Source organism: Cervus canadensis, chromosome 18, assembly GCF_019320065.1.
Source record: "Cervus canadensis isolate Bull #8, Minnesota chromosome 18, ASM1932006v1, whole genome shotgun sequence".
NCBI lineage: Eukaryota > Metazoa > Chordata > Mammalia > Artiodactyla > Cervidae > Cervus > Cervus canadensis.
Window position 1 is genome coordinate 62,590,714 of NC_057403.1, and position 107,703 is coordinate 62,698,416.

General features: G+C 48.9%; 2 protein-coding genes and 1 long non-coding RNA gene across 7 annotated transcripts; 2 read left to right on the forward strand and 1 right to left on the reverse strand.

The window, feature by feature from the left end:
• Positions 1-6,811: 6,811 nt before the first annotated feature.
• On the reverse strand, positions 6,812-10,959 carry LOC122420504. The gene is made up of 3 exons (XR_006263300.1): positions 10,787-10,959; positions 9,958-10,072; positions 6,812-6,920 (listed from the first exon to the last, which is right to left on the reverse strand). It is a non-coding gene; the product is annotated as an uncharacterized LOC122420504 (long non-coding RNA).
• A 10,052-nt stretch (positions 10,960-21,011) lies between these two features.
• Positions 21,012-76,517, forward strand: FA2H (fatty acid 2-hydroxylase). Its single transcript, XM_043437056.1, has 7 exons — positions 21,012-21,342; positions 51,770-51,862; positions 63,834-63,976; positions 64,727-64,833; positions 72,024-72,196; positions 73,480-73,732; positions 75,102-76,517. Exons 1-7 carry the CDS (start codon positions 21,073-21,075, stop codon positions 75,179-75,181), a joined length of 1,119 nt encoding a protein of 372 aa, XP_043292991.1. The 5' UTR covers positions 21,012-21,072; the 3' UTR covers positions 75,182-76,517.
• A 4,598-nt stretch (positions 76,518-81,115) lies between these two features.
• On the forward strand, positions 81,116-106,590 carry MLKL (mixed lineage kinase domain like pseudokinase). Of its 5 annotated transcripts, none has more exons than XM_043436692.1 (11): positions 81,116-81,562; positions 86,003-86,458; positions 88,510-88,581; positions 89,692-89,887; positions 90,926-91,023; positions 92,025-92,181; positions 94,603-94,687; positions 97,806-97,957; positions 98,287-98,336; positions 98,570-98,710; positions 105,141-106,590. In XM_043436692.1, exons 2-11 carry the CDS (start codon positions 86,005-86,007, stop codon positions 105,170-105,172), a joined length of 1,437 nt encoding a protein of 478 aa, XP_043292627.1. In that variant the 5' UTR covers positions 81,116-81,562; positions 86,003-86,004; the 3' UTR covers positions 105,173-106,590. The 5 variants fall into 5 exon arrangements, with proteins under 5 accessions (XP_043292627.1, XP_043292625.1, XP_043292624.1 ...); XM_043436690.1 differs by having other exon boundaries at positions 81,117-81,562; positions 85,993-86,458; XM_043436689.1 differs by lacking the exon at positions 81,116-81,562 and adding an exon at positions 81,576-81,965 and having other exon boundaries at positions 85,993-86,458.
• The last annotated feature ends 1,113 nt before the right edge of the window (positions 106,591-107,703 follow it).

Consider the following 107,703-nt stretch of genomic DNA (forward strand, 5'->3'; position numbering starts at 1 on the left):
TCCTTGGAAGGAAAGTTATGACCAACCTAGACAGCATATTAAAAAGCAGAGACATTACCTTGCCAACAAAGGTCCATCTAGTCAAGGCTATGGTTTTTCCAGTGGTCATGTATGGATGTGAGAATTGGACTGTGAAGATAGCTGAGCACCGAAGAATTGCTGCTTTTGAACTGTGGTGTTGGAGAAGACTCTTGAGAGTCCTTTGGACTGCAAGGAGACCCAACCAGTCCATCCTGAAGGAGATCAGTCCTGGGTGTTCATTGGATGGACTGATGCTGAAGCTGAAACTCCAATACTTGGGCCACCTCATGCAAAGAGCTGACTCATTGGAAAAGACCCTGATGCTGGGAGGGATTGGGGGCAGGAGGAGAAGGGGACGACAGAGGATGAGATGGCTGGATGGCATCACTGACTCGATGGACATGAGTCTGAGTAAATTCTGGGAGTTGGTGATGGACAGGGAGGCCTGGCATGCTGCAATTCATGGGGTCGCAAAGAGTCAGACACGACCTAGCAGCTGAACTAAACTGAACTGAACTGAGTCTTTTGTGATTGGCTTCTTTCACTTAATATGACATTTTCAAGGTTTATCTATATTGTAGGACATATCTGAATCCCATTTCTTTTTATGGCTGAATAATATTTCAAATATGGGTATACCACATTTCATTCATCCATTTATCAGCTGATGGATATTTGGGTTGTTTCTGCTTTTGGGTTATTATAAATGATGCTTCTGTGAATATTTCAGTTCAGTTTAGTCACTCAGTCATGTCCGACTCTTTATGACTCTATGGACTGCACCACGCCAGGCTTCCCTGTCTATCACCAACTCCCAGAGCTTGCTCAAACTCATGTCCATCGATCAGTGATGCCATCCAACCATCTCATCCTCTGTCGTCCCCCTCTTCTCCCGCCTTCAGTCTTTCCCAGCATCAGGGTCTTTTCCAATGAGTCAGTTCTTCACATCAGGGGGCCACAGTATTGAAGCTTCAGCTTCTGCACCAGTCCTTCCAATGAGTATTCAGGACTGATTTCCTTTATGTGAAAGTTTTTCTGTGGACATATGTTTTCATTTTCCCTGAGTATATGAGTCATCTGGTGACTCCATGATTAACATTATGAGGAACTGTCAGACTGTTTTCCAAAGTGGATACACTAGTTTACTTTCCTGCCAGCAGTATGCAAGGGTTCTTCACCTTGTCACCAAAATTTGTTATTATCTGTATTATTTTTATTAGACCTGTATCCATACCGTGATACCTTGGTATACACAGCCTTCTCCGTCAGCACCACAAGCCCCCTCACGGCTCTGGCTTCCTCACCACTTGTCCCTTTGGGCACAGACAGCCTTCCATGGCATACAAGTCCCCTGGGGCTAACAGAGCTTACTGTGTTACACAGCATGGATATCACCGTCTCAGGTATCCAGAACCTTCTATGTCGACCCCACAAGTCACCTCAGATACTTAGAAACTCTACCTACTAGCCTCCTGTGCACACAGCCTTCTTGTCCAACACAGAAATGGTTTTGGGTACAGGCAGCCTGCTGTGTTCACACAGTTCTGAGGTACACAAGTCTTCTGTGTCTCCATTACATGTCCTCTGGGTCACACACAGCCTACTTTCAGTTCAGTTCAGTCGCTCGGTTGTGTCTGACTCTTTGCAACCCTATGGAATGCAGTATGCCAGGCTTCTTTGCCCAAGCACTGCAGCCTACTTTGCCCAAACCTAAAGTCTCCTGGGTGCACACCACACCAGAGTTCTCCTCAGGTACTCAGAGTCTCCTCCTACACCACAATTCCAACTGGGTACACACCACCTTCTATGCCCTACTGTGTCTGCATCTCTAGTCCTCTCACACACACAGCCTTTTTTTTTGTCTCACCACAAGTTTCCTCAGAGACACACAGCCTCAGTGTCCACATCACAAGTCCCTGAGGTACACGTGGCTTTCTGTCCACACAGAAAGTCTCCTCAGGGACACGCCATCTTTTATGCCCATATCACACAGGGATGAATGTTGGCACATCTCTGTCCACACCACAGATCGTCTTGGGAAAAAACAGCTTTCTTTGTACCTCCAGGCATGTGGGATCTTGGTTTCCCAACCAAAGACTTAACCCCTGTGCCCCCTGCAGTGGAAGTGTGGAGTCAATGGTTAGACCACCAGGGAAGTCCTTGGAACAAACGACTTTCTGCTTCCATGCCACCTGTTGTCTGGAGCACACACACCCTCGTATGTACTGCATAAGTCCTCTTGGAGCCTTCTTTGTCCACATCACCACTTTCCTCAGACACCCGCACAGACTCGGGGTCCACACTGGATGTCCCTTTGTGCTCACATGGCTTTATTTATTTGGCTGCATCAGGTCTTAGCTGTGGCACTCTGGTCACACCTCAGTCTCCCCAAGTGCACACAGCCTTGTTGTCTATACTGCAAGTCCACTCAGAAGCACACAGCCTTCCGTGAACACACCACAGATATCTTCCCATACTCCCACCTTCTTGGTCTTAGGCTTTTGCAAGGATTACTCTAGGCCATTAATCACTCAGTATCTACAAAACTCAGGCTCCAGTCCTACTCAAACTCACTGTGCTAGGGCACCAGTCACCACAGGCAGGTGTTCTGATCAAGTTCCTTTCTATTTTCTTTCTTTTTAAAAAAAATTTTGGCTGCGCTGGGTCTTTGTTGCAGTGCATGGGCTCTCTAGTTGTGGCACGCAGGCTCCAGAGTGTGTGGGCTCAGTAGTTGCCCCAAGGCATTTGGGATCTTAGTTTCCCAACCAGGGATCAAACCCAAGTCCCCTGCGTTGGAAAGTGGAGTCTTAGACACTGAACCACCATGGCAATCCCTATTTTCTTTCTTTCTAGACCTACATCCAAGCCACTGGTTTCTGTGACTTTTTCATATCTGGAGACATCTCAACTATTGGGTAAGTTTAAACTGGCTTGTTCAAGCAGGTTTCTTATGTGACTTTATCATCTTAAGTGGAATTATATACTCAGATAATCAGGCATTTCAGATTCCTCTTTTCATTGTGCGTTGGCTTTTTGTTAGCAATTTGGAGGTTCAGTGTTAGAAGTTTTCAGGGTAGCCTTAGAGGTTGGGTGGAGAAGCCAGCTGCCTCCCTCAGATGCTCTGGGAAGCCTTGAGCCCCTTGGAAGGAGGGCCTTAGGCGCTTGGGATCACCACTCATCCAGCTGGACCCTACATGCTCCAGGCAGTGCACTTGCTCCAATCAGACAGAAGCGCCCCGAGTGGAAAGAACATGAAGGGCCTTGAAAGAGGACCGTGACGGCTCAGGATCACGCACTGGCTCCTCAGTGTTGCCTGATGCAGGAACAGGGACAGTCAGTGGAAAGGAGACTGGTTCCGTATTGCCTCCCCTGCACCTTTCGTGATCGTCTGATCTTCCAGTTCTGCCGTGCTTATGTTGATCTCATGTTTCCCCCATCACTGTGGACCTGCCAACCCATGTTGTTGATAGAGAATAATTTCCCTCACACCCTTTTGGAGAAGAGAAAAGATGAACTTTGGCAAACCAATCTCCTAGACAGGATTTGGCTTTGGAACATCTTCAGTTAAGATAAAAAGCCAGACATTTTCCTTCGTCAGACAGTACTCTTCCCAGTTGGCAGTGAAAGGAGGGGAGGTGGTCATCCCATGTGGTCCTTGTATAGGACGAGGGACGGGAGTCACAGCTCGCGGTCAGCAGTCAAGCCACCAGGCAAGAGGGATGACGCTTCTACACCCAGGCCCTGGGGTTCGAGCTGGCCCTCGTCTTACCGTTTGTGTCTAAGCTTGGGCTTGGCTGACCACTGCTCTGGGAGCTTCCCCGTGGTTACACTGAACTGAACCAAACCCCAAAGCCAGCCTCAGAGTAGACTTAGCCTTAGAATATTCTTGATCAATGATTCTTCCTAATATCCCTTTCCCACTCCCAATCTACTTAGTTTTAATCTGACTGGCTTGGATGTGCGGAAGTAAGTACTAACAGAATTGAGCAGGTTTCTTTATTGCAAGATCTTTCTGAACCTTTAAGATGCATTTTAGTCCTTTAGAAATGGAACAGAATTTGCAGAGTTACTCCCACTTATTTGGCTGTGGAACTTATTTCTTACATATCTGTCTCTAAGACTGGTATGGGGCAGGACAGTATTATTGGATGAGCTTTCCAGAAGCAGGATTTGAAAGGGTGATTGTTGTGCAGGAGATTTACCGAGAGAAAGGTCTCAGAAGAAATTTGTAAGGTGATGAGGGATGGAGGCTAGGGCAGGGGGTGAGCCAAGGAGAGACACGGGCTCAGGTGGAGTGTCGCCTCAGCCTGGGCCCAGGGGAGCTCTAGATTGTGAAATGTGTCACAGAAGTTGCCCTCCCACACGCACCCAGAGGCAAGGGAGCCAGGCTGTTACACTCCCACAGAGCTGGGCAGTCATTGGCCATGGAGGGCCTCTTTATCTGGGGCATCTCCAGATAAAGCAATAGTGGCCAGCCAAGGCCGGGAGGAGGACGTAGGGGTGAGCAGTTAATAGCCAACACCCTAAGGCTGGAGGACAAGCGCACACCCCAGCTCGGGGGCCTGGGCAGGACACCAACAGTTCTGCCACAGTTACACCTTGGGGGAACCCCCGGGCTGCCCCAGCCCTCCTGCGGTGTCTCCCACTGCTGTGCAAGAAGAAGCAGGCTGGTCTTGGGAGCACCTGCCATTGTTTGCCCAGCCACCCCTATTCTGCACCATCATCATCTCTAAGATAGAGAGCGCTTATCAGATAGAGGGGGAATTTCATCTGGAAGTTGCTAGACTGCACCATCAGGATGAATGGTTCTCACCTGTGTGCCTGTGAATATAGAGTAAAAGGTTTCTCAGGGAAATGCACTTTCAGCCCCAAACAGGGAGTTTCTTGGTTTAAGAAGGAGCGGATGGGGAGGTGGAGAAGTTCTCAGTGCCCCACAGTTCCCTTTAGGGGCAGCGCAGGACCCGGGAGAGCTGGGAGCTCACACCTGTTTCCCTGGGATGGCTGCACCTGGGGGCCGGGGAGCAGGGCTGTTTGGTCTTCTCGGGGTGCCGCGATGGGGCTGCTGCTGCTCTGCTCCAGCCGGCAGAGAGGGCAAGAGGACGCAGAGTCAGCTTGAGCCGGGGAGGCATCCAGATCAAGGAAGAGTTGCCAGTTTTTAATACTTAGCCCTTGTCCAACCGTCCTCCAGGAGGGCGCCAGACAATGGCCATTGTCCCTCATGGCTCTGCTTCCCCTAAACAGGGGATGAGGATCCCCTGTACCATCAGCTCCAGGCCCCCTGGGGAAGCCCAGAGCTGCTTCAGGGCTCAGGTGAAAGCTCTGGGGCTGGCAGGGGAGGGGTTGGGAGCCCAGGTGGGCAAGCTGGGCTGGTGAGGATGTGGCCACCCTGGCATTCCTAGAGTAGGTGCATTCTGCAGGGTGGGGTACAGAGCCGGCGAACCAGCACCACTGTGTCCACCTGCGGCAAAGGACCCTGGACACAGAGGTGCGGTGATCAAGTGCCCTGTGGGAGCCCCAAATATTGATTAACAGATCTCCAAAGTTACCTTCCATTCACCAAGGAGACCCCGAGAAATTGAAAAGGAATGAGACAGCATCTTCCCACAGGCCCCCTGACCTAGGCAGTGCCACTCCCCGGGACCAGTGGCGATGGTCAGACTCCTGGAGGTCTGAGCCCAGGTGCTCCACCTGCAGTGCTGCTGGAGGGGGACCAGCTTCCCCCCGCTTCTACAGACCTGGTCCAGGGGAACCCCTGGGAATGAACCTAGGGCCTGACCCCCAGCCAGAATGTTTCCTCCTGTCAAAATCTTTGCCTTGTGCAACCATTTCTCGCAGGCCCAAAGCAGCAGCCCAAAGCCAGGAGAGCTTTGCAATCAAGTGCAAGTCTCCAAGCACAGAACTGCAGGGCTGGCTTTCTCATGCTTGGGTGGGAGCTTCTCGCCTTATTCTTCCTCTCTTCTGCATCCCCACAGTACTTCCTCCTTTCCTCCACTTTTTTTTTTTTCTGTCTGTGCTGAGGGGCTTGTGGGATCTTAGTTCCCCAACCAGGGATTGAACCCATGCCCCCTGCAGTGGAAGCTTGGAGTCCTAACCACTGGGCCACCAGGGAATTCCCCTCCACTTCTTCTCTGAACTTAGAAGTTTAGGTCCATTTGTGGGATTTGCAGTTGATGTCATTCTCCATGAGAGGGTCAACAATGTTGGAAATCAAAACCTAAATCCAGGGATAGTCTCAAAATAAATGGTATGAATTCTTGGAAAATGTCAAGGTCGTGAAAGACAGCTGCAGATGGAAGGAGAGATGACATGGAAACTTAAATGCAAAGTGATGAGCTGACTTGGATCCTGGGCCAGGAAAAAAAATTTGCTTTATAGGATCTTATTGGGAATAGGTGAAATTTGAATATGGATTTGAATGGCTGGCTGTGGAATTGAATATCCAAACAATAGAGTTATATTAGAGTTAAATTTCTTGATCCTGATGGTGGTGCTGTGTAAGATGTGCTTGCTGTTAGGAAAGACGCACTGAAGTGTTTAGGGATGAAGGAGTATTATGTGTCTAATACACTTTCATATAGTTTTGCAAAAGAATGTGTGTGTACATGTACATAGATGCAAATATGTGCATTTTTGTATTCCATATATAATACATTTATGCACACATATAAAAAGGGAGAAAGAAAATGAAACAAATAATAATTGGTGAATCTGAGCAAAGGATATATGAAAATTCTTTGTAGTGTTGGAAGCAGAAGTTGCTTCCTTGGCTCCATAGCTAGAGAGAAGGCAAAGGCTGTTCTGTGAGATGTATTCACCGGTTCACTCTGTTCCTTTATTTTTCTGGTTGCTTCCTCTTGCTGTGATATATAGCCATTAAAGGACTCACTTTTTTTTTTTAACTGAAATAAATACATATAAAAAGAAAGCTTTATACCACTATCACAAATGGAAAAGGCAATATACCTTGCCAAAAATATAAGGTAACTATAAAGACAAACACAACAAAGGCAAATGAATGACATGATTGTTAATAAATACTAGCTAGGCTTTGGTTGATCCGAAGACGCTAAGCTTCAGCAAGCTGTTAAGCATTTGGTAGCATCAGACAGAGGTGTTCTCTTTGACATAACAGGAAGGGCTGGAGGAAAAATTGGCAAGGGACTGGCATTCAGTATTATTCCAGTAAGATCATCCCCCCTTTTGGGGAACGTGGAGAGAGGCAAGGCGGAGCAGCTGGTGGCATGTCCGCACTAGCACCTGGAGAGAGCTCTGCAGCACAGATCCGGGGTGAATGCTCGTGGGGCCGGCGGGCTGGGTTATTTATAGTTTGCAGGGCTCCTCTTACCCCATTTAGACCTCGAGTCTACCTTGTGGGCTGACACTGGGAAGCCGCTTGGTGTGTTTCTAGATGTGTCGCTGGCCTGGGAAACTACAAAGAAGGGTGTGGTCGCAGACAAGGGGGGCTTTGCTGGGCCTCATTCCCACAAGTTCACCATGTGGCCAGTATCTTCCTTAGCAGGCCCCTGCCCTGGGTTTGTGCCAGGATTTGGCCCTCAGGGCTACACACTGCCCCATTTAAGACTTACCCACAAGATTTCCAAAGGAGAAAAAGAGTTTGAATGTGGATCTGATAGCGCTAGGGTAGACTAAGGCCCTGAATGAGAGTGAGTGTGTGGGGGTGAGGGGTGGGTATACATGCTGTGGGGGGGTGTGTGTGTTGAGAGCTGCAGGACGCCCAGCTCGCGTGACTTTGCCCAAGCTCTAGCATGGCTTCTAGCAGCATAAGGCCACGTTATAGGATGACCTCAAAGTACCTCCTCTCCCTGCCTTCTAAAACATGCCTGCCTGAGAACATTGTGGAACACTTGCTAATTTCAAAATACTGGTAATACTCTAAATAGGAAGGATTATAGGAAATAATCTAAACAGGAAGGACACTGGTCTAATAACCTATGTTAGATCCCCACAGTGGAACCCTATGAAGCTGTATCAGAAAATACGGAATATCTCTATGAATTGATACGGAGCCATTTCTAAGCTATATTGTTAAGTAGAAAAAGAAAAGGACAGATACAGAAACAACCTAGTGTCCATCATGGATAAATGGATGAAATATATATATATTTATATACCTACATACATATTAATATGTATAATATGTTACACTATAATATAAATACATTACAACATATATTATATATAATACATTATAATAATGGAATATTATTCAGTCATAAAAGGAAGGAAATCATATCATTTGTGACAATATGGATGGACCTAGAAGGCATTGTGCTAAGTGAAAAAGATATAGAAAGACAAATATTGTATGATCTCATGGAATCTAAAACAAACCAAAAGAAACTCATAGACACAGAGAACAATTGAGTGGTTGCAGAGACAGCAAATGGGAGTGGGGGAGAGTGTGATGTAGGTAAGGGTGGTCAAAAGGTTCAAATTTTGAATTATAAGGTAAATGAGTCCTGAGGATGCAATGTACAGCATGGTAACGAGAGCTAGCAATACTGTATTATGTATTTGAAAGTTGCTAAGAAAGTAAATTTTAAAAGTTCTCGTTAAAGGGAAAATAATTATAGCTATCTGTGGTGATGGGTGTTAACTGAACTTACCGTGGTAATCATTTCACAGTGCATACATATATCAAACCATTGTGTTATATATTTAAAGCCAGCACATGCAATATGTCAATTATATCTCAATTGAAAAAAAAGCATATGTGGGGCAGAAGTAGGGGTGGAAAGATGGCTAGAAGGAAAAGAGCCAGACTGTGAATAGTGGTTCTCTCTTGTCAGAGAAGTAGAGTTGGGGAGATTGGGCTGGGGACATGACCGCTGAAAGAGGACTTGCTTGACTCACTCTTGAAACTTCTATTTTATGTAACACTTGCCATTAAAGTCAGATTTGTTGTTGTTGTGTAGTTGCTAAGTTGTAGCCAGCTCTTTGTGACCCCAAGGACTGTAGCCTGCCAGGCTCCTCTGTCCATGGTATTTCCAAGGCAAGAATAAGAGTGGGTTGCCATTTCCTTCCCCAGGGGATCTTCCCGACTCAGGGTTCAAATTCATGTCTCTGCGTTAGCAGGCGTATTCTTTACCGCTGAGTCAAAAAGACTTACTGCTGGGAAGACCAAAACCAGATTTATATACAGTAAAATTCATCTGAATGGGTATACAATTCTATGAGTCTTGACAAAAACACACAGATATGTTACCACCACCAAAATCAAGACATAGAATATTTCTGTCACCTCCTCCCAAAGGTCCCTCATGTAGTCAGTCCTCTCCCTCCCCACTAGCCCTTTTTTTGTTTTTTGTACAAAAACAATCTGGTTTTTGTTTCTTATAGAACTTTTGTATACTAACACATTTGTGTATCACCTATGTATATAAATCCATTAGCCTAAATAAGGTTATTCTTCCTTTTCCCATTATCCACCTATGCTCATTTCAGGGGAATAAAAGCAGGAAATATAATATAGAATCAGAAGATGAAGTGCCAGTAACATCTTGATAAAGTTCTAGTAACATCTTCCAACTTCCTCAAATAGGCAGCTCGACCACACTTCTCTAATATGTTTGCTCCAAACTGACTCACATACGTTAATTTGTCCTGTAATTAGCTAATTATCCCAACTCTCTTTATTGAATGATATAATGTCAGCGTCTATGGTCCAGTGAGTGATGGATGGATCTATGTCTGGACGGTGAAGGTGCAGGGAAGATGAGAGGTAGATCAGAGGTAGAACTGAAACAATTGACACAGCTATTAAGCTATTATTAAGTACTAAGTATTTAAAGCCTCATGATGTCACTGCAGCAATGAGAGAAGCTGGTTTTAGGGGTAAGAGATGGGATTTGAGTTCAGCATGTTGAGCATGTAGAAGGCTCACAGGGTGATCAGAAATACCTTTTGGGGGCTTACCTGGCAGTCCAGTGGTTAAGACTCAGTGCTTCCACCGCAGGGAGTATGGGTTTGATACCTGGTCGGGGAACTAAGATCTCGCGTGCTATGCGCAGTGAGAGGATCAGCAGGGGAGCTGCGGATTTAAAATTCATCAATTAGAAGTGGTTGTTGAGATCAAGGAAGTGGACAGTCACCCAAAAAGAGTACAGGGGAAGCATGGAGACGTGGGGGACACCTTGTGAAATATCTCCACCTTGGAGATGGTCAGAAAAAGAAAATATGCCAGTAATAGGAAAAAGGAAGGTGCCGTCAAAGAGGCTGGCAAAGAATTAGAAGAGTGTCAGGAGGCGTGGCAGAATCCATAAGGACACTGTGTCCAGCAGCCAAGGAGGAGAGCTGTCATCATTAAGAGGCTGATGGACACACAGTACGGATTCACTGCGGCCAAAACTGGTGTGCGGAGGTGAGGCAGGAGAGCCCCCGCTCTCAACAAGGGCCCGGGGCTCCGTGGCTCTGGCCCCCTGGGCCCTCTTTCTGTCTTCAGTCTGGGAGAAGCGTGAGCAGAGAGGTGAGCCATGTGGCTCATGTTACCCTCTAGAGGACGGGGAGGAAGCCTCTGACCTCACACTGGGTATATCTTGTCGACGTCGTGTGGCTGCTGGGATCTTCGTTCTCCCACCTGAGGGATCCAAGCCCAGCCCTCAGCAGTGAGAGCATGGAGCCCTAACCCCTGGATGGCCAGAGGATTCCCTACAGTAACACTTAGTGTACATATTCCCCCATTGCACTCCTCACTTCACACCATAGCAGTTGAGACAGTTTTTAAAATGATGTGCTTTACGGATACCTTCTAGCTTCGCGTGTTCAGGGGATGATTTTCTTGGCTTGTCTTGGTGTCCCCAGCTCAGGGGAGAAAGGGCACTCGGCCAGGATGGAGGAAATGAAGGTCACTCTCTGCTCTGCACTAGCATAGAGCACTGAGGAGTTTCTCAACAACCCCAGTCTCTCACTGCCTAGCCTACCTGTTGAGATGCCCCCGCCCAGAAGGTCTGCTCAGATGTTACTCCACTCACGGATGAATAACTCAGGCCAGTGGTGGCAAGACCAAACTATGACTCAGACCCCTGAAGCAAGTCATTGTCCTCATACACTACTGTCCCCTCTGCCCAGGATTGCTTTATCTGAAACGGCTGCAAAGGGATGTCTAGCTTCAGTTGTGAGCAGCTGGTCTCTGCCAGACCCAGCGCCGGGCATTGGATGGATGACAAGGTGGCACAGAGGAAGGCTGGAGTCTCAGGACCCCTGTCTGTCTCCCTGAGGCCAGCACAGATGCTCCTGCCCATAGCATAGCTATAGCCCCAGGCTCCACCACCAGCAATTCCTGCAACACACAGGCACGGGGCCGGGCAGCTGAGAAGGTGCTCTTTTACATGCTCTCATTTGGTTTCACAACAGGCCTTGCAACAGCCAGGCCAGGGTGTTTGTTCTTTTTTTTTAATCCCTATTTTTAAACAGAAAGAAGCCAAATATTTGTAGCAGCACTCTTCACAGAGTCAAAAGGTGAACAACCCAAAAGAAACAACCCAAATATCTATCAGCTGATGAACAGATACACTAAATGTGGGAAAAAAATGTGGTCTATCCATACAATGGAATATTTTCAGCCTTAAAAAGGAATGAGATAATAGATACATAGTAGAACATGGATGAGCCTCAAAAAATAAGCTAATTAAAACAAAACAGATACAAAAGGTCATGAATTGAGTGATTCCATTTATATTAAATACCCAGAATAGGCCAATCCAAGGAGACAGAGAGCAGACGTTCGGGTAGGGAGCAGAAGGGAATGGGGAAGGGGGGCAGGTAGTGACTGCTAAAGGGTATGAGGTTTCCTTTTGGGGTGATGAAAATGTTTTGGTGGAGGTGGTGGTTGCACAACACTGTAAGTGTACTAAATACCAATGAATTATACATGATAAAATGGTTAAAACAATGAATTTTATGTTAACGTGAATTTTAACTAAATTTTAAAAAAAGAAGAAACCAGTGTTCACTAGTGTAAGAAGCTGGCTACACTCACCAGGGTCAGTGTTGAAAGTGAAAGTCGCTCAGTCGTGTCCAACTCTTTACAACCCCATGGACTATACAGTCCATGGAATTCTCCAAGCCAGAATACTGGAGTGGGTAGCCTTTCCCTTCTCCAGGGGATCTTCCCAACCCAGGGATTGAACCCAGGTCTCCCACATTGCAGGTGGATTCTTTACCAACTGAGCTATCAGGGAATCCCTAACAGATTTAGGGCTTCAGACTAAAGAACTAATGCTTCACCACTGATAACCACAAATATGATCTATTATCTATTTTCTAAGATTTTGGTTTTTTAAGATTCCACACAGAAGTAAGATCCTTCAGTTCAGTTCAGTCTCTCAGTCGTGTCTGACTCTTTGCGACCCCATGAATCGCAGCACGCCAGGCCTCCCTCTCCATCACCAACTCCCGGAGTTTACTCAGACTCATGCCCATCGAGTTGGTGATGCCATCCAGCCATCTCATCCTCTGTCATCCCCTTCTCCTCCTGCCCCCAATCCCTCCCAGCATCAGGGTCTTTTCCAATGAGTCAACTCTTCGCATGAGGTGGCCAAAGTACTGGAGTTTCAGCTTCAGCATCAGTCGTTCCAATGAACACCCAGGACTGATCTCCTTTAGGATGGACTGGTTGGATCTCCTTGCAGTCCAAGGGACTCTCAAGAGTCTTCTCCAGCACCACAGTTCAAAAGCATCAATTGTTCGGCACTCAGCTTTCTTCACAGTCCTTTTCTCACATCCATACATGACCACTGTAAAAACCATAGCCTTGACCAGATGGACCTTTGTTGGCAAGGTAGGATCCTTAGACACCTTCAACTCACACACAGATATATGTCTATTACAACTCAATCAAATTGAAAAAACAAACCTCCCACACCCAGTGCTTCATCATATACAATGTTGACTTTTAGCAAACCAATCAACCAATAAGCCAACCAACAAATAAAAAGGCCACCAAAAATAAATAACAAACCTAGGGTTTGTCCCAAAATGAAGGAAGTACATAGTCAATAATATGTGGAAGACAAAGATTATATTTCCTAATATAGGCATAATGTTCAGTGTTCAAAAGAGTACTTGAGCTCAGCCTTAGCCTGTGGGCAGCCGTTGTCACACCGTCATGATAGAAGAAGCTGTTGGCTGCCGCCCAGTAGCCGCAGCTGCAATCTCTGGGGCCAGCCCTCGAGGGCTCCTGCACCCTGCCCTGCCACCACTATCCAGTCAATTCACTGCTACTCCCACGGGTCACAGGAGACAGGTGAGGAATACGATACTCGCTGGGTGACATACTTTAATACATCAGGTATTGATGCTCAAGAATTGCGTAAAGGGAAGAATATACTTCTTGGCTATGATCTGGTTCCAGAACCCAAAATCACTATTGCTGGTTTGTGAGCATACCTGTGCTTAAATGATTTTGCTAGTACAGTTCACATCATAGAGATCATTAAGAGCAAAGCAGGACCTCATAAGGAAACCTATCCCTGTGTCATCCAGGAACTTAGACCAACTTTAAATGAATTGGGAATCTCCAGTTCAGAGGAACTGGGCCTCCACAAAGTGTAGACCTCATGGTTGGGCTTCCCACGGATTTATTGACAATGCTACTTGATTATAAACAGTCACCTAGAAATACTGATGATAACAAATTACCTTATTTGAACAAGTTTTCCTTTGTTGAATACCAAACCATGTAATGTACCTTGGACTTTAATAAGGGAAAGGAGTTTGAACTGGAAAAAAAAGAGCACTTGAGGGAGTTCCCTGGCAGTCCAGTGGTTAGGACTCGGCACTTTCACTGCTGTGGACTTGGGATCAGTCCCTGGTTGGACAACAAAGATCCCATAAGCCTCGTGGCCTAAAAAAGGAGTACTTGAAATGTGTGTATGTTTACTTGAGGCAAGTTTGTGTTTATACTGGCATAATTATTGGGATGGCCAAAATATTTGTTCAGGTTTTCCGTAACGCCTTATGAAAAAAATGGAACGAACGTTTTGGCCAACCCAATCTAAGTAAATATTTGTTGATTTTCTAGTGTGTGTTAAGGATTGGAGACTCAGACTGACTTGGAATCATTCCCTGCCCTCGAGTCATTTGAGTCTCGTTAGGGAGCAAGGGTAACAGCACACCACTGGCGAGGGCTGAATGAGAGGGGCAGACAGTAGAGGAGTCAGGGAAGATTCTTCGGAGAGGTGGTCCTTGATCAGGCGGTCAGGCCTCTCAGGCAGAGAGACAGAGGACCTATCCATCTGAAGGAGGGTGAGGCAAGTCTGAGGAGGTGATTGGCGCTTTCCCCCGGCTTGAATTTGGATCACATCATTTTTGCAAGAGGGCACCTCCGACAGTTTCTGAGAAGCGTGATGATGTGTGCTCAGTTCATGTGCACTTCTTCAGTGGTGCTGAATCAGAAGAAGCAAAGCTTGAAGGAAAGAAGACTTTTAGGTTACAGCACCAGTCTAAACATCAGGGGAACATCTGAATTAGAGTGTGGAGTTCAGTTTCAACACATTTAAGCACCTGCTACGTGTCTGAAACTCTGTCAGAAGCAAAGCAACAATGATGGAGGCAAGATGGCCCCTGAATTGCTCACATCTAGTGGCAACAGAAAAATTAGCATTAAATTTGAAGTTAAACTTAACCCCCAGCTGTATTCCTTACTAGTTCTATGGTCTCAGGTCTCATCTTCCTCATCAAATGATAAAATTGAACCATGTACCTTCTTTGGGGACACTTTTAATTCTGTCCTTTTTATGATGAAAAAATATGAGTTATAGTGGATGCCTTTTAAAGAAGACTGTGGTATAGGTCTTGATTCTATATGATTCTAAGGTTTTGCATGTCAGGGCTAGGTAAGTGGTGGTATCACGGACAGAAATAAGGCAGTCTAGAGGGGGCTACTGACTTAAGGAAAAACTTTTAAGACCTCAAACCATAAAATTCCTAGAAGAAAACATCGTTAATACACTATGTGACATGGGTCTAAGCGGTGTTTTTTCTTTTTCTTTTTGGATCTGTCTCCTTGGGCACGGGAAACAAAAGCAAAAATAAACAAACTAGACTACAGCAAACTAAAAAGCCTTTGCACAGTAAAGAAAACTATCAACAAAATGAAAAGGCTGCCTACTGAATGGGAAAAGATGTCTGCCAACAATATATTTGATACAGGTTTAAATAGCCAAAATATACAAAGAAGTCATACAACTCAACATCAAATAAATAAACAATATGATTTTAAAATGAGCCTTTTTCCAAAGAAGACATGCAGATGGCCAACAGATGCAGGGGAGGGAAGGGGCATGAGTGAACCACGTGAGAGAGATTCAGAGATAGAAATTTCCAGGTACAAAATAAATGAGTCACAGGGATGAAGTATACAGCATGGGGAATATAGTCAATAATATTGGAATGACTTTGGTCACAGATGATAAGTAGACTTGTGACCATTTTGTAATGTATAGAAATATTGAATCACTATATTTATTGTACACTTGAAACTAACATTGTTATAGGTCAGTTATGCTAAAAAAAAGACATGTACAAGAATATTCATTAGCAACTCTAAATATCACCAAGCTGAAAGCAATTCAAATAGTTATCAATGATAGAATGAATAAATAAGTTTGGCTTTTTCATATAGTGAAATACTATACAGCCACGAGAATGTACAAATGATTACTACACCTCAAAACACGGGTGAATTTCATGAACATAATTTGAATGAAAGAAGTAGCTACAGAAGAGCACAACCTATATGATTCCATTAATAGAAAGTTCAAAAGCAGACAAAACTGGTGTACAGTTTTTGAAACCAATATGGTGATTTTCTTTGGGGAAGAAAGGAAGAAGTAACTGTGAAAAGGGCATTAGGGAGAATTCTGTGGAGCTGCTAGTGTTCTGTCTTCTGGTAAGAGTGTGTTCATTTTGTGAAAATTCATTAAACTGTACTCTGTGTACTTTTTTCTATGGATGTCATACTTCAACAAGAAAAAACTTTTTTTTAAAAAAAGAAGCCATTTACAATAGCAAAAACAAAACCCTATAAGGTAAACTTGTAAGTTAATTTAACATATATGTGTAAGTCCTGTATGCATAAAATTTTAAACTTTATGGAACAATATCACATATGATGGGAATAAGTAGAGATATAGCTCAAGTCCACAAATAGGAAGACTTGGTACTGTAAACCTATTTTGTGTGTGTGTGTGTGTGTGTGTATGCGCTCAGTTGTGTCCAACTCTTGGAGACCCCATGGACTGTGGCCCACCAGGCTCCTCTGTCCATGGGATTTTTCCATGCCAAGAATACTGGAGTGGGTTGCCATTTCCTTCTCCAGGGGATCTTCTCAACCCAGGGATCAAACCAACATTTCTTATGTCTCCTGCATTGGCAGGTGGATTCCTTACCAGTAGTGCCACCTTGCATACATATCAGTCCTTTCCAAATTAATCTATAGAGTCAATGTAGTTCCTTTAATAATCTGAATAGGCTTTTTCATGGACATTGACACACTGATTCTAAAGTTTATATGAAAAAAGAAAAACCCAAATAAAAACCAAGACACCCTCTAAAGGAGAACAGGGTGTGAACAGTAGACTTACCAGATACCAAGATTTATTATAAAGCTATAATAATAAAGACAATGTGGTATTGGCAAAAGGAGAAACAACAAAAAATTTCCTGATCTTTATAATAGTATAAAAGATGCCCATAACTCATAGAACTGTATAGTTGGCTCTCCATATCTGTGGATTGAATCTGTGGATTCAACCAACTGCAAATCAAAAATATTTGGGGAAAAAAAATTGCAGAAAGTTCCAAAAACCAAAACTTAAGTTTGCCATGCATCAGCAACTATTTACATAGCATTTATATTGTACTAGGTATTATAATACTGGATCCAACCAGTCCATCCTAATGGAGATCAGTACTGGGTGTTCTTTGATAGGACTGATGTTGAAGCTGAAACGCCAATACTTTGGCCACCTGATGCGAAGAGCTGACTCATTTGAAAAGACCCTGATGCTGGGAAAGATTGGGGGCAGGAGGAGAAGGGGACAGCAGAGGATGAGATGGTTGGATGGCATCACGGACTCAATGGACATGGGTTTGGGTGAACTCCGGGAGCTGGTGATGGACAGGGAGGCCTGGCGTGCTGCGGTTCATGGGGTCGTAAAGAGTCGGACACAACTTACAATACCTCAGTATTATAAGGTATTATAAGTATTATAAGTAATCTGATTTAAAGTATACAGGAGGATGTATGTAGGTTATATGCAAATACTATGCCATTTTATATAAGACTTGAGCATCTGCAGATTTCGGTATCTGGGTTGGGGCTTCCCCAGTGGCTTAGTGATAAAGACTCCGTCTGAGATGCAGGAGCTGCAGGAGACTCGAGTTCAGTCCCTGGGTTCGGAAGATCCCCTGGAGGAGGGCATGGCAACCCACTCCAGTATTCTTGCTTGGAGAATGCCATGGACAGAGGATTACAGTCCATAGCGTCACAAAGAGTTGAACACAACTGAAGCAACTTAGCATGCATGCACGCAGCTCTTGAGTTGGGAGGCAAATTCATTGAATTATACTATTTTTGCTTTAAAACTTATATATACTCTTTTATAAACCTTTAAAATATTTTTAAAATTAAGTAATTTAAAATAGTAAAATAATCATTAGCATACTGATTATTCTTGTTTTCCACTAAAAATAGCGTAGAGATTGTTCCCTATCAGTGCACATAGATATACCTCTTTCTTTCTAATGATTAGTATTCCACTGACTACACCGTCCTTTATTTAATCATTCCACCCTAAGGATGAATATTGGGTGTTTTTATCTATAAGCAGTATTGCAATTATTATTATGCACACCTCTGATGGAGTTCAGGACAGGCCACCACTAAATAGGCCACTTTGGCGTATTGGGGCTTCCCTGGTGACTCAGTTGGTAAAGAATCCACCTGCAATGCAGGAGACCCTGGTTTGATTCCTGGGCCGGGAAGATCCCCTGGAGAAGGGAAAGGCTATCCACTCCAGTATTCTGGCCTGGAGAATTCCATGGGCTGTATAGTCCATGGGGTCGCAAAGAGTCAGACATGACTGAGCGACTTTCACTTTCACTTGGCATATTGACTATTTTGAATTAAATTTACTTAAAAAACAGCTGGTACAAGAAAAACACTCTGACCCTCCTTCATCACCTTAAGTGGAGGAAATAAATCTCCCATGTGAAATGTGCCCTTCCTATACCAGAAGGTAGAGAGACATCCTTATCAGAAACAGGGAATTCAGGGCTGAGAAGGCTAAATAAACAAACTTTGTTACTTCTTTACTAATTTACTTCCCCAAGCTCAAACTTGTCTTATCAGTTCTTCACAAATTTATGGTTTCTTTGTCTAAAAAGTACAAAGTTTGCCTGCCTTGGTCACTTCTTTGGCTCTCATAGATGTGGGACCCCATACATATGAAATTAAATTTGTTTTTCTTCTGTTAATATTTATGTTATTACAGAGGGTATCTCAGCCCAGAACCTAAAAGGAAAATTATTTTTCCTCTCCTTACACATCTTTATACAGTAAGCTGAAAGATTAAATTTCTAGTAGTGGAATTACTATGGTAAGAAATGTGTTATAATTCTGAATAGATGACTAAATTGCTTCTTCAACTTCAGATAATAGGAATTTAAGGCAATGGTGGAAAACCCAAATATGGAAGTCCTACAGATATCAAGATCAGGAAGTCCCTGAGGATACCCATGAGTGCTGGAATGCTTTTGCACATGCAAGATATTTGGAACAGAGTAGATTTGAAAGTAGTGTGAGAGGGACTGTCTCGGTGTTCACTATTTGAGAAAGCAACATTAGTGATGCAAGACCTCCCTCCATGCCTGGTAGACAGCAATTTCACAGCCAACCTGTGGACTCAGCCAAACTCTTGCCTTCTCCCGGAGGGTGAGCCAGGAAAGGCTTCAAGGGAGAGAAGAAAGGACGACGTTCCTAACCTTGTGTGTGTGTGTGCTCAGTTGTGTCTGACTCTCTGAAGCCCGCCAGTTTCTCTGTCCATGGAATTTTCCAGACAAGAATACTTGAATGGGTTGCCATTTCCATTTCCTTCTCCAGGGAATCTTCCCGACCCAGGGATCAAACCCATGTCTCCTGTGTCTCCTGCATTGGCAGGCAGATTCTTTACAACTAGTGCCACCTGACCTTGGACATGTCTGTAGCTGGGGTAGCCCCTAGGGCATCTGAGCTAGGCTTCCCACAGCACTGACCCAGCATAGAGGCCCACCCCCACAACAGCATAAACAGAGGTGACCCTGAAAATACCTTTTTCTGGGAGAGAACAAAACCAGTTAAATGCTTGCAGCCTCAATACCAGGATCCTTTTATTACAAACCACGAACTGAAGTGGGCAAAGTTGTGTGCAGTTCTTCCCTGTTATAAACAAACCTGGGTGAGCACTCTTGGTCTTCCCTCCCATCCAGCCTCATGGTCACTGGGCTTCACTTCTTTAGATCCCTATTTCTTTTTCTGTAATGGCAATGTCATTCTCTGTTCTTCCTTCAGAGCCCTCTCCAGAAGATGAAACTAGACTGAGGCAACTCAGGCAGTTGCTCTGTGTGCAAAACTTAAGGGTATGCCAAAAAATCTCAGTAATCAAGATAAAGAATACTTTAGGGACCTCCCTGGTGGTCCAGTGGTTAAGACTCTGTGTTACACTGAGTATTAGACTGCAGGGGGCAAGGATTCAATCCTGGGTCTGGAAACTAAGATCCCAAATTCAGCATGGCAATAATAATATTAATGCAGTATTTAAAAAATTCAAAGCTAGTGCAAAAAAATCCATGATGAACAAAATACTAAAACTTAAAGCATTGAAGACAAGATCCAACCCTTCATGTTCACTACCCTGCTTTACTCCTCTCACTAGTCCTAGTTCCACTAAAACTTTACAAAAGCAGGTGGCCAGCCCACTGACTGGTTTGCCAGTATTCCTTTTTTTTTTTTAATCATTATATATATTTTTATTCTGGTAAAATAGACATAAAAGTGACCTTTTAAACCATCTTAAAATTTACAGTTCAGTGGCACTAAGCCCATTTACATAATTTTAAAAAATATTACATTAAAATATTGTGTGTGCTTAGTCACTCAGTCATGTCCAGCTCTTTGTGACCCCATGGACTGTAGCCCACCAGGCTCCTCTGTCCATGGAATTTTTCAGGCAGAAATACTGGAATGGGTTGTCATTTCCTCCTCCAAAAGATCTTCCTGATCCAGGGATGGAACCGACATCTCTTGAGTCTCCTGCATTGGTAGGCAGATTCTTCAGCTTCTGAGCCACCAGGGAAACCCATTATTAAATATTAAAATATTTATTTATTATTAAAATATTATGTGTTGTGATTACAGGGTTTGGGGGCGCCAGAGGCCAGCGTCTTGGTTGCGTTACTCTAGTTGTCACCCTGTCTCTCCTCCTCGTCACCCACTCCTGGAGCCTAAGGATGGAAACCTTAAGGTTTCTCCCAAGTGGCGACCTAGGAGATCGGCGGAGATAAGGCAGCGGCGGTGGCGATTAGGCCAAAGAGCACGTCTGTCCGGACCGCCGCCGACGACGGGAGGACTCGCCCCGCCTCGAGCAACCGCCTGCTCCTGTGCTCTCGTGCAACGAGACGCACCCGGCGGGCGCGCCCTCGGCCTGCCTAGGACCACCCGGTGCAGCGCGGGCCCCGGCCTGCCTCGGGCCACCTGGCGGAGCGCGGACCCCCGGCCTGCCTCGGGCCACCTGGCGGAGCGCGGACCCCCGGCCTGCCTCGGGCCACCTGGCCGAGCGCGCCCTCGCCGGCCCGCCCCTCTCGTGTCTGCCAGGCGTCCCGCCGGCCAATGGCGAAGCGGCCCCCGCGGAGTCCCGCCGCGCGGCCAATGGGAGCGCGGCATGCAAATGAGCAGGTGCGGTGGCGGCAGGCCCGTCAAGGCGGCGGCTGCCGCGGGCTGCCAGAGGCGCGCCGGGCAGCCGCCGAGCCAGCCGCGAGCTCCGCTGTACCGCCATGGCCCCCGCTCCGCCCCCCGCCGCCTGCTTCTCCGCCGCCGAGGTCCAGCGGCGCCTGGCGGCCGGCGCCTGCTGGGTCCGCCGCGGGGCCCGCCTCTACGACCTCACCGGCTTCGTGCGGCAGCACCCGGGGGGCGAGCAGCTGCTGTGGGCGCGCGCGGGCCAGGACGTGAGCGCAGACCTGGACGGGCCGCCGCACCGGCACTCGGCCAACGCGCGCCGCTGGCTGGAGCAGTACTACGTGGGCGACCTGCAAGGAGACCCCCAGGTACAACCGGGCGGTGGTCCCACACCCCTGCTTCCTCCCCCCACCACCGCCTCTCCACTGCCCGCGAGCCCCGTGCACCTGCGCTCCAGGAGGGCCCAAGGTGACAGCCACCTCCTTCTCTCCTGGTACAAGCCCCTGCCAGCCCCCGCTGGCTTCCCAACCAGGAATTTGCCCCTTTCCAGCATTTCCCCTGACCCTCTGCTGTCTGCTACTTCTCCCACCTCCCAAGGTATCTCCTCCTTCATACTGGTTCCTGCTGCCCCTCTGGCCATCTGACGTCTTGGATCACTTTTCCCTCCCAGCCCCTCACACACCCAGTCTTTCCTTCCTGTTCCCTTATCAGCCTCTCCCTTTTTGCAACTACGCTTCGTTTCTGTTTGAATAATAGCTTCCAGGCTCACCTGTCCTCCCCTCCCCATCTCACTGCTCCTGCATCCAAAAGGCACAGACTGGTCACCCTTCTCAGTTAGTTTGGATTTCTCTCTGCCACCCTTGTGTTGTGCCAGGGCTTCCCTGGCCGAGTGGAAAAGTTGGGGCTGTGTCTTAGACGGCCTGTGTCCTCCCGCCCTTCAAACCTCCCTTCATCTCATGCCCTGCATGCTGGCCTGGGTGTCCAGCAGAGTGACGTGACGGGGTAAGCCAGTTTTGCTGGGAAGAGGGAAATAGCGCTCTGAGCAGCATGCAGCTGTGCATTCCAGGCTCGTGATGGTATTCAAACTGCTGTCTGTATTTTATTTTCTCCATTTTAGGATGTGGAAACTGGGGCCCAAAGAAACACTACTTCGAGGTCAGTTTGTGATCTGAGGGAATCTGAGCTAGATAGTAGAAAAGTCAAGTGTGTCTGATTCCAAAATCAGTACCCTGTATATTGCAAGGACCTTTGGGTGTGGGAGATGATCTTATCTATTGGGCTCTGGGTAGGCCTGGGCCTGAGGCAAAATGACCTTCCCCAGGCCTTCCCCAGGCCCAGCTGCAGGACTGAGGACAGTGGAGCCATCACGCTTGGACATAAACCAACAGTTGTTCCCTGCTTCTGGCTCTTCATTCAAGATGGCCCCAGCAAATGCTTTTAGGTCTTTGGATGAAAGGACTTGACGCTCACTGTTCCAGGTGTCTTTTCACTGAGTCATCCTGCCCAGTTCTTTGATCATTGATTCACTCACTCTCTTGAAATGTTAATGATTGGCAGCGCTGAGCTAGGCACTGATACCAAGGGACTGAGGTACCAATGGACAAAACAATATGGTCTCATTCATGGACCCAACAGGCTACAGTAGTTCTTCAGTTACCTGGTGCCATCAGAGTGTGAATCAGGGAGGACTTTCTGGAGAAAGTGCTGTTTACCCTGGGAGCCAATCAGTGGATACCTGGCTTTAGCCAGGTGGAGTGTGGTGAGGACAACACTCCAGACGGAACAGAATACCTGGAGGCTCTGAAGGGTAAGAACTTGGCAGAGTCAAGGGACAGAAATAAAACCAATGTGACCAGAAGCTGGTGGGCAAGGAGAGGGAAGTGGAAGGAGGCCGGAGATCAGTCTCAGGCTGTGCTCAGGATTTGGGGCATGATTCTAAGAACAACCAGAAGGCAGGGAACGGATTCAAGCAGAGATATAGCGTAGTCAGATTTGCATCTTTGGAAGACCATCCCGGCTGCAGTGATGACGAGGAGTGGAGGGAGCCAAAGTGGGTGTGTGGAGACCAGGCAGGAGGCTAGCCTGTAGCCCCAGTGAGAGGTAACACTGGCTTCCCCAAGAAGAGGGGAAGGTTGAATTTGGGAGACTTCATAGGTAAAATGATAGGACTCACTATTCTGCAGCAGGAGTCCAGTTTAATCTTGGAAGCTGACGTTTGGTGTCAGATCATGCCGAAGGGGGTTTAACTGAAGCTGAGTGCCGGAAATGAGAGGCATAGGCCAGAATACTAGAGACTTCTAGGCATGTGATGGCTTATGGAAGGCATTTTATATTATAATTGTAACCTATCAACAGGAGCCTAGGGTGTGACCTCTCCTCCCAGTGCCCGTCCAGAGTATCTCTCCGGAGATGGCCCCACCTCCTGGCTCTGCTCGCCACCCAGTGCTATGGTTTGATTTGGCTTTGTTTTGCTTTGCTTCCCTCATAGCTCAGTTGGTAAAGAATGTGCCTGCAATGCAGGAGACCCCGGTTCAATTTCTGGGTCAGGAAGATCCCCTGGAGAAGGGATAGGCTACCCACTCCAGTATTTTTGGACTTCCCTTGTGGCTCAGCTGGTAAAGAATTCGCTCGAAATGTGGAAGACCTGAGTTCAATCGCTGGGTTGGAAAGATACCCTGGAGAAGGAAAAGGCTACCCACTCCAGTATTCTGGAGAATTTCATGGACTCTTTGGTCCATGGGGTCGCAAAGAGTTGGACACGACGGAGCGACTTTCACTTTCACTTGCTTTGCTTTAGCTGACCTTCAGAGAATACTGAGTCTAAATTTGCTACCTACGCCTGCTCTCACCTGTCACTACAAGAGTCCCAGTGTGCCGTGTTTCAGGTGTCCTTGTAACTGGGCCCCTGCCTGAGGATATGGGGGAGAAAACTAACATCATACTTACAAACCCATGGCCCAAACTTGACCTATGGCCATAATCACCCAGTACTCCAGTTGCTTGATTTCTATTCTGGAAACAAGTGTAGGGTTGTCTTTATGTTGAGGAGGAGAGGTAGCCAGAGGAGAAATCTAGAGAAGCTATCCTGTCAGAGAGAAGCCCTCCTTGTAAGGCCTGAACACAGAGAAGACACTTCTGTTCTTCTCTCTGGTTAAGCCCTCCTAGCAGCCCTGTGCTGCCTTCTCGACCTCTCTCCTCTCCTCAGACTTGACCAGGGACGCTGACACCTGTTGAGGCTAGAACCTGGCTTCTGTAACGTGAGGACAAGGAGGGGCCTTGACAGGGAAGGGGAGCATCATGAACCAGCTCTCTTCTTTGGGGCTCATTTCTGAATGGTGCCCATCCTCAGAATCCTTCTTCCCAAGTGTAGTCCTCGGCAAGGAGCCTGCTGGAGCTCTGCCGTGAAGTTGCAGGGACAAGACTCAGCCCCGTTGGTTTCCCCTGTTCCCCACCTTACCACACCCCCTCTGTGTATACACTTACACACACATTCATTCACACTCACAGGAAAGCACACACATGTGAAACAAGTCAGACTTGTTTGAGCCAACATACTGTGGGATGAGACAAAATTTGTTATAGCCTCTGACCTGAGGCGGAGAAGGCAATGGCAACCCACTCCAGTGTTCTTGCCTGGAGAATCCCAGGGATGGTGGAGCCTGGTGGGCTGCCATCTATGGGGTCGCACAGAGTTGGACACGACTGAAGTGACTTAGCAGCAGCAGCGGCAGCAGCAAACTTGAGGAGGTGAATTAGGGATGGCTGAGCAGGGAAGCTGGCCCTCTTCTCAGCCGGGCGCTCCGGGCTCCTCACTCCAAGCTTGGGTAAGAGTGGCTCATGTTGTTAGGGGATGTGAAGCCCACTGATTGAGCTGCAACCAGCTTTTTTTTTTTTTTTTTTTTTAAGAAATATGAAAGAAATGACCTCCCAAGGCCATGGAAACTGTGTTTCCCAGACGTAGGTCATCCATGACTCAGTGTCCCAGTTTTTTTTCCAAATTGGCATAGGACTTGAACTATTTAATGTTTATCTGTAAGTAGACTCACTCTCTATTTTACCACTTACTTTCCCTAGGCATTATTACCAGTGAAATCACAGGTTTTACATGCACTTTGAAAATAGAGCAGTTAAAATAAATGCTCATCCTCCCATCCCCTGAAATCCTGAGCACCATCAGTGGAGTAAGTATCACACTTTGGAAGACACCTAAAGTGGAGCTTTTTCTTTTCTTTTTTTTTTAATATTTACTTGTTTATTTATTTGACTGTGCTGGGTCTTTGTTCCAGCATGCAGGATCTTTAGTTGTGGCATGTGGATTATTTAGCTGTGGCATGTGGGATCTAGTTCCCTGACCAGGGATCAAACCTGGGGCCCCCTGCATTGAGAATTCAGAGTCTCAGCCACTGGACCACCAGGGAAGTCCCGAAAGTGGAGCTTCTTAACCCTGGTGATCTGCGGAGTGTTTTCTGAGGTTGATGGAAGAGATGAAATTATGTGTAAAAATGTGTGGTTGTGCATTTTTCTGGTGAGAGAGCTGCAGCTTTCGTCACAGTCCAACCAGAATCCTTCCCTCACTCCAGACCTGCTGCGATGAGGAAAATAACTGTGAAAGGGCAGACCACACTCCCCCCACCATCTCACACTGCTGGACCTCAAGAATGCTTCTTGTGGGCAGACATCTAAGCTTGCCCCTGGAGAAAAGCCCTGTTTGAGGAGACCCTGGAAGAAGGCAAGCCCTGACTCCCAGCCCCTGCTGTTGGGCAAACCCTGCCTTCTGAATGTCTCTGGATGCCGTGTCCTAGTCCCATAAGGCATATCTCCGAGGGGCTGAGAAATCCACAGATTGTGCCATGTGTGCTTCTGCCAGGCTCTGAGGGTCCGGCCATTCAGAGGTTCAGAGCTTGAGTGATTAAGGAGGAGATCTAAGTGCAGGAAGACTCAGGGTTTCCACCCCACCCCAGGCTCCGGAGCAGCTTGAGCACAGCGCAGCTTGGAGCGCCGGTCTGAGCTGAGAGTTCAGATAAAAGCGGGTGCTTGGGGAACTTGCCAAACTGCCCCCACCTGCAGAGCAGAGCGGACGTGACATGTCTGCTGACTGACGGGGGTCAAGATTTGCTTAGCCTACAGGAGGGCCCCCTAAATGGGCCTGCCTGGCCCATCAGCAGCTACCATCCTTTGCTCCTTGCCAGGGCCTTGTGGTGGCAGGTGGGCTTTACCTGGAGGATGAAGCTAGGGCCAGCTGGGAGAGAGCCAGGGACCCAAGTCATGTGGTTCCATGTGACATGGGGTAAACACAGGCTCCAAGACTGCTCCCTGATGTCACCCTGGAATTCAGAGAAGGGGCTTTGAGACCTAAATTAAGGGGAAGGTTGAAATTAGGGCTTCCCTTGTGGCTCAGCTGGTAAAGAATCTGCCTGCAATGCAGGAGACCTGGGTTTGATTCCTGGGTTGGGAAGATCACCTGGAGAAGAAAAGGCTACCCCCTCCAGTATTCTGGCCTGGAGAATTCCATGGGCTGTATAGTCCACAGGGTCACAAAGAATCAGACACAACTGAACGACTTTCACTTTCACTGGAAGTTAGGACTCTATGGGGGAAATAAAAAGAAACAGACAGGAATCTCAGAAACACCTGAGAGTAATCATTTCTGGAAACATTCCCAGCAGAGAACCAAAACTGATGCCTGAGCAGCATCCATCATTTTCACTTTCTTTATTATTTATCTTAAGACACACATTCACCATTGGTCCATACGTTGCCTTCCATTCATTTAGACAAGTAGTGAGCATCTTGTTCTCTCTGAAACCCACCGTGGTACTGAAAGTGCCCTTGTCAGGGTCATCGGGACCTTCCCCTGGCTAAACCTGATGGTCAGTCCTCAGCTGGCCTGACAGAACTCTCGACATGGTGATCACTGCCCTGTCCTTGATAGGCTGTGTTCACCTGGCTTCTGGATACCTCCCTCCTTTAGCTTTCCACCTGCATTTATTTTATTTTGCTGCTGTAACAAATTGCCACAAACTCAGTGCAGTAAAGCAACACATACATGTTCTCTTCTGATTCTGGAGTCAAAAGTCAGAAATGAGTTGGCAGGGCAGCCTTCCTTCTGGAGGCTCTAGGGGAGAATTTGTTTTCCCCCTTTTCTAGCTTTTAGAGGCTGCCCATGTTCCCTGGCTCCTGGCTCCAGCCGTCAGTCACATTGCTCTCTCCTCTGCCCTCGTGTCTCTCCTCGTTCTTGGCCTCTGATTCTCCTGCTCCCATCTCTCGCCTATAAGGAACCTTGTGGTGGCACTGTGCTCCTGGCTCCCACACACACACACCGGACAGTCCAGGATCTCTCAGCACAAAGCCTCTAGTTTAACCACTCTGCACAGTCCTCCATGCCATGTAAGGTAACACAGTCATGGGTCCAGGTATTGGGATGTAGGTTTGGGAGGGAGGTGCATTATCCCACCTGCTTCACCGCTTCTGGCTGTTCATGCTCAGTCTCCACCGCTAGTTCTCTTGCTCCTCGTTTCCCAGAAAAGTGCGCAAAGCTCCAGCGGAACCACGGTGGCGTGCCCTGCCATGCAGCTTTTTTCACTCAGCACTACATCTGGGAGCTGATCTGTGTTGTCCTGCTGTCTCCATTCCCTGCTCCGTCCTAAAGGACCTGGAGGCTGTAGTAGGGAGTGGGGGATAGAGCATAGTGGCTGGGGCAGAGCCTTGCGCATCCTCACGGACCTCCTTAGTCTTCCTTTCAGACGTCTGCCCACTGCTCCCCTGCTGTGGCCAGAGCCTCGTTACCCTCATTCCTGCAGCAGTCTCCCGGGCAGGCCTCTCTCTGCCAGCTCTCCCTGCAGCCCACGGCCTGTGATGCTCTCCAAAGAGCACATGGTTATATCACAGCGGTTTCCTGAATCTTCAGTGGCTCCCAATTGCTGCATCCACAGCTCCATGCCCAGAAAATTTAGTTAAATTTGGAGTTAATTCAGGTAACTATCCACTCTACTTCTTCAGACTCCTTCCTTTCCCATCTAGAGCTAGGTTTTTCCTTCTCGCACACTCACATAGTGCTTGGCCTCTACTTACATTACAGCATTCAAAATGTTCTTTGTTATTCACTGTTTTCACTACATGTCTTAACTTCTTGACTAAATTGTAAACTCTCTGAAGGCTGAAATTGCCTGACTCATCTGGGTTTCCCTGGGAGACACTGGCACACTGGTGCCAGCCAACAGAAAGTAATAAATGTCTAAATAAATGAATGAATGACCTGCAGCGAGCAAGGACAGCTCTCGATCCGCATTTCCAAATGCCGAGATAGGTGGCAGATTGACAAGGAAAGTGGTGATAGTAGCACACACAAGATACTTCAAGTAGTAAGATGTGGAAACACAAACCTCTTTCCAGTTTTTTCTTCGGTAGCTGAAAGGTGAGTTGATGGAAAGGATGGAGGACTATCAAGTGAGTCCCTCATTTTTGCCTTTGCCCTCAGTTTTTCATCAGCCTGAAAGAGTTGGCAAAACATCTTCCACATGAGGCTACTGCAGTTCACCCCTTCCCCTGAGTCCCCGGCAAGGGTGGAAGTAAAAGTAACCATAGGAAATGCCGATTGAGAGCCCTGCTTCCTCTCAGCACTGTGACTTGTAACCCTGTGTGTAAGTGTCTGGATGATGTGTGGCGGTAGAACCCAGGTTCCTGGGTTTCCAGTTCTGTTGACTCTTTCCTGTGTCTTTTCATGCAAAACTCTCTAAAGCGTGTCATCTCCGAACTGTGATTCTCAATCTTCTCTAATTGCCGCTCATCTAAAATGGCAGAAAATTCTAACGACCTCTCGTCCCACCTGCTCTTGCCCTCTGGTGGAACCCAAGCTCAGTCATGATAGTGAGGCTGGAGGACACCAAACCTGATGCTAGCAAGAGCTGTGAAGTTATCATGGAGAAGCAGAAACCTCATACTCAGGATTTGTTGTTGTGAAGGCTTGCACTAAAACACAGTTATTCAAATGTGTTGTTTCTTTATTGTGATAGTATATTGCAAGGTGTTAAAACAGCAATACCAAATAAGCAAATTTGGGAGGACTTGTTTTAACATATATGAACTGTGATGCATACAGAACGTCTTAAGGTCCTGTTGGAGGAAAGCTAGTGCCAAAAATTCCATTGATGTAACTACACGTGACTACACACTTAAAAGTGAACCATGCGATCTACATCAAACATGGTTGATAATTACCTAAGCGGATTGGTCATACTTTCTCCTTTAAAGCAAGTAGAATTTAAAGGGAGTAGTTCTGTACATTCTTATATACTCAGAAGAACCTTTTTCACATCGTTTAGCGTTGTGCAGTGCTCATGTTTCCCTCTGGGAAATGGAATTGGAGATTTTAGTAATGGCTAGTTTTGTTTTATAAATTCCGAATGTTAGTAGTCCATAATAACCCACTTCCTGGTGGCTTCAGATGGTAAAGCGTCTGCCTGCAACGCGGGAGACCCGGGTTTGATCCCTGGGTTGGGAAGATCTCCTGGAGAAGGAAATGGCAACCCACTCCAGTATGCTTGCCTGGAGAATCCCATGGACGGAGGAGCCTGGTAGGCTACAGTCCATGGGGTCGCATAGAGTTGGACGCAACTGAGTGACTTCACTTTCTTTCACTTTCAGTCTTGTGTAATAACGAACTTCTATGAAACAAGATCATTTACCCACAAAAACCTAAGGAAGATCTCACGTTTTTTAAGTCAAGTTAAGGCCCACACTTTGAGACTGACTGCCATGGAGAAATAAGGAGCAGTTACATTTGGCTGAATAAATACAGCGTCCATGATCCCAAGTTAGGGACCACAGCAGACCAACCTAATTTGGTAGTTGCTTCCCCTTGTCCCAGGCGGGATCCTTTGGGGAACTTCCCTGCTGGTCCAGTGGTTAGAGCTCTGCTTGTGCTGTTCCTGACCCTCAAACTAAGATTCTACAAGCCTCCCTGGCAAGGCCAAAAAAAAAAAAAAAAAGTGACAGCAAAATTAAGATTGCGCTTGGCTGCTTATTCTTAAATTGAGCAAATAATGCATCAAGGAGATCCAACCAGTCCATCCTAAAGGAGATCAGTCCTTGGTGTTCATTGGAAGGACTGATGCTGAAGCTGAAACTCCAGTACTTTGGCCACCTGATGTGAAGAGCTGACTAATTGGAAAAGACCCTGATGCTGGGAAAGATTGAGGGCAGGAGGAGAAGGGGACGACATAGGATGAGGTGGCTGGATGGCATCACCGACTCAATGGATGTGGGTTTGGGTGATCTCCAGGAGTTGGTGATGGACAGGGAGGCCTGGCGTGCTGCGGTTCATGGGGTCGCAAAGAGTCGGACACGACTGAGTGGCTGAACTGAACTGAAGTGTTGTTTTACATGTGTGGTTTTTTGACAAAACGTATGAAAGCACAGTGTGACATTCTAAGCTTTGCGTTGGCTCTTCACACCATGATCATAAAGAGGGTCATTTTAGCAAGAGTATTTAAGGGCTGAGGGTCTCTTTTGATCTCTGGTAAACAAGCCCTCCTCTTTTGAAGGGCTTCATCCTTTCTTGATTGCCTGTGTTTCAGTGTGAAATAGCCTACATTTGCCAGATCCTTATTTGACCATGGAAGTGTAACTAAAACAGTTTTCTCTCACTTTCATTGACTGCATGACATTTTCTAAGTTTTTGCATTGATTTTGAATTTTCACTTTGCCGTCAGGTTTCATTTTATTACGTTGTAATATTGTCAGATGGTAGTAACCCCAGCCATCAGCTTGTCTCTCCTTTTCTCTGTCACAATTACCTGTGAACATCGTTCATACACAAATTTAAATCACTAAAAGGAATGTGCAAAAAAAATTGGGTGCCCCTCCCAACCTAGTCCCTGTGTAAACACTATCAACAATTTCTTGTGACCTCAGAGAAGCACATATATTATTCTTTCTATTTCCCATGTAAAGGAGTTGTATGGTCAGGCTCCTTGACAACTTGCTGCTTTTTTTTTTTAAACTAATGACATATTTTGTACTTCCTTCCACATCAGCCATGAAAGTTTTCTTCATTCAAGAACATGGACTATCTTTCCATGTCTTTGAACCCTTTTTTGTTTCTTTTATTAATGTTTTATAGTTTTCAGCATATAAGTCTTTCCTTGGTCAGGTCCTTTCCTGACATCCTTGGTTAGGTTTATTCCTGGGCTTTGTTGTGGGGAGGGGTGCAATCTTGAAAGGTGTGGTCTTTTTACATTCCCTTTCTGATATTTCATTGTTAATGTAAAAAAATGTAATCAACTTCTGAGTGTTAATCTTGTATCCTGCTACTTTGCTGAATTCATTTATTAGCTTTTGTGTGGAGTCCTTAGGGTTTTCTGTATATAGTATCACATCATCTGCATATAGTGACAATTTTACCTTTTCTCTTCCAATTTGGATACCTTTTATTTCTTTTCCTTCTCTGATTACTGTGGCTAGGACTTCCTATACTATGTTGTATATAAACGGTGAGGGTCGGCATTCTTGTTTTGTTCCAGATTTTAGCAGGAAGCTTTTCAGCTTTTTTTTCACTGTTGAGTATTGTGTTCGCTATGGGTTTGTCATAAATGGCTTTTATTATATTGTGATATGTTACCTCTTTGCCCATTTTTATATGAGTTTTTATCATGAATGGATATTGAATTTTGCCAAGTGCTTTTTCTATATTTATTGAGATGATCATGTGGTTTTTGACTTTGTTTATGTGGTGTACTACATTGATTGACTTGCATATGTTGAACCATCCTTGTGAACTTGGGAAGAATGCCACTCAGTTGTGGGGTATATTTTTTATGTGTTGTTGGATTCAGTTTGCTAATATTTTGTTGAGAATCTTTGCATCTATATTCATCGAAGATACTGGTCTGTAATTTTCTTGGTGGCGACTTTGCTTGGTTTTGGTGTCAGGGTTATAGTGGCTTAACAGAATGCCTGTGGGAGTCTTTCCTCCTCTTCAGTTGTTTGGAAGAGCTTGAGAAGAATCAGTGTAAGATCTTCTTTGTATGTTTGGTAGAATTCTCCCGTGAAGCCATCTGGTCCTGGACTTCTGTTTGTAGGGAGTTTTTTTTATAGATTCTATTTCACTTTTAGTGATTGGTCTGTTCAAATTACCTATTTCTTCTTGATTCAGTTTTGGTGGGATGTATGTTTCTAGAAAGGTGTCCATTTCTTTTAGGTTGTCAACGTTCTTTCTAGTAGCTCTCCCTATTGGTGTTTTTCCCTATTACATCAGTACTATAAGAAGCATCCTTACATAATCATTTTGCACACACATGCAAATAAATTTGTAATATAGAATTCTAGATTTGAAATTTCTTTATCAAAATTATATCCATTTTGTGTTTTGATGAATATTGCCAAATTGCTTTCTGAAAAGGTTGTACCAATTTAAATTCCCTCTGAAATCATACACATCCTCACCATAGATGTATATTTACGGGTATTTTTAATCTTTGCCAATGGGTAAAAAAAAAATGCTCCTTGTTCACTTCACTTCTACGAATTACAAGAGAAAGTCTTGTATATTTTACACATTTCTGAATTATTTACACCCTTTTGGTAAGCTGTCTGTCCAGGCCCTTTGTCCGTCTGTATTGGATAGTTAATCTTTTCCCTATTAATTTATGTGTGTGTGTGCTCACTCAGTCATTTCTAACTCTTCGCGACCTCATAGACTTGCAGCCTGCCAGACTACTCTGTCCATGGAATTTTCCAGGCAAGAATACTGAAGCAGGCTGCCACTTCCTACTTCAGGGGATCTTCCTGACCCATGGATCGAACCTGGCCCCTTGTGTCTCCTGTGTCTCCTCATTAGCAGGTGAATTCTCTGCCACTGTACCACCTGGGAGGCCTAGTGATTTATACCACTATTTATATATAAACTATATGAGCCTTTATCCATCATGCACATTACTGCTTGTCTTCCAGCTCTCGTTTGTCTTTTACCCTGTTTAACATTTTCTTCCTCCATTTAAACCTTTTAGCTATCATCATTCTTAGAAAGATCACCTCACTTTATGATTTTATATATAAAAATAAAAATAGTGTCCTGTTCATAGTTTTTATCCTTAATGGTTCTGTTATTTGTTTGGTTTTGCTTAAATGTTTTATCTACTGGAAATGGGGGGGGGGGGTGTTACAAGTGACAAAATAGAGATTATTTTGGGTTCAAAATTCTCTAAATGACTAACTGGTTTTCCCAGTAGGTTTATGGAATAATCTCTCTTTTCACACTAAGGGAAAAAAAACCCACCTTTCCACACATTAAAACTCAACATTCAAAAAACAAAGATCATGGCACCCAGTCCTGTCACATCATGGCAAATAGATGGGGAAAAAGTGGAAACTGTCTGATTTCATATTCTTGGGATCCAAAATCAATGCAGACGGTGACTGCAGCCACAAAATTAAGATGCTTGCTCCTTGGAAAAGCTGTGACAAACCTAGACAGTGTATTAAAAAGTGGAGACGTCACATTGCTGACAAAGATCCGTATAGTCAAAGCTATAATTCTTCCCGTAGTCATGTATGGATGTTAGAGTTGGACCATAAAGGACGCTGAACACCGAAGAATTGATGCTTTCAAACTGTAGTGTTGGAGAAGACAGCAAGGAGATCCAGCCAGTCAGTCCTAAAGGAAATAAACTCTGAGTACTCATTGGAAGGACTGATGCTGAAGCTGAAGCTTCCAATACTTTGGCCGCTGGATTTGAAGAGCCAACTCACTGGAAAAGACCCTGGTGCTGGGAATGATTGAGGGCAAGAGGAGAAAGGGGCAGCAGAGGATGAGACAGTTGGATACCATCACTGACTCAATAGACATGAGTTTGAGCAAACTCAGGGAGATAGTGTAGGACAGGGAAGCCTGACGTGCTGCAGTTCAAGGGGTCACAAAGAGTTGGACGTGACTTAGTGACTGAACAATCACACAGTATTCACATACATAGTTTGGACTATTCTTTTTTTTTAATGTTTATTTATTTGGTTCTGCCAGGTCTTAGTTGCAGCACATGTGACCTAGTTCCCTGACCAGGGGTCAAACCTGGGCCCCCTGTGCAGTCTTAGCCACTCGACAACCAGAGAAGTTCCGAAGTTCGGTCTGTTCTTGGACTCTGTTCTATGCTAATGAAGTCACTCATCTCTTAAATTTATTCTTAGTTGGAGGATAGTTGCTTTACAACGTTGTGTCGGTTACTGCTGTAGAGTGACAGATTGTCAGAGTCCCCGGCTGAGCTCCCTGGAAAGCACTCGTTTTTTATTATGTTTTAGGCGTTAGGTTTTCCCCCCTCTTTGCTCCTCTGTTCTATTCCAGCCAGACTGCTGCTCCCACTTGCTCCACTGGAGAAAGCAAAGGGCAGGCCGAGACCTGAGCAATAGCTCTGGGTCTCGTTGCCAGCCGTGGGGGACACAGTCAAGTCTGCCTTTCAGGAGCTTTGGCTGACCAGCGTGCCCTGGTTCTGGGGTCTTGTGGCTGGAGGGTGGGGGACGTGGCTCTGAGAAGCCCACGCAGGGCTCGGCCACAGTCTGCACCGTCCCTGGGGAGGTGCAGACTGAGCGCGCAGTGCTTGTGGAATGGTGGTGTTTCTGCCGAGATGGGGAGACGGGTGGAGGGAGCGCGGGCAGGCAGCCTTGCCTCCGTGCGGGCGGGTCTTGTGTGTCTTCCTGCCTTGTGTCCCCAGCCTGTGGTTGGAGGAGGGCTGTCAGGCCAAGTTCTGAGTGTGCATGGAGGGCGGGGAGCTCGGGGAGCTGGGGGACAGCCGGCGAGGGAACCCGCGCCTCTCTTGCAAAGCCCTGTAAAGCTAAAACTTCACGTGCCTCTGGTCAGGGGAACTGCATACTTATCCCCCTCCAGCTTCCTTTCATCAAAATGAAATGAGGCCTATTAAAAGCAGATTCCTGGGACTTTTGTGGGATGACAGAAATGTTCCATATCTTGATGTGGGCATTGGCTACAAGAAGGCATATAATTGTCAAAACGTATCGTACAGTACACTTAAGATTGGTGACTTTTTTCTATATGAAATTTATACCCAATGTTCGTTCGTTCTTTCTGTTTAAGATTTATTCATCTCTTTGTTTCTGGCAGCACTGGGCCCTCGTTGCCGCGTGCATGCTTTCTCTGGGAGCGGCGGCAGGGGCTCCTCTCCAGTTGTGCTGGTGGCTTCTCTCGCCATGGAGCGCAGGGTGTAGGCACCTGGGCAAAGTGTTGAAGCCCGCGGCTGAGCTGCCCCAGGGCGTGTCATGGGGCTTAGCTGTCTTGCAGGCATGTAGAGTCTTCCCAGACCAGGGATTGAACCCATGTCCCCTGCATGGGCAGGTGGATTCTTAACCACTGGGACACCAGGGAAGCGCAATACCCATTTTCCTTTCAGTTCAGTTCAGTTCAGTCGCTCAGTCGTGTCTGACTCTTTGTGACTCCATAAATCGCAGCATGCCAGGCCTCCCTGTCCATCACCAACTCCCAGAGTTTACTCAAACCCATGTCCATCGAGTCAGTGATGCCATCCAGCCATCTCATCCTCTGTCGCCCCCTTCTCCTCCTGCCCCCAATCCCTCCCAGCATCAGGGTCTTTTCCAATGAGTCAACTCTTCGCATGAGGTGGCCAAAGTACTGGAGTTTCAGCATCAGTCGTTCCAATGAACACCCAGGACTGATCTCCTTTAGGATGGACTGGTTGGATCTCCTTGCAGTCCAAGGGACTCTCAAGAGTCTTCTCCAACACCACAGTTCAAAAGCATCAATTTTTCAGCGCTCAGCTTTCTTCACAGTCGTTTTCTCACATCCATACATGACCACTGGAAAAACCATAGCCTTGACTAGATGGACCTTTGTTGGCAAGGTAATGTCTCTGCTTTTTAATATGCTGTCTAGGTTCGTCATAACTTTCCTTCCAAGGAGAAAGCGTCTTTTAATTTCATGGCTGCAATCACCATCTGCAGTGATTTTGGAGCCCAAAAAAATAAAGTCTGACACTGGTTCCACTGTCTCCCCATTTATTTCCCATGAGGTGATGGGACCAGATGCCATGATCTTAGTTTTCTGAATGTTGAGCTTTAAGTCAACTTTTTCACTCTCCTCTTTCACTTTCAAGAGGCTTTTTAGTTCCTCTTCACTCTCTGCCATAAGGGTGGTTCCATCTGCATATCTGAGGTTATTGATATTTCTCCCGGCAATCTTGATTCCAGCTTGTGCTTCTTTCCAGCCCAGTGTTTCTCATGATGGACTCTATATATAAGTTAAATAAGCAGGGTGACAATATACAGCCTTGACGTACTCCTTTTCCTATTTGGAACCAGTCTGTTCCATGTCCAGTTCTAACTGTTGCTTCCTGACCTGCATACAGGTTTCTCAAGAGGCAGGTCAGATGGTCTGGTATTCCCATCTCTTTCAGAATTTTCCACAGTTTATTGTGATCCACACAGTCAAAAGCTTTGGCATAGTCAATAAAGCAGAAATAGATGTTTTTCTGTAACTCTCTTGCTTTTTCGATGATCCAGCAGATATTGGCAATTTGATCTGTGGTTCCTCTGCCTTTTCTAAAACCAGCTTGAACATCTGGAAGTTCACAGTTCACGTATTGCTGAAGCCTGGCTTGGAGAATTTTGAGCATTACCTTACTAGCGTGTGAGATGAATGCAATTGTGCGGTAGTTGGAGCATTCTTTGGGATTGCCTTTCTTAGGGATTGGAATGAAAACTGACCTTTTCCAGTCCTGTGGCCACTGCTGAGTTTCCCACATTTGCTGGCATATTGAGTGCAGCACTTTCACAGCATCATCTTTCAGGATTTGAAATAGCTCAACTGGAATTCCATCACATCCACTAGCTTTGTTCGTAGTGATGCTTTCTAAGGCCCACTTGACTTCACATTCCAGGATGTCTGGCTCTAGGTTAGGCAAATAACTTGCTTCTAAAGATATGACCTCATGATTGTAAGAGTTAGATGTTGGTATGCACCAGCCTTTAAGAATTGCTTCCCCCACCTCTTTGATCATTTTACCATTAATGGTAATTATGTATCAACTAGAGATTAGAAATCCTTGCTCAATTAAAAGCATGAAAACTCTGACAGGTTAAAGGAATTGTCTCTGGTCATTCAGATCTTAATATCAATCATGTAAATCATTTATTTTCCTACTAGAACTGGGCACGGAGGGAATGCTGGTTTGGACTTTGTGGTGAGGAGATGACTTTGGAGAAAGACTCCAGGAAGCAGGCAGGTGTCCTGTGGGTCCAGGAGCATGCTGTGACACAGGGAGTGGGTGTCCAAGAGCCGGGGGAGGGCCGTGAGATTAGCAGGTAGGGAGGTGCACAGTGAACATTTTACTGAGAAGTGTCCACATACTGTGAGGTGCGGCTTTGTCCTCTTATTGTCTTCCTCTCAGACATAAACAGAGGGTCACAGAAGTGGAATCACATGGTCTGTATAGGCAGACCTGATCTCATTGTGCTTTGCTTTGTTGCGCTTCCCAGATTCTGTTGTGGTTTGAAGGTTTCTGGCAGCCCTGCGTCAAGCACGTCTGTTGGCACCATTTTCCCATGGGCACCCGCTCACTGTGTGTCTCTGGGTCATGGTTTGGTAATTGTTGCAGTATCTCAAACCCTCTTCCAGCAAAAAGATAGTAACTCACTGAAGGCCCAAGTGATAGTTAACATTTTTTTTTTTAATTAATTTTTATTGGACAACAGTTGCTTTACAATGTTGTATTAGTGTCTACCATACAGCAAAGTGAATCAGCTATACCTGTATCTCCTCTTTTTTTGGATTCCCTCCCCATTTAGGTCACCACAGACCACTGAGGAGGGTTCCCTGGGTTATATAATGGTGGTGGTGGTTTAGTCACTAAGTTGTGTCCGACTCTTGCGACTCCATGAACTGTAGCCTGCCTGGCTCCGCTGTCCATGGGATTCTCCAGGCACGAATGCCAGAGTGGGTTGCCATTTCCTTCTCCAGATAGTTAACATTTTTAGCGCTATTTTTTTGATCAAGATATACACAAAAAAGGCTTTTAAAAAGAAATAGAATGTGAATGGTAGGATCTAGGTAGTTGGAATACAGGGACTCACAGTAAGATTCTTTCACCTTGGGTGCATATTTAAATTGTTTCATAATAAAATGTTGGAAAAATACTGGTAGCTGCCTTATGGACATCACCCCCAAATTCTTAAAGAATGGGTGGGAGAATTAAACAAGGTAACAGCACGTGAATGGTTGTGTGCAACAAGGCATCACCTTTCTAGTTATCCTGTATTACTTTCTCAGAGCAGCTCTAGCAGAATTCCATAGACTGGGTACTTAAAACAGCAGAAATTTATTCTCGCTGTTCTATATGTGAGAAGTCTGAAATCAAGGAGCTGGCCAGGTTGGCTCCTTCTGGAGCCTCTAAGGGAACTTACCTCTTTCTTAACTTCTGGTGGGACTGACAACCCTTGGTGTTCTTTGGCTTGTTGATGCTTCACTCCAGTCTCTGCCACAATATCACACATGCCTTCTTCCTTGTGTCTTACATTTGTGTACAAATTTCCCCTCTTTCTATGAGGACACCAGTCATTCTGGACTTAGAGCCCACCCTCACCCAGTGTGACCACATCATAACGTAATGAATGCAAAGACACTATTTCCAAATAAAGTCATGTTCACAAGGTTCTGCATGGACATGAACTTGACATGGGTGGCGTCTGTGCATGCTCAATCACTTCGGTCGTGTCCAACTCTTTGAGACCCCATGGACTGTAGCTTGCCAGGCTCCTCTGTCCATGGGATTTTCCCGGCAAGAATACTGGAGTGGATTGTCATGCCCTCCTCCAGAGGCTCTTCCTGACCCAGGGACTGAACTTGTGTCTCGTGCAGAGAGGTACTATTCCTCCCAATACAGGTATCTTTAAATAACTTCTGCCACTCCGATAACCTCGATGGAAGTAAATATGGTAGGCACTGGAGAATTGTGCTGTATTTCAGAAAAATGGCTGTAGTAGCAACAGAGATTCTATTTAAGACTCTTATGAAAAGTCTGATGTTTCATTGGGGTGGAAAAATACAAATATAACTAAATTAGAGAATTAATTAACATAATTAACACAAGGAGATAGATGTGTGTGTGAGAGACAGTGTGTGTGTATACATACATATATACACATATACATATATTACATACGTACATATACAACTTACATATACATATATAACATATACACACACACATATATATACACACACACATACATACATACACAGGCTTCCATGGTGACTCAGATGGTAAAGAATCTGCCTGCAATGCAGGAGACCTGGGTTCGATCCCTGAATCAGGAAGATATTCTGGAGCCGGGCATGGCAACCCATTCCAGTATTCTTGCTGGGAAAGTCCCATGGACAGAGAAGCCTGGTGGGCTACAGTTCAGGGGATCACAAAGACACGACTAGGCAACTAACACTTTCACTTTAACCAGGAGATAGATGTAGTGTGTGTGTGTATGTGTCTATATGTATATATACATTTCATGTTCTTGGGCCATTCCCCAAATCTACAAAATCAGAATCTCTGAAGGCAAGACCTCAGAAACCTGTGCTTTTAACACGCTCTCTGTGTGCTTCAGAAGCAACATGAACTTTGCAACCCACTGTCCTGGAAGTTTAAGGGCGGAGGGGAAATGGAGATGGGAGAGCTGGAGTCACTGAAAGCGGCTTGATGGGCAGGTCTTGGGGTTACTGAAGAATCCGCGTCCCCAAGCTGCCAGTGTGGAGCTCCGTGCAGAGCCGCTGTGCCGTGGGTGCTGAACGCGCCGCCCACCCTGTCCCCTTCCAGGAGAGTGGGGGAGTCCGGGGACCCGTAACTCTGGTCCAGCTCTGCCTCTCGTCAGCTAAGTGACGTCGCATGAGTCAGAAAACTCTCCTGGCCTTTATTTCCCCATTCATTGCACCAGTGCAGGATTTTGTGTGGCTACAGTGAGATCATGTGAGCTCTGTAAAACGGAGCATGGCGATTAACTGACATGGGAAGATTATGAGCCCTCTCAGCCCATCTTCTGCTAAGAAAAGGCAGGTCCCTCTTAGGCAGTGAGGAATGCGTGGTTTTAGAGTCTAAGTTGCTACATGCTCAGACTCTTGGGTCAGGCCACTGACCCCCTATGGTTGCATGCAAGTGGCGACATTCAGTTTCTCAGAGTTGCCTCTCCCCCCAGTGAGGGCAGGTGGGGTCTGCACTGACCTCTGCCCTCGTTCTGTCTTCACTTGGACAACACGTGCACTGGTCAGGGACAGATGGTCTCCAAAATGGAGCCTGGCAACCACCCCAGTGGTCCAGGGGCTGGTCGGGCTGCCTCCTCTCCCTCCTCTGTTCAGCGGCAAACGTAGTGGTCCCAGTCTCCTCATGCCCCCGCTGAGCCTAATGCTGGGGATAAAGAGACCACTGGTTGCTGTCCTCACAGGGCGTACCTACCCATGGAATGGAGGAGGAAGATAGGGCAATAATGGGTGGTGGTTAGAGCTGTAACAGAATATTCTTTGGATGGATGGATGGGTGGATGAATAGATAGCAGATAAACTTTAGATCGGGGGCTGCAACAGAATGACAGCCACAGCTTCTGGCGGGAGTGGTCCGGGAAGGCCTGTCTGGGGAGCTGGTGTCTGGTGGGTGGAAAGGAGCTGTCATAAGAACTGGGTAAAACGCATTCTAGGCAGAGGAACAGCAAGTACAAGGGCCCTGGGGTATGGCAGGGTTGGAATCCAGAGGGCAGCTCTGGGGCTGCTGGGAGCGTGGCGGGCAAGGGAGAGTGTGGGGTGGGGGGGAGCGGGGAGAGCCTGACCTCAGGGGGGCTCGCTGGTCATTGTGGGGGCTCAGCGTCTGCTCTGAGGACAGTGGGCTGCAGGACTGTAAGTGGAACACTGACACCATCGCTCTGTAGCTTGTTGGAACATTCTGGCTGCCACATGGATAGTGGCTTGAAGGGTGTCAAGAACGGAAACAGGAAGAGAGCTAAGAGGCCGTCACTGTGGTCCAGATGACAGAAAGAAGTGCCCTGGACTGGGCGGCCTTTGGCGTGGAGAGAAGTAGATAGAAATGTCTTGGAGGTAAAACCAGTAGGACTTGCTGAGGGAATAAATGCTGGGAGTGAGGGAAAGAGAAGAGTTGAGGGTAACATCATGGTTTTGACCTGAGCAATTAGGTACTTTGATTTGTGGGAATAGTGAATACTGGGGTGGAGGTCCGGGTTTGGGATGGGGAAGGTAAAGTTCACTGGGGCCCTGTTGGGTGTGAGAGGCCCAGGAAACACCCAGGGGGAGATTTCAAATGGTAGTTGAAGTCTGCTGTCCAGTAACATATCCCCGAGACACATGTGGCAATTTAATTTTCAATGAAATAAAATTAAAATTCAGTTCCTCAGTCATATTAGCTACATTCCAAGTGCTCGGTAGACATGTGTGGCTGGTGGCTACTATACTGGACAGGGCGGATCTAGAACATTGCTGTCATTGCAGAGAGTTCCCTTGGGCAGCATTGGTCTAAGAGCTGTGGCCCAGAGTCACAAGGCATTTCTGACCAGGCTGGTGGCATCCTGACCTGGTGATTCTGGTCCAGGAAGCTGATGTCCCTGCCTCCTTCACAGTTGCTTCCTTCTTGTCGTCTCTCCCTCTCCTTGATCACACCAGATCATGTATTCAGTGACGTCCCCAACATGTGGCCTTGTCGGAGAGGCACTGGCCACGCAGAAGGACAAGTTGCCCTGGGGCTGTTCAAGGACCTCACCCCCTGAGGCTGAGCACCGTTAGCGTGATGAGTATAAACACGGTGTTTAATGAGCATAAAACCGGGGGGTGTAGGCTATAACTCATGAAGAGGTACTAGTTCTAGGGCTCACTGTGTGGACTTGGCTAGTTTAAGAAACACGCAGTGGATTTGGAAGTTGTCAGGTCAACTGAGGGTGGGAAAGAAAACAGGTTTAGAGTTAGAGAGTCTTGTGTTCTTGAACTAACCATATCACTGGAGATAAGCCAGTCATCCTCTGTGTGTATAAGCATCCTCAACTGTAAATGGGGAAAAATTCCATGCCCGGCAGGGAGAGGGGAAATGGCTTGAATCAGTAAAAAGAAGTAATGGGTATAAAACAGGTTTTTTTTTTTTTTTTTATTATGATTGCTTTGTTTACAAAACAGCTCAGTGACTTTCATTGTTTCTGGCAATATAATCTTTTGCCATTTTGTAAACAGAGGGGAACAGCTGTGATTTTCTTTCTTAAATTATTAGATTATAAAAGGCACATTTTGAAATCTTGCCTCTGGGATAGTGATATCTGAGGTTATTTGTAAATCCATGGTCTTGCTTCTCTTTTGATAAAACAGCAAAATAGTATTTTGAGGTTAATCCTTACAGAAAGGAGTGTTACATCTGAAATTGGTTTTTTATGTAAGTTGGGTCCGAGAGCAGATAACATATTTTAGATGGCCTAAGTGTATCTTCCCTGTGGGCAACACATTCTGTCAGCCCACCTGAGGTGCCTTGAGGTCTCAGACTTGAGAGGCCAAGTCTAGAAATGTCCTGTCGAATCTACGAAAGGCTGAACCTCGAGCAGCTTGTGTGCCGTAGTTGCTGGTGCTGCTCATCAGAGCTGAAGCTCTTGGTCCCACCCAGCCGACCACTACAGGCGAGGCAGGGTTTGGTACGGCAGGACCGAGGAGGCGCCTCTTGGTGACTTCCTGGAAATGGTGCCCTCATCCGAGCAGAAGTGATCTGCCTGGATGCAGACGGTCCATGTCAGGACTCAGTAGAGGGTCAAATTAGTAGCCCAGAAACTAGTGGCACACTGTTGTGAGTTCGGGGTGGTAATTCAGTACTTTCAATCCACTGTCCCCCTTTCCTGATGTCTTGGAATGCCCACCTATGCTGGCTCCTGCTTCTGGTGACAGGGCTGCTGGTGACGTCATGCAAGCGGGCTCATTTCACAGTTAGGAGCCATGCGGGGTCACAGCACCGCTGAAACGGACATCAGGGATGCGTGGAGGCTGGGGCAGTCTTGTCCACACCCCCAAACCTCCAGAGTGGAGGCGCGAGGCACAGCTCCGGACACGCTTCCTGTTCCCGCCCGTTGCCTCTTCTCCTTTGGTCCTCCTACCGTGAACACCGGGCTGGTAGAGCTGGTCCCCCTGCAGCGGCCGGGCCGGCAGCATGTGGCTGTGCTCGGGGGGTTCTGTGGCCTGTCATCCGCCAGGCCTGGTTTCGGTTTTGGGATTTTGCGCGTCAAGGGTTTGTTACGATGTCTTCAGCTGGGATAGGCCAGAGGACCTGGCTTCTGATTTTGACTTCATCGCACAGCAGCCTACTGGGGATGGAAGCAAGCAGGTCCTGCCGCCTTCATTTCTGCCCCCAGGGACGCTGCTCCCTGGGGACCGCGGGGTGGGCTTGTTAACACAGGCTTCTCCCCGGGGAAGCCCCTTGGTGCAGTTCTGGTGCCCCTTCTCCCAGGGCCTGCCTGGCCCACCTGCAACCCAGGTATCGTGAGACACCCGGACCCCCAGCACCCGCTGGGCCCCCGGGGAGTGGGGGAGAGCTGGACACACGACCCGGGGCACCATCCCTTTTCAGAAAAAGAGTTTTCAGGCCAAGCCCAGGCTGCAGGATAAAAGGCTGCCTGTCTGCCCCGCGGTGCCCAGCCCCGGCCTTCCCGAACAACACGGCTTTATGCGGCGCCCCCGCCCCGCGCCGCCCGCCGCACACAGCCTCCTTTCAGCGCCTCTGTGGTCGGCTTGTTTGTGTGCGGCACACAGTGCAGGCTTTCTGCTGCTCTTCTCCCTGCTCTCCCCCTCACGCACCCTCTCTGGGGACAGTCTGGGCCTTGGGTGCGGGCCCGGGGGCGCCCACGGCAGGGGCTCGGAGCATCCCGGTGAGTTCCCCCGGCGGGGACACGGTGAGCACGTGGAGGCCGTCGGGGGGACAGCGCTGGAAGCAGCTTCCAGGCCGACGCTCCCAGCAGCCGTTGGCAAGCCCTTAGATCAGTGACTGGGCCCTCTGTGCCTCAGTTTCCCTCGTGCAGGGAACACGTCTTCAGGGAGAGTTGTGAGCTTCAGGGATGGCTGTGAGCTGACGGCCATATGCCCAGGTGGGAATGGCCCTTGCTGGGGAGCGGAAGCCGCACGGCTCTGGTGGTGGGGCTGGCCAAGTCTACATCAGAGGCCGAGGTCTACATCAGAGAGGACTGCAGTCCACCGGAGCCCCAGGCCAGCCTGCCACCCCAACATAGCGTTCCACGTGCTGGAGTGAGACTGCTCAGGCCCTGAAGAAGGGGATCACAGCCACCCTGGCTCTAGACGGGGCTGGTGGGCGGGGGAGGGGTACCCGAATGCCCACCCTCCAGGGCCATCTGTGTGGGCCGCCAGGGGCCTGGCGGGAGGGCTGTGCAGATCGAAAGGCCCCAGCGTCTGCCGCGGCCTCGGGGCCTGCTCCCTCGTCTCCTTGAACGCCTCCATCATCTGCTCTCACTCCCCTTGGGACTCATTCTCCTTCTGGGCCCCAAGTCAAACCCAGGGGAAACTGGTCCGGGTCTTTGATCCACTTGCTGGCGCTGCTGCGGTGGAGTCCCATGGACTGGGCGGCCGGGCTGGGCTTCTCGAGAGGGCTGTGAGGGAGACCATCCCAGGCCGCGCCCTGGCTGTGGCTGGTCGGTTGGCGGTCTGGGGCTTGCAGATGCTTGGCCTGACTCTTCACAGGGTGCTCTCCAGGACGTGTGTCTGTTTCCACATCTCACCTTTCTGCGCGGGCATCAGCCACACTAGATTGGGGCCCCCCGAGTCACTTCATCTTCACTAGGTACACCTGAGTTTCAGATAAGGCCACGTTCTGGTGCCCTGGGGCTCGGGACGTCAGCCCGGGAGTTTGGAGGTGGGCTGGGCGTGGGGAGGACCAGGTCAGGCCTCTCAGGGAGGGGGACCCTGGAGGCGCATCCTTGGTGCCCGGCCACGTCTCCCCTGCAGTCACTTCACCTCCGCGGGTTCTCCTCCTTTCCAGGCACCGTGAGGGGCAAGAGGGGCAGTGAAAGTCAGGATCCCCCACCTGCTTCTGCTTCCTGGCCCGCTGCTTGTCCTTGGAACCAATCCTCTTGCCTAGACTGGGCGGAGGATGAGGCCCAGTTGCCATTCACTGAACTTCATGGGGCTCTGCTCCCCCCGGAGCCAGTCTGTCACCAACCCGCTGGGGGCCTTGGCAGAGCTGGGTGGGCGCACTTGGACGCCCCGTGGGTCCCCAGGGGACAGAGGCCTTGCTCTTCCCGTCCACACCCATCCTTCCCCGCGGCTCCCCCAGGGCGGGAGGGCTGAGCTGCCCCAGCTGCTGCAGACCGGCAGACCAAGGGCTGTGCTTGCATTCAGACAGACTGGTTTGGCCCACGTCATTGGTTTTAAATGTGAAGCAGATTTTTAAATTCTGGAGATTTCACAGAGAAATCTAGTTTTTCAGCTTTTCTTAGAAATCAGAAGGTCTGACAGCACTGGGCCCCATCCTTACCTGACCTGGACCTAAGTCAGGGCTACCCCCTTCCCGGGGGGGCGACCCCTCCAGGTTGCTGCGGAGCCCACCCTCCCCTAAGCCTTCCCCTACCACGACCGCAACACAGCGACCATCGATTACTGTGCATGCTGCATTTCTTTTTTTTCTCGGTATCACTGTTTCCAGCAAAAGGGCTCCTCACGGTTTTGCTTGTTTTTTTGTTTCTTGGTGCCTCATGTTTTAAGAAAAATGGGAATGAGCCTCCTTCCTCAAAGAAGTGACGAGTACTCCTATGAGTTTAGTTACAAACAAAATGAGTCTGCATCATGCACCACACTCTGCCTGCTTCACTCGTGTGGCGCCTGCCCAGCTTCTGAGGAGAGCAGGAACTTGGGGTGCCTTTGCCAGAGAGAAGCATATCTTGTTCCAAGAAGAAGACCCTGAGGTCACAAAGCAGGTCAATGAGGGAGGTGGGCCTAGAACTTGGTCTCTGCGGTAGAGTGAATCTGCAGGGCCTGGACTGGGCGGCTGGCCCTGGACTCTTCTCCCTGAAAGCTGCCTCCCTGAGAGGCAGGTGTGTTGTGGGACGCGGCTGGAACTTCAGGGAGCCGTCAGGGAACCACTCCTGGGTCCCCTGTGAGCTCAGGTCTGAACTCAGCTTATGGGAGAGGAGGTGGTGGCCCAGGGAGTCTCGGAGAGTGGGGGGTGGTGTCTGCGGGAGCATCCCCGTGAGACAGCAGCAGGGGCCTGGGCTGACCCGGGAGGACAGCCGGGAGTGGCCGCGCTGGGAGAACACGGCGCTGGTGCTGCCGTCTCACCGAGGTCTCTGCCTGTGGCCTGCGGCCGTGGCTGGGAGGCCCGAAGGAGATCAGGGGCCCTCCTCCCCCCAACCCATATTGCCCAGCACGGCCAGTGGCTTCCAGCTGTGGGTGGGCAGTGCCGCCTACCCAGTCTCCTTAGCGGGGTATACTGACCTCCTCCCTGCCCCGGGACCCCCAGAGCCTAACCAGGCCGCTGTTCACGTACAGCGTCCCATGACTCCGTGCCTGCAGCTGAGGGCCCAGCAGGGAGCGGGGCAGCAGGGTCTCTACCCTCGTGGGGCTTCCACTCTGACTTGGGAGGCAGTCCACGGAAGAGGCACAGCAAAGCAACATGCTTTCAGCCCCTGAACGACTTTGCTGAGCTCACCAGCTGCTTGCAAACAGCTTTGGGCCTGACCGTAACATGTGCTTCTAGCCAGGTCAGCCGCCTGCCTTCCCAGGGTGGAAAGCTCAGGAGCTCCATCCTTGCTACCCTGGGACAGTCTGGAGTCTCTCGGGTAGACCCTCCAGGAAAGCTGTCATCGGGCACAGGTGGGTTGAGCACCCACATCAAGCCTCACCTGTCAGCACAGGGGCTGATCATTCTTAAAAAAGCTGCTGTGCGTCTGACTACAGGACTCCTCACTTCCCTTCCCCAAAGTCTGCGGCTATGCGGTCTGAAGGCAGGACCCAGAACAATGTCCTAAACCTGGAAAAGTGCACAAGTGTTCTTAACTTGCTCATGCTTTTTGGTTAAGGCTTTTTGGTTTTAAGGCTTGCTTCCAGGATCAGGAGAGTCTGTTAAATAATGCATTGTGGAAGTGTCTTAAGAAATTTTTTTTAGAGGTCTTTTAAAGTCTGAGTTGCACCTCAGTCCCTAGGAATGACCTTTACATACTTCTGATTCATGGCTGAAGTTTGGCCGTGGAATTCAAGGCTGAGCCCAGCTCACCTATTAAATAAACACAGAGGCCAGGAAGTCTGCAAGGCATGGCCCAGATCAGTATATGTGGTATGGTGTGATGGCTACCGGAAGGATTTCCTTCCTGGAACACCCACCCCTTCCCTGATTCGCATGAGAGCAGCCCAAGTTGCAACCGGAGACCTTTTGAAAACTCACAACTAGACTCTGGAAAAAGAGTCAACTAGAGGACACTTCCTTGTCCCTGAGGGCATTTCTGCCTGTGGCAGTTCCCACGTGCTGCTTGCTCTGGTTCTCCTTGAAATCTCCTCCCATATTAGAGCCGAGTATAGTCCTGTGGTTAATAAACCTGGGCTCCTCCCAGGGAGGGCTGTGGTCCAGATGAGGTCACCCGGAAAGCACCTCGCTTACGCTGCCAGCCTGGGATCTGCTGGCTAAAAGCATCTCACTCACGACAGGACTGCCTGGTGCCTCCAGGACCCTCCAGCTGTGCTTACCTGGGGTTGGGATGGCAGGAGGAGGCAGCTTCTCCTGCCGCTTCCCCCTCTCTCTGCCTGCCAGGGCAGGATCGAAGGGCAGCGTGACTGCCTGGGGCTGGGAAGGCAGACAGGAGCCCGCGCTGGGCAGGACCGGAGGGCCCAAGAGCCTGGGGTCCTCCCTCCTCCTCCCTCGTTTCACCTAAAGTATTTCCAGCCGAACAGCAGCAACGAAGTCCCCTGAAAGTCCTGTTTGCATTTTCAGCCAACATTTCTCAGTGAAATTAGACTTTTAGTAATTTGTTAAGAAAACCTTAGAGCTGGAACACAAGAGCGCCTTTGATCCACTTCCTGTTACACAGAGATTAGAGCCCCCACACTGACCCCCGTGAACCGAGAAAATGATGACGTACGATTAATGCTCACAGAACAAAAATTTAGGTTGTCATTTTTCTGCATTAATAAATATTTTTAAATGGAATTTTTTTTTTAATCCTTGTGTGAAGTTGCCAGATGCCCTTCCTTGGGAAGAACTGCCTTTTATGCTGCAAGTGTGTGTTTTCTACCTACTTCTTTCATTTATAAAATGCTGCTAATGATAATTTCTTGAAAAAATACTTTTTTAAAAATACATCTTATTTTGGCAAAATAAGATGCTTGTCATTTCGTATCAGACTAATGTAATTTCAGTTCTGTACCTGTCTGTCCCGTGGACGGGGGCAAAGGGCACTGAGGATGACGTGTGGGTCAGATTTCTGGAATTTGACCCTGTATCTGGGCGCCGTCCCACCCAGCCTCGGGCGGCATCCCCAGGTGGCTTGTTAAGCGTCCTGCGCCACATCGCTTCCAAGCAGACCTGCTCACACCATTTGATTTACATTTCCAAGGAGCAGGAGCCCTGTGGAATTTCAGGGCTCCACCCCAGTAACACAGCCAGGGTCCCCTGAGACCCCTGCCGTGACTCAGGGATCTGGAATCTCAGGGGATCGTGACTGGGTTGCAGAGAGCCAACACCAAAACATGGTCCACTCTAGAAATATGAGTGGAGCATGAAGTGTGCTCAAGAGCCCATCCTGGGTACCTAGGAGAGGAAACAGTAGTTTCCTGCCCTGTTGGAATCTGTAGCAGCATTGGACAAACAAGATCATGGCCCACACACACAAAAACAACAAGAGGCAGAAAATTATAACTACCAACTGAGGCAGTGGGACACGTGGAAAGTGTGTTTTTTTCCCCTAAGTTGGGAAATGAAGACATCATTTCTGGCTAGAATGGTTAGGCGTAAAGTATATGGTGGTCAAGAAAATGTTCCCGAGCCCAGCTGCTGGCTCCACTTTCTCATGAACTGTGGGCTGCTTCATGCCTTGGTCTGCTCACCTGTCAAGTAGGAATAATAATCATGCCTCTCCCATACAGTTGTTATGAAGATGAAAGGGCTGGGTTCATGGTAAGGCTTCGTGCACATTAACCGTTGTTGTCATGCTAGGTAGGATGACATTTGAGAAGAAGAGTGTAAGGCGAATGGCAACCGCTCCCTATTGCTTGAGGGAAAAGTCTGGGTTAATTCAAGGGCATAACAGGAGAAGAGTTTGGAAATAATGAGGGAAAGATGTGAAATACAGGGAAGTCAAGGACAAGCCAACCTGCAGAGGATACTAGTGTGGTCACTCTTAGCAAAGTGGTCAGAGGATCAGTCTATCTTGTCAGCCTTAGGGAACATACTCCCTGGGATAAGCAGCAGGACCAGTGTTAGAGGGACATTGCAGAGTCTTCTGAGCTGATGCGTGGGTAGCATGCTGCAGATGTTCAGACACCTGTCTGTGGATGAGTGGGTGATGGCAGTGGGTGTGGATGAGATCCATGTAGGAGGGAAGATGACCATAGTGATGCTCCTGACACCGCCAGCCCGTGAAGAGGAGGCAGATACGGAGCCGGGGCTTCCATCCCTGCAAACTCCCCTCGATGATCCCATTTCTTAGGGTTTCTCTGATTTCCATTGCCTCCTGCCCTCCCGTTCATCACTGTTCCGGGCATCCCAGTCTTCATCATAGTGAACAGGTTTGCAGGTCTGAATCACCTCCCGGGCCACACCAGCTCTCAACACCATGCCAGCAGCAGCAGGCCATTAAAGAAAAAGAAAACAACTTCAGGTGGCCAGAAATTAAATAAATGAGCCGCGTGAGATGGTGGTGAAAGTGCTTATGAGAGCTCTGTTCCCATGGCCTGAAATAGGATGTTCCACGCCGGGGAGGCATGGGCCTTGCAGGGTGCTGCCTGCGTCCCCAGTCACACCCACCTTGGAGGAGGAACAGGAACCAGTTCCTGTAGAGACCCTAATATGTCCTAAGGGGATCTTAGGGAAAAGCAGATGGCAGTGGTCTGTTCTTGGGTGTATATATAAGCTACCAGGTGAAAAGAGCCTTACAGGCTAGAGTCCTAGAGGGCAAGAGCCAGAAGTTGTCCCTGAATGCTGAGGCAGCTGAGCAGAGGGAGGATTTTCCCAAGGCCTTTCACGAGCAGAAGCACGGGATGGGTAGGTGAGTGCTGAGTTCGGTGCTGGGAAACGGGGACCCTTCCTTCTGCTTCCAGTGGTTGGTTCAAAGCACATGCCCTAAAAAGACCTGCGTCTGCCACTCAGGGGTGTCTGAAAAGTGTAGCGCAGACAAAAAAATCATATGCTGATTCAAGTGATAACCCCTTCCCTGCTTGGGATGGGCAGACCCCAAGACAAGCCTTTTGTGGAGAGAGATGGATGGAGTTGGAGTGAGTGAGTGGGGTTGGGGTGCAGAGAAGGATTAGATCATCCTACTTAAGAAAAGACCTGGACGGACCGGGAGACAGGAGCTTTGCGGGATGGGGAGAGGACCATGGTTAGAGGTGCTCGGGGATGTTTTGAGGATATCACAAAATTAAAAGGGACAAGATTATTATATGGCATTTTTATATTGGGTAGTTAGGGAATTTCATTGTATGAAATACTATAAAATCCTCTCTGTCCTCAAGAGATCTTCAGAGATGCTTAAAAAAAAAAATTCAAATATTAACATGGTGACACAATATTAAAAATACTGAGATACCCAGACCAAGACAGGACCACAAAAGCCCCTTTTACTTGGATTGCACATGGGCTTTCCCGGTAAATGACAGAATCGCTGTTGCCATCAGGGTCTCTCGGCTCATCTGGAAAGGAAAATATAAGGATCGTAACAGCAGAAACCCCAACTGGCTGCTCAGGCAGTCTTCTCAGCTTCTTGCAATTCCCCAACCTCTCAGGCCCCCTCCTTCCCGGCCCCCAGCCCCACAGCTTCCCTTGGTCTCAGGGACTCAGAGGACAGGCCTCTGCTACCGGCGGGGGCTCTCCCCACCCCTCCTGGAGGGAAACGCGCGCCCCACCTGTGTGCCAGCCAGCCTCTCCAGCCTCACCCCGCATGACATCAGGGCCAGCTGGGGCCATGTGATTTTCGTGGTACATTCCATTTCCTCCCGCCTCTGCCTCTGCGTCCCTTCCGATTGACCTTGAGCCCATTTGGGCTCTCCTCTGCCAGCCCCGGCCCGTGTGCGGCTGCTGACCGCACCTGGGAGTTCCTCGAGGGCTGGCCCACGTGCCCTGCTGGCTCTCCTTCTGCGGGCATGCGGCCCTAGACGCCCCGCCTGTGGCTCACCAGCCCCGCAGACTCACCAGGAAGAGAGGTCTGGCGTGTCGTCAGCAGGCGTGACCCGGCGAGCCTGCCAGGTCCCCTGGGTGCCACCCTGCAACTCCTGGCCTGGCAGCTTCCAGGAGCCTGGGGAGGGGCTGGCAGGGCTCCCCTGGGCCAGGGCGCTCCCCCTGACAGCTCTCGTTTCCTTCCAGTCTCTTTGCCAGCTTCTCTTCTTCCCTGGACCTTTCTGCCTCTCGCTTTGATGTATATTTCTAAGGGAGAAGACAGGTGCCAGGAATGACTGCCCACATCAGTGCATACCCGCTTCCAAGTGAACTCAGTTCCCTCGATTTCCGCCCACCCTGCCCCACACTCTGCTCCTGCCAATCCTGGCTCGTCACGGGCCGGCTCGGGGTTCTCTTCCCTTGCCGCGATCGGTAACCCCCTCTTCTCTTCTCTCCCCAGGGTCCCGTGGAGAACGGGTCTGTGGCCTCCGCGAACACTCAGAAGACAGACCCTGTGATGGAGCCAAAGCTCAAAGCAGTGGACTGGGACAAGGTAGCGGGCACGGGACAGGGCGGGGTGGTGACTGGGGCTCATGGGGCTGGCGGGGGGCCACGGGCCGTGGCTGTTCACGATGAGGGGGATGAGGCCCGGGGGCAGGCGCCTGCAGCTCACGAGCTTGACCTGGGGCAGTAAACTCGGCCCACAGTGGTGGTGGGCTCCCGGAAACCAAATGCAAGGTCTGGCTGCAAAGACCCCCGAGGGAGGTCCCCCATAGGGATCCCTGAAGCTGAGAAGGGGCAGACACGCCCAGCTTGACCAGTGCCGAGGCAGAGCGGCCACTGGCAGGAGGCAGGACGGGGCGGGAGCCGTCCGCATCAGGCGGGTGCAGAGCCCAGCCACTCGCCTCTCTCGGCGCTCGGAGACCAGCATCCGGCCGTGGTTAGGCGCACCCACGTGCTGGTCAGGGGTTCCTGGAGGGGCTGGGTGGTCGCCAGTGGCGGTGGAGCCGAGACGTGCGGGGTGGCGTTGCCTGGGGCGCAGGAGGGAAGCAGGCTAGGCGCATGTCTCTCCAGCCTGTTTCGTGGGACTTGCCCGCTGTCGTGTTGCCATCTCTTCCTGGAATAGACGCAAGGGTTTACATCCTTAAGTGTTCCCAACCCGTGCTGGACACTGGGAGCAAAAGGCCGGTGGGACAGGCCGTTGCCTTCAGGGAGCTGACAGTTTGGTGAGGAGGCCAGATCTCCCCCAGAACATGTTATCACAAGACAGGGAGACGCGCGGAGCACACCCAGCAGCGCTGACCGGAGGGCCCGTCCGACCGGGACTTCTGAGGCCCCGACCCCAGGGACCCAGAGATGGCATGGGCACTGACTCCGGGGAAGCCCCTCAGCCCAGGGCAAAGACGCTTTTGCGTCCTTCAATGGAGGGTCCAGAACAAGTGGCCCTGTGCCCCGTTCCCTTCAAGGAGGCCTGCGACCAAAGGGGAGGTCGAGGGCACTATGTCCGCAGAGGGCTCACTGGACCTGTCTCCTGACCCTGACGCCAGACTGGGGCATGACTGCGCATCGCCCAGGCTGGCACAGAGGTTGGGGGCCTCGGTACCAAAGGCTGGCTTCTCTGGAAGCTCTGGGACTCTAGACTTGCTCTGACGTGACGAGGATGGAGTGGGAGACAGCCAGTGTGAAGGGACAAGGCCTTCAAGCTAGTGAAGTCAGGACCTGGGCTTGAGAGAGGAGGTGCTGCGGTAGGAGCCGAGAAGGCTGTGGATGAGGCAGGATGGGGGGAAGCCGCAGCGCGCCCAGCTCTGCGCTCAGCGGCCGGTGGGCCATGCTCAGAGGACCCCATGGAGGGGGCCCTGGGCCAGCACATGGGGCTTGGCTTAGGGACTGAATGTTGGACGGAAAACACCCTCAAGAGAGCTGACCGGGCCTGGGGTGGGTGGCCAGAAAGAATCAATCGCCCTAGAAGGGAGGGGGCTGTCACATGAGCCTGGCTGAGGACAGGCAGATCACAGCCCTGTGCTGGGGAGGGGTCCTCCTGATTTCCCTGGGCTCCCCTAGCCACATCCCCCAGGCCTGTGCTGCGCCCCCCCACCCCCATCAGGGGAAGACAGGCCCCTCTCCCTTCCCCCAGGCCCAGCCCCTGGCCCCTCGCCAGCACGCCCAGGTCACACCTGACTCACGCGCCCCGCCTGTCTGTCTTTCTCGCACACACTTTCTCTCTTCCTCCTGTCGCTCTTCCTGCATCCCTGGGCTGAGAGAGGGGGACAGGACCGGTGCAGGAGAGGCCATGGAGACCCACTGCGAGCAGGGGGGTCAGCTTCGTGCCTTCCCTAGGCACCGAGAAGACCCAGCTCAAGGAGCTCACTTCCCAGGGAGAGTGAACTGTGCTTTTCTTGCTTTTTCCCTTTTTTAAATTCATCTACCGTGTGGTCCATCCTAGCCCTTCTCGGGGAGACGAGAGGCTGGGAGACCCCCATCTGTTTCTGACCCAGTCCAGGGGCCTTGAGGAGTTCTCGAGAGAGGCCAAGAGGGCAGGAGCTGTGTTGAAGCCAGGGATCTGGGGAGGACTTGCCAAAGCTAACCCTTCATGCTAAGGAAGGGCATCTCGGGTCCCCTGGCCCAGCCTCCTGGCCCGGAAGCTGGGGACAGAGTCAGCCATGCTGAGAAGAATGAGGGGAATAGGGATGGGGTGCTGAGGCATAGGGTAAAGGTTCTGAAAGGAAAGGGCCAGGAAGCAACCCCAGCAGGCCCTGCCCTGCTTAGAGCTGCAGCATCATCTGGCTTTCAAGCTCTGCATGAGATTTTATTGGAATTATTGTTAAATCATACCTTCCATCACCTATTGGGCAGGACCCCAAGTTTCCTTGTGGGACAAGATACCAGGTAAGCTCCGCACCACACACTTTGTCCTACACATCTCCCTGTTTCCTGGACACCAGGCTGTGTGGAGCCTTACCCAGTGGAAGTTGCCGGAGCTCCCACTGCTCCTGGCTTCTGGGCACACCTGTCTTATTTGTCCCTCTGTCCTTGCTGTTTCACTTTGTCCTTGGCAGGGCTTCCCACTTGGAGTGCCAGCCTCCTGGGAACCAGATTGAACTAGTATGGTTTGAGAGGTTTACAGAACCCCCTGCCCAGATCCCCCTGGACAGTGGAGTTAGCACCGAATTAATTCTTCTTTTATTAAGCTCTTACCCTGTGCCAAACACTGTAGGCTAAACACTTTGACAATATTATTTTTTTGAAGTTGTCATTCTCAACTATTATCTTTTAAATTTATTGGTATATAGTTGCTTTACAATGTTGTTAGTTTCTGGTGTACAATAAAGTGACTCAGCCGTATGTACACATGTATCCCCTCCTCTCCCACCCTGCCCCCACCCCACCCGTCTAGGTCACCACAGAGCACTGAGCTGAGTCCCCTGGTATACAGCAGGTGCCGACTAATTGCCTGTCTTATACATGATAGTGTATATATGTCAATCCCAACCTCCCAGTTCATCCCAGCTCTCTTCTCTGTCCCCCACTGTGTACACACATCTGTCCTCTATGTCTGCATCTCTATTCCTGCCCTGCAAATAGGTTTATCTGTACCATTTTTCTAGATTCCATAATATATGCAATATTAGTGTTTCTCTTTCTGATTTACTTCACTCTGTACGACAGACTTTAAGTCCATCCACATCCCTACAAATGACACAACTTCATTCTTTTTTATGACTGAGTAATATTCCATTGTCTATATGTACCAAGTCTCTATCCATGAGTCTGTCAGTAGACATTTAGGTTGCTTCCATATCCTGGCTGTTGTAATAGTGCTGCGGTGAACATTGGGATGCATGTGTCTTTTTGAATTATGGCTTTTTCAGCACGTATGTGCCCAGTAGTGGGATCATATGGTAGTTCAGCAACCTACAGATTCAATGCAATCCCTACCAAATTACCAATGGCATTTTTCACAGAATTAGAACAAAAAGTTTTACAATTTGTATGGAAACACAAAGACCCTGAATAGCCAAAGCAGTCTTAAGAAAGAAAAACAGAGCTTGAGAAATCAGGCTCCCTGACTTCAGAATATAGTACAAAGCTACAGTCATCAGGACAGTATGGTACTGGCACAAAAACAGAAATGTAGACCAAGGGAACAAGATAGAGAGCTCAGAGATAAACCCATGCCCCTATGGTCAACTAATCTATGACAAAGGAGCCAAGAATATACAATGGAGAAAAGATAGTCTCTTCAGTAAGAATATCTCTTCAGACAGTCTCTTGGTGCTGGGAAAACTGGACAGCCACACGTAAAAGAATGAAACCAGAACACCCTCTAATACCATACACAAAAATAAACTCAGAACTTCCCGGGTGGTCCAGTGGCTAGGCCTCCATGCTCCAATGCAGGTGGCCTGGGTTCCATCCCTAATCCAGGAACTAGATCCCACATGCCACAACTAAAAATCTGTTGCAGCCAAATTAATTAATTAATTATTTTAAAAAATAATAAACTCAGAATGGGTTAAAGACCTAAATGTAAGATCGGCCACTATGAAACTATTAGCAGAAAATATAAGAAGAACATTCTTTGACATAAATCACAGCAAGATTTTGTTTAACCCACTTCCTACAGTAATGAAAATAAAAACAAAAATAAAAAATGGGACCTAATTAAATTTAAAAGCTTTTGCACAGCAAAGAAAACCATAAATGAGATGAAAAGACAACTGACAGAACAGGAGAAAATATTTCCAAATGAAGCATCTGACAAGGGATTAATCTCCAAAATATACAAACAGTTCATGCAGTTCAATTAAAAAAAAAAAACCCAATCAAAAAATGGGCGGAAGACCTAACTAGACACTTCTCTTCTCCAGAGAAGACATCCAGATGGCCAAGAGGCACATGAAAAGTTGTTCAGCATCACTAATTGTTAGAGAAATGCAATATAATGAAGTGAATACCTCACATGGTCAGAATGGCCTTCATCAAAAAATCTACAAACAATAAAACCTGGAGAGGGTGTGGAGAAAAAGGAACCCTTCTACACTGTTGGTGAAATTGATAACAGCCACTACGAAGAACAGTATGGAGGTTCCTTAAAAATACTATCTTTTCTCTAATTTCGGGTAGCTCAATGTGTAAAGAATCCACCTGCAATGCAGAAGATGCAGGAGACTCAGGTTCAATCCCTCTGTCAGGAATCTCCCCTGCAGGAAGGCATGGCAACCCATCCCAGTATTCTTTCCTAGAGAATCCCATGGACAGAGAAGCCTTGAGGGCTACAGTTCATGGAGTCGCAAATAGTTGGACACAACTGAGCATGGGCGCGCACACCCCTCTAGCTTAGCTGGAAGGGATCTGGTTCAAGTCTGAGCTGACCCTGATGCTTGGAAGGAGTGAGGGCAGGATGAGATGGTTGGATGACATCACTGACTCAACGGACAAGAGTTTGAGCAAACTCCAGGAGATGGCGAAGGACAAGGAAGCCTGGCGTGCTGCAGTCCACGGGGTCGCAAAGAGTCATACACGACTGAGCAACTGAACAAGGATCTGATTTCATTCTTCCAACAACACAAAGGGATGATGATCCTGATTTAACTCATGAGAAAGAGCTTGTCTCCTGCCCAAGGTCAAAGTCACTCTGCTAGTTAACTTAGGGGTCACAGCTAAGCCCCCTGACCTGCCCCCTCCATGGGTCCTAGAACACTTTCACCCTGACAGCTGGCCAAGAATAAGACCCTGAGGCCTGTGACAGGGAGAGGGGGTGGCAGAAGGTGAGGGGGGTCTGAGCAGGCACTCTGGGAGGCCTCTTCCCATCCCTCCCCAGGGGGAGCCAGACTCCAGCAGTGCTTGCTTCCCTCAGGCTCCTGGAGGCCTCCAGTGTGAGTGAGCCACTGTCTTCCTTTAAGAGACAGGTAGAGTCATCTAGCCAGGCACGTCAGAAAGCAAAAGGCAGGTCCCCAACCTCCCTGCCCCTACACACACACACACACACACACACACACACACACACACACACACACGTCACAAAGCAAAAAGCAGGTCCCCAGCCTCCCTGCCCCTACACACACACACACACTCACACACACACGTCACAAAGCAAAAAGCAGGTCCCCAACCTCCCTGCCCCTATACACACACACACACACACACACACACACACACACACACACACGTCACAAAGCAAAAAGCAGGTCCCCAGCCTCCCTGCCCCTACACACACACACACACTCACACACACATGTCACAAAGCAAAAAGCAGGTCCCCAGCCTCCCTGCCCCTACCACACACACATGTCATACACACACACATCACACACACACACACACACGTCATACACACACACACATCACAAAGCAAAAAGCAGGTCCCCAACCTCCCTGCCCCTACACACACACACACACACACACACACACACACACACACACTGTTGGCATCAGGGGCTGCCTGGCAAAGATGTTGATGTTGACCCCCTGGTTTTATCCTTTCACAGGATCCTCCTGGCCCAGTTTTTGCCCTGCTCCCGCCCCCCCCCGCCGCCCCCGACACCGCTGATCCAGCCAGTATGTTCATTCTCCGTCGCTCAGTCTCTTTGCAACCCAGGGTACTGCAGCCCGCCAGGCTCCTCAGTCCACGGGATTCTTCAGGCAAGAATACTGGAGTGAGTTGCTATGCCCTCCTCCAGGGGATCTTCCCAACCCAGAGATCGAACCCAGGTTTCCTGCATTGCAGGTGGAGTCTTTACCACTGAGTCACCAGGAAACCCTCACCTAAGAGCTCAGCAGTGCTCAAAACTATTGCCAGGGAGACGCCAGGCAGGCTGGGCTCTGCCCTCTTTGTCCCTGCAGGGGCCCTGGACCAGGCAGGCTGGGGGCAGGAGGTGCCGACCGGTGACCACAGACAATTCCGGTCTGTTTTCCCATCAATAAGAGGAGGAGGTTATTCCTGCCCCGTGTTGTGTGGGGTTGTCGGGAGGATCTGGAAGAACCTACAAACGGGAACGAGAAAATGAGCTGCTGGTGAAAGTCTACCCGCAGGTGTGGGCCGGGCGCCTGGGCGGGGCAGCACTTCACGGGCGTGTTCATGGTTTGCCGGTCCCGCCTCTCCTCTCCGCGGGCCTCCCTGGGCTTGTCTCCTGGAGCACCGGAGCGAGCCTGAGGTCCCCTCCTCCGGTGCAGGGAGGTTAGGGAACCTGTATGCAGGGGGCAGAACCCCTCCAGTGGGCTGGAGCTTGTCCGGCTGGGAGACTCCAATTAGACCTCATGGGGCGGGTCTGCAGCGACCCCTGCGAGGCCACCAAGAGCCCCGGTGGTTCACACACGCTAGACTCCCGTGCTGGGTCCCTCACAGCCTCTGTGCCGGAGAATTCACTGCCCAGGGGGCCCTGAGCCAGCTGAGGTTAGGACCTCGGCCGGAGGTGAGCAGCACTCACTGCTGACCTGTAGCCTCAATCTCCTCATCTGACAGATAGGCTCATCAAAGGCGTCGACTCGCAGCATTCTGGCTTTCAAGTATAGACCTGGAGTCTGAGCCTGCAGAAACAGGGGCTGGAATTCTCCTCCCTCCTCCCGGCCCGCGGGCTGGAAGCACGTCCTCGCCTCCTTGGCCCAGAAAGCTGCCCTGGAGCGATGCTCTTGGGGCTTGGGTGCGCATTGCTGGGAACAATCGCCTCGGCTCAGTGGGGTGGTGGGCGGAGCTGCTGACGCAGAGCTGCCGCCCCCTCGGCGCTCCCCTCACCCCCACCCCGTTTGTGCCTCGCCTTGCCCTGGGACGAGCAGTTCCCACTCCTGAGCCACCCGGCCCGTGCCGCCCTGGATGAGGGGCCCCTGGGGAGCGGGTGAGGCCAGAAGAGAGGCCCCCTGCACACCCTGGCAGCACCCTTCCACCCGCCCTCCGGGCAGCCGGCTGCCCTGTCCCCCTGCCAGCACTGCCGCAGCTGCATTCCTGGCATAGCCGGGAGCCTCCCGCCCTCTGCCTCCTGGTGGGGCAGGGAGGGGGACGCAGGGCCAGCTCACCCTGACTGCTGTGCGCCTCCTGTGGCTTGGCCTGTGGCCCCAGGTCTCTGCATTCATCCCAGCCTCTCCCCCCGACCCCCCCGCCCCACGTCCCCCAACAAGCGCACTCCAGAGCTGTGTCTGGGCTGGTCCTCACCCTCCTCCGTGCGGTCTGGCTTTAGCTGGCTGCACTGAGTTGGTCAGCCACGCTCTCCGACCATCCGGTTCCACTGCTGTAGAAGGAGGATTTGCTATTGTGAGGGGGGCAATGGAAACCCCGACAGTCCTGGGCTGGTCCCCCCTCCTGTCCCTCACCCAACCTTCTTCTGAGGCCGGGAGACTTTTGCTGACACCTTCCCTGTGTCCCCTGAACCTCAGGAAGCAGGGGTGGGAAGGGGCCAGGAGCAGGTCCAGCTCTGGAGGAAGAGAGCTGTGTGTGCATGCGTGTGTGTGCGTGTGCATGTGTGTGTGTGAAGTGGCCAAGCTGTCCTGGCCAGGTATAGCAGGAAGTGACGTTTATCCGGAGTCCCTTCCCACCTCACTGGGCCCGAGCGGTCATCTCTTTCGTGTCTTGCTTCTGGGCCAGTTGCATGTTGGAAATGACCAGCGAGTGAGCGGTGTTGAGTGTATTCCAACACCCACCTCAGACGCTCACCAGTGAGCAGGACGCTGCTGCTGCTGACGAGGGCTCAGTTGTGTCTGACTCTTCCCGACCCCATGGACTGTTGCCCGCCAGGCTCCTCTGTCCGTGGGACCCTCCAGGCCAAAATACTGGAGTGGGTTGCCATGTCCTCCTCCAGGGGATCTTCCCGTCCCAGGGATCGAACCTGTGTCTCTTATGTCTCCTGCATTGGCAGGCAGGTTCTTTACCGTAAGCACCACCTGGGAAGCCCCAGTGAGCAGGACTGGAAGAGAACTGAGAAGACACACTTACGTCTCTTAGGAGATTCTGTGGAGGATGCTAAGGGCTGGGGGAGGCGGGAAGGGAGGCTCTTGCTATAGGACCAACCAGCCCCATCTCAAGAGTCACCTAACCCCTCTGGGCCTCAGAGTCCTTGTTCTCAAAGTGGGGAGGAAGTCAGCCAACCTCAATTTCCATGCTTAAGGTGGAAGGGTCGCTTTCCTTCCCCTTTGGGCTGGAATCCCTGCTTTTTGCTCACCCAGATGTTTCTCCCTGGGTCTCAGCTGAATTAAGCTCACAAATCCCATGCTGTTTTCTGCGTGCTTCACAAAATAAAGGGAAGACAGGAAAATTTTGCCCAAACTGCTTCTTGGCTAAGAAAGAGTTCTCCGTGTTCTCAGTGCTGTGCCACAGCTGGACATTTTCTTGTCTAAGGTAGCTGAGTCTGAATTAGGTGTCGTGTGTATGCAGAAGTGGAACACATAAAAACCAGTAGTTTCACTCAAGATAGGTGGTAGCAACTAAGAAAAATACAAAAAAAAAGGCATCGCTAAGATGAGCAGATAATCTAGAATATTTTTAATACTTGGTCAATGCAAACAAGTCAAGAAGTGAAGAACAGAGCAATAGCAAGACAACATTAGAGATAAATGGACTGAATACTCCAGTTAGAGTGGGGACTTCCCTGGCGGTCCAGAGGTTAAGACTCCCCACTTACAGTCCAATGGGTGCGGGTTCCATCCCTGGTCAGGGAACTAAGATCCCACATGCTGTGCAGCAGGACCAAAAAAATTAAAGATAAAAATGCAGAGAGTGACTGGATGGAAAAGTCAGACTTGACTATACACTGTCTGCAAGGGATGCACTTCAAATGTGAGACGTGAGCAAGGTGAAAGGGAAAGGGCGGGCAAGGTAGATCATGAAGACAGTAAGCATGAGGAAGCTTCTACGAGAGTCAGATGAAACGGACTCAGGACAAGAAGTCCTACCAGAGCCTGTATTTCCCAGTGATAAAGGGGCCAATTCATCAAAATGAGCGGTCTTTGGCAAGTTACTCTGCTCCCATTTCCCCATCTGCGTGACAGCAATGATACCGCACCTGCCTGGTTAGGGGTCTGGTGGGGATCAGAGGACTGAGCTCCCGTGAAGGACCCAGAGCCACGCTCAGCGCATAACAGGGCACTGTGACTCTCCGCCCTCGGTGTTGGCGCAACAGGGACAAAACCTCGCGCTCTTGCTGCGCTCCTGACCCAGCTGCTCTGAGGTGGGGTTCTGTGGTCTGTTGCAAGATAAGATGTAAACACAGGCCACTAGCTGGTTCCTCCAGTTTTCCGCTGGTATGTGTAAGGGAGACACAGAATGTGTGTGTGTGTGTGTATGTGTCTGACAAGAGGCAGAGGAATGGCAGGAATGAGTCAGCCTGCGCCCAATGATCTGTTTGCTAGACCCAAGGCATGAAGTCAAGGAGGCGTGAGACTGGGGCCAGGAGGAGTGTCACAGCCGGCAGGGTTTGGACGGTCACTTGGTGTAACTGGTGCTGTGTGGGATGGCTCTGGGCTGCCCTGGGTCATCTTCCAGCCTGAGAGGTGTGAAGGCCGTCAGCACCTGGGACCTGCCCGGCTCATGTGGCCAGAACCACGGCATCTTTGGGCCTGTCCCCCAGGCTCAGGCACACAGAGAATGCTTGGGGACCTCCCCCACTTGCCCCGAGACCCTCTGCCCCCTGCTCCAAGGCTGTCATGGCAGGGCGGGGACCCTTGCTGGGCCGGGGCCAGCTGTGGTGCGGAGGCCTGTGCAGGGAGCAGGTTCCAGCTGGGGCTGTGGGAAGGTGGACTTGTGGATTCCAGTCGCTACTTCCTCCCTGGCTTCCGTGCTCATCCTCCACACGTATCCACATCCGTTCTCTCCGCTCCTTTCGGGATACCGCCTCGCTTCTCACTCCCCGGGGGCAGCCTGACTCCCTGCACTGGAGGTTCACTGAACCCCCTGCGCACCAGACACGGGGTGCATGGACCCCTCTCTCCTATCATGCGTGGGGGTCCAGGCACACCTGGCTTCCCAGACACGAGAGCCGAGAGGCTCTGAGAGGTAGACGCTTGCCCAGGATCCCATAGTTGATAAACGGCAGGGTCGGGCTTTGAAGGGGGTTGCCTGACTACAAGGTCATTTTTTTTTTTTTTACTGATTTTGGTCTAGATTAATCTTCACTATACTGACTCATCAGAAGTCTTCAAGGGCTGCTCATTGCCCAGAGCTGTGACCTCCATACTTTTTTGATCTTGCGTCCGTATAAGTAAAACATTTTGAGCATGGTCTTCATTATATGTCCATTTTAATTATCCACAAATTATTTGCATGAACTTATGTATTCTTGTATTATGTACATTAGAAAACATTCAAATATGGTTTATATATGAGAGAAATATATCAAAAGCAGTCTCTTAATATTTTCTCCCCTCCCCTGGGAATCAGCCTGTGAGTACCTCTGGGGTACACATCCATCCTCACCTTGGGGACAGCTGACCTGGAGGTTGAAGTGACAACCCCTGGGCCTGATACTGGATGTTCTGTCATCTAAAGCCCTCAGCAGATTTCTTTCTACTGCCCCACAGATCAAAGTCAAGGGACCAAACGGGCCCCAGTCATTCTCAACTTCACCTTGATGCCCATGTTCCCTGCCCATCTCCATTTCCCTCTCCCTCTTGCTAAGTCTTCCCTACTGTATGAGCCCCAACCCCAACCCCAGTTTCTGTGCAAAGCCCTCCTCTCCCACCCTGGACTCAGACATTTGTACCAATCGTTCACCTCTGAACCTCAGCCTGCCTGCATCACCATTAAATTATCTTGCCTGGCTTGTCTCACCTTGCTGAGTACTTTATGCAAGTACTATTATTATTACTTCCATTTGGTAGCTAGGGAAACTGAGGCTCAGAGAAGTTAAGTAATTTCCTCCGAGTCACACAGGAAGTGATGGCACCTGACTCTGGAGTCTGAACTCTGCTTCAGCACTAAGCTATGTAAAGCAAAGATGATCTTTTACGTTGTTGTTTATTTTTCCCAGCAACTGGCACGTATATCAAGCAAAGTGCTGGATGAATGATTGTTTGAATGGATGAATGAATGAATTGCATAGGCCACAGCTAAGAAGAAAGGCCTTGGTGGAGGAGAAAGGGCCTACTTGATTCCTCCTACAGAATGTATTGATTCCTGTACTTAAAGAATCCTGGTTAAGACTTCAAGCTTCAGGCATGCAGTGCTGAATCTGGGCACTCAGATGTCATCAACAGAATTTGGTGTCTCCAGCTCCTGGCTTGACCATCCTCTGTGTTGACTTAGTCCTCAGACAGGCTCCCCTGGCAACTCCAGGGTCATGCCCCACCAACCTAGCCATCCCAGCAAGAGGAAAGGGTGTCTGATGGCTCACTGCACCAGCTTAGGCCATGGGCCTGTCCTGGATCCCATTTCTGTGGCCCAAGGGTTGGGACGAATGGTTGGTTCCTGATCTCTGCAGTAGGGAGGGTGGGTCGCTCCATACGGACCATGGGAGTCGAGGCAGAGCTGGGGATGGGATGCTGTAACCAGGAGAACAAAGAGGTGTGAGTCTCAAGTGTTCGCTTGGCTTTGTCTCTTGAAGGACCTGGTGGACTGGCAGAAGCCCCTCCTGTGGCAGGTCGGCCACTTGGGAGAGAAGTACGATGAGTGGGTCCACCAGCCGGTATCCAGGCCCATCCGCCTCTTCCACTCAGATTTTGTCGAGGCCCTCAGCAAGACCGTCTGGTGAGTCCTGCTCTGAGGTCATGGTGGGCTGTCCCCTCTCCTGACGGTGCCAGCCAGATGCAAACGGGAAGGGTCCCTCCCTGGAGCCCAGAACTGTACTGCAAGCTCTTGGAGGCAGTGGAACATGCCATGGGCATAATCTATTCCTGTGCGTGGTTTTTCCCACCGAGTGGCAACCCAACATGTAGCCAGAAACTGCTTTGAATGTCCCTACTTCACTTTCACTTTTCACTTTCACACATTGGAGAAGGAAATGGCAGCCCACTTTGGTGTTCCTGCCTGGAGAATCCCAGGGATGGGGGAGCCTGGTGGGCTGCCGTCTATGGGATCACACAGAGTCGGACACGACTGAAGTGACTTAGCAGCAGCAGCCTGTTCTGTTCCTGACTCCTACGAGGCGTTTTTTGCCTCTGCTGCCCTTGGGGGGCTATTTTGCCTGCAATTACCTCCTCTGCCACGAGAGGTCAGCACCTGTACAACTGCACTGTCAGTAGCCACAGGGATTCTTTTCGTTTTCCGTTCCGGTCACTCGGAGACTTGAGGGAGACAGACTCACAGCTGCTCTCTTCTTTCCTCCTGCCCTCCCCGCCCCCGCAGCAGTATCCCTTGACCGCAGGTCTCCATGTGCTCTTTGCACCTGCTTGAGTACCTTCTCGTCCCCCCTCTAGCGGAGAGGTATGTCTCTTAGGAAGCTGGGCCGTCTCAAGCTGCTGCGCATGTATCTCTCTCACCCTGATGGTCTTCCTGCAGGTACAGCGTCCCCATCGTCTGGGTCCCCCTGGTCCTGTACTGCAGTTGGTCCTACTACGGCGCCTTCGCCCAGGGCAACGTCCCGCTCTTGGCACCCTTCGCCACAGGTGATGTCTGGTCTTCCTGCTGTGCAGTTCCCGTGGCTCCTGGGGGCGGGGGACCTTGGTGCTCTCCCTGCTCCTCAGTTTCTGAGACCTTAGAACCCTAAACCACATCAGAAGCATTTTAAAATGAGGTCTATCTGTAGAAACACTCTTCCAAAAGAAAGGTCAGACTTCCCCACCCTCCAAAAGAGGAACTAAAAAAAAAATAAACAGCCACACACGAAATTATATCATTTCATCAAGTGGTATAGCAATAAAGAAGGGGATTTCCATTGAGTCGAAGAATAGAAAAAGTATGACCTGGGGTTGTTTGTCGGGAAACTAAATGAAGTCATTTCACCAGGTAGGACAGCAGAGCTGAAACACAAACAAAACAGAGATTAGAACCTGGAGGAGAAAGATCAGAAACAAAGATCAGATCGTAGGTGACCTAGAGTGTTTCCCGGGCAAAGGCCCTTCAGCAGAAGCCTGACTCGGAGTCACCCCAGTAACCTCTGTTGAGCAGTCATCACATGCCTGGAACTTTCCAGGGACCATGTCATTTAACACTCCCAACAGCCCACAAGCAAGGGACTTGTCATTACACCTTTTTAGAGATAAGAGGGTTAAGCAAGCAGGTCAGGGTCGCGTGGCTACGATGTAGCTGCCCGGTGCCACCAGGCAGGCAGGGGACAGAGAGAAGAGCCTATGAGGCTGAGTCTCAGGGCAGCACTGTGTGGGCATGGCCTCTGCTGCCAGCCTGCCTCCCCAGTTCATCACCCACCTCGGGCCTCCAGGTCCGGACCACCTGCCCAGGTAACCTGCCCATCCTGGCACAGTCCGCCTTGGGAGAGTGATCGCCCATGGTGAGTGGCTCAGACAGAAGCCAGGTGGGGGGGACAGGTGGAAGAGGGTGCTGAGGATGGCTCAGAAGGGCTTTCCTCTCCTGATCACACATTGCGTTCCTGACCATTAGGCTCTGAACCCCTGTGTGCGCCAAATGCAAGCTCCCTCTCTCCACACTCCGGGGCTCTCTCCTGCCCACCTCCTCCAGGAGGACAAGTTGAGGGCTGAATGGTTTAGATGAGGGAGGCCATGGCCACAGCGCAGGGAGCCCGTTTTCCCACCTGGCCCAGAATGGGGTGAGGCTGAGCCAGTTGCAGAAAGTCCCCCAGAGCTAAGGCTGCTTCCAGACACGAAGGGTTAATGTGTGCACCCCTCAAGCCAAGGTTACCCACTTCTGCCCACGCTGAATAGCTCAGGCACAGCACAGGCCTTGTTGCTCAGACGGCCTGCTCACTGAATCGCCCACTGTTTCTGCCCAGCGCTCCCCGAACAATCGCCAACAGTGGCGGGGCCGACAGGGCTGGGGCCGGAGGGAGAAGGGGACGCTGGAGCTTTGGCCCAGGTCCCTCTGCAGGAGTCCTCCGGAGATGCCACTTGGTACCAGCTCCGGCCTGATGGGCCGACAGGGGTGGTGCTGGGGTGAGGGGGCGGGTGGAGCCTTGACCTATAGGAGGCGACTCTGGTGCGAGGCCGAGTGGGTGATTTGATGGTGCTGCAGAGAGCTAAAATGTGCTGTCTAATAAAGATCCAGTGTAGGGGTTAGTGGGCCTGTGACCAGGATGCCAGCGATGGTGGCGAGAGAGCCGTACACGCCTCCCTCACCCCTGGCTCGCCAGGCAAGGCCCAGGCCCAGGCAGGGAAAACGGCCAGGAAGTGAGGCGTGCGGAGGCTCAGCAGGGTCCCGGTGCAGCTCCGGGATGAGAGATGCGCTGCAGGAAATGCAGGAACTCAGGGTGCCAAGGAGCAGTGGAAGCTGCGCGGAGGCAGCAGTTCAAGGCTGAAAGTCGCAGGTGCACGTGTGTGAAAATGCTTTGGGAAGCAGAGAGGGTCTTCACCTCCCCGCTGGCCCCCAGACAGTTCCTGGAGGTGCGTTAGAGTGGGTGCCAAGTGGCATCCTAGGCAGGGATTGTGGTGGGAGCCTCAGCAAAGGTTGAGATGGCAGTCTGTGGCCAGGGAATGCTTTTGTATGTCCAGTCCTTTCCCTGCTGAGAAGTGAGTTATGCCGCAAGGAAGGGCTCTTGCACTTTAGGAGGGAAACTCCTTCTCCCCCAACTAGGGACCCTCCAGAGCCCTGCAAGGAGAATTGAGAAAATGCAGCCCAGGGAGGACTGTGGCTGGACATATTTTGACAGATGATATTTAAAGCTCATAGCAGCGACCTGTAACATGTGAAAAGTGTTATTTACTATCACGTGTCCATATACAGCATATTATTCCTACATATAAGGGAAGCGAGAGTGAAGGCGCTCAGTCTGGCTGACTCTCTGCGACCCCCTGGACGGTGGCCCGCCAGGGTCCTCCGAGATACACACTATCACACAGCCATGTTTTATGTTCCCTCAGTTCTAGCAACAGCCCTTCACAGCTGGTAGGATATTTTACTGTTGAGAAAACACGTGGATAGTACAGGGTGGAGACCAGAACCCTCCACTTCAGCAGGGCATCCCGAGGACCCTAGCGGTGGCCAGCCATCCCTCAGAGGGGGGCCTGGTCAGCCAGAGCCGCCCAGCCAAGGCAAGTGTCAGGCCCGGGTGTGGACACCACGGGCCCTGCTGATGAGAGACATCAGAGCAGCTTAATACCCAACTTGAGAGAGATGGGTCCTTGGGGGGTTGAATCTTGGCCACGTTACGTGTCAGTTTCCAGGTGAGGCATGAAGAATCCTTCCTTAGTTTAGAGACTCACTTGGAATCCTTTGTCATAATGGCCCGGAATCTGGTGCAGAGAGCTAGAAAGTCACCTCTCCTCCCCACCACCTTCCTGGGCTCTCCTTCTGCAGTGACTCCCTGTGGCCATTCACCCTGGGCACAGCCCTTCAGAAGTGCTTCCTTAAACAGAACCAGAGGCTGCCTTTGGAACAGCACAGGTCAAATCTTATCCATGTCCAGCCCTCCAGAGAGGCGTGGGTCGGCCCGTGAGTCTCCCACGAGTGTCTGAGCACCTGCTGTGTTAAGGGCACAGGAGATAGCAGACAGAACACCCACTCTGCCCATGACATGCTCATAACCTGGTGGGGGCACACGAGTGAGACAGAGCCACAGTTCAGCATGATGAAAGGATGATGTGAAAGGCCTGGCTCAGACCCTGCCCAGGTCAGGGCAAAGGGCATCTGCAGCGGTTTCTTACCGGGGGAAGGGAGGGAGGGGATTCCAGTGAAGGAAAGATGTGTGGGGAGGGGAGGGGAGCGTGGGGCCCCCAGGGGTCCCACATGGTTCAGCGGGCCCCAGACGGGGTGGCGGGGAGATGAGGCAGGGATGTGCCTGGCAGGGCTGGGTCTCAGGGGACCCTGAGTGCCAGGCTGGGGGGCTGGACTTCACTTGAGGAGAACGAGGCCCCAGAAGAGGGTTTTAGCAGCACGCAGGGGCAGAGAGTTGGAGCAGGAAGCTGCTGTGGGTGCTGATTAGGTCATGGGGGAGTGAGAGTGGTGAACTCACCCAGGAGACTTTTAACTGAGATGAGATACACACAGAATTAACCATTTTGCAGTGAACGATTCAGTCCGCCACTCTGTCTAGTTCCAAAATGTTTTCCTCACCCCAGAAGGAACCCCATCCCTCTGAGCAGCTGCTCCCCATTCCCCCTTCTCCAGCCCTGACAACCACCGACCTGCTTCTGTGTACACTTGCCTTTTCAGGACGCGCCATATAAATGGACTGCTACATAGGTGGTCTTTTGTGTCTGGCTTTTTTTTTTTTTTAATAACTTTATCTATCAAAAGATATTAAGGAGGGGGAGCTGACAGAGCTTGGTGACCTGGGTTGGACACGGGAGAGAGGAATAAGTCAAGACTTTGGTAATGTGTGGAAGTCATTAACCTCCCCCTGAGGTGCGGTTGGGTGGGAAGGAAGAAGAGGATGATTAGCTTCATTTGGAAGCTGCTGATGTTGGAGGTGGGGCTGTGCACAGCTGCATGGAGATGCCCAGTAGCAAGTGCCTATCCAGGGCTGGGCTGGAGACACAGATCTGGGGGTTGTCAACAGGTGGGTGTGGCTGACGTCCTAGATCAAACGGAGGGCATTTGAGAGGGGAGGGTCAAGGTTTTGACCCTGGAGACAGAGGCAGTTTCCACAGTGGAGCCTGACAGAGGGCCTCTAGAGAAGTGGCGAGGGCATTCCCTGCAGGCCCAGTGATTGGGACTCTGCAGGCTCACTGCCGAAGGCCCAGGTTCAATCCCTAGTTGAGGAACTAAAAATCCCACAAGCCCCATGGCAGGCAAAAAAAGAAAGAAAGAAAAGGAAGAGGGGAAAAAGGTGAGAGGAGGAGAAGAGCCAAGTATTCCAATGGCAAGGAGTGGAGCTCTGTGTTCAGGTCGTTTTGGTCCCAGGTGCTCTGAGAGTCTGAAAAGCTGTGGATCTGCCCCAGAAAGATGCACACAGGTGCACTGTTTGGGATACCATGGCAACAGGTTCACTCTGAAATCCAACCAAGGACTCTCTGGGCGTTCCTAAACCTCAGGTTGGGAACTTATGTGGTTACAGATTCAAAAATAGAGTGGTCACCGGTGTCATATGCCACAGCCAATTTTAGAGATGAATTGAAAAAATTACTTTGATCTGCCAAGAAATACATCACGAATGGCTTTCACAGTTCTTTGAAGAAGACGGACTTTAGGGGCTTCAGCGAATGGAAAGAGGTGAAGTAGACTTAAGTCTAACTGACCTTTTCAGGGGTTTGGCTGTGAAGGGACTGCGTCTATGATGAGAAAGCCTTAAATATGAGCACAAGAACAGAAGTTGAAGATGGGGTGAAGGGGGTGGAGGGGGGCAGACTGAGGGTGAGCTGGCCAGTGATGTAAGTTGTCTGTACTTCCACACCCTCAGTGTCAAGGGCAGTGCCAGCGCTTCCTTCGTCAAGTTGGAGTGAGACGAACGTGAAGTGTAAAGCACTTGAGTGGCGCCGGGCGTGTAGGGGCTGGTGAATGCACATATCCTGCTGCTTCTGCTTTTGTTATTGCCTTCACCACCATCCAGTGCCCAGGCACCTGAGTGCACGCTTCTTCTCTGAGGAGCACGAAGTTACAGGGTTGAAGCACAATCAAGGGTGGTTGAAGGTGGACGGTTATGAAGCAGCCATTCTCCCCCTTCCACTCTTCTACCCCAAGGAGTCTTTTTCCTGTGAAGTAGGAAGCTGGATGGAAGGGAAAGGGGGTGTCTGAGGGCAGTGAGGAGGGACCTTTCATGCAGACATGAAAGGATCTCCAGGCAGTGTTTGAGGCCTAGCTGAGGTTGAAGGCACCAGACTCATGGCTACACATGGCTCCTCCTCCATCTTCAGCCGCTTGGGTGTGGGGTGGAGAGACAGGCTTTTCTGCTCATCCAAGCTTGGGAGGTCATGGGGGCAGCTGAGGTCAAAAGAGAATGGTTAGCTTTAGAAAACAGTTTGGTGGTGCCCCCAAAGTTAAACATAGTTGCAATAAGGTCCCAGAAATTCTACTCCCAGGCCTATACCCAAGACAACTAAAAACACACCTATTTATTTCAGCATTATTCAGAATAGCCAGAAAAAAACAGGAACAACCCAGCTGTCTATCAGCTGGTGAGTGGATAAACAATTATGGTGCATCCATATTAACCGGGAATGAAGTTCTAACATGCTACAAAATGGATGAACCTTAAAAATATTGTAAACAAAAGAAGCCAGTCACAAAAGACCACATGTTGTATGATTCCATTGGTATGACATGTCCAGAATCAGAAAATACAATAGACAGAAAGTAAATTAGAGGTTTCCTGGCTCTGGGAAATGACAAAGGTTGGAATGACTACTAATGGGTAAAGGGTTTCTTTCTGGGGTGATGAAAAGGCTCTAAAATTATGGTGATGGTTGTACAACTGTAGATATACCAAATATCACTGAACTGAACACTTTAAATGGGTGAATTGTAAGATATGTGAGTTATATTTCAGTAAAGCTGCCACTTTTTTAAAGAGAGAGAAAGTGTAACCAAAGCAGTGGCTAGTGGAGAAAAGAAGTAAAACTTAGAGGGTGAGGGTAGACCTGAAGAAAACAGAGAGAGCTGAAGCCCCTGTGAAGTTAGAGAATCAGTGAAGTGGAGGAAAGGAACGAGGGCTGGGAGGACTGCAGGCCAGAGCTGGGCGCGGGGGCCTCGCACTTGACGACAATGACGTCACTCCAGTCTTCTGGTCTCCAGGCTAATGGTCTTCTGTTTTTTCACATCTCCCTCCCTCATATGCTGTGGTTTCAGATGTTCTCAATGAACCTCTCTCTCCTCGGGTTTTCCTGAGCCTCTTGGCCCCCGGTCCCTCGCTGTTAACATCTTCCAACAACAGCCCCCAGATCTGCTGGCTTCATCAGGATCACCCCTCCCTCTCCTCCAGGCCACTGAGGCAAGGTCACTCTTTCCTGGTGTCGGTCCCTTTGGGCTGCTATAACAAAATAGCACAGACTAGGTGGCTTGTAAACAACAGAAATTGATTGCTTATGATTCTAGAGGCTGGAAGTCTGAGATCAGGGTGCCAGCATAGTCAGGCGAGAGCCCTCTTCTAGGTCAAAGACTCCTTGTGTACTCATATGTCAAAAAGGGGAGGATTCTCTCGAGCCTCTTTTATGAGGGAGTTAGTCTTACTCACCTGATGAGCTAAGCACCTCTCATCACCTTGGAGGTCAGGTTTCAGCATATGAATTTGAGAGAACACACTCAGACCGTAGCACCAGCAGAGGTCCACCACTGGCCATAGCTGTTCCTCTTATGGTCCCTTTAAGGAAGATCTCAGGTCAAATCTTACCATGATACCAAAATCAGACAAAAATACCACAAGAAAGAAAACTCCAGACCAGTATCACTCATGGATCCAGATGCAACAGTCGTCAACAGAATACCAGAAGACTGAATCCTAGAACATATTAAAGCATTATGCACCATGACGGAATGGGATTTATTCCTGGAATGCAAGGGTGGTTCAATGCCTGCAATCAATGTGATCCACCACATTAGTCGTCCTCCGAGAGGACTCCTCCTAAATAAGCCCACACACGTCCTCACCGTCTCCTTCCTGCCTTGACTCTCGGGCCCCGGTGGTGGGGTTGGGCCCCGCAGCTGCGGAGCCGAGGGCAGCAGCCCCCAGGGTGACGGGGCTGGGCCTCTGGAGCCTCCAGCCCCTGACCTCCGTCTGTGGCGCCCAATGCAGAGTACTCAGTGGCCATGCCCGAGTCTGCGTTCCCGGGCCTCTTCCTGCTGGGGCTGTTCGTCTGGAGCCTCCTGGAGTACCTCATCCATCGCTTCCTGTTCCACATGAAGCCGCCCAGCGACAGCGCTTACCTCATCATGCTGCACTTCGCCATGCACGGCCAGCACCACAAGGTGAGCCATGCTGCTGACGCCCGCCCTCAGGAGCGCCCGTCTCGCCGCGGGGTGGGCTGAGGGCGAGGAGAAGTCAAGCGCGTGTGACTGGGTCCAAGCCTGAACCAGCTGTGGACAGAGCGGGCATGCGTGTCCAGCGCTCATCCTCACAACAGCTCATTCATTTGCTCGTTCAGCAAACGCTCACTGAGCGCCCACCATGGGCCATGTGCTGTTCTGGGCACCATCCATCAAAACAGGCAAGAATCACTGACCTTGTGGAGCTTCCCTCTGAAGCGGGTGCTGCCATTCTCCCCGTTCCACAGGGTGGCAGACTGAGGCTTGGGGAAATAAAGGAACTAAGGCACTCACCCAAGGTCACCCTAGGATGCCGTCCCCTGTGGACGCCACAGTCTATGCTGTCGGTCATCCACCCACCCTGGGGCTCCTTCGGGGCAACACACGAGGGTCCCGGCAGTCGGCACTGGAGGCCAGGTCCGCCCAGAGGATGGCCCTGCCCCGCGCTGTTCTCGTCCTGCCGCAGGGTTCCCACCCTCCCCTTTGCCCTCCTTCCACTTTCACCAGGAGCCGGTTCCAGCCCAGAGCCACGCGGGTCCTGTTGCTCCGGGCAGAGGGGCGGGGGCCCATGTGCGTGTAGTACCCTGTTTCAGTCGCCTAGTTCTTCTCTCTCCTCTCTCAGTCCAGAGAGGGTCTCGGAATGCTCGCGCAGTCTCTAAACTTTACCTCTGCCAGGCCCTTGGCTTGTGAAGCCTCAGGACCAAAGGCTAGGCTCTTTCGTGGTCTGGTTCAATGTGACAGCACCTCCTTGGGGCAAAGAAGGCCACCTGGGGGGCACCTTCCTGTTAACAGCTCCAGGATCACCCTGTGTGCCTTCGTCACCCTCAGGCCTCGGGATAGGTGCCCTGCATGGTACTCGGGGTGGGGGCGGGGGCTCCTGTCCACACCTAGCAAGTTCCAGAGCCAAAGTGGCCTCTTGAATGCAGAGCATCTGAAGCAAGATACTCTGACCTGTGAGCATCTTGCCCACGCCACCCCCACCCCCATGTTCCTGGAGCTTTCCAGCTCCCGTCCTGGCTTACTGGGGCCGGACAGGCTCTCCAGGCCTTCAGCCTTGGTGGCCTGCCCTCCCCAAGGCGCCGACAGGGCCTGCGCCCCGCCCTGGCCCATCTGGGCGACTCCAGCCCCTCTCCCGAAGGAGCGTCTCCGGCCAGTGTGCCGTGTGTGACCGCAGGCAGGCCCCGGGGCCCCGGGCCGTGTCCTGACGTGTGAGCCTCTGTCCGCAGGCGCCCTTCGACACCTCCCGCCTGGTCTTCCCGCCCGTGCCGGCCTCCCTGATGATAGCCTTCTTCTACCTGCTGTTACGGCTCATCCTGTCCGCGGCCGTGGCGGGCACCGTGTTTGCGGGGAGCCTCCTGGGCTACGTCATCTACGACCTGACCCACTACTACCTGCACTTCGGCTCCCCTCACAAGGGCTCCTACCTGTACCAGCTGAAGGCCCACCACGTCAAGCACCACTTTGCACACCATCAGTCGGGTGAGGACCCACCGCGCCGCCCCCTCCCTCAGCTGCTCGTTTCCCATTTGACAGCCCCCACTGAGCTTCCAGCCGGGGCCAGCCTTGGTTCCGGGGGTTCACAGTCAGAAAGGCAAGCCAGGGACGCCCATCCTAGGCCCTGGAGCAGGGGGCTATACAGAGACAGAAAAACCAGGAAACCAATAAATAGCAAAGATCATTCCAGAGCAGTGGTAAGTGCCAGCAAGAAAAGAAAGCAAGGCGATGGTCAGGAAACCGTGTCAGTGGCAGGGGGTCCCACACTCGCTAATAAAATGCAGGCTGAGTTATAGATGGGATTTTACATTTTCTAGGAGCCACATTAACAAGTAAAACTAAACCAATGAAGTTAATATAAATAATGTACTTTGTCAGGCCAAATATAACCAAAATATTATCATTTCAGCATGTGATCAAACACTATTGGGAATGCCCTGGGGGTCCAGTGGTCAGGACTCAGCAGTCTCACTGCTGTGGGCCAAGGTTCAGTCCCTGGCTGGCGAACTGGGATCCCACAAGCCGTGCAGCGTGGCTAAAAAGATTTTTAATGAGAGATTTTACATTCTTTCCTTCTGTTAAGTCTTTGATATCTGGTGTGTATCTTGCACTTACAAGCTCATCTCCATTCAAGGGCTAAATCTCCATTGGAAATACTTCATTCATGTTTAGAATTTATAAAATCAACAGTCAAAAAAGTAGATTCACATACATGAATTGCTCCAAATGTGCCTATAGGTTTTCCAATAACTAAACCAAGTTTAGGTTTTTACACTGGAATGTAAGTTAATTATTAATAAAATTAAATAAAATTAGTAATTCAGTTCCACTGTAGCCCGGGGCCACATTTCCAATGCTCAGGAGTCACATGGGTTAGTGGCTACCCTGCTGGACGGCAGAATGCTAGCTGAAGTGGTCTAGGAAGGAGTCACTACACAGACACCATTAGAGCTGAGGCCTAAATTAGGAGAAGCCAGCGTCTGACGTCTCGAGAAAGAGCATCCCAGGAGCAACAGGTCCGAAGCCTTGAAGCAGGAATGAACTTGGCATCTTCAGAGAGAAGGAGGCCGACTGGACTGCGGGGGGGAGAGAGGAAGAGGCAGGCAGCGCCAGGCTCTCCCAGGAAGGCAGGCCAGATAAGAGCCTTGGGGTTATTCCCACAGCATCCCTGGGAGCCTAGGCGCACTGGTACCCTGCTCCTGACCTCTGCCAGGATGGCCCCAGGAGTTGGGAAGGTCGTCGGGGGTGATGTTGAAACTTGCCCACGTGCTCGCCCTGCCTGGGCTCCCTCTGAGCAAACAGATCCCACTCCTTCAAGAGCGCCTCACCTTCTCCTGTTTGTCTCCTGCCCTAGGGTTCGGCATCAGCAGTAAACTCTGGGATCACTTTTTCCACACCCTCACTCCGGAAGAGCCCCACCCGAAGACGCAGTGACTTCGCCCCGCCCCGCCCTCAGCCCTGCCTTGGCCGCTACCCCAGTCCACCCTGCCCAGATCCTGCAAGGAAGGTTTGCTTGGCCAGACAGCGCAGGCTTTGTCCAGCTCTCGGGCTTGGTGGAGGGTCCTGGGGAGACCCTGACCAAGGATGACCCTGAGCCTGCCCTCCTGACCCGGCGCAGGAAGGCCCCGTCTGCTGGGTGGCCTAAGAGCCCTCGGGGACCAGCTCTTCCCTGGAGCACCCCAGCCTCTCTGCCAGCATCTGCTCAGAGCCCCACCCCCAGGACTGCTCCAGGAGCCGGCTGGCGGGGCCGTTCCTGAGGGGAGTGACGGCAACTGACCCCTGGGCCCAGGCCTGTGTCTTAGCACCTTGGGCTCCCTAGGAGCTGCCCCCGCCGCCCTGGAGCTGCTGCATGCACAGCGAAGAGGGGGTCTGCGGGGCCCACCTTCCCTTCCTGGAGAGGGTGTAGCAGTTCTGGACTGGAGAACACGGAGATGGATGAAGCGCTTTCAGAAGAAGAGAAAGCGTGAAGCCTCTCGCGGCCCACAGCCAATCCTGGGGCGATGCCTCTGTCCCTGCCAATGACCAACGCCAGCTGTACCACCAGGTGCCTTGGGCAGAGACACCTCCAGCGTCCACACACTGGCCCTCACCTGTCTCTGCAGGTGGTCTCAAGGCTGGAGGGAGCCGGCAGCCCTCTCTTTAGGAACCGGCTCTCCCATCTCTCCTGGCCTCCAGAATCACAAAGCTTTTCCCCAAAGGAGGTTAAACACCTCTCCGTGCGTGGGAACCCTCTCCCATCCCCAGGCGTTCTCAGCCTCCCCTTGGCATAGGTGGGCCCCTGCCCGCATCACTCAGGACCCTTCCAGCCGGTGCCTCCTCGAGCCGAGAAGGAGCCTTGACACGGTGCCTTATCTCCCAGAAACCCCGCCTCAGCCCGGCAGGTGTGTTCCCACCCTTTCCTCCTGGTAACCAAAACCCTCGATGCCCATAAGAGGGTCTTATTTATAAACTATATAAATACCCTTAGTTGGGCCCTGGACCAAGTAGCTGCTCAGATTGCCCTTTCTAATCCTACATGTCAAGCTTATGTAAAAAAAAAAAAAAAAATTTTTTTTTGGTCTTAGTTTTGTTCCTTCTTACCCACAAACCATTACTACTTGAAACTCAATGTGTGTAAAGGTTAAAGGGAAGCAGTTGGACCGATCCTGTGATTTGTATTGTTTACCGCGGAGTTATTTAAAGATTTTGGAATAAATATACAAACTACCATTGTGAAATAAAGGTGTAAATAAATTGTATATTTTGAAAAATAAAAACATTGGAAAAGAAACCACCAAAGATGAGATGCTACTTATTGATGGCAACCCACAGACTTGGTCAAGGCCAAGGAGGCGCAGAAGGGTGGGAGGGGGGTGGCCAAGTCCCGCAGGACGGAGTATTGACTTGATCACTGACCAATTTGTGTAGATTTCCTGGGGTATAGTGATGATAAAAAGCAGAACAACCCTTATCTTACTGGGTTTCGTTACTGTTTTCCAAGTCCTCATCACTCAGGGTCTAATTCGGTAGTCTGGCAGAGGTGGGCTCTGGATTTGCCTGCCCAAGCATGCAGAGGCAAAAATGAAAGCAGAGACAAGCTGATGCTGGCAAGACTCTGGCCCATGGAGGGACACCCGCTCCCAGCCTGAAGGTTAGGGCCACCTGACTGAGCCATTCATCCCTCAAGCTGCTGGACCCGGCCAGTCCAAGCAGCAGAAATCCAACCTCCATTCCCTAGAACGTGCTGGGAATCCAACCACTGGGCACCATTCCCCAGGGAAAGGAGAAAACCAACTAGTTGTAAATACGGGAGTTCACTGGAGGCAGGTCTAAGATGAGCATGTTTGAGCAAAAAGTTAATTGGAGAAAAAAAACAAAAGCCTTCTTTAAAGAGATTGAAACAGAACTAGGAAGAAATACCAAAATAAATGTGAGTTTGTAGCATGGTAATAAGATTTGGGGAGGGGGAAAGCCAATCTGTTAATGAAAAGGGCCACTCAGTGAATATTAGACAGAGTCTCCCAGAGCTTCCTGCTGTGCCTGCTACCAACTTTCCAGGGGGGCAGGAACTTCCACAAGGCCTTGGGAAGAAAGAGAATGAGCCCCACCCTACAGAGGAGACTAATATAGCAAGTGCCCTTAACCTCAAGTCAGTTGGCACTCATAGTGTGGTCCACTACTCAGTGATCATCTGCTAGAGTTAAAAATTTTATCTTCAAGTGCAAGAGACCTAAGGAGGGGTCAAAAATTTGATGCTAAAGCCAGCAGGGGACATTATCAAGATGCCAACATGTCTAGCGTGATGGAAAAGCCTGAAACTTGGAGCATGTGATTTTTTTTCTCTGCCTTTGAACTTTGTATTATTTCTAATTGTGCCCAGCACAAAGCCCATCTCATAACAGGCCCCAGTAAGTGTTAGTCTCATCTCTGTCGCTTCCCTGGTGGCTTAGGCAGTAAAGAATCCGCCTGCAAGGCAGAAGACCCCGGTTTGATCCCTGGGTTGGGAAGATCTCCTGGAGAAAGGCATGGCTATCCACTCCAGTATTCTTGCCTGGAGAATTCCAGGGGCAGAGGAGCCTGGTAGGCTGTAGTCCATGGGTTTGCAAAGTCAGACAGGACTGAGCGATTCACTTATTTTGTCTCTGTCAGATCTCAGGCAGGGTACATTGATCGGGCTTTGGTTTTCCACCTGTCCCCTGGCCTCTGCTGCCCCCTGACGACAGCTTGAGGCTCTGCGCCCTTGTGACTGGGAATCGGTGATTGTAAATTTTCATCTCTTTTCCACCTTACCTGTTCTTGTAACATTATTTTATCTCATCTACTACTTTTGAGGTAAAGCTGGAACTATATATATGGACTTTCCAGTTCTAACTTTATATAAAGATATGATGGCTGCAAAAAAATTGATAGAGATTTCTTTACAGAGAAGTAATAACAGCATAATGAATAACTTACCAATTAAGGATGCTATGGGATGAATGTGAAATTTGGAAAATGCCAAGACTCTCATCTGCTCTCCATCTGAGACACCTTATCATCTTATATCCAGGGGAAAGGAGTGATGAGAAAAAGAAGAAAAAATATCGTTTTGATGAAAACATAAAGGTGGGAGCCTGTCTTCATTAAGGTTCCCTAAAAAGCAAATCTTAAAACAAGAATATAGATGCAAGTGGTTTATTTAGGGGGCAATTGAAAAAATAAGGAGTTACAGACGTGGAAGGATTAGAACGTGGGGGAGAATTACAAGTGGTGAAGGCTGGCATCCTTGCCTTATTCCTGATCTTGGAGGAAAAGCATTCAGTTTTGCTGCATTGAGTATTATGTTAGCTGAGAGTATACTACACGGCCTTAGTTATACTGAGATAATTTCCTCCTATTCCTAATTTGTTACAGTTTTTATCATTAAAGAGTGTTGAATTTTGTGAAATGCTTTTTCTGCACCTGTTGAGACGATCATGTGTTTTTATCCTTTATTCTGTTAATGTGGTGTGTGACATTAACTGATTTTCATGTTACCATTCTTGCATCCCAGAAATAAACCCCACTTGCTCATGGTGTATGATCCTTTTAATGTGTTGTTGGATTTGTTAGCATTTTGTTGTACATTGTTGTATCTATATTCGTCAGGGATACTGGCCTGTAATTGTCTTAAGTCTTTGTCTGGTTTTGGTATCACGGTAATGCTAAGTTTATAAAGTGCATTTCAGAGTGTTCTTTCTTCTTCAGTATTTTGCTAGAGTTTAAGTAGGATTGACGTTAATTCATTTTTAAATGTTTGGTCGAATTCACGAGTGAAGCCATTTGGCCCTGGGCTTTTCTTTGTTGGGAGGTTTTTAATTACTGATTCAGTCTCCATTTATTAATTATGGTGGTGGTGGTTTAGTTGCTAAGTTGTGCCCGACTCTTGCGACCCCATGGACTGTAGCCCACCAGACTCCTCTGTCCTTGGGATTCTCCAGGCAAGAATACTGGAGTGGGTTGCCGTTTCCTTCTACAGGAAATCTTCCTGACACAGGGATCCAACCCGGGTCTCCAGTATTATAGGCAGATTCTTTACTAACTGAGCAAGCAGGTTCAGAATTTCTATTCTTCATTATTTAGTCCTAGGAGGCTGTATGTTTTAGGAATTTACCTGTTTCTTCTAGTTTACACAGTCTGTTGGCATATAATTGAGGAGGCTGTATGTTTTAGGAATTTACCTGTTTCTTCTAGCTTAAACAGTCTGTTGGCATAATTGATCGTCCATCAGAGTCTCTCTGTGTCTTTTTTTTTCGTCTGTGCTGTGGAATTTTAGTTTGCCAGCCAGGGATGGAACCCAGGCCCATGGCAGTGAAAACTAGACCACCAGGGAACTCCTCATTACAGTCTCTTTTGATTCTTTTTTATTTCTGTGACATCAGTTGTAATGTCTTTTACTGATGATTCTTTTTATTTAAATTTTCTCTTTTTTCCCCTTAGTGTAGCTAAGGGTTTGTAGAGTTTATCTTTAAAAAATAAACTCCATCTCACGTTTTTTCTATTATTTTTCTATTTCATTTATTTCTACTCTTTGTTATTTCCTTTCTTCTGCTAGCCTTGGGCTTAGTTTGTTCTTATTTTTCTGGTTCCTTGAAGTGTAAAGTTTGGTTGTTTGAGATCGTTCTCCTTTTCTTAATTAATTTACGGCTGCCCTGGATCTTCCTGCTGCGTGTGGGCTTTCTCTAGTTGTGGTGAGAAAGTGAAAGTGAAAGGGACAGTTGCTTAGTTGTGTTGGACTCTCTGTGACCCCGTGGACTAGACAGTCCTTGGGATTCTCCAGGCCAGAACACTGGAGTGGGTAGCCTAGCCCTTCTCCAACAGATCTTCCTGACCCAGGGACTGAACCAGGGTCTCCCGCACTGCAGGCGGATTCTCTACCAGCTGAGCCCCCAGGGACGCCCAGCGCGGTGAACGGGGCTGTTCACTGTGGTGTCTCGGCTTTCCTCGGCGGTGGCTTCTCTGCTCGCAGAGCTTGGGCTCCAGGGCTCAGTAGCTGTGTGCAGGCTTGGTTGCCTCGTGGCATGTGAGATCCTTCCAGACCAGGGACTGAAGTTGTCTCCTGCATGGCAGGCAGGTTCTCACCACTGGACCACCAGGGAAGGCCCTTTCTCCTATTTTATGTAGGCATGTATTGCTATGAACTTATATTATATGTATATTGCTATGCTCTTAGTACTGCTTTCGTCGCATCCTCTAAGTTTTGTGTTCCCAGGTACTTTCTGAATTTCTTTGGATTTCTTTTTTTGACAGGATGGTTGTTCAAGAGTTGTTTAATTTCCACATATTTATGAGTTTTCCAGTTTTCCTTCTGCTATTGATTTCTAGTTTCATTCCACTCTGGTCAGAAAAGATGACCACGGTGGATGGTCATCTTTTGATATGATTTCAGTCTTCTTCAATTTGTTAAGACTTCTTGTGACCTAACTTCTGATCTATCCAGAGCAGAGCTTGCTTTCGCTCCAGAGCTGCTTCCTCCAGACTTCTCCATGGAGTCTGGCTGAAGCTAGTCTCCACCAAGACCAGCTATCCTCGCGGAGCTAGTTTTCCCCCACTGCCCCTCCTACCCTCGATCCTGAGAGGCTTTCTTCAGTAAATCACATGGACCTGATTCTTTTCCGCAGACTTCCAGGGAACCTGACAATGCAGAAAACTGACAATGCAGTAGGTGAAGAACAATAGCAAGAGAATGTAAATGAACAAACACCCCAGACATCCTCCACCCAGGTCTTCCCTACGCAAAAAGTCTTCTCTTACAATCCAATTCTATCCTTTCGGAGGGAACAGTCTGATGAGTTAATGAATGACATTGCTCAGACTTCCTAGCTAAGGACCCAGCTAGCTTTAATAAGGGCTTCCCTGGCGGCTCAGAGGTTAAAGCGTCTGCCTCCAATGCGGGAGACCCGGGTTTGATCCCTGGGTCAGAAAGATCCCCTGGAGAAGGAAACGGTAACCCACTCCAGTATTCCTGCCTGGAGAATCCCATGGACGGAAACCGCGGCTCACACCGAAACAGAAGTCTCTGCGGCGACCTTGGAGGAGGAAGTTGGCTTCCGCCGCACCCACACCCGCCCACACCTCTCCCCAGCCATCCCGCCTGTGTGTCTCTTCCTTGGCTCTTTCCCCCCACACTCGATATTTTCAAGCACCGAGAAGCAGACACGAGCATCTTCTCTCTAGTTCTGTTTTTGTTTTTTTTTCCTCACCTAATCTTTCCCATACTGGGTGCTCGCTGTACTAGTTTCTGGGACCTTATTCTCTTCTGAGTCCCCAGCCCCAAGCAGAAGACGTGGCACTCGAAAGAGTTGCTGAGAAATTTTGGTAAGGTGGGGGAGAGGTGGACAGGGCGGGGGGAGAATACCAGGAGGAAGCGAGGGCCTTCTGCCTGAAGCGCCTGGAAAGAGGTCTAGGGAACCAAGGCGCCTGAGCCTGGGGGCGGCTGCAGCTCCCCGTGACCGCTCCGAGCAGGGAGTCAGACTCCCCGCCCGACAGGCTGACGGGGCCCGCCGAGCAGAAGGCCGCCGGGCTTCCGAGGGGCACGCCCGCCCCCCGCCGCTGGCGTCTGTTCCGGGCCTGCCGGCCGGCGGGCTACAAGGCACGCGACCCGGCACCTCCCCCGGTCTCCAGCCGCAGAGTTCGTGTCGGGGGGCTGAAAGTCCGGGAAGCCGCGGTGCCTTCCGGGAACCGCGCCCCGGACCGACTGGACGGCTCCGGGAAGGACGGGGTGAGTCCGGCGGGCGTCCCGGCGGGCGCCGTGCCCGGGGCGCGCGGGCTGCAGGGCGCAGCCGGGATCCGGGGCGGGGAGAGGGGAGCCACAGGCCCGTTTCCCGGAACTCAGGACCGGTTGGTTTCTTTTCCTCGGCCCCGAGGGTGCGGCCTCCCTCTCCCGCCGTGTAGGGGAGTGGACACGTGGGGACGGTGTAGGGGAGGGGACGCGTGGGGGTCGCCGTGGAGGGGCCTCCGGAAGCCGGCCCACTGCCCTGCGCAGCCCCGCCGCGGGCAGTCAGTGCGGAAATGCCGGGAGCTGATCCCGCGTCTTGATGGTTAATGCCCCCTTCCTTTTCCAGAGCCCGTTTTAGGCACAAAAGGAATAACTCTGTGTTAAAAGTCTCATCAGAAAAGGATGCTTGATGCCAGTTTTTGGAGGAGAGGGGGAAATGGCATCAGAATTTTTCATGGATTTATATTGTTACTAACCATTTTAAGATTTTTCACTTTTAAAATTAGTGACTTTTACCCCTCATTGTTTTCCTGCAAGGAACCTATGAACATAACCTTATTAGGGATGTTAGCAGTTTTACATATTATAATTAGCACCTCAGTGCGCATCCTTAGCATCCATCTATCTATACACATAGGACCTTCTTTACAGCACAAATTCCTAGAAATTCACATTGTTGAGAAAAGTGTATATGTATTTATATTCCCTTTCATCCTTTTGATATCTTTATCCTATACTCAATAAGCCCTAAACAATTTTAGTTATTATAATTTTAGTATCTGATAGATGGGTCCCATTTTATTGCAAGAATCCTGACTAGTCCTACTAATTTCCTCTTTCAAATGAACCTTGAGGATCATTTAGTTTCAATACCAGAATGTACCATTGAGAGTTTTACTGGAACTGATTAAATTAGATTTATATTTGAAAAGGATTTCCAGGTTTGTAATTTTTAATCTCCCCAGCCAAAATAAATAATAGTTCTCTCCATTTCTTGAGACTTTGTTTTCCGTGGTTTTCTTCATACCACGTCATCACTTTTCCTGTGAAATGAATTCTTTTAAGTTGTTGCTTAACTTAAGATGAGTTGGGTATTTTCCCCATTATTTTTTGACTAGTTATTGCTGAGATATGGCTTTTTTGAATAAGAACTGGAGGGTGGAACTATGAAGCTGAAATCCTCAAGTTTTCCTGAGCAACACTTTCACATCTGTTTCTGTCTCCAGTAGACCAGAGAAAGGCATAAAGTTCACTGCCCCCAGGAGTCCCAAAAAAATGGCCTTGAATCTCTCTGCTTAGCAACTAGGAATAGCTGGGTAGCCTGAGACCCCTTGAATCTTTTTTAGGCATGCCCTAACACCTGTTATTTCCCTTCCTAGATCAATGTAATGCTAAGACAATAACAACAAAAAGTATCAATTAGTTGCTTATTTGGTTTCACTTCTACTAATTTTTTACTGCGTTTTTAAGCCAGATTTGGTTCCAGGCCAACTACTTTCTCCTAACTAGTACCACTACTCCTGCCTGTTTCATTGAACTGTTGAGATTAACTTTGTTTAAAACTGCGTTGGAAACTGTTTCCGTGGCCCTGTACTTATTTAAATGCAACCTTGTCCCTAACTTAGTATCTTCATCTACAAAATGAAGATAACCACCTCGACCTCCTGGTTCCAAATCACTTAGCCTGTACCAGGTAAATATAGCGATGCGTGGTCCTCGCTGTTAGCATCCTTCATTACTGAACCCAGTTGCTTTTGGCTGCATGTACAGCAAATGTGATTCAAACTGGCTTAAGCAATAGAGACAGTTATTGGTTCTTGAAGCCTGTCATTGAGTAACGGGGTAGACCTCAGGATCAATTCGAACCAGTGGCTCAATGTTGTCATCAAGGACTTGGGTTCTTTTCTTTCCATTCTGCCATCTGTAGGTTAGCCTCATTCCACAGCTTTAGAATCAAGAGTTCTATTCATATTCCGAGAAAGAGTGAGAGTTAGAAGCTGGCTTCCTGGGCTGTCTTAGAGGAGCCAGGAAGTTCCCCAGCAAACATTCCCCTCAAAGTAGCCCAGATGCCTAGTTTAGAACCAATCACTGTGATAAGCTATGAGGAATTGTCTGATGGCTTAGATCAAGGTTTCTCAACCCCTGCACTAATGACATTTGGGGCTGGATAGTTCTTTGTTGGGAGCAGGGTCAGTCCTATGCACTGTAGCATCCTGACCTCTATCTGCTAGGTGTCAGGAACACCCACTCCACAGTTGTGGCAACCAAAACTGTCTCCAGATATTGCCAAAAGTTCCAGTGGTGGTGCTGGTGCAAAATCACCTTTAGTTTAGAACCTCTGGCTTAGAGACATCAAGCCTCACCCTTAGAACCAGGGATAGGGCCTGAGCCCCACAAACAGATTGCTGATTAAAGAAGGAACAGATTGTTACAGAAAATATGAAGGTAGTCCAAGTGGCACTAGTGGTATGAAATCCGCCTGTCAACGCAGGAGAGGCAAGAGATGCAGGTTCCACCCCTGTGTTGGGAAGATCCCCTGGAGTAGGAGATGGCAACCCACTCCAGCATTCTTGCCTGGAAAATCCCATGGACAGAGCAGCCTAGTGGGCTACAGCCCATGGGGCCTGAGAGTAGACATAACTGAGCACACACACAGCGCATTAGGAAGCAGAGAAATGGATAGTGTGTAGGCAACACAAATGTCTACCGCAACTCTTCTGAGCCTGGAAAATTTCTTAGTCTTTATGCAAATGCCTCTGAGGGACCAGCACTTATAACAAGAAGTCTTCCTGATGCATTGGCCAGTGGAGAGGGTGAAGCAAATTTACAGAGTGCTAAAAACACAATAGAGAGGGAAGAAGGTGCGGACCACGGAGGCAGGCATTCTCAAGCATTGAAGAAAGAGACAGAAAGAAAAGTTTGAGATTAACAGCCGGCTTCTATTACAGTCCTGAATGTCCTCAGCTGGCTGTGGCCAAGGTTGTAAACTGAGGCTTCAAAGGCAATCTTCAGTTGGCAAACAAAGTTTATTTGACCAACACAGTCTTGGACTGCATAGTTTTTAAAACATTTTTTGACTTGGTTGCAGGATTTTAAATTGAGAGATTAAAAATCCAGATTTCTAACTGCTTTCTAAAAACTAGAAGATCTTCTACCACTGGGCCCTTTATCCTTGAAGAGCAGCAGCTGTTGACTTTACTAGGTAATCCTTACCTTCTTTAGATAAGATCTGAACATTTCAACCCACTGTCCTATGGTCACCCCTATACTTTGGCAGGATATGCTTGTTAGAATAGGCTGACCTGCTTTAACAAACTGACCCCAAAATGTAATGATTCAAATGGAATAGCAGTTTATTCCTTGCTCACTTAGCAGTCCATGATGTTCATTCCAGGTTTATGAGCAGCTCTCCAAGCGATGCTTCAGGGATCCAGGATTCTTCATTCCTGAGCTCCACCACACTCAGGGCTACATCCTCCTATACTACCAGCTGACAGTGTGTGGAGGAGACAAACCTGACTCAAACCCCTAGTAACACTTTATTGCTCATACCCCTTCGGTGAGAAATAGTCATATGGCCCCATCAAGCTTCAGGAAAGTTTGGGAGATGTAGTCCTAGCTGAGCCAATTTGTTGTTTATTCACTAAGTCATATTGGATTCTTTGTGACCCTGTGGACTGCAGCCTGCCAGGCTCCTCCATCCATGGGATTTTCCAGGCAAGAATACTGGAGTGGTTGCCATTTCCTCCTCCAGGGGATCTTCCCGACCCAGGGATCGAACCCATGGCTCCTGCCACATCTCCTGCATTGCAGGTAGATTCTTTATTGCTGAGCCACTGGGGAAGCCCCTGGCAAAGCCAGTACTTCCCAGCTAAAACTGGAAGCTTTTGGTGGACACAAGCCGTCTCTACCTTACATGAAAACAATAGGAAGACCTCTTCAGCCATTTAAATCACAGACACCCTTGATGTTCCCTTATCCCAGTAGTAAATATGAAAGAGGGTCCCAGGACTTACACAGATCCCATCAGTTTCTTCCAGGTATGGATCAGTTGAAGCAGATCATCTCCTTAGGCCAGCTTATCTACAACCAGTGTGGGGAGATGAAATACTGCCGGAAACAGTGCCGACGTCTAGGGGACCGAGTCCAGGGCCTGCTGCAGCCTCTGCAAATGCTCCAGGACCAAGGAGAGAGGAACCTGCCCTCCCAGATCACCACTGCGCTGAGCCGTTTCCAGGCTGCCCTAGAGGAAGCTAAGGAGCGGATAGACAAGTTCAGCAATAAGTCCAACATGCAGAAGTTTCTAACAGCAGGGCATGACAGCATAGTCTTTGGTGGGGTGAACCAGAGGCTGAGCGATGTCTGGGAGGAGCTCTCTCTGCTGCTCCAGGTGGATCAGTGGAGGCACACTTCAGGCCTCAGCCCAGGAGCGTCCTGGCAACAAGAAGATCAACAGGATGCAGAGGAGGACAGGAAAGCTCTCCAAGGACTGAGTGGTGAGGATTTTTTTCAGGTGGGGGGATGCACATGCAGGTGTATTAGTCTCATTTTGGTTTACTGGAAAATCAGGAAGGTTGAAGAGGTTTTGGCAGGTATCTGTCAACGAGACTCAGAATTCCAGACTTCTGAGTGGAGTGGGGTGCCCGCCATGAGGCTACAGCCAGCGTGTGGATGGGTGATGCGATGACATGGGAGTGAAGGCTTGGGGCCAGTGACTCCGCAGACCCGGGGCAAGAGTGGAGGTGTGAGTGCCGTCAGGAGGCCACGTCCGAGGCTGTGCTCACATGGCAGGGGCTTGGGTCAGAGTGGCCCGGGCTGGACTGGGCGGAGAGCAGGGCTCCAAGGGGATGAGACACGGGCTGGGCTGGAGAGGGAACGATGGACACAGATATGACTTTACACTTTTGCAGATCGTGGTGATGTTAATTCCGGATCCCTCCCTCTTATTAGGGGTGTGGGTGGAGGGAGAGGAGTTAAGGGGAGAGTTTCAATGAACCTTCCGGGCACTGGAACTCAGAGGGATAACCGTTCTCCCCCTTGATGTGGAAGATGGTGCCTCCTCAGTCAGGTGCGCCGGAGACTCTCCAGCATCACAAATTGGGTACGGAAGAGACCTGTAGGCAAACGGTTTTTTGTTTGCTTGTTTTTTTGATGAGGAAGAGTGAGGCATTTTTAATTCCCTCAACCAAACACCTACCACCAGAGACCTGTAGGCAAACGGTTTTTTGTTTGCTTGTTTTTTTCATGAGGAAGAGTGAGGCATTTTTAATTCCCTCAACCAAACACCTACCCCTGAGGAAAACTGGAGTCAGGAATTGGGTTGAAATGAGGTTGAACGCATCGCAGCAGCTGATCCTGCCGAAGAGCAGGGCTGGTCCCTGGCCTTCCTCATCTTTAGCGTTCATTGGTCCACTTTCTGGTAGAAGGAGGCACCTCGGTGTCATCAACTTGGAGGAAAGGCTATACTTCCTGCAGTTGTGTGAAAACATTTTGACTCGGTAATACTTTCACATAGGACGAAATTCAGAAGGCACGAAAAGGACCCCGCAGGAGGTGGAAATCTGCCTCTCACCCTTGACAGCAAAGTTCCATTCCCAGACACATGCTCTCTTACCAGTTTCTTGAATAGCCTTTTGGAGAATCAAGTATATATTTTCTTTCTTGTTGTTGTACAATCAATAGCATATTAAGTACACTGTTCTCCTTGTTTTTCTCATCAAATAAGCTCATTAAATATCCTTCCATATAAATACCCATAGAGTTGTCTAGTATTCCTTGGTTTATAGGGACCAGATATATTCAAGGAGCTCTCTATTGATGGACATTTAAATTGTGTCCAGTTTTCCACTATTATTAATAGTTCTACAGTGAGTCTTTTTGTATGTATTTCAGGATCTCCTTAGGGAAAATTCCTTGAAGTTGAGTTACTGAGTCTAATTGCTAGATCAAAAAGTATGGACATTTTAAAACTTTGATACAGGTTGCCAGATTAACTTCCACATAGGTTATAGAAATATTATGGCTACGAACCATGTATGTGTTTGTCTGATGAGATTTTCCTGGTTTGAGCACTGAAGGTCTCATATCCTCAGAGCTCCTCAGTCCTGAGAAAACTAGGATGGTTGGTCACCCTATCTAGTATAGGATACATTTTTAACATATTTCTGAATATATAAGTCAGGATAGATTTGATTATACCGTGGTTCAAAAAAAACCTCAGTGTCTTAGAGAAGGAAATGTCTTTTTCTTATTCAGAGAAAGTCTAGGAGACACTCACGTAGCTGTCATCCCCCCAGATGTTTCAGTATTGTGGCACTTTCTTGTTGACACAGACTTCCCTGAAAAGTTCTTTCACTTCATTTTTTGGCCAAAGCAAGGCATGCAGTCATGCATCAGGGCACTTCCTGTCTGCGTAGAAGTGGAGAGCCAGATATTTGTGAACAGCAATCATTCCTACTGTAGCGAACATGAGAGATGAGAAAAGGGTATCTCTGTGCTTTTACTGAGCATTTTTGTTTTTGAGTGTTTGCTGCTGTTTTTCTTGCAGAGAAAGAAACTGTAAAAACTTTATTGAGGCAACTGGACAACATGAAGGAAACCATCGAAGCCGTGAGGAGCTGTGAGTTGTCATGTGCCCTGCTGCTTCTGGCTGCCCCAAACTAGAAATCCTGAGTTTGTTAGGAACTTCAGGCTCCCCCCACCCCACTCTGGTCCTTTTTCTGGGCTGGATGGCTGCAAGCAGCCCACAGGTTTTGGGGATGTGTTCATGGCTGGCCCAGGCTTTTGTGCATGGGGTTGTGTTTGAAGAGGGTTTCTTGACCAGCAAGATATCTTCCAGCACCTGTCAAAGTGCTGACAACTTCCTCTCTCTCTCTCTCTCTTTTTTTTTTTCCCTTGTGGCTTGTGGGATCTTAGTTCCCTGACCAGGAATTGAACCCGTGCCTTCTGCAATAGAAGCTCAGAATCATAACCACTGGACTTCCAGGGAAGTCCCCTGATGACTTCCTCTAGATAGCATCAAAGCTTCAGCTCATTTGCTGAAATTTCCAAGAAGAAATTCAAAATCTGATACGTGTATATGTATGACTGAGTCCCTTTGCTGTACCCATGAAACTGTCAGCACATTGTTTGTTAATCAGCTACACCCAAATACGAAATTAAAAGTTTTTAAAAATTAAAAAAAAAAGAAATTCAAATCAAATAAAAAATGCTTATCCATTCTACTCATCTGTGAGTCTCTGCTTTATGCTAGAGCCTATGTGTAGAGGAAACTAAGATACAGAGAAAGACTGCCTTCTGAGAGTTCCCAGCCATGGCACAGAGTAAGGGAGAGGAAAGACGCATAACAGTGGGGTTACTGAGCTTAAACTGTGTATCTGCCTGTTAGGACTGAACTCACTAGACAAGGTGCCAAACGCCCAGGCGCCAAGCTGTTGTGCAGTAGGAGGAGATGAGAGAGATGGATTGAGATGGGGCGTAGGCTGGAGAAGGCAAGATCCGAAGAAGAGGGGAGAGAAGTACGTGAGACATTCCTGTTACCATCGGCTGTGTCTCTATGGATCACTCAGAGGCACTGGGACCTCTCTCCCGGGAGGAGGCAATCAGAAGCTCCAGGCAGACCCAGCTTTGTTTCACTAGGCGGGGTTTCCCCCTCAAGCGTTACTAAAATGCCTCTTCCCTCATGACACACCCTCCTCAGCTATTGACTCTTTATTACCTTCTGTCCTAGGGATAAGGTCAGATTCACAGAAACCCAAGAAGGGGTTCCCACAAGATCAAATCAAGGAGATTAAGAAGGAGGAGCTTCCAGAAGCCGATTGGATCCTACTAAAGGAAAATGAATCCAGCACACTTTATGAAGGAAAATACCACGAATCTCCAGTGGCCATAAAAGTATTCAAGAACTCCCAGGCCCAAGGCATTGGGTGAGTTGTTTTGTATGGTTCTGTCCCCTAGTTACTTCCTGTCTGTAACTCCTCAAGGAGAGGGGCAGACTGTCTCCATGTTTTGATAGGGGGAGCTCAGACCCCAGAGGGTTAAATATTTGCTCTCTGTTATTAAGGAACACAGTCTAGACTTGAAGGTATGTCTTCCAAAGTCAATTCTAGAAATGTCTCTTGTTTATTCATGTATTTAGATATTTTTAGAGGCAGATTCCCTTTCATTCCTGTTTCTTGCTTTCCCATCCCTTTCACAGACGATAAATTATTTTGTTTGTATGTGTTCCTGCAAAATGTTTGCTGTTGTTATATGTGTGTGGTTTTTTTTTTATGTGTGCATTTTAAATGTTCACTGTAGTGTGACATGTCTGCTGCCTGCTATTCTTACCCTTCTCACTCAGTGTCTTGAAACTTGTACTGTGCTTGTAGTCCTTTCCTTCTGACTGCTATCCATGGTGGAAATCCACATTTTGCCTCTTTTTCCAGTGATGGAACACAACCTGCTTCTAACTTTTGCCCATCAAAAATAATGCTGCCATAGGTATCCCTTTGTGGCCCTGTATGGGAATTTCTTGGGGCTGTATTGCTAGGAGAGGAACTGATGGATTATAGGGTATGCATATATTAAGTTGACTAAGAATTACCAGGTGACTCTGGAACAGGTTGTATACGTCTTACCCTCACCCCTGGGAGATGCTGATGATCCCTCAAGTGAAAGTGAAGTCGCTCAGTCGTGCCCGACTCTTTGTGACCCCATGGATTGTAGCCTACCAGGTACCGCAGTCCATGGGATTCTCCAGGCAAGAATACTGGAGCGGGTTGCCATTTCCTTCTCCAGGGGATCTTCCCGACCCAGGGATCAAACCTGGGTCTCCCGCACTGCAGGCGGGCACTTTACTGTCTGAGCCACCAGGGAAGGCCGATGATCCCTCAAGCCCCGTGCATACAGACGGTCACTACACTGACAGTTTTCTGAAGGATCTCCCCATCCTGAAAGCCTGTTTTCCCTTTTTATTCTCATAGAATAGTGAGGCATACTTTCAATAATGAAATCAGAACCATGAAGAAGTTTGATTCCCCCAACATCCTGCGCATGTTTGGGATTTGCATTGATGAAGCAGGTAAGGGTGCCTCTAGGACTGGGCATGCTCACGTGTCTCTGTGCTTTCCTGCGTTGTTTCACTACAGTAGCTCAAAGGGTGGCATCTGCACGGTGCTTTATTATTGACATTCATTTTCTCGCATCCCACGATGCAGGTTCCCATCTTCTTTCAGGAGAAGAGGCCTGAAGGTGGCTTCAGCCTGAGGGCTGGTTTGCACTAATGCAATGACATCTCTTCCTGCTGATTCCCTGGGAACCAAGGAGATGCTTGTTCACATGCTGACCTGGGTGATGAGTGTATTTTGTTGCAATATAACATTGCAAAGCTGACTGACCCAAATAAGGAATCTAACCTTGATCATTAGTGTAGAGCGAATCTAAAAGCTAAATTAACCTGCCCTTTACCAAGAGCTTCATTTGTCAGGTTCATTTTCTTTTTATGTGGCTGCATTTCCTCTCACAGTGTGGCCTCTCCTGCTGGTTCTGTTTTGCTGCTTTTGCCTACAGACGGCACAGAGCAGCTCCCTTCTTAGCCCCTCTGGAAGTTTCCGCACAGGCTCAGGTGACCTGACTTTGGAGCACAGAATCCCAGGCTAAAGGAAAACTTCTAGTAGCATTTATCCTCCCGGGTGACAGCAAGGTGACTGACTGACTCTGTGCGTCAGTTCTTACACGTCTCATGGCCCTGCCCTGAGGCCTCAGCTTCCTGTCTGAGCTCCCCTACTCAACATATTCATTCAACTTCCCGTGAGCACTGTCTGGACACAGCCGACCCTGCCCTCTTGGGTTGTAGTGTTGAGTCGGGGAGTCAGTTACTCAAATAACCAGGGGAAATGTAGAGTTCTGACATGCCATATGCCACAGAGAAGAGATATGGGATCCCGTGGGTACTGGACTCATTCAAGGAGTCAAACCATGTGAGACGGGGACGGAAAAGCACAGCAGAGCTGCGCCTGTCTCTTAGAGAGAGGGTGGCGCGGGCTGCAGAGAGCAGGGCCTCTGAGCAGGATGGATCTTCAGCGATCGGCTCTTCTCCGTCAGTGACGCCCCCTCAGTTATCCATCGTCATGGAGTGCTGTGACCTCGGGACCCTGAGGGAGCTGCTAGACCGGGAAGAGGACCTCAGCCTGGCCGAGCGCGTCATCCTGACCCTGGGGGCAGCCAGAGGCTTGTACAGGTACCAGCGTGGGCAGAGGCCGCCCAGGGGGAGAGGGTGAGTCTGCCTCCCTTTCCGCTTGACCCAGAGACAAGCAGAGAAGAGGCTGGAAGCCTCCTTGAGCAAATCACCAAATTTAGCAAATAAAAATACAAGAGGTCCAGTTAAACTTGAATTTCAGATAAGCAATAAACAATTTTAGTACAATGTAAGTATGTTCCAAATATGACACCAGATATACTTTCACTGAAATTTCAGATATACAGAATTCCATATAAACCCTGTACATTTTTAGTACTTTCTTTTTTTAAAAGTATTGATTTTTCAAAATTCAAAATCATCTGGATGTTCTATATTTTATCCACCAACTCTACCTACTCTAGCATATAATCTATGGTTCCTTTAGCCCAAGGCCCCCCAAAAGTTAGTCACTAACAGACCACATATGTAGTTATTACCATATTCACAGTAATGCCAAGATTATTTATTTAATATTTTCCTTTCAATTAGCTCACTTTGTAAAAAAAAAAAAAACACCTAAATAAGTTAGGAAAAAACAGGGGACATTTTCTATTACTACCATAAATTAGAGACCAGAATCACTTAGCACAAATAGGTGACCACAAATAAAACCAAAACAATGTCATTAAATTCTGGTTAAATGTCTCTGCCTAGCAAAAGATCTGCAATTCAGACCAGCATTATCTTTTCGCAGAGGAGATGTTAGCAGATTTAGAGAAGTGTCAAAGACATCCAGCACCAAACTGAGACTTTCCTCTTGACATAACCAGAAAGATTGGAATTAAAAGAAGAATACCTTTCTTACTATATCACCTTGCATACCACTTATCCCATACTTTGGAGAATACTTCCTTAGCTGTTTCTTGGAAATCATACAGTTTATTCCTTCTCAACTTTGTACACTAGTGGGTTTTGTGAGAAGGAATTTCGGACTGTAGGGGACACTGTCATTGCCTATCCAGAGGACCGCCGATCCTTCTTACCTGATCTGCACTCTTACCCACCACTCAGCACACTTTGCTGCTAACAGCTCATCACCGCCATCTGTAGAGGAACATCTACGGATGCTTGCACGCCTAGGCCCTGAGAGCTGAAAACGCCCAGGAACTTTACAACCCCTGCCCCTGTTTCTCTCCTCCCCTCCCTCATCCCAACCCGTAGTCACTCAACACCCGGTGTGGGTACAAAAGTCCAGCTCCTTTGCTTCATGCAGAACAAACCCTGAGGGGTAGTCATTCTCCAGAGGTGCCCATGGGATTAGGCTGAGCCTGGAACTTCACCTGAAGTCACGCCCTTGCTTGATTTCTCCTCCTTTCTGCCCTGCTTCCACACCTCCCTCACTGGTTTCCTGGGACTATCTTCTCTTTTAAAGTTTCACTCACTGATTTATCTTTAGCTGCTCTGGGCCTTCGTCGCTGCACAGGCTTTCTCCAGCTGTGGAGCGCGGGGGCCATTCTCCAGTTGTGAAGCCCAGGCTGCTCACTGCGGTGGTTTCTCTCGTTGCAGAGCTCAGGCTTCAGTAGTTGTGGCATGAGAGCTTAATTGCTGGAAATACCTTCCTAATCAGTCACTTGTACAGCCCATGCTCATGATCTACTTCTGGGAGAATCCAACCTGAGGCTGACTCTGTAATAGAAGTCCAAAATGGGAGGCAGGAGCTCCGTTCGTCCGAAGAACTTAGGCAGTTTCTTTACCACTAGTGCCACTTGGGAAGTCCCCACCACTTACTGAGTTGGTGGAAACCCCAGCTTTCCATTCTGTTTCAAGCAGAAGGGTCCTAGATATGGCCCAACCATCCAGCCTTGCCTCAGCCCTTTGCTCCGCTCAGCACTTCCCAGGCAGAGCCCCACAGAAGCGTGCAGCACACAGCTGTCAGATCTCACCTCTGCATCCTGGTTTTCCCACTAACCCATGGATACCTACCCAAGAGGAAGGCTTGGTACTGACCAACCTCATTATCCTGGTGGTGACTGTCATGCCTTTCGAGAAAGCCTGTGCAGGGGCTTCCCTGGTGGCTCAGTGGTAGAGAATCCATCTGCCAATGCAGGCGATACGGGTTTGACCCCTGGTCCAGGAAGATTCCACATGCTGCGGAGCTACTGAGCCCATGGGCCACAACTACCGAGCCTCTGCTCTAGAGCCCGGGAGCCGCCACTACTGAGTTCACATGCTGCAACTACTGAAGCCCGCATGTGTCTGGAGACCACGCTTTGCAACGAGAGAAGCCACTGCAATGAGAAGCCCAAAACTAGAGAGGAGCACTGTGACTAGAGGGTGGCCTCCACTCTCCGCCACTAGAGAAAAGCCCACACAGCAACAGAGACCCTGCGCAGCCAAAAATGAAATAAATAAACTTTTTTTTTTTAAAGAAAGAAAGTCTGTGCAAAGGTCACTAACATACCCTGCCTTTGGTCACGTCAGGCTGCACCATTCGGAAACACCCTCAGAACTCCACAGGAACATCAGCAGCACGAGCTTCCTGGTGACTAAAGACTACAGCGTGAAGGTGAGCGTGGCCTTGCGGGCACCCTCTGAGTTGACCCTTGTGACTGTTGGTGCTGGGAGAGGCGTGCGTGTTTCCCTGAAAGCCTGTGCCTGCTGGTTTCTCTGCCTTCGCCGTGGAACTGAGCTCTGTGCTTCCTATGCCTGGACAGCGGCCCCCACGCCCCGACTGGACAGACTCAATCCTCCCTGCCCTTCTGATGCTCGTCTCCCCCACTGTCCACCCAGCAGGGGCGGGTCCTATGCCTGGACAGCGCCCCCCACGCCCCGACTGGACAGACTCAATCCTCCCTGCCCTTCCGATGCTCGTCTCCCCCACTGTCCACCCAGCAGGGGCGGGTCCTATGCCTGGACAGCGCCCCCCACACCCCGACTGGACAGACTCAATCCTCCCTGCCCTTCTGATGCTCGTCTCCCCCACTGTCCACCCAGCAGGGGCGGGTCCTATGCCTGAACAGCACCCCCCACGCCCCCGCTGGACAGACTCAATCCTCCCTGCCCTTCTGATGCTCGTCTCCCCCACTGTCCACCCAGCAGGGGCGGGTCCTATGCCTGGACAGCGCCCCCCACGCCCCCACTGGACAGACTCAATCCTCCCTGCCCTTCTGATGCTTGTCTCCCCGCCCCGTCCACCCAGCAGGGGCGGGCTAAGAGCCGTCGCCTCTTAGATGCCTGGACACCGCTTCGGTGTCCCTGCAACACCCATGAGGGCATCGTCTTAGGTCCAAGGAGGCATCCAGACTCACAGACTGGCCGTGGCCCGCACGTGGCACCTGGAGGCAATCAGAAGGGTATCGTGCAGGAAACAGCATGCCACCCAGGCGGCATCAAATCCTTCCATCCAATGGGAGCCCCCTGCAATCCTCCAGGAGATAATCTCCTCGCCCTCACCCCAAGTGCGACAGAAAGAGGCTCCTCTCCGCAGGTGCAGGAGAAGCTTAGAAGCCTCATGACTCACAGGAGTCAATATTCTTTTTTTTTAAACTGGAGGAGTTTGTGTGTGTGTGGTATCACTGCGTTTTTTATTTATTTATGGCTGTGCTGGGTCTTCGTTGTTTTGCAAGAGCTTTCTCTAGTTGCAGCGAGCGAGGGCTTCTCGTTGCAGAGGCTTCCATGTTGTGGAGAACAGGCCCTAGGCACTTGAGCTGCAGGAGTTGCCGCCTGCGGGCTCTAGGGTACATGGGCTTCAGTAGTTGTGGCTCACGGGCTTAGTTGCTCTGTAGCACATGGGATCTTCCTGGACCAAGCATCAAACTTGTGTCCCATGCCTTCTTATCCACTGTGGATTCTGATCCACTGGGCCACCAGGGAAGTCCTCGATATTCTTTTTTATGACAACTCCATAGACATGCCTTCCAGCATCCCCACAAGGGGCATGCCAGGTATGCATCACCACATAACCCAACATCCCTATAGCTCTTCATAGTCCCCATCGCTCCAACCTCCTGTCCATAAATGACTTACTAATCACTGGTCATTTATTAATCAGCAGCAATATATATTACTTAGGAGCATAAGTAGCAGTCTGTTTTTGACAGGTTCCCAGGGGAATAGAACTAAAAAGTTCACTGACATTCAGATTGTCCTGTGGATGAGGGAAAGGGTTTTGTTAACCCCATGTCCACAGTTTCCAAATGCTAAAAAAATATACTCTTTGTCATCTGTAGATAGCTTTCTCTGAATATCAAGAGACAGGTCTTTTCTGCCCTTCAGATGTCTTTCCCCACCGCTCAATTCAATTTAGTTCAGTCACTCAGTCATATCCAACTCTTTGTGACCCCAAGGACTGCAGCACGCCAGGCTTCCCTGTCTATCAGCAACTCCTGGAGCTTGCTCAAACTCATGTCCATTGAGTCAGCGATGCCATCCAACCATCTCATCCTCTGTCATTTCCTCCTGCCTTCAATCTTTCCCAGCATCAGGGTCTTTTCCAGTGAGTCAGCCCTTCTCATCAGGTGGCCAAAGTATTGGAGCTTCAGCTTCAGCATCAGTCCCTCCAATGACTATTCCGGACTGATTTCCTTTAGGATGGACTGGTTGGATCTCCCCGCCATTGGTGTAATATAAGTCAGTGTTCCCAAAGCACGGTGTCTATGCCACTCTCTTGGTGCTCATCACGTGTGACTGTAACACGTGCTATTCAGCTCCTCAGCCCTGGTGGTTAGTGTGGAGCCAGATGTCAGAGGATGTCGGCGCTCCCTGAACTTGTGACTAAAAGAGGGAGGAGCCACATAAGCATCTAATTCTGGCCGCTAGCTTTGGCTCCCTGGCTGCATTTGGCACAGACAGCCCTCTGCACACAAATGGTGCTGGTGACAGATGTACACGGAGCAAGAACACACTCTCCCATGACTTGTGCTGCGTCTTCTTCGTAGGGTCAGACACGACAGAGAGCATCCCCCGTGGTGTTGGAGGTTTTTTGTTTCTTTGATTTTGTTTTGTCTGCCTCCAAGAGAAAACGAGCCATTGGTAGCTCCAGGCACCCCTGTCCATCCTAACACAGTGGAGTTGAGTTATCAACTGAGGAAGCCCTGTACATATCTAATGTAGTAGTATTAGAATGACTACAGCATGCCAAGTCTTATGCGGCGGTGAGCCACAACTGCTGAAGCCCGCGTGCTGCAACTCCTGAAGCCCATGCGCCTGGATCCTGTGCTCCCAACAGGAGAAGCTACCCCAGTGAGAAGCCCGAAACTGGAGAGTAGTCCCCGCTATTAGAGATTTAGCACCGCAACTAGAGAGTAGCCCCATTCTTTGCAGCTAGAGAAAATCCACACGCGGCAACAAAGACCCCGCACAGTCAAAAATCAGTCAATTAATTAATTTTTAAAAAACATACCAAGTTTTACAGGTGCTTGACAACCATCACTTCAAGTAATCCTCACTGTCTGATTTTTACAGAGAAGAAACCTCTTTATGTTTCTCTCAGTCAATGCGCCATAATAGATTGAACCCCGGGATGCAGCCAGGAGAGGAGCCACACGGCCAGGAGACCTCACTGGAAACATCCCGAAGGAAAAAGACCATCCCCTGACGGTCACGTGTAGCACCAGTCCCTGCCCTCTGCTTCCCACCCGAGATCATGCCATTTCCTTCTGCCTCTGAGTCGCCTCTCTCTCTAGCTTGCAGGATTTGAGTTGAGCAAAACACAGACTTCCATCAGCCGACAAACTGGGGGAAAAGAAGCAGAGAGAGTCAATTCTGCCGCGTACATCTCTCCCCAGAGGTTGGAAAATGTGTACAGTAAATACGACATAAAAGCTGAAATATACAGGTACGTTCATGTTCACATGCCAATTCTCAGATGAACCTGACAAGAAAGTCCCAGTCAAATGCTGTTAGGGAGGAGCATCTGTGGAATGTAATTGATGGTAATGAGAAAGTTCACTGTGGGGAGTTCCTGGTGGGCTAGTGGTCAGGATTCAGCACTCCCACTTCATGGCCTGGGTTTAATCCCTGGTTGGGGAGACTGAGATCCTACAAGCTACACAGTGCAAAAAAAAAAAAGAAAAGAAAATTCTCTGTGTTTTCTGGAAATGGCTCCAGGGGCATGGAAAAAAAGGAAACTTGTTATCACTGCTCATTTTCCTGCTTCTCTTTTAGCTTTGGAATTGTTCTCTGGGAGATCGCCACTGGGAAGAGCCCATTTGAAGGTAACCAGTGTGAAAGCTGACTCAGAGGGTAGACTAGAGTTACACAGCAGTGCTGTCCTGGACGCTTTCTTCTTCAATGTGGGCACTGCCTGCACTGGTCAGTGGGGTCACTGGAAGCTCCTGTGTCCCCAGTTCTCAGAGTCCCTAGTTCTGATGCCAGCCGGCAGCATCCAGAGGGATGTGTGGGTGCCAGAGCAACCTTTAAGCCTCCCATCATATCATTTCCACGCCAGGTTGTGATTCCAAGAAGATCTACCAGCTGGTGGCTGGGTCCCGGCACCGGGAGCCAGTGGGTGAAGATTGCCCTTCACAGTTGCAGGAGATCATTGATGATTGCCGTGCCTATGAACCCTCCAGGAGGCCCTCTGTTAAAGGTAGGGCTCTTTCTGGTCTAAAGAGCATGGACCACATGTGTTACTTAACATTTGTGAAAGATTTTCTTTGTGTATCACGACCAGGGGTGGTTTTGCCCTTCGGGGGACACTGACAATGTCTAAAGGCATTTTTGGCAGTTACAGCTCAGGGGAGGTGGGGTGGCATGGACATGTCCACTGGTATCTGGTGGACAGAAGCTACTCAACATCCTAGGACTCACAGGACAACCCCTACAACAAAGATTATCCGGCCCAGATTATCAGTAGCACTGGAGTTCAGAAACCCTGGCCGAATGGCATTGTTTAGTCTAAAGTGGGTTGGGAAGGCCGATTATTCCAGCCTATACTCTTTCTGTAGCTCAGAGGAGTAGCATATTGGGCATCTACTGACCTGGGAAGTTCATCTTTCAGCGTCATATCAGTGCCATTTTAGTTTGCTGATTCCTAAAATGTCGATGTTCACTCTTGCCATCTCCTGTTTGACCACTTCCAATTTACCTTGATTCATGGACCTAACATTCCAGGTTCCTATGTGCAGGGGTTAATAATCAGCCACCTGTTGCTCTGGCTAAGCCATGAGAAAATCACCATGGGAAAAGAATAAAAGCAAAATATAGCAATACAGCATAACAGAAATGAAAGTACATTGGGTTGATCAGTTGGGGCTGTCATGCCCTGCTAAGCTAAGGAAAAACATAGTGCGGACCTTGGAACGCCGGGTCAGCGCAAGTTCAGAACGCGGCTTGTGCACACACTAAGATGTTTTCCCAAGGCATATGTGGGTCTGTGACCTCCAGCTAGGTGATAGCCCTTGTACAAGAAAATAACAGAGATCAATAAAATGTTTAAAGTAATCAATAAAATGGGAGATGTGACCGGGGACACAGGAGGCTGACTTCATCATAGCACAACAGATCCTTTCTGCTTGCCAAGACACTCAATAAAAGTGATGTGGCTCCAAGGAACAGGGCTCCTGGCCCAAGAGGTCTTGAGTCTCCCAGCGCCATCTTTAAAACTTTAGTTCTGTCTCTAATTTCTTTTTCCCAAACTCTGCGTCAGCCACTTTTGAGCCCTACCCACTGTGCTGGCCACAACACCTATGCCACATTGTTCTTTACAGCATAGGACTTTTACTTCCATCACCAATCATGTCTACAACTGAGTGTTATTTTTGCTTTGGCTCCATCTCTTCCTTCTTTTTGGAGTTATTTCTCCACTGATCTCCAGTAACATATTGGGCACCTACCGACCTGGGGAGTTCATCTTTCAGTGTCCTATCTTTTTGCCTCTTCATACAGTTCATGGGGTTCTCAAGGCAAGAATACTGAAGTGCTTTGCCATTCCCTTCTCCAGTGAACCACATTCTGTCAGACCTGTCCACCATGACCCGACCGTCTTGGGTGGCTCCACATGGCATGGCTTAGTTTCGCTGAGTTATAATGATCTCTGTTCATTTCCGAGGCAAACCATTCAATACCACAGAATGCCAAGACTTTCCCCAACCCGTAATGCTGAAGAAGCTGAAGTTGAACGGTTCTGTGAAGACCTACAAGACCTTCTAGAACTAACACCCAAAAAAGATGTCCTTTTCATCATAGGGGACTGGAATGCAACAGTTGGAAATCAAGAAACACCTGGAGTAACAGGCAAATTTGGCCTTGGAGTACAGAATGAAGCAGGGCAAAGGCTAATAGAGTTTTGCCAAGAGAACACACTGATCATAGCAAACACCCTCTTCCAACTACACAAGGGAAGACTCTACACATGGACATCATCAGATGGTCAATACCAAAATCGGATTGATTATATTCTTTGCAGCCAAAGATGGAGAAGCTCTATACAGTCAGCAAAAACAAGACCAGGAGCTGACTGTAGCTCAGATCATAAACTACTTATTGCAAAATTCAGACTTAAATTGAGGAAAGTAGGGAAAACCACTAGACCATACAGGTACGACGTAAACCAAATACCTTACAGTTATACAGTGGAAGTGAGAAATAGATTCAAGGGATTAGATATGATAGACAGAGTGCCTGAAGAACTATGGATGAAGGTTCATGACATTGTACAGGAGGCAGTGATTCAGACCATCCCCAAGAAAAAGAAATGCAAAAAGGCAAAATGGTTATCTGAGGAGGCCATACAAATAGCTGAGAAAAGAAGAGAAGCAAAAGGCAAAGGAGAAAAGGAAAGATATACCCATTTGAATGCAGAGTTCCAAAGAATAGTGAGGGGAGATAAGAAAGCCATCCTCAGTGAACAATGCAAAGAAATAGAGGAAAACAATAGAATGGGAAAGACTAGAGATCTCTTCAAGAAAGTTAGAGATACCAAGGGAACATTTCATGCAAAGATGAGCACAATAAAGGACAGAAGTGGTATAGACCTAACAGAAGCAGAAGATATTGAGAAGAGGTGGCAAGAATACACAGAAGAACTGTACAAAAAAGATCTTCATGACCCGGATAATCACGATGGTGTGATCACTCACCTAGAGCCAGACATCCTGGAATGTGAAGTCAAGTGAGCCTTAGGAAGCATCACTACAAACAAAGCTAGTGGAGGTAATGGAATCCAGTTGAGCTATTTCAAATCCTGAAAGACGATGCTGTGAAAGTGCTGCACTCAGTATGCCAGCAAATTTGGAAAACTCAGCAGTGTCCACAGGACTGGAAAAGGTCAGTTTTCATTCCAATCCCAAAGAAAGGCAATGCCAAAGAATGATCAAACTACTGCACACTTGCACTCATCTCACACGCTGGCAAAGTAATGCTCAGAATTCTTCAAGCCAGGCTTCAACAGTATGTGAACCGTGAACTTCCAGATGTTCAAGCTGGTTTTAGAAAAGGCAGAGGAACCAGAGATCAAATTGCCAACATCCGCTGGATCATCGAAAAAGCAAGAGAGTTACAGAAAAACATCTACTTCTGCTTTATTGACTATGCTAAAGCCTTTGACTGTGTGGATCACAACAAACTGTGGAAAATTCTGAAAGAGATGGGAATACCAGACCACCTTACCTACCTCCTGAGAAATCTGTATTCAGGTCAAGAAGTTAGAACTGGACATGGAACAACAAACTGGTTCCAAATCAAGAAAGGAGTACGTCAAGGCTGTATATTGTCACCCTGCTTATTTAACTTATATGCAGAATACATCATGTGAAATGCCAGACTGGATGAAACACAAACTGGAATCAAGATTGCCGGGAGAAATATCGATAACCTCAGATACGCAGATGACACAACCCTTATGGCAGAAAGTGAAAAGGAACTAAAAAGCCTCTTATTGAAAGGTAAAGAGGAGAGTGAAAAAACTGGCTTAAAACTCAGCATTCAGAAAACTAGGATATGGCATCTGGTCCCATCACTTCATGGCAAATAGATGGGGAAACAGTGGTTGACTTTATTTTTGGGGGCTCCAAAATCACTGCAGATGGTGACTGCAGCCATGATATTAAAAGACACTTCTTGCTCCTTGGAAGAAAAAGTATGACAAATCTAGACTGCGTATTAAAAAGCAGAGACATTACTTTGCTGACAAAAGTCAAAGCTGTGGTTTTTCCAGTAATCAGGTACAGATGTGAGAGTTGGGACAGAAAGAAAGCTGAGTGCCAAAGAATTGATGCTTTTGAACTGTGGTGTTGGAGAAGACTCTTGAGAGTCACTTGGACAGCAAGGAGATCCAACCAGTCCATCCTAAAGGAAATCAGCCCTGAATATTTATTGGAGGGGCTGATGCTGAAGCTCCAATTCTTTGGCCACCTGATGCGAAGAACTGACTCATTGGAAAAGATCCTGATGCTGAGAAAGATTGAAAGCAGGAGAAGGGGACGACGGGGGATGAGATGGTTGGATGACATCACCGACTCGATGGACATGAGTTTGAGTAAGCTCCGGGGAGATGGTGATGGACAGGGAAGCCTGGTGTGCTGCAGTCCACGGGGTTGCAAAGAGTCAGACAAGACTGAGTGAACTGATACTCTTTCTCTCCCTTTCTTCCTTTTCTTTTCTTTTATCAACTCCCTGGGGCAAATTCCTTTACTCAGACTTTTATTTCACCATGTTATCAGCTGCTTCTCCGTAGTTTCCCTACACCATCTCCCTCGATGGGAATGTCTCCCTCCCCTACTCTAGATCCAGATCTCTCACGCTTTCCACGAAGCTCCAGATACAAGAGAACTTGATTCACATGCAATATATCTAGATACTGGGGAAGTGTTTCCTCTGAAGTTGCTACAGCGTTCAAAGATACAAAATCATGTTTTTCTTATCTTTATTGTGATATGTATCATAGTACAGCAATGATTAAATATATATGTGCATTTTTTTTAAGTCGAAGAAAAAGAATATCACAAATCCACTCCTGGTTAAAGACTTGAACATGACCGCTAACTCAGAAACCACCTCCTTGTCCCTTGCCTTCACATTCCTCTCCCCTCCTCCAGGAGGAGCCACTATCCTGACTTCCTGGTAAAAGTTTGTCTATCATTTTATAACCAAGGTACACTAAATTATGGGCTTTCCTGTGGCTCAGCGGTAAAAAATCTGCTGCAATGCGGGAGCCCCAGGAGATGCAGGTTTGATCCCTGGGTTGGGAAGATCCCCTGGAGGAGGAAGTGGCAACCCACTCCGGTATGCTTGCCTGGAAAACCATGCACAGAGGAGCCTGGTGGGCTACAGTCCACAGGGTCACAAAGAGTCAGACATGACTGAAGTGACTTAGCACAAATGTATAAGGACTTTTTGTAAGTGGTATCATGCTATATTCTACCACAACTTTCTTCAGTTGATCAGTTAGTATGAAGAAATGATTTTGAAATTCATCCATGCCAATGTGATGGTTTCAACTCATTCTTTTTCACTGCTGTATAGTAGATCACTTAGATAACTAGGCACCTTACTTACCCCTTCCTCTATCTATGGATAAAAACCGTCCTTTTAAGAACCTCACCCTTAAACATTCTTGTGCATGTATCCTGAGACACACAAGTGAGAATATCCTGAGTTAGAGACCTGGGGGTGAAGTGTATTAATAAATAAAGATTGAATGCCTTGAGAGAGAGAACTAAAAAGATAGGTGTCCAGGTTTTGGGGGCAGTCCCCACCAAGGACAGCGCCACTATTTACAGAAATCTCTGGCACGAAGACTGTCCTTCAAGGCCTTCTCATTGGTGGTCCATTGGGAATCACTCTAACAGTCAAGTTAGACAGGGTAGTTCATCCCTCCCCTTCCTTTGCCCCCATCCCTACCTTTTGGAATGAAATTCTGTTTTGCCGAAAGTTTTACTTTTCTTTTAAGTTCAAAAGATTCATTAACAAAAGAAACCATTTGTTACACACACAATAAACAATTTTAATATTTAATAGAGGATTGATTGACTTCATTTCAATCTATAGTCATTAAAATAAGAGAAAAACAACAGAGAAAAGTAACAGCACACACATCACCAAATTGAGCCAAGCAACCTCCAGACTTCAAAAGTGCTGGGAAGTCCCTCGTTAACAGCAGTCTGGAGTCCCAGTTGGGAAGATGTCCCCAACAGTGTGTCTAACCCACGGGTGAGACTTCAAATTGCAGTTTGGGGAGCTCCTGCTTATAATCCCAGGCTGCCAACAGATATGAGCATCAGTCTGCAAGCAAAAATGCAGTGATGGTTTTTCTTTAACTTTTACAATGCTGTTTGTTTCACCTCGTGAGTCACAAGATTTTCTGGAACCCCAGGGAGCAGGCCAGGCCTCCAAGGGCTCAAGGAAATCCAAGACCCATTCCCTCTCTGATCTAAAGTGCGGCTTGGCTTCCTGGTAACAATTGGTGTGTTTGCAAGCAGGCATGTAGTCCAGGCAGGGTCAGAAGTCAGTCTGTGGCCTGCTTTCCTGCTTCTGAAGCCTGAACAAGACTACTTCCATTTTAATTTCCCTAACAAAATCAAAACCTTGGCCTAGCTTCTACCTGAAACTTTCTCTTTGCCCTCACAGCACAGAAGAGCAGACTCAATGGTGCTTTCTAAAGAATAATCCTTCAGGGTGGATGAGAAGCTGACAGTATTTTCTACAGTACCTTCCTCTCCTTCAAATTCTCCTTTGTCTTCTTCCTCCTCTTTCCAGGCTCCCTTAAACCCAGGTCCTCCTGGTATTAGAGAATCTAATACCTGAGACTAATTCACACTAAGATGTGAGCTTACGTCTCCCACAGGCTAGTTGTATTTTAAAAGTTGTCCAAGTAAAATTACAAAAATAAAATAAAAATAAACTAACAAAAATTGTCCAAGTGAGAGGGAACATCACATTCCAAAGGCATGAATGCTGATGGTGTTTTAGACTCCAGCCAGACCAAGGGGAGTGCAGTTTCTACACTGTGGAAATGTCTTTGTTTCTAACGTGACTGTCAGTTCCTGAGCTTGTCTAACTTTCTGTTCATTCGTTCACAGAAATCTTAAAGAGACTGTCTCCCTTTTGTTAAACCAAGTATTGAAACTGAAACTGTGTCCCTGAACAAGGAGCTGGAAGAACAGGAGTTGGGCATTTTTTTCTCTCAAACCCTTCAGCATGGATTTATTTATGGATACAGGGAGGCAGCACTTCTCTGTAACAAATAGAAAACAACTCCAGTAATTCATCCCACTCCCAGTGATACTGTCAAAACTACACCTTTGATAATAACTCTGATAGTTTTACAAAAATGTGTCTCTCTCTCTGGATCCAAACCTCTTGGCATTGTGACTTAGCAGCCCCTTCCATCAAGAAGTCAAATCTAGGGCTTCCCTGGTGGCTCAGTGGTAAAGAATCCACCTGCCAATGCAGGAGACATGGGTTTGATCCCTAGCCTGGGAAGATCCCACATGCCGCAGAGCATCTAAGCCTGTGCACCACAACTATTGAGCCTGTTCTCTAGAGCCTGGGAGCGACAACTACTGAGCCCAACTGCTAAAGCCCACGCACCCTAGAGGCCGTGCTTTGCAACAAGAGAAGCCACTGCAAGGAGAAACCCTCTCACTGCAACGAAGAGAAGCCCCCAATCGTTGCAACTAGGGAAAAGGCCTGCACAGCAGTGAGGACTCATCACAACTAAAAATAAAAAAATAAACAACATTTTTAAAAAAAAAAGAAGTAGAATCTACATCCCCACCACTTGAACCTAGGTTGGTGTTGTAACTGGCTTTGGCCAATAGAATGTCGAAGAGATGGTGTTTTAGTTCCAAGGCCAGGCTTCACGAGGCCTTACAAACTTCCACCCCATCTCTTGGAGCCCTCCACCACCGGGAGCAAGCTGGGCAAGCATGCTAGAGAAGGAGAGACCACACGGAGCCAAGACAGCCTGGCCCAGCCGAGGTCATACTAGACCAGCCAGGCCAGCAGCTGTCACAGGGGTGAATCCAGTTGAGACCAGAAGAACCACACAGCAGAAGCAGCCCAGACAGCCCATTTACAAAAACATGAGCTAAATAAATGACTCTGGTCTTAAGCCACTAAGTTCCGGGGTGAACTGTGACACAGCAGTAAACACCTGGGCAAATACCGAGCCTTCCTCTTTCCCACTGAACTAAGTACAGAATCCCCCTTTGGATCCCCAAGGTCTTTTATCTCTGACGCCAACCTGATCTCCAGTATCCGGTCCCAGAGTGCTCCCACCAGAGACTGCAAACTCTAATACCTATGAGGTCTAGTGGGAGCCTAAAAAGTGAGTTGAGCCTGAAGGAGAGACTTCAGGGAACAGCTGAGCTTTGTGAAGAAAGGGCAGCCTCTGCTCAGCTCCAGGCTATTTTTATCAGATAAGAACGGACTCCAGTGTTTCCAGAGACATCCACTTTGTCACATTTTTGGTAAATTGTCCATCTTTTTAAAGATTGGCACTTCATTAAAAATTATTTTTATGTTGTACAGGCCAAACAAAATATTATTAGCCTAAGAGTTCTCAGAAACCCGTGTCTCCTGGATGTGACCTGTTTGTTCTGAATTTTTTTACACCTTTGCTCTTGGTAAGGTGACCTCTACTTGTCCCTGCTTTTCTTTCCGCCTGAACTCCTCCCAAATCATTCAACAGCGAATGTGCTGGGTATTGTTCCAATCACTGAGGAGACAATAGACGGGGGCAGGGAGAGGGGTCAATTGGGAGCTTGGGATGAACATACACTTCTATATAGAAGACAGATAACCAACAAGGACCTACTCAATAGCACAGGGAACTCTATTCAATATTCTGTGGTAGCCTTTATGAGAAAAGAATCTCAAAAAGGAGGAATATATTTATATGTGTAAGTGAATCACTCTGCTGTACGCCTGAAACTAACACAACTATAATTCCATAAAATTAAAATTTAAAAAAAAGGCAAAATAAATTGGAGCTTATAATCTGGTAATCATCTCTGGGGAATAAAATTGTGGTTCATTTCTATTCCTTTTTATCTTTTATTTATTCTTGATGTTTTTAAGTTAAAAAAGAGAGAAGAATCAACAAGGACAGAATGAACACTGAAAATGAGGCTTTTCTTGAGCTAATCATAGGATACTACTATTTTCATCTTTGAAATCTTATGTTCTCTGTAGCTATAGGGGCTACAGCATAAATTCTCCCTTATAGGTTATACATGTTCTGGTAGACCCACATGCAGAGGCGGATTCACTGTGAAAGTATTAGTAATAAAGTTTAATCTTCAGGGACCTCTGACTCGCACAAGACATCTTCCAAAGCCCTATACCTAATTTTTTCCTCAACATTTATAAATATAAAAATTTTCAAATACTCAGGAATGTCAGTAGAGTTATGCTCTGAACATCTGAATAGTCACCACCTAGATTCTACACCTAACAGTTCACCATATTTTATCACATACTTATCAATTCAGCCATTCTTCTTCCTACCATTGATCCATCCTTATTTTTTATGCATTTAGAAGAAAATTTCAAACATCAACATAATTCATCACTAAACATTTCAGCATTTATATTATTAACTGCAGTTCAATATTTGTTTACAGGGTGGTGGTCTTTGTT

What these genes read in the sequence shown, in the direction of transcription:
- MLKL (XM_043436692.1), top strand. Translation starts at nt 86,005, where the DNA reads ATGGATCAGTTGAAGCAGATCATCTCCTTAGGCCAGCTTATCTACAAC. An exon ending in AGCTCTCCAAGGACTGAGTG is followed by an intron (nt 86,459 to 88,509) that starts GTGAGGATTTTT and finishes TTTTTCTTGCAG; the next exon opens with AGAAAGAAACTGTAAAAACT. An exon ending in CATCGAAGCCGTGAGGAGCT is followed by an intron (nt 88,582 to 89,691) that starts GTGAGTTGTCAT and finishes CTTCTGTCCTAG; the next exon opens with GGATAAGGTCAGATTCACAG.
- FA2H (XM_043437056.1), top strand. Translation starts at nt 21,073, where the DNA reads ATGGCCCCCGCTCCGCCCCCCGCCGCCTGCTTCTCCGCCGCCGAGGTC. An exon ending in AAGCAGTGGACTGGGACAAG is followed by an intron (nt 51,863 to 63,833) that starts GTAGCGGGCACG and finishes TGTCTCTTGAAG; the next exon opens with GACCTGGTGGACTGGCAGAA. An exon ending in CTTTGCACACCATCAGTCGG is followed by an intron (nt 73,733 to 75,101) that starts GTGAGGACCCAC and finishes CTCCTGCCCTAG; the next exon opens with GGTTCGGCATCAGCAGTAAA.